Source organism: Triticum aestivum, chromosome 1D (assembly GCF_018294505.1).
Source record: "Triticum aestivum cultivar Chinese Spring chromosome 1D, IWGSC CS RefSeq v2.1, whole genome shotgun sequence".
Lineage (NCBI taxonomy): Eukaryota > Viridiplantae > Streptophyta > Magnoliopsida > Poales > Poaceae > Triticum > Triticum aestivum.
The window spans coordinates 489,603,305-489,747,483 of NC_057796.1; the positions used below are offsets into that span (position 1 = coordinate 489,603,305).

At 46.5% G+C, this 144,179-nt stretch overlaps 1 long non-coding RNA gene across 1 annotated transcript; it reads right to left on the reverse strand.

Annotated features, from left to right (window-relative positions):
- Positions 1–87,434: 87,434 nt before the first annotated feature.
- On the reverse strand, positions 87,435–88,631 carry LOC123178732 (uncharacterized). The gene is made up of 3 exons (XR_006489811.1): positions 88,483–88,631; positions 88,317–88,401; positions 87,435–87,589 (listed from the first exon to the last, which is right to left on the reverse strand). It is a non-coding gene; the product is annotated as an uncharacterized lncRNA (long non-coding RNA).
- Positions 88,632–144,179: the final 55,548 nt, after the last annotated feature.

Below are 144,179 nucleotides of genomic sequence, written 5' to 3' on the forward strand. Positions count from 1 at the left end.
CCACATTATGCCTACCGTAAGCTCAAGATGCCCGGTCCACGTGGCATCATCATGGTTAATGGCAAGGCCGAACTTTCCCTCGGTACCAAAGAGTATACCGCTGCTTTAACAGTAGAAGCAACGAGTGGCACCTTTCAATCGAACCTCGAGTCGACGGCCAGGCTCCCGGACACCGCCAAAGGACTCCGAACTACTTCACGGCAGGATAGCCCGGCTCGTCCAGAGCTCAATTAAACACTCCAGCGAAGGCCAGGACAGGCCACATACCGCGGCTCAACCGCTCTGCGGCACACAAGCATTTCTTACATTTTCTTTGCAGGTTCAACTTTGCACAAACTAGGACTGGCGATATGGAAGCAGCTCAAACGCGCAAGGGAATCCTTAGATATTCCCCGCAATGACCATCCGACTATACTCCGGATCCGCATACAGCTTCTTCCCCCTGGTCTCAGCAGGTTCCACAGTCATATTTCTTTTTTTATCACATTACCTGTACTTACACGCATCGACGTACTATTCAAATACAACATGTGGATTTATATGACGCTTACCTGCTGTTATTTCTTATTGAAATTCTTTTGTCAAGTGGAATCCGTACATCGCGATATGCCTTAAATATGCCAGGGGCTTCGTTTTACCCATAATACGGCAATAAAGTCCGAACACCTTCATGGAAGTTCGGCACCCCGAACTTATAGCATTATATGCATCAGCTCCGAATCATGTCTTGGGTCAAATGTTGGGTTTGCCCGGCTCCCATGTTTTGCTGCCTTACGTTCCGCTATATCGGCTAAGGCGGCACATGGAGAACTACTGCGATTGTGTCCCGGTTCTTCCGGACGAGTACTTCAGTAGAGAAAGCCGAAAACTGACTGTCATGATACGGCGAGAGCTGGTCAGCTGTTCGAGAGGTTGTAAAATCTTTAAGGATTCCTCCCGCATAATGCCATAACCAATGCAGCGTGCGATGGACCGGCTTTTCTTCCGATCAGGTGCTTATAGAGCCCCTCATGCGGTCTTTCGAACACCAGGGGCTGCGCCTACCTTCCTTTTCTAAAGCTCCTATGGCTAAGTGAGAGTGATAAAGCCCTATAGTCCGATTGCCTGGTTCGTTGTGTTGAACACCTCCTTCGAAGGACCCAAAACTGGGATAAAGAGTGATCAGGTTTATCCCGAACACCCCCGTACTTCCTACGTGGGGGCAGAAGCCGACGACTGGCCAACTCTCAGGATTAATACATAAAACGGCCGTGCAGGAGGATAAAGTTTTATATAACAGACAATAAATAATAGAAATGACCTTATTCAAACATTACAAAGGACAACATGATTGTATTCATGGAAATATAATGTCCTTGGTGCATTACTCCGCCACAAGGCAGGATCCTTTCAGGACACTTTCATAATATAATTCGGGCTTGCGGTGCTCCTTCCCCTCTGGCGGTCCCTCGGTCATCAGCTTTTCAGCATCCATCTTCCCCCAGTGCACCTTTGCGCGGGCGAAGGCCATTCGCGCACCCTCTATACAGACCGAACGCTTGATGACGTCAAGTCGAGGGCAGGCACTCACAAGCCACTTCACGAGCCCGAAGTAGCTGCTTGGAATCGGCTCGGCAGGCCATAGCCGGATAATCAAATCCTTCATGGCTAGTTCGGCCGCCCTATGCAGTTCGATCAGCTGTTTCAGTTGATCGGCAAAAGGCACCGGATAATTCGGTGCCAGATACTGCGACCAGAAGAGCTTATCCGCAGTATTCCTTTCTTCGGCTTGGTAGAATTGGGTGGCATCCGATATGCTGTGGGGCAGTTCCGCAAATACCCCTGGAGAAATCCGAACTCAAAATTAGAAACATGATTTTCTCCTCAAATACTTGCTTTACATGGAAAAAAGCCTCACCCGCCGCGATCTTCCTCGCCTCTTGGATCTCCTGCAGGGCGCCTTGGGTTCCCCCCAGGCATCGTGCGCGGCCTGATGAGCCCTGGTGAGTTCGGATTCTTTCTTCGTTAAACTCTGCTCCAAGGTCTCGCATTTCTTCACGGCCTGTTGAAGCTTTTGCTCAGCTTCAATAACCGTGGCCTCGTGCTTCTCACGAAGAGCTTGCTCTGCGGCTGCCTTTTTCTCGGCCTCGGCGACAACCTTCTTCAGAGCCTCGACCTCGGTCATCGCCCCTGGCGCAAATCATGAAACATATTTTATCATACTGGAAATTCGTTCGCACTGAACGCGAACAAGGCTTGCGCATACCTTGTTTATTTTCCAACTGCCTTTTCAACTGGCCAAGTTCTTCTTTGGCTCGCTCCAGACTTTGATTCAGTCCGGAGACCTCCGCGGTATGAGAGGCAGCAGTCGCTACAGACGCCTGCTCATAAAAGAAGAGAGATAGATGTCATCAAGTGAGTCTTCCTGCGAACATAAATTTGATCCTCTGTCCGGTTCTTTCTTTCACCGAACAGTGTATCAGGGGCTACTATCCATACTATGACACTCTTTGAAACCTCATAAAACATACCTCAAAGCCTCTTATAAGGCTGATACAGGCTTCATTCAGTCCACTCTCAGCAGATTGAATCTTCTCAATCACCGCACCCATAAGGGCACGGTGTTCATCGACGATGGAGGCGCTCTTCAGCGCCGCCAACAAAGCATCCGGCACCTCTGGTTGGACAGAGGTTGCCGGTGGAACAGGCACACCCCCTCCAGCCGAGGGAGGCCGTCTGCTTGATTCTGGAGCCGTATTGGTCTCCGGAATTGCATCCGACTGGGGACCGAATTCAAGATGGCTTCCACCGTCGACTCCCATGGGAGTCTTCTCCCCCATGTCTCTGGCCCCTGAAGTTTGATCTCCAGGCGCCGCCTTCACGATCTTTCCCCCCCTCCTTGGTCTGGGTCCTTCTGGGACGAAACCTCGGTGTTATTCACATATTCGGGGGGAGGGGCCTTCGGGGGCGTCCCGCTCTCCATAGGATCCGAGCTTAGCAAATCCTCTGACGAGGATTATTCGGTGCGGGACCTCGCCGTACTACAAAAAGTATGGCTCAGGCTAAAATATTATGCTATGATGAGTCTGGACGCATAAACGTGTTCGGATTTGATATACTCACGAGTTCACCAGGGGCTGGGCCCTGGGATCCCACTCCGGGCTGCTGCCGGCAGCGGCAGTAAACTCCTCCGGAAGAGGATTTTTTCCTCTTTTAGGCGACTCGGCCTCCAAGTATATGGAGGCCGTCCTCTTCTTTCTTCCCCCCGCTGGGGATTCGTCTTCCTCCTCCTCCTCGTCATCTTCGGAGGCAGAACGGGCATTGGAGCCTTCGGATATTGTGCCCGAACTGCCGCAGCGACGAAGGCCGCCCCGGGTCTTTATGGCCTCCTTCCCGGCCTTCTTCTTTGGCGCCTTGTAAGGCGCTGGGACCAGCATCTTCGTCAGAAGTGGGCCGGCCAGTTCTTCTGGCAGCGGGGCCGGACAGTGGATATGACCCGCCTTCTTCGTCCAGCCCTAGGAGAGTTGTGGAAAACACATTAAGCATTTCCCTTGGGTTATGCGGATAAAACGTATAATGACTTACCGAGCTTGCAGGGCGGGATAGTTGGTACCCGCGGTCCTCGGCTGAGTCCGGCCATGATTTGCCGGACTTGAAAAGCACCTTCCAGATGTCTTTGTGCGAGGAGCCAAAGAGCTCTCGCAGGGTCTGGTGCTTGGCCGGATCGAATTCCCATAAATTGCAAGTCCGGTGTTGACAAGGCAGGATCCGGCGAACTAACATCACCTGGACTACATTGACAAGTTCGATATTCTTGTCTTCCATATCCTTTAACGCGCGCCTGGAGCATCGACAATTCGTCGGACGAAGACCAGTCCAGGCCCTTCTTGGGCCAGGACGTAAGCCGCAGAGGGGCTCCAGATCGGAACTCGGGAGCTGCGGCCCATTCTGTGCCGCGTGGCTCAGTGATGTAAAACCACTGCTGTTGCCACTCTTTGACGGAATCATTAAAAGCACCTGTTGGCCATGTGACGTTGGGCATCTTGCTCACCATAGCGCCCCCGCACTCGACGTGCTCGCCGCTCACTACCTTGGGCTTCACATTAAAGATCTTTAGCCATAAGCCGAAGTGTGGCGAGATGCGGAGAAAGGCCTCGCACACGACGATGAATGTCGAGATGTTGAGGAAGGAATTGGGGGATAGATCATGAAAATCGATCCCGTAATAATACATGATGCCGCGAACGAACGGGTGGAGGGGAAACCCTAGCCCGCGGACAAAATGAGGGAGAAATACAACCCTCTCGTGGGGTTCCGGAGTAGGGACGATCTGTCCCGCCGTCGGGAGACGGTGGCTGATTTTCTTGGCCAGATACCCGGCCTCCCGAAGCTTTTTGATATCCTTCTCCCGGACGGTAGAGGCCATCCACTTGCCTCGTGCTTCGGATCCGGACATTTTTGGAAGACCTTTGTGGGTGGAGAAGACGAACGCTCGGGCGCTGGAGCTCGAGCGAAGGGGAATGGATGAGGAAGAAGAAAGCGTTGGTGCAAAAGGGAGTCCTTATCCCCTTATAAAGGCAGCAGGGATTCTGCGCCTCCCCACTTGCCGGGTAAACTCGCTTATTCCCCAAGCACCGTGATTGATGGTGCGGTTGTGTTACCCACACCCGTATTGATGAGAATCCCGTGATAAGGGGACACGATCTCTGCTTCGACAAGACATGCCAAGAAAACCGCCTCGCAATATGTGCAGTAGCTGGTTGAGGAAAACGGTTCGAATAATGATCGGGCCGCGGCATGATGTCACGCTATGAAATTTGTCAGCAGATTAGATTTGTGGGATATTGTACTCTCTACGGTGGTATGTGGAATTTGTTTTGCAGAGCCGGACACGATTGCTACCTCTTGAGCACTGCGTTGGTTTTCCCTTGAAGAGGAAAGGGTGATGCAACAAAGTAGCGTAAGTATTTCCCTCAGTTTTTGAGAACCAAGGTATCAATCCAGTAGGAGGCCACGCACGAGTCCCTCGCACCTACACAAACAAATAAATCCTCGCAACCAACGCGATAAGGGGTTGTCAATCCCTACACGGTCACTTACGAGAGTGAGATCTGATAGATATGATAAGATAATATTTTTGGTATTTTTTATGATAAAGATGCAAAGTAAAATAAAAGGCAATAAAAATAACTAAGTGTTGGAAGATTAATATGATGGAAAATAGACCCGGGGGCCATACGTTTCACTAGTAGCTTCTCTCAAGAGCATAAGTGTTTACGGTGGGTGAACAAATTACTGTTGAGCAATTGACAGAATTGAGCATAGTTATGAGAATATCTAGGTATGATCATGTATATAGGCATCACGTCCGAGGGTGGGACTCTCCTTTGCGTGGAAGGCAAGCTTGGCAATTCAGATATGTAGATTCTCCTCCTTTGTAACCGGACTCTGTGTAACCCTAGCCCCTCCTGGTGTCTATATAAACCGGAGGGTTTAGTCCGTAGGACAACAACAATCATAATCATAGGCTAGCTTCTAGGGTTTAGCCTCTACGATCTCGTGGTAGATCACACTACAAAAAAAGACACATCCGTGACATTTTGGGCCGAACGAATTTTTTTTCTGTCATACATATGACACTTCTATGACGATAATTGTGACCAAAACCCGTATCATCATAGATGTGGTGGGCTCCTACTTCTATGACAAAAAATCATGACAAAAAATGGGCTTTTCGTCCTGGGCGGGCCGGAGACGCAGCTGCATGACATTCTTTGGGCTGTCCATGACCGGAAAAACCGTGGTAGAAGCGAGGGGGAGGAAAATTTCGGGGAGTTCCCAGTTACGGTGGGAGGTCGGGGGCCGAGCGATGCACGTTTCTCTCGTACACGTATGCGCGTGTGTGCGAGGCGTTGGCTCTAACTGAACCCGAGCGATTTGGGCTCTAACTGAACCCGAGCGATTGCACTGCAGGCTACGCGTTACCCGAGCGATCAATCGATGGCTGTTAACTTAACCCGATCGAGCGATTCCTTCGCTACTGCTGCTAACTGAAGCCGATCGATTGGATGAACAGTGAGCGTTGCCGGGGGGGAGGGGTTGGATGAACAGTGAGCGGTGGCGTTGCCTCTGGATGAATAGGACCCCGTGGTGTGGAGGGCTAGATGAATAGTAGACGGTGGAGGGGTGCCCGTGGAGGGGTGGTTGAACAGGACCCCGTGGTGTGGAGGGCTGGATGAACAGTAGACGATGGAGGGGTGCCCGTGGAGGCGTGGTTGAACAGGACCCCGTGGTGTGGAGGGCTGGATGAACAGTAGACGGTGGAGGGGTGGTTGAACAGTAGCCGGTGGAGTAGCACGCAGTGGAGGCTGGATGAATAGGAGCCCGTGGAGGCTGGAGAAGGTCGACGGTAGCCTGTGGAGGCTGGAGGAGGTCGACGGTAGAGATGAACAGTATCCCGTGGAGTCCCGTTTTGTGGTACGCCACACCCCTCCCGATCAACAGGACCCCCGTTTCGACCGTAGCGCTCCAACACAAGTCCGTTTCCTCCTTTTTGCGGTACGCCACACCCCTCCCGATCAACAGGACCCCCGTTTCGACCGTAGGAGGTCCGTTTCCTCCGTTTTGTGGTACGCCAGACCCCTCCCGATGAACAGGATCCCGTTTCGAACGTGGCCGGTCGAACACAAGGCCGTTTCCTTCGTTTTGCGGTACGCCAGGCCTCGTTTCCATCGCCTGTTCCATTCAAGCCCTCCCGATGAACACGACCACGCATTCTGTTCCGACCCAGCCGGTTGCCTCCCACGTGTTCCGTTGCCTCCCGATGAACACGACGCATTCCGTTGCCTCCCCATGAACATGACGCATTCCGTTGCCTCCCCATGAACACAACGACGACGACGCTGTTTCTCCGTTCCGACCCAGCAATGTACACGAGCCCTGGCCGTACGTATGCGCGAGTAGGCATTCGAGACCCTGCCCGTATGTACGTACGTGGCCGTATTTTCTTTCTTGCACCCTGGCCGCTGTACGTATGTGTACATGCTACGTGCGCGCCTCTACTACGACACATACGCGCCTCTACTACGACACGTGCGCGCCTCTACATCGACCAGTATATATGTACGTACACGTTCGCGACCAGAATGACAACGCTACGTACGCTTCGACCAGGTGGGTCCCGACTATCAGGCACTTCCTTGCCTGCGAAGATGTAGCTGGTGGGTCCCAGCAGTCAGGGGGCGAATCGTTTTTTTGCCCGGACGCACTTCCTTGTGTGCGAAGGTGTAGCTGCTGGGTCCCAGCAGTCAGGGGGGGAATCATTTTGTTTTTTTGCCCGGACGCACTTCCTTGCGTGCGAAGATGTAGCTGGTGGGTCCCAGCAGTCAGGGGGGCGAATCGTTTTTTGGACGCACTTCCTTGCGTGCGAAGATGTAGCTGGTGGGTCCCAGCAGTCAGGGGGAAATGTTTTTTTCGCGAAATACGGTGGCCCGTCCGGTGGGTCCCCGCTGTCAGGTGGAGGAATAATTATTTTGCGCGTAATAAGGAGGCACTTCCTTGCTGCGGCCGTGGACCCAGCTGTCAGCTCTCCACGTACAGTCCACGTCCGATGGAAGCCATTCCTTGACCACGTTGACCACGCCGCGCCGAGAGCACCAGGGCGGTGGACGACGACGAGGCCTAGGAAGGGGATGACGTGGAGCCGGGGAAGACGCGGCAGTGGATGCGCACGCGTAGAGGAGTATGAGGGTTCACTCATTCGGCTGCGGTGTGAGGCTGCCGTCGCCGCAGAATAACAGGGGGTGTGGGTGCATAGAGGGATGGACTGGCCAGCGGTGGGAGTAGTAGGGCGATGAGGCCTCCGCGGCATCACAGCCGGCAGGAGCAGGCGGCACGACCGGCGCTGCTTTGGGCGGCTGGAGCAAGAAGACCAGAGGTTGAAGAAGCACTACGGCCGTTCGATGGACATCATACGGTCACCGGAGCTAGAATCGTTCATATATTGACTAAGTTGACAAAGCCCTCCATCCCCGTCAACTTAGTAGGTCCACAAGTCTGCCTCCCACCAAGGTGGGTCCCAGCTAGCAGGGGGAGTATTCATTTTTTTGTGCGTAATAAGGAGGCACTTCCGGTGGGTCTGAGCTGATAGCGGGGGGAACGTTTTTTTTGCGAAATACGGTGGCCCGTCCGGTGGGTCCCAGCAGTCAGGGGGAAATGTGTTTTTCACGAAATAAGGTGGCCCGTCCGGTGGGTCCCCGCTGTCAGGTGGAGGAATAATTATTTTGCGCGTAATAAGGAGGCACTTCCTTGCGGCCGCCGTGGACCCAGCTATCAGCCTCTCCACGTACAGTACTCTTCCGATGGAAGTCGGTCGTTGACCACGTTGACCACGCCGCGCCGAGAGCACCAGGGCGGTGGACGACGGCGAGGCCTAGGAAGGGGACGACGCGGAGCCGGGGAAGACGCAGCAGTGGAAGCCCGCGCGGAGAGGAGTACGAGGGTTCACTGGTTTGGCTGCGGTGTGAGGCTGCCGTCGCCGCAGAATAACAGGGGGTGTGGGTGAGTGGAGGGATGGCCTGGCCAGCGGTGGGATTAATATGGGGGCGGTGAGGCCTCCGCGGCAGCACAGCCGGCCACGAGAGGCAGGAGCAGGCGGCACGACCGGCGCTGCTTTGGGCGGCTGGACCAAGAAGACCAGAGGTTGAAGAAGCACTACGACCGTTGGATGAACATCGTACGGTCACTGAAGCTAGAATCGTTTATATTGACTAAGTTGACAAAGCCCTTGGTACGCTCCAACTTAGTAGGCCCACAGGTCAGCCTCCGAAACGGTGCGCCCCAGATGTCAGGGGGAGGAATCATTTTTTGGGCGGCCGAAGCTAAGAATATCCGAGATTGAAGAAGAAGCACGACATCCGTTGGATAGACATCCAACGGCCACTGCTGCTAGAACCATGTGTTGACTATAATAAGTTGACAAAGCCTTGCATACGCGTCAACTTATTTTTTTAGAGGACGCGTCACTTAGTAGGCCCACAAGTGTGTGGCAGAGAACTTATAGCCCATTTGCGTTTTGTAAGAATGTACAACCCATTTTTGAATTCTAATGGAATTTACAACAGCCCATTTATAGTTTGTTAAAAGTACAACCCATTTTCTAGCTAGGACAATGATTAATAATTTCAACCAACCGCTGAAGACAGAATTCAATAAAATTTCCCACATTTTGATGGGATCCGAAATATTTTTATCCCGAAATTTCTAGCCAGATTAAATATAAATTTGTATTACGTAAAAATCCAACGAAACATTGCGCGTGCAACAATGAAAATTTAAGATTTTCAAAATCCATAAATAATATTTTATAAACTAATTTCGTGTTTGGTGCATTTTTTATAGTTACTGCCTAGTTTTTATAATTACATCCCATTTATTATTTTTAAAGCCCATTTTCCTGTTAAGCCTAATGCATCCCTCCTAGAAAAGATTTGCAGCCTAGCCGGGCGGAGAATAACAAGTTGACCTTGCCTGGGTATTCCTCAAAAAGTCGTATAGCTGGGCTAGCCATTTTCATCTTGAAAAAATTAGTATCTGGGCTGGATATGTGGCCTGGGCTAGACGGGCCACAGCCAGCCCAGTTAATACCCTGCTCTCCTCTGAACAACAACGAAATCATCGCCAAGAAAAACTCTGCAGTGCTCACGCCTCAAAAACACAAATACTGCTCGAGCTGCTTGGTCCCAGCTGTCAGCCGCACCTTGTGCAATTCTCTCGTTTATATTGACTACATAGGTTGACAATGGTGTGGGACCGTGATGTCAGGAAACCAGGAGAAAGCAAAAAAATATAGTTGTACATAATAAGGAGGCACTTGCGTACGTACGGCTATGGCCCTAGTGGGTCCCTAGTGTCATCCAGTCAAAATAAAGTCATCTCATGAATCCTCATGTTCGTTAACGATGTTAACAATGCTCGGCGCCACGGCGAGCGCAACAACTCGAAGGACAACAGAGAGGGCCTCGCGGGCCCTACGGATGGTCTGAGACAGCGCCCGCTGCTCATTCAGGAAGCCAGGATCATCGGACACCTATGAGCACCTTCGAGAAACTGAGACGGCATGAAACGGTAAGGCCGCGCTTGGGAGCTCTGGTTTATTTCAAACCTGTATTAACATACAAGTGTAATTTACTCGTCATCGAAAACAACGCGTAAAATACAGGCGTAATGAAACCGAGGGCCCGAGGTCTGTAAGTAAAACCGGCGGGTTACACATGTAATTTGAGAGAGCAGTGTATATTTTACGAGCACTGCTATATGGACGACATTACCAGATGATACATGCACGACGTGCGTATCATGCCATCCATGGGCAAGGCTGAAACAGCAGCTAACGGCTGGATTAGCAATCGTCCGAGTATCGTTCAGCGTTTTTATCGTGTGTGAAGTACTTTCGATATTTTACTAGTCGAAATCGACCAACCAAGCGCCTTCGCCCGAGACCATCTGCTTTAATTTACAAACGTCAGTTTTACAAGCGGTTTTGGTTGGAAAACGATGATCCAATCATGGCCTAATATCATGAGTTGGTCGGAAGATCATATGGTTTCACGTCTAACCTACCGACTTGTCGTATAGGCTATGAATGAAACATCAGACGATGAACTTCTTAAGCACGGAAACAACAGAAGAGGATGATCTTCTTAACAAGCAAATCACTGGCATTAGATCGACATGCAAAACAATACGAAGCATTATTCTCAGGAGGCACGGTGAACAGCTCGTGATGCCGCATGCCACAACATTCCAAGCTCAACTTTGCAATCAAACACAAGGCCTGGCATTACATAGACAATATTCAGAACAAACTCTTAACACAGGAATATCTCAGCAGAGTAACTATTTACTTCTAAACTGAACACAGGAATAGGAAAAAACACTCGACGCTGCTCACAGCAAGGGCGTCCCACTCAAAAATATCAAATGCATGTCTTCTGGCTAACATCAATGAGCAAATTTTGACAAGGTTTTCCAATTCCAATATATTAAACTAACGTCTTCTTGCTAACATCAATGATTAAACTTTGACAAGCTTTTCCCATTCAAAATATGTAATGCCTATGATCGTGGAGTCCTGTCGTAGCTTCTTGTACTTGTTTGGGCACTTTTTGCCCAGGGCACTCCACGTGTTGTTAAATTGCCAATGGTCTCTGCAGACTAGTCATGTCACCGGTGTCTAATAATACTCTGTAAAGCTTCTCGGTCATTCCTTCTGTAATGTAGCGCAAACAGTGACTGCTTCTTTCTGCAAAGTGGAACGACCAACTGGACCCAGTAATGCAGCAGTTTGCCTTGGACACATTGGCTCCTTTTGTGCAGTTCAACTAAAATCGAAGTCGGAATAAAACCGAGCTTTAATTTTGATATCCCTGTAAGCAACAATAGGTATAAGGGAAACAATTACTGAGAAATAACGGTTGATGACTTGTACTCCCAGAAGAAAAGCATCTACTGATCTACTTTATCTTAATGGGAAACAAAGCAGGAGAGTAGCAATTCTCCATCAGTGTGATTCATTCATATTGACTGAGACATTATCTTAACAATGCCTTGTTTCAACATGTATAAAGAACGACAAAGCAGAAAAGTACCATTCCTAAAACAATGCAACTGATTCATTTTAACAGAGACATTATCTTAACAATACCTTGGTTAAACATGTAGAAAGAACTACAAAGCAGGATAGTACCATTCCTAACAAGTGTTGCAGTTTTGAACTAAGATTCAGTAGTTAATTAATTCTGAGAGTGGCATTGCTTAATTTTACCAGCGGCATTAGATTAACGAAAAGCATAAACAGTTCCAGGGGAGAGTGGGCGCAACAACAGTATGTGCTTCCATCTACTTATAAAGGGGGTGATGCAGAGTTTGTTGTAACAAAGCAACAAGCATCATGTCTGGGTTGGTCCCATTTTTGTTCACTACTTAATGGGAAAAGACAGCAATACAATAGCTTCAATTCAACATTTATTTAAAACAGTACCAATACAAGTAGCACAACATCTCAAAGCACACTGCACAATCATGTGGATGAAGGCCTGTACTGACCTTTCATGAGACGGACAAGATAAAATACGAATCTGCCAACACGAATAGGAAATCCAATCTCGTTTTGTGCAGTTGCACTGAAATCAAGCAAAGTGTTTCGCGTAGCGAAGCAAAATGTCGCAATAGCAACAAGTTGAATAGATATCCCTGTTTAAACAGAGGCAAAAAAGGAATCAATTACTGGCTAATAAAGGAGGATGAAACATGCGGCCACAAAAATGGTAATCCCGCCAATCCCTAACAAGTGTTGCAGTTTTGAAATAAGATTCAGTAGTTAATTCTGAGAGTGGCATCAATTACTGGCTTATAAAGGGGGTGATGCTGAATTTGTTGTAACAAAGCAACAAGCATCATGTCTGGGTTGGTCCCATTTTTGTTCACTACTTAATGGGAAAAGACAGCAATACAATAGCTTCAATTCAACATTTATTTAAAACAGTACCAAAACAAGTAGCACAACATCTCAAAGCACACTGCACATCATGTGGTTGAGACCAAGATTTGAAACAACTCGCCACGAAGACTGGAAACAAATCTCGATCTCCTTTTGTGCAGTTCCACCAAAATTAAGCAAAGTCACCGGTGTGACATTCAAGTTGAACTGCACAAAACACTCTTAAAACATAAGTGTTTCGAGCGAAGCAAAATGTTGCAATAGCAACAAGTTGAATCGATAGCCCTGTTTTAACAGAGGCAAAAAAGGAAACAATTACTTGCCGATAAAGGAGGATGAAACAAACGGTGACAGAAAGAAGCATCTAACTTATCTTGGATGGAAAACAAAGTAGGACAGTAGCATTTCTAAAACGGTTGCATTGATTCATATTAACAGAGACATTCTCTTGAAACAACATTCGTTAAAAAATGTAATTTACTTTTAACAGTGGCATTGCTTCAATTTTTCGGCGGCATTCTTAGATTAACAACAGCAAAATAGCTGTATGGGACATGCCAGCACCATGTGCGTCCACACGTATAAATGGGTGATGCAGAGTATGTAGCCAAGCAGCATATATGCGCTGGTCCCATATTTGTTCTCTTTGAACCTTCTTCCTATGTGAGGGCAGCAAATCTAGTCCTGCACAAACTACCCGACCCCCCAGTTTCTTTCCCTTTTCAACAAAGAGATCGGTTCCTTACAGATGTGTGTACTGGGTTACCCCCTTTTTCCCTTTTCGACCTACAAAGCGGCTGGATAGCCAGTCTATACTACTTTCCGCCCCTCCTTTCCTCATTGAACCACGTCCTAGATTCTTGCTCCAGCCCACCGCACCCTTCTTTCCTCTTTGAACCAAGACCTAGATTCGACTACAGATCGAAAAAGATCCACATGCAGCTAGAGCAACGACGGTTTCAAAGAAACTTATACCTTAGGGTCGTCGGGATGTGGCAAGGCGTGCGGCGGGAGGCCGGATCTGCCCACACTACGTACGACAGCGAGGAAGAAGGGGTCGGTGGCCCTCCCGCACAGGCGCTGGGTGAAAGAGAATAGCGCAGCCGGCAGTGGATTGCCTCCCTCGCCGAAGGCGATAGAGTGAACGCTGCACCTCCTCCCCTTGCCGGTGCGACGGGATATGGACGCCTCCTTCACCAGCTGTGAGGGGGGAGAGAGAGACAAGAGGCCAACGCAGTCTTGTTTAGATCTGGTGAAGAGAGGGTGAGAGACTGTGAATATAGCAAACCCTAGCAAATGAACGCTGAGCCTCCAGCGTGTAACATATATGTAGTGCGGTGAGCGTGTGGAGAGTGCAAACCCTAGCGAACAAGCGCTGAGGCTCCCGCTTATATATATATACTACTGTAGTACGGACTGAGCTCCGGTGCCTTCACTGCACCTACTTTTGGCTGTATGACAGGTGAGCCAGCCACATTTTGGGCCCACCTGTCATAAATCCAAAGGCAGGTGCACTAAGTCAATGAAGCTGCGTCCATATAGTACTCTCGTGTATACGACTAATATATAGTGGAGTGGTTTTCTTATTCTCTCCATAACAATCGTTTTAAATTGTGTAAGTACAAAACGAAACTCTTTATTTAATGTACAGTGAAGAAAACTAGTACTACTTCCGATGAACTAACGATCCACGCCCACGCGTCCTGGTCGCACTTCCTGTGCTTCACGTGTTGTACACTACCCTCCCTTAAGTGAACAACCACACATGCGCCAAATTATCGGAAACGTGTGAGAGTGTGTACAAATAAACAATTTTAATTTCAATTATCGGAAAGGTTTGAGAGTATTACAAAGTTTGACTTCAGTCAAATCTAATATGCAGAGTAAATAAAAATGGAGGGCTACTATGTCCATCCGGGTTTTTAGTCCACACCATTTTTTAAATCAAAGTTAATAGCTTGACAAATAAAATTATAGGGGAGCTGGACACAAAGTTGTGAGAAGGCTTAGAAATCAATACAAAACTTATGCTCTTAGTAGCAACGTCGATCCTTCTTCGAGGAAACATTTGGTTCATAGCCAATTGTGTGATAAAATTGCACCAACGTGAAAGACGACTGCGTCTCCAACGCAACCAAGGTGAACTGACGAAGGATATCATCTTTGTGCGTAACAAGCAAAGAGCACTGATGGAAGACATCTTGTTTTTCATTGAAAATCGATCAGCTTCACCAGCCGACGCAACCATGAGGCGCAACCATGAGCATCGATAGGTCATCGTGGTGATGCATCATCCATTTGGCATCAAGTTTGGGTGAGGCACCTATGAAGTTCGACAAATCCTCACTGTGGTCTGTTTCTTCTCAGTAAATAACATCTAGATGTGAATTAGACAAATTGATTTTCTAACGTACCAAGAAAGAAAACTCGATCAAAAACACGCCCCCGCTTCCAGGTCACGAGAGTCGTCGCGCACACACACATAGACATAGACATGCATATCCGTGTTTACGTAAAATTCCATTTCCATCTCCATCTCCAATCATATTTGTCCAACTGGCACATTATTTACGTTGTTAATTATATACGCAACAATATTAACGTTCAGTGCATGTAAAAAGTCAGTGCCGCATTCATGCCCGGCCAGAGCGGACGTGACCTCTCACTGGCGCCGAAATTGAAGCGGCGCGCCAGCCGAGAGAGCGTCGCCCGCGCCGCTTCCGGGTGCACGCGGCTGCTCCGCGTTCAAAGGTCGCAATAGTTGGCTACAACATGCATGTAAAAAGTTCTTCGGAGTCCGTGCTATAGCTAGCTGTCCTCCCCCAACTCGTCAATCTCTTCCAGTAGTGCTAGTAGTCCATGGCGCGATCCATCAACAAGCAGGCGGGAAAGTTATCGTATAGTCGGTTTGCGGTGAGTGGCATGCCGAGCGACCGTGTGGGGTCGAGCCGTGGAGGAGGGTGAGCCACGAACACGACAGCCGTGATTTAAATGTTGGTTTTGCTCGATGGCGCGATCCAACGAAACGAAATGTTGGTTTCTCTCCGTTTCCATTCTTTCTCCGGAAAAACGGAAACTTTCCACTCCATTTTCATTCCTATTCCAAGGTTGCCCCGTTACAAAATTCCATCAAATACAAAGGAAAACTAACACGCATGCTGATGCATCTCAATGATTCACAGATCATAGCCAATATTTACTTCACAACTAAAGAAAAAAGTTGTGAGAGCGTGTACGAAAGAAAAACTACTGATGGGGTCACTACGACTTAAACCCTAAACCCTAAACATGATTTAATTTCCTGGTCAGGTAGAACCTGTCGAAGGAAAGACGGCTGGCACCCTCGGATCATACGATGCTTTTGTGCAGTTCCACTAAAATCGACCTGAGCATCCCTGATGGCAAAGATATTGAAGAAGTGTGATTAGAATAATAGTACTGGCACTAGTTCATGAGACATAAACTCATCACAAGTAGAAGCCGGTAGAAGTAGAGAAAGATCGACATGGAGATGGAGCTACGGCAGTGGAGCAAGCCGGCTCCAAAAGGAAGATGGACTACCTGGGACGTCGGGCTGTAGCTAGAAGGGCGGTTGGGACGCGGCATCGGCCCATACCGCGGTGACCACCGATTGGGACGCACCGACTGTGGGTTTTCTCCCTCGCCGATGTCGACCGCGTCTACGCAGAACATTGTTCCCTTCCCCCAGCTGCGGGATCAGGCCCGTCGTTCTATGCTTGTGAAGAGAGCAACCTAAGCAAGCAGGCTTGTAGCTTAGGCTAGCTCCTGCTAGTGTATATATAGTGGTTTTCTTTTTCTCTCCATATCAACCATTTTATATTGCGTACGTTTCATTCAAGAGTGAAATGATGGTTTCTTCTTCCGACTAACTTACTGTGTGATTTGACTGCTCCTTAGTGGCCCCTACACGTACTCCCCCTACGTGTATGCAACAGTCACACGTACACATGGACGCAAAAACGCGCGCGACGCCCTAATGCATGCATGTCCGAGCACACGACGGAACACACACGGTCACGCTCAAGTGCTCAACCTACACATGCATGCACACACATACTCAGTCAGGGTGAGCTAGTGACCGTATAAACACCGGAAAATATATATATTGAGCGCAATGAGCGTATTATGAAGTCCACTGACCGTATTTTTACAAATATACAGTGACAGACAGTGTATTTATCTCGTTGAAATTAAGCCATATTAACCAGAGAGGAGGCAGTATGGACTAGCATTACTTTGCTGTGTCCCGTCAACTTGCCGAATGAGGAGAAGGTTGCAGGACGGGAGAAGCTTGCGCGCGGTGGCTCGCAGGACAAGGAGAAACTTTTGACTAATGCAAGCTCTCCCTCACTCAGGCAGTGGACGTGCAACAGTTAATTCGGTGTCAGATTGCCAGAAGCATACACTATACTACTAGTGCTATTATTGTTCAACTTCCCGAATAGGCGAACAACCAAGCGCAAAGTTTACTAGTACTACTACTATAGTCCATAAAGGTACGTACTATACTAGCACTAGGAACCGGATGGAGGAGCGTCTGCACTCTTATTATAATTTTAAAATATGATAAAGCAATCTTCAACACATTTGGTTCTCTTCGAGGGTTCTCGCATGTGATAATGGAAGTTGATTGCATGGAACACTCGCCACAATTCTCGCTTAATTCTGGCTCATATCCTGTTACAAATAGTAGCGCTCGGTAATATTTCCTCTTTTTTGTTATTCAGCATGTAAACAGGTCAGCAAACCTTGCGGCGCATCTTCGTGCGAACCGTGCTTGCTGCACTTTGAATGTGGCCGAGAGCTGGCTTGATGAAACACCTCGCTTCCTACTTCTTTTTTTGCGGGGTACCTCGCTTCCTAGTGACCAGTGTCTTGGTTGATCGTCATAAGAATGCTTATATATGAATAAAGCTCTCTCATTTACCCGCAAAAAAGATTAAGCCATATTAACCGGAAAGGAGGGAGTATGGACTAGCACTACTTTTGGTGTGTCCCGTCAACTCGCAGAACGAGGAGAAGCTTGCAGGACAAGGTGGAGCTCGCTTACGCCTTTTGACTAATGCAACCTACCCTCGGTGGACATGCATCAGTCCATTCGGTGTCAGATTGTCAGAGGCATACGCTGTAGTACACAACATGCGGAGTACCATCATTGTTCGACTTCACGAAGAGGCGAAGAGCCAAGCGCAGTAGTACGAGTAGTACTACTACTAGAACCGCATGGTGGAGCGTCTGTACTCTTATTTTTTTTATCTCTGATAAGTACACGTTTATTCCGGAGAAGGGTGGAAAACGGCAGCCCAACATGTAATGAATGATATCGATCAACCAACCATGCTCGAATATATCTTGGCGTCCGTGCGAGCCCGTCTGTGTGTTCTCGCTCCTCGTCTCTCTCAAGGAACGGCGGGTTGGCTCTTTGCCGTCAATTGAGATCGGTTTGCTCACACTCCTGTCCCACATGTCAGTGATATGCCAAGAGGAGGTGCGTTGACCGACTGGCCATACGCGTACTTGGTTTTGCACCTTCATACTACTCCTCCCTCCGTCACAGTTTACAGGGCACGCTTCATTTTGATGCATTTCTCTCAATGGATTTCCACCACCAGAGAGACTTTAGATGCGTTTGGTTTAATGCTCTAATTAGGGCGTGGTAACCGCAATCAAGTCCACAATTTTCTCTCCATGTACTGTACTACTACGGAGTGGAGTAAGTGCATGCATGTGTGTACCCGGGGTGGAAGCACTGCATGCATGTGTGTACGCATTATTCCCTCTAGTAATAGACACCGTTCTATAACTACCAATGCTATTTTTCAGGCCGATCGCTAGTCGCCTTGGTCCCACAGATTTGTTTTTCTTTTTTCTGAAGCGCGTTGTATAAACAGTGACGGATGGAGTAGTATGAGCGGATTCAAAGAAGAGCGTATTGATGGTTGCTTCTTCAGAGCAACTTACAGTGGGAAAGGTGGGGCTTATGATTTGACTGCTCATTACTCACTATTAATGAGGCGCAACGACCGGGCTGAGTCTCCCATGCGGTTGTGCACTACCCCCTCGGTTCTTAAATATACTCCGGAGTATTTGTCTTTCTAGATATTTCAACGAGTGACTACTCAAATATTTGTCTTTTTAGAGATTTCAAATGGACTGGCACATACGGATGTATATAGACATATTTTAGAGTGTAGATTCACTCATTTTGCTCCGTATGTAGCCACTTGTTGAAATCTCTAGAAAGACGAATAGAATATTTAGGAACGGAGGGAGTACACATACGAAGCAAAATGAGTGAATCTACACTCTAAAATATGCCCGTTTGAAATTTGTAAAAAGACAAATATTTAGAAACGAAGGAGTATAATTTTGTGCATGGCACATGGACCCGGATGATGAAGAGGCTTCTGGCAATGCTATCAAGCTTCCATCATTTGTTTACATAATTGACGTACTATACAAATAATTTTCCAGCGACATGAAATTGTACAATGGTGTGAGATTTCAGCTTTTGTTTCGCGTGTCTTGCCATCGATGCTCTTTCGGAAACAATAAAAAACTAACTTCCTTGCTAATGCATGTCAATTATTAGCAGATCAGAGCTAATAATTACATCACAACTGAAGACAGAGTTATGAGAAGGTGTTAAATTAAAATTGATCCATGCTTTCATTGGCAGCAACGCCCCCCCAGCTCTGTCTAAATCAACAAGGCATGTTGGGAAAAAAAGTAGCTGTCTGGAGCATGCAACATTCCAATAATTTTGTGCAGTTCCACTAAAATAGAGCTGAGCGCCCCTGTTCCAAAGATATTAAGTGTGATTACGATAATAGAGGACTGCTGATGAAACAATAAACACACTGACATACTTAGCATACTTAGGTCAAAAATGGCATGATAATCTTTGTTACCTCCAAACTGACGTAGACTTAGCTTATTTTCCTCGAAAATGACATAATAACCTTACTAAGCTCCAAAATGACCTATTTACCTAGCTTAACTCTAAAATGACCTACACTTAGCATTTTTACCTAGCTTAGCTAAAAAATGGAATTTTTACCTACCTTAGTTAGAAGAAGAAGAAGAAGATAAAGAAGAGGAGAGGAGAAAAAGAAAGAGAAGAAAAATTCTTCTTCTTCTTCTTCTTCTTCTTCTTCTTCTTTTTGTTCTTCTTCTTCTTCTTCTTCTTCTTCTTCTTCTTTTTCTAGCTAGTCTTCTTCTTCTAGTCTTCTTCTTCTTCTTCTTCTTCTTCTTCTTCTTCTTCTTCCTCTTCTAACTTTCTTCTTCCCAATTTGCAGATTTGCTTTAGATGAGGAAGCTTGCGTTGATGGAGTCTACTCTTCTCTTTGTGCTTCCTTTTTGTTTTGATTTTGTAGGATGAACAATGTGAAACTTTTGTCGCGACCGGATTTTCGGGATATTAATTTCCCAAAGAAACGGCCGTTGTGCTCACCAGCCCCAGGATTACTGTTAGCTGATGAGGCACCAACTTGATACAAGAATTCCAAGCAAGGTACAAAATATGTAGTACAAGACCATTGTGGCCTAGGAGTACAACACTTGGTTTCTAGTGGTTGATGGCGGAAGCGGTTTGTGGTACGTCTGCGTCTATGGGACTCCATTTCCCACAAGAACAGCTGACCAGGATAACTCCTATCTTCGCGAGGCTGCTATCACCTTTACATGGGTTCCGGGGCTGACGTCGCAGCGCTCTTCTCCACGCAAGAAATCTGGCCAAGACAATAGCCAGGGACAAGCCAGTGAGTACGTTTGAATGTACTCGCAAACATTAAGGACACGGGTATAATATAACAAGGGACAATCATGCTCCGAAATATTTTATGATGATGACGTCTATCACGAATTAAACGAAAATCTGTGATGCACGCATGCAGGAAAAATAGGGACATGCAATACGGAAGAAAAATAAAAGAATGCACGGATCGAGTGTCTGAAATGACTCCTCGTAAGGGTGCAAGTAAATTTAACAATGCCGCAGTCGGGCGTCTGAGCGACACCACCTAAAGGGCTTATAAAGAATAATTAAACGACAAGCATGTCGCAGTCGGGTGTCTGAGCGACACCACATAAAGGGCTTATAAAAAAATATAACAGGCATGCCGCAGTCGGGCGTCTGAGCGACACCACATAAAGGGCTTATAAAGAATAATTAAATAACAAGCATGCCGTAGTCGGGCGTCTGAGCGACACCACATAAAGGGCTTATAAAGAATAAATAACAAACATGCCGCAGTCGGGCGTCTGAGCGACACCAAATAAAGGGCTTATAAAGAAAATAAATAACAGGCATGCCGCAGTCGGGCGTCTGAGCGACGCCTCAAAAAGGGCTTATAAAGAATAATCACAGTGAATATCCAGGAGGTAGAACCGTCCCAGGGATACTCAATAATTCAAATAATGTAAAGGGTTAGTCCATAATAATAATATACATAATCCTCACATGTCATCGGTCATAAACAAAATCTAGTCTAGCCGTTTCTCCATCCGATGACCGTCACTAGATTCTAGTGTAGCCGTTTTCCATCCGAATACCGTTACTATGATCCAGTTTAACCGTGTCTCCATCCGAAAACCGTCACTAGACCCATCTCAGACTGTTGTCCTTACACAAGGACATGGCTATCCAAAAGATATGACCTCTGCAGAGGGTGTACTCTTTACCCACGAGTAACGGATTTATTTAGTCCATCGGGACTAATTCCGCCTAAGGCCTTTTAATTGAAAACACGCCTGACCTGCACACACCAGCTTAACTTACCGGTGTCTGGAATCACCCACGACACCTGCCAAGCAAAACTCTAAGTGGGGAGGCTACAACCTCGACGTAGCATGGGATCAAATTTATATACGCGCGCTCTAAGGGGTGCCCCCCTCTCGGTCCCAACCGGAAACACCCATGCCCCCGGACCAGGTGGCATGCCTACCGGATGCACCCGGTACCTTCCACCATGGCCTCTCTGTACGGTGTGTGCCTTGGTGAGGGGTTGACAACTTACTGAACCATACCCTGCCTGCGACAGGGACAAGTGGTGGTACAAAACAAGTAGGGGAAGTTACTGAACAAGACTCGACCTACGACCGACTCAGGTGGTCCAAGTATTCTCCGAATAATAGCATAACCAAAACATTACCAATGACCGACAGAATCACCGCTCATCAGACCTCCTCATGCCATACCGGACACACTCGTCTCGACGAGGAATTTGGGACAAGCTCGTGTCTACCCAAGACCACGACTTTCCCGGCTTCTTTCCGGTATGCATGAGAAGCTCACGAGGATGATTACTGACACCAGCATATCCATACCAACAGTAGAGCATCTCCAAAAATGCACTCAGGTGTGACTTTATCGTCACATAAAATAGCGTATGCTCCACGTCAAGGTGGTGATGAAACCGCATCAAAACACCACACAAAATATTATGCCAGATTCAGAAATGCTTGCCTTCAAGAGTATGCAAAGGGTGCACTTTTTGAAAGCTTTCTCTTCTCTCCATTTTCCTATTTTGAAAAATATGCAAATAACAAATATTTCGAACACAGTACAAAAAGTTGTCTCAAATATTTTTGGAATAAATCTTAAAATAAACTAGATGAAATTTGGGAGAGGTAGGAAAAAGAATCAACTCATTTGGAGTTTTATTTTAAAAGATATAGCCAGTCAAAGATCAGTCAAAGTTATGTTTTAATAAAAACAGAAAAAAGAAAACGCTTCGGGGAAAATACGCTTTCGAAGCAGAGGAGACGTACTCTGGACTTTCGCGCTTTCACTTAACCAGAGAGGACGGGCGCGCGGGTCGCTGACAGTGGGTCCAGGGGGCCCACTGGTCAGGTTTGAATGGTCTTCCCTCCCTCCTCTCTTTCTGCCCGAACGGTGGCGGGCCTCCGGCGATCGCCGTCGACGAACGGCGGCTCTTCGAGGGCACCTGAGGGCAGGGATGGACCCGCCAGACCGGGGCGGTCCTCCCGGTGGGCGCCAGGCCGGTGGGGACGGAGGAAGTCACCGGCGGCGAGCTCCGCGGCGGACGGTGGTTCGGGAGCAAAGTGGGTTTCGGGCTATGGTGGTCCTTGGTCGAGGCTGAGGTGCTGGGCAGCTCCGCAAGACTGTGAGGAGACGTTTGGTGGCGTTGGATAGGCGGGGGAGGGTCTGGTTGCGACGCACGGCACCGGAGCTCGGCGGCGGCCGAACTGGCCGGAGACGAGGAAGACGGCCCTTCCCCGTCGATTGCTGGCTAAGGGGAACCTATGGGGGTGGCCTAGGGTTGCCTGAGTGCTCGGGGGAGCTCGGGGCCTCCTTTTATAGCGCGACGGGGCTGGCTCCGCGGTGGTGGATAAGAACGACGACGAGTCGCCGTTCTGTAGCTGCAGGGCGTCGTGGCGGCGACGAGCGCGTGCCGACGAGCAAGTGGATGAGCTTGGGCTGTTCACAGGGGGCAGCTGGCGCGCGCGGGTGGCTTGGGCGGCGCCGACCATGGTAGGAGCTCGCTGCCGACGCCGGCGTGTCGCCAAGAGCTCTGCCAGCGGCGCTGTAGGGTGCCAGGGGTGGCGTGAAGAGTGGGCGAGCGTAGTGCGGTTCTGCAGGGGTCAGGGACGGGACGCGACGAGGGGGGTAGTGCGACGCGGCGGCTCAGTGCGCGCGCGTGCAAAACGTGCGCTCTGGGCGCGCCCAGAGCACGCACGGGACATGCTCGACGAAATGCCAGGGTAGCCTAGAGCACGAGGGGGAGGCTGGCAATTAACAGGACTAGGTTAGGGATGGCTAGGAGCTTAGTGGACAAGGTTGCTGGGTCAGTGGAGCAAGATCATAGTGCAAACTAGGAAACATGCCCAAAACTGACTGTGCGCACCAAGTGTTCGACAGAATGCCAAGTGCATTTAGGCAACTCTTGGAGTGGCCAAAATCTCCAGATCAGGGTCTCTCTAGTAGTAGGTGATGATGGTAAGATCATTTGGGTAAAACCAGAAACTTGTTAGTGCAAGCTTTGCAAAACTACAGTTTTGGACAGAAAGAAAGAGGTCTCATTGCACGCACTTAAAATCCTCCAATGGGTCCATCCTCTTGGACTTAAGGGTTTTGAAGGAAGGGCTACAAGCAGGAAAAAGCTCAAGGTCACTAGAGCAAAATAAAATAGGGTTGCAGTACAAATCACCAAACTGGACCAGAATGCAAAAGAGGTTGATTCACTCAAAAGTTTCAAAGATCACCACTGGGTTTTTGCATGAAGTTGAATTTTATGCCTCTACTGACATCTCCAAACACTTGGAAGAATTTTTAGCAAAATATTTAAATAGGTTGTAGTGCAAAAATGCCTACTGGACCAGATTTGAAAAGTTGATGCAGAGCTCAAAATCTCCAATAACCAAAAGATATTTCTGCATAAAAGTGGTGTGGAAACATCACATGACATCCCCGAATTTTGGTGGAAATTTTAAATGCACCTGTCAAATGGTTGCAGTGCAAAACAGGCTCCAAATTCATGAAAAATCTTTTTAAAAGAATAGAGCTCAGGGAAAAACAAATCTTGCAAATAAATCCACTAATAAAGAATTGTTTCATAGAGAGAGCATACAAAACCCAATAATACTTTTGGAGAGTACCACTTGAGGTAAAAACCCATATTGTCAAAAGATAAATCTAGACAAATGGAAAAGTTTTATTTCCTGGTAAAATTTTAATTTATAAAACAAGGTCAAAATTTTGGGGTGTCACAACACTACCCCCTTAAGAAAAATCTCGTCCTCGAGATTCTGCTTTGAACAAATATTGCTCTTACCAAAAGAAAACATTCAACTGTGCAATAAAAGAACGTGGCTATAGTGAGAAGGCAATTAGTGGTGTAAAACCACAGTGTGGTACACTGGCGTTGCGTGGAAAATCCAAGGTCAGGGAAAACGAGATATTTCTACGCGGATACAGTAATTCAGAATAAATTCTAAATTACTAAAATTACGCTGGCCATACCCGAGAGCACAGTGCTCTCTCTGGCTGACAGGTGGGCCCGGGGCCCACTGTCGGCCTCTTCTTCTTCCTCCGGCTCCATCTTCTCTCCCACGTGCTCTCTCGCGCCTCCTCCACCGGCGACGCCTAGCGCGTAGGGCATCTAGGCCGTACTGCGGTAGTGCGCGACGTGCTAGCTGCCGGTGCAGCGTGCACTCACCTCGCGGGCCAGTGCACTGTCGGCACTGCTCGCGGACTCACCTCCGAACACCGGCGATCGAGCGGCGAGTGGCGCTGGTGGACCTCGCCCACCGTACACCGATCTCGAGCTATAAAACGACCGCGGTGCTCCTCTCTTCTTCCTCACACCTGGCCTTGCTTCTACTTCTCCTTCCTTCTCCTCCATTGCTGTTGGCAGGAGCTCGAGGCGAGGCTCTAATGGCGGAGGCGATGCCGGACTGGTACGTGGTCCTGGTGTGTGGAGGTTTGGCGGTGCTGCTGGGGCTCTCCGTGCTCCTGTGCGCGATGATCCTTGACGATCGTCGTGATGCTGCCGCTCAAGTGTTAGCTCTTCGCGGTGGCGGCGATCATGAGGATTAGGTGCGGCTTCGAGTGCTAACTGTTGTGGGTGTGCTGGGGCAACTTGCGCCCGAAAGATTTCTCACAATACTCTCTTGCTGAGACTGGGGGTGTCCTCGGGTGTGGTCAGTAGGTGCAAAAATGAGTACGAGGATTTGTAAATTAGCGTACGAGGTCGAGTGGTCGCGGTTGTGAGCCTGCTGTTACGGTGCTGCGCGAATAAAAATCTATGTCGTGAAGATATATACGTTGCAGCAACTCGGGGAAAGAAAATCCCACTAAAAAAAAATTATCGCGAGCGAAAATAAAATTAGATAAAACAAAAATAACAGCAGTAAAACTGCTCACAAAATGAAACCAAAAATCGGATCCATCGCACAAATATCTTGGATACCACGCACAAGTCATAACACATAAATCAATACTGGGACAATAAATACAGCGGTGACGTTTACAAAGGAAACGGCAAAAGGACAGGGTCCTGAGAAAACGCCTCTGGCACTGGGGCACACTCTTCTTCTGTCGGGAGAAGCGGGTTGACCAGTCGATGGATGCGCCTCTCCTGGTCAGGCCTCAGTGGTCTGCCAATAGCGATCCGCGGATTTAAATCAGCGAGGCTCTGGAGATAACCCATCACCCGCTGAGTCAAACGCTCCTGAGCGATAACGTACTGGGCAAGGTTGCAGTACTGGATCTCTCTCAATTCGTCCACCGGGAAAAGATGCAACTTCTCCGGGTGCTGCACGACTCGGAAAATAATAATATCCTCGTTCGCTAGCATAGGGTACCGCGAATCGAAGACGAGCGAGCGCCTTGTACGCAGCACCTTCTATGGCCATATGCGGAGTCGGCATGGATTTTCCCACGAAGGAAACTTCCGTTGGGTCTTGGTTTGGATATGCGGGAGGGATGTGCACCACTGCCCAATATTTCGAGGTGGATGGGGTGATCCTCGATTTGAGCAACTCGTATTGGGGTGGATGGGTGGCACTCATGGTACTGCAGGTAAAGTCCCACAATAATTTAACAAAACTACCCGGGGTTGCGTCTGGGGTTCTCCGGTAAATACTGGGGGTTGGCATGGCAAAGAAATGGCTGTGAGTGTTGCGCACAAGGTGAGGGGTACTTGGCAAGGTCACGAGGTGGCCTTTATATAGCATTGGGGCTGGGTTGTCTACCGGGGTGAAGGGTAACCGGTTGTCGATCCTGTTCTTGGGTCAAAGCCACAGATATACATATCACATAAATGTGACGCATTAGTGTGGGTGCCGTCGGGGTTGGTCTTTGGTAGCTGCGCCCGATATTTAAAAAACGCAACTGTACGCCAACGTACATATGCATAGCTACTACTCCAAAATAGGGGCGCACAAGCAGACATCATATAATAAAAGCGATACAAGATCACACCGTTACAAAGCGTAGGAAAACTAAGGCTCGATACTACTCGAGCGACTTAGTCTACTTCGTTAATGTCTAAGTGGGCTGGCCTGGTGGACGCCGGGGTTTCTCCACGGTTTTCACCGTCGGGATTTGCTGGTTGAGGTTGAGGGGCTACAGGATCGGGGTAGTGGTGATGACCATCGCGGGGGTTGTTGGCCACAATCCCGTTGGAATGGGTTCCCAAAAGGCGTCGAAGCGCTTCTGGGGACACCAAAGCACTCTGGTTGATGGCTGGGGCAGACCTCAAGGGATCGATCGGGTGTCCGAACAGCACGACTGGGTTGTCGGCGTTGGGCTCCGTCTCTCCTCTCGCCGGGGCTCGGCGAACCAGCTCTCCTCGGGCTGCGATCAGATCAAGGGTGACTTGATCGAACAGTTGCTCTAGTGCACTCACATAGCGCACCAGATGCAACAGTGCAGGATCTGTCTCGTGATCTCCGTTGGCAACCTGAGGCGGCCTACCATACCCGTCACGACTGGGGTAGTAGTAGAACGAGCGACAATTCACTCTGGGCGACAAGTGCCGGAGTTGAATTATAGCTTCTCGGGCTGCTAGTTGGATGGCTTGTGGCTCAAAGGAAGTTGTCCTTCCAGTGAACCTGTAGGGGCATTCTAGCGACAGACCCCTACCATAGATGTGCACAGTGGCCCAGTACCGACGGCTCTCACCGTACATGGGTCCTTGGTACACAACATATTCAGGAGGTTCTTCTAATGCATAGGCACGACGGGTGAGGTTTGCGAGCACGGTCACAAAACCTCCCAGGTTGGTTGCTGTGGTCTCACCGTGAACAATGGGGCCAGGCATCGTGGCTTGGTTTGGAAAAGAGGCTGTGCTGTGTGGAGGCTAGCGCGCCCTTTTTATAGGAAAAGGGGACGGAGTCTTCCTTCGCACGCTTGTGAATGAGACGTGCTAGGTGCCGGTTACTGGCGCGTGATCGATGGGCTAGGCTGATAGGTTGGGCACCGCCCGCCGAAAGGCGTCGGGTCACTGTGGGGCTATCTTACGCGAGAAGCTTGGCCGGGATTAGGTTAAGGTCTGGTGGTTTGGTTAACCTAGGTTTATTGAACTGGCTAAGATAGGATTAGCCAATGGTCAGCCTGGCTCTGATACCAAGTCTGTCGCGACCGGATTTTCGGGATATTAATTTCCCAAAGAAACGGCCGTTGTGCTCACCAGCCCCAGGATTACTGTTAGCTGATGAGGTACCAACTTGATACAAGAATTCCAAGCAAGGTACAAAATATGTAGTACAAGACCATTGTGGTCTAGGAGTACAACACTTGGTTTCTAGTGGTTGATGGCGAAAGCGGTTTGTGGTACGTCTGCGTCTATGGGACTCCATTTCCCACAAGAACAGCTGACCAGGATAACTCCTATCTTCGCGAGGCTGCTATCACCTTTACATGGGTTCCGGGGCTGACGTCGCAGCGCTCTTCTCCTCGCAAGAAATCTGGCCAAGACAATAGCCAGGGACAAGCCAGTGAGTACGTTTTAATGTACTCGCAAACATTAAGGACACGGGTATAATATAACAAGGGATAATTATGCTCCGAAATATTTTATGATGATGACGTCTATCACGAATTAAACAAAAATCTGTGATGCACGCATGCAGGAAAAATAGGGACATGCAATACGGAAGAAAAATAAAAGAATGCACGGATCGAGTGTCTGAAATGACTCCTCGGAAGGGTGCAAGTAAATTTAACAATGCCGCAGTCGGGCGTCTGAGCGACACCACCTAAAGGGCTTACAAAGAATAATTAAACGACAAGCATGTCGCAGTCGGGTGTCTGAGCGACACCACATAAAGGGCTTATAAAAAAAATAACAGGCATGCCGCAGTCGGGCGTCTGAGTGACACCACATAAAGGGCTTATAAAGAATAATTAAATAACAAGCATGCCGCAGTCGGGCGTCTGAGCGACACCACATAAAGGGCTTATAAAGAATAATTAAATAACAAGCATGCCGCAGTCGGGCGTCTGAGCGACACCACATAAAGGGCTTATAAAGAATAAATAACAAACATGCCGCAGTCGGGCGTCTGAGCGACACCACATAAAGGGCTTATAAAGAAAATAAATAACAGGCATGCCGCAGTCGGGCGTCTGAGCGACGCCTCAAAAAGGGCTTATAAAGAATAATCACAGTGAATATCCAGGAGGTAGAACCGTCCCAGGGATACTCAATAATTCAAATAATGTAAAGGGTTAGTCCATAATAATAATATATATAATCCTCACATGTCACCGGTCATAAACAAAATCTAGTCTAGCCGTTTCTCCATTTTATGACCGTCACTAGATTCTAGTGTAGCCGTTTTCCATCCGAATACCGTTACTATGATCCAGTTTAACCGTGTCTCCATCCGAAAACCGTCACTAGACCCATCTCAGACTGTTGTCCTTACACAAGGACATGGCTATCCAAAAGATATGACCTCTGCAGAGGGTGTACTCTTTACCCACGAGTAACTGATTTATTTAGTCCATCGGGACTAATTCCGCCTACGGCCTTTTAATTGAAAACACGCCTGACCTGCACACACCAGCTTAACTTACCGGTGTCTGGAATCACCCACGACACCTGCCAAGCAAAACTCTAAGTGGGGAGGCTACAACCTCGACGTAGCATGGGATCAAATTTATATACGCGCGCTCTAAGGGGTGCCCCCCTCTCGGTCCCAACCGGAAACACCCATGCCCCCGGACCAGGTGGCATGCCTACCGGATGCACCCGGTACCTTCCACCATGGCCTCTCTGTACGGTGTGTGCCTTGGTGAGGGGTTGACAACTTACTGAACCATACCCTGCCTGCGACAGGGACAAGTGGTGGTACAAAACAAGTAGGGGAAGTTACTGAACAAGACTCGACCTACGACCGACTCAGGTGGTCCAAGTATTCTCCGAATAATAGCATAACCAAAACATTACCAATGACCGACAGAATCACCGCTCATCAGACCTCCTCATGCCATACCGGACACACTCGTCTCGACGAGGAATTTGGGACAAGCTCGTGTCTACCCAAGACCACGACTTTCCCGGCTTCTTTCCGGTATGCATGAGAAGCTCACGAGGATGATTACTGACACCAGCATATCCATACCAACAGTAGTGCATCTCCAAAAATGCACTCAGGTGTGTGACTTTATCGTCACATAAAATAGCGTATACTCCACGTCAAGGTGGTGATGAAACCGCATCAAAACACCACACAAAATATTATGCCAGAGTTCAGAAATGCTTGCCTTCAAGAGTATGCAAAGGGTGCACTTTTTGAAAGCTTTCTCTTCTCTCCATTTTCCTATTTTGAAAAATATGCAAATAACAAATATTTCAAACACAGTACAAAAAGTTGTCTCCAATATTTTTGAAATAAATCTTAAAATAAACTAGTTGAAATTTGGGAGAGGTAGGAAAAAGAATCAACTCATTTGGAGTTTTATTTTAAAAGATATAGCCAGTCAAAGTTCTGTTTTAATAAAAACAGAAAAAGGAAAACGCTTCGGGGAAAATACGCTTTCGAAGCAGAGGAGACGTACTCTGGACTTTCGCGCTTTCACTTAACCAGAGAGGACGGGCGCGCGGGTCGCTGACAGTGGGTCCAGGGGGCCCACTGGTCAGGTTTGACTGGTCTTCCCTCCCTCCTCTCTTTCTGCCCGAACGGTGGCGGGCCTCCGGCGATCGCCGTCGACGAACGGCGACTCTTCGAGGGCACCTGAGGGCAGGGATGGACCCGCCAGACCGGGCCGGTCCTCCCGGTGGGCGCCAGGCCGGTGGGGACGGAGGAAGTCACCGGCGGCGAGCTCCGCGGCGGACGGTGGTTCGGGAGCAAAGTGGGTTTCGGGCTATGGTGGTCCTTGGTCGAGGCTGAGGTGCTGGGCAGCTCCGCAAGACTGTGAGGAGACGTTTGGTGGCGTTGGATAGGCGGGGGAGGGTCCGGTCGCGACGCACGGCACCGGAGCTCGGCGGCGGCTGAACTGGCCGGAGACGAGGAAGACGGCCCTTCCCTCTCGATTGCTGGCTAAGGGGAAGCTATGGGGGTGGCCTGGGGTTGCCTGAGTGCTCGGGGGAGCTCGGGGCCTCCTTTTATAGCGCGACGGGGCTGGCTCCGCGGCGGTGGATAAGAACAACGACGAGTCGCCGTTCTGTAGCTGCAGGGCGTCGTGGCGGCGACGAGCGCGTGCCGACGAGCAAGTGGATGAGCTTGGGCTGTTCACAGGGGGCAGCTGGCGCGCGCGGGTGGCTTGGGCGGCGCCGACCATGGCAGGAGCTCGCTGCCGACGCCGGCGTGTCGCCAAGAGCTCTGGCAGCGGCGCTGTAGGGTGCCAGGGGTGGCGTGAAGAGTGGGCGAGCGTAGTGCGGTTCTGCAGGGGTCAGGGACGGGACGCGACGAGGGGGGTAGTGCGACGCGGTGGCTCAGTGCGCGCGCGTGCAAAACGTGCGCTCTGGGCGCGCCCAGTGCACGCACTGGACATGCTCGACGAAATGCCAGGGTAGCCTAGAGCGCGAGGGGGAGGCTGGCAATTAACAGGACTAGGTTAGGGATGGCTAGGAGCTTAGTGGACAAGGTTGCTGGGTCAGTGGAGCAAGATCATAGTGCAAACTAGGAAACATGCCCAAAACTGACTGTGCGCACCAAGTGTTCGACAGAATGCCAAGTGCATTTAGGCAACTCTTGGAGCGGCCAAAATCTCCAGATCAGGGTCTCTCTAGTAGTAGGTGATGATGGTAAGATCATTTGGGTAAAACCAGAAACTTGTTAGTGCAAGCTTTGCAAAACTACAGTTTTGGACAGAAAGAAAGAGGTCTCATTGCATGTAAAATCCTCCAATGGGTCCATCCTCTTGGACTTAAGGATTTTGCAGGGAGGGCTACAAGCAGGAAAAAGCTCAAGGTCACTAGAGCAAAATAAAATAGGGTTGCAGTACAAATCACCAAACTGGACCAGAATGCAAAAGAGGTTGATTCACTCACAAGTTTCAAAGATCACCACTGGGTTTTTGCATGAAGTTGAATTTTATGCCTCTACTGACATCTCCAAACACTTGGAAGAATTTTTAGCAAAATATTTAAATAGGTTGTAGTGCAAAAATGCCTACTGGACCAGATTTGAAAAGTTGATGCAGAGCTCAAAATCTCCAATAACCAAAAGATATTTCTGCATAAAAGTGGTGTGGAAACATCACATGACATCCCCGAATTTTGGTGGAAATTTTAAATGCACCTGTCAAATGGTTGCAGTGCAAAACAGGCTCCAAATTCATGAAAAATCTTTTTAAAAGAATAGAGCTCAGGGAAAAACAAATCTTGCAAATAAATCCACTAATAAAGAATTGTTTCATAGAGAGAGCATACAAAACCCAATAATACTTTTGGAGAGTACCACTTGAGGTAAAAACCCATAGTGTCAAAAGATAAATCTAGACAAATGGAAAAGTTTTATTTCCTGGTAAAATTTTAATTTATAAAACAAGGTCAAAATTTTGGGGTGTCACAACACTACCCCCCTTAAGAAAAATCTCGTCCTCGAGATTCTGCTTTGAACAAATATTGCTCTTACCAAAAGAAAACATTCAACTGTGCAATAAAAGAACGTGGCTATAGTGAGAAGGCAATTAGTGGTGTAAAACCACAGTGTGGCACACTGGCGTTGCGTGGAAAATCCAAGGTCAGGGAAAACGAGATATTTCTACGCGGATACAGTAATTCAGAATAAATTCTAAATTACTAAAATTACGCTGGCCATACCCGAGAGCACAGTGCTCTCTCTGGCTGACAGGTGGGCCCGGGGCCCACTGTCGGCCTCTTCTTCTTCCTCCGGCTCCCTCTTCTCTCCCACGTGCTCTCTCGCGCCTCCTCCACCGGCGACGCCTAGCGCGTAGGGCATCTAGGCCGTACTGCGGTAGTGCGCGACGTGCTAGCTGCCGGTGCAGCGTGCACTCACCTCGCGGGCCAGTGCACTGTCGGCACTGCTCGCGGACTCACCTCCGAACACCGGCGATCGAGCGGCGAGTGGCGCTGGTGGACCTCGCCCACCGTACACCGATCTCGAGCTATAAAACGACCGCGGTGCTCCTCTCTTCTTCCTCACACCTGGCCTTGCTTCTACTTCTCCTTCCTTCTCCTCCATTGCTGTTGGCAGGAGCTCGAGGCGAGGCTCTAATGGCGGAGGCGATGCCGGAATGGTACGTGGTCCTGGTGTGTGGAGGTTTGGCGGTGCTGCTGGGGCTCTCCGTGCTCCTGTGCGCGATGATCCTTGACGATCGTCGTGATGCTGCCGCTCGAGTGTTAGCTCTTCGCGGTGGCGGCGATCATGAGGATTAGGTGCGGCTTCGAGTGCTAACTGTTGTGGGTGTGCTGGGGCAACTTGCGCCCGAAAGATTTCTCACAATACTCTCTTGCTGAGACTGGGGGTGTCCTCGGGTGTGGTCAGTAGGTGCAAAAATGAGTACGAGGATTTGTAAATTAGCGTACGAGGTCGAGTGGTCGCGGTTGTGAGCCTGCTGTTACGGTGCTGCATGAATAAAAATCTATGTCGTGAAGATATATACGTTGCAGCAACTCGGGGAAAGAAAATCCCACTAAAAAAAAATTATCGCGAGCGAAAATAAAATTAGATAAAACAAAAATAACAGCAGTAAAACTGCTCACAAAATGAAACCAAAAATCGGATCCATCGCACAAATATCTTGGATACCACGCACAAGTCACAACACATAAATCAATACTGGGACAATAAATACAGCGGTGACGTTTACAAAGGAAACGGCAAAAGGACAGGGTCCTGAGAAAACGCCTCTGGCACTGGGGCACACTCTTCTTCTGTCGGGGGAAGCGGGTTGACCAGTCGATGGATGCGCCTCTCCTGGTCAGGCCTCAGTGGTCTGCCAATAGCGATCCGCGGATTTAAATCAGCGAGGCTCTGGAGATAACCCATCACCCGCTGAGTCAAACGCTCCTGAGCGATAACGTACTGGGCAAGGTTGAGTACTGGATCTCTCTCAATTCGTCCACCGGGAAAAGATGCAACTTCTCCGGGTGCTGCACGACTCGGAAAATAATAATATCCTCGTTCGCTAGCATAGGGTACCGCGAATCGAAGACGAGCGAGCGCCTTGTACGCAGCACCTTCTATGGCCATATGCGGAGTCGGCATGGATTTTCCCACGAAGGAAACTTCCGTTGGGTCTTGGTTTGGATATGCGGGAGGGATGTGCACCACTGCCCAATATTTCGAGGTGGATGGGGTGATCCTCGATTTGAGCAACTCATATTGGGGTGGATGGGTGGCACTCATGGTACTGCAGGTAAAGTCCCACAATAATTTAACAAAACTACCCGGGGTTGCGTCTGGGGTTCTCCGGTAAATACTGGGGGTCGGCATGGCAAAGAAATGGCTGTGAGTGTTGCGCACAAGGTGAGGGGTACTTGGCAAGGTCACGAGGTGGCCTTTATATAGCATTGGGGCTGGGTTGTCTACCGGGGTGAAGGGTAACCGGTTGTCGATCCTGTTCTTGGGTCAAAGCCACAGATATACATATCACATAAATGTGACGCATTACTGTGGGTGCCGTCGGGGTTGGTCTTTGGTAGCTGCGCCCGATATTTAAAAACGCAACTGTACGCCAACGTACATATGCATAGCTACTACTCCAAAATAGGGGCGCACAAGCAGACATCATATAATAAAAGCGATACAAGATCACACCGTTACAAAGCGTAGGAAAACTAAGGCTCGATACTACTCGAGCGACTTAGTCTACTTCGTTAATGTCTAAGTGGGCTGGCCTGGTGGACGCCGGGGTTTCTCCACGGTTTTCACCGTCGGGATTTGCTGGTTGAGGTTGAGGGGCTACAGGATCGGGGTAGTGGTGATGACCATCGCGGGGGTTGTTGGCCACAATCCCGTTGGAATGGGTTCCCAAAAGGCGTCGAAGCGCTTCTGGGGACACCAAAGCACTCTGGTTGATGGCTGGGGCAGACCTCAAGGGATCGACCGGGTGTCCGAACAGCACGACTGGGTTGTCGGCGTTGGGCTCCGTCTCTCCTCTCGCCGGGGCTCGGCGAACCAGCTCTCCTCGGGCTGCGATCAGATCAAGGGTGACTTGATCGAACAGTTGCTCTAGTGCACTTACATAGCGCACCAGATGCAACAGTGCAGGATCTGTCTCGTGATCTCCGTTGGCAACCTGAGGCGGCCTACCATACCCGTCACGACTGGGGTAGTAGTAGAACGAGCGACAATTCACTCTGGGCGACAAGTGCCGGAGTTGAATTATAGCTTCTCGGGCTGCTAGTTGGATGGCTTGTGGCTCAAAGGAAGTTGTCCTTCCAGTGAACCTGTAGGGGCATTCTGGCGACAAACCCCTACCATAGATGTGCACAGTGGCCCAGTACTGACGGCTCTCACCGTACATGGGTCCTTGGTACACAACATATTCAGGAGGTTCTTCTAATGCATAGGCACGACGGGTGAGGTTTGCGAGCACGGTCACAAAACCTCCCAGGTTGGTTGCTGTGGTCTCACCGTGAACAATGGGGCCAGGCATCGTGGCTTGGTTTGGAAAAGAGGCTGTGCTGTGTGGAGGCTAGCGCGCCCTTTTTATAGGAAAAGGGGACGGAGTCTTCCTTCGCACGCTTGTGAATGAGACGTGCTAGGTGCCGGTTACTGGCGCGTGATCGATGGGCTAGGCTGATAGGTTGGGCACCGCCCGCCGAAAGGCGTCGGGTCACTGTGGGGCTATCTTACGCGAGAAGCTTGGCCGGGATTAGGTTAAGGTCTGGTGGTTTGGTTAACCTAGGTTTATTGAACTGGCTAAGATAGGATTAGCCAATGGTCAGCCTGGCTCTGATACCAAGTCTGTCGCGACCGGATTTTCGGGATATTAATTTCCCAAAGAAACGGCCGTTGTGCTCACCAGCCCCAGGATTACTGTTAGCTGATGAGGTACCAACTTGATACAAGAATTCCAAGCAAGGTACAAAATATGTAGTACAAGACCATTGTGGTCTAGGAGTACAACACTTGGTTTCTAGTGGTTGATGGCGAAAGCGGTTTGTGGTACGTCTGCGTCTATGGGACTCCATTTCCCACAAGAACAGCTGACCAGGATAACTCCTATCTTCGCGAGGCTGCTATCACCTTTACATGGGTTCCGGGGCTGACGTCGCAGCGCTCTTCTCCTCGCAAGAAATCTGGCCAAGACAATAGCCAGGGACAAGCCAGTGAGTACGTTTTAATGTACTCGCAAACATTAAGGACACGGGTATAATATAACAAGGGATAATTATGCTCCGAAATATTTTATGATGATGACGTCTATCACGAATTAAACAAAAATCTGTGATGCACGCATGCAGGAAAAAAGGGACATGCAATACGGAAGAAAAATAAAAGAATGCACGGATCGAGTGTCTGAAATGACTCCTCGGAAGGGTGCAAGTAAATTTAACAATGCCGCAGTCGGGCGTCTGAGCAACACCACCTAAAGGGCTTACAAAGAATAATTAAACGACAAGCATGTCGCAGTCGGGTGTCTGAGCGACACCACATAAAGGGCTTATAAAAAAAATAACAGGCATGCCGCAGTCGGGCGTCTGAGTGACACCACATAAAGGGCTTATAAAGAATAATTAAATAACAAGCATGTCGCAGTCGGGCGTCTGAGCGACACCACATAAAGGGCTTATAAAGAATAATTAAATAACAAGCATGCCGCAGTCGGGCGTCTGAGCGACACCACATAAAGGGCTTATAAAGAATAAATAACAAACATGCCGCAGTCGGGCGTCTGAGCGACACCACATAAAGGGCTTATAAAGAAAATAAATAACAGGCATGCCGCAGTCGGGCGTCTGAGCGACGCCTCAAAAAGGGCTTATAAAGAATAATCACAGTGAATATCCAGGAGGTAGAACCGTCCGAGGGATACTCAATAATTCAAATAATGTAAAGGGTTAGTCCATAATAATAATATACATAATCCTCACGTGTCACCGGTCATAAACAAAATCTAGTCTAGCCGTTTCTCCATCCGATGACCGTCACTAGATTCTAGTGTAGCCGTTTTCCATCCGAATACCGTTACTATGATCCAGTTTAACCGTGTCTCCATCCGAAAACCGTCACTAGACCCATCTCAGACTGTTGTCCTTACACAAGGACATGGCTATCCAAAAGATATGACCTCTGCAGAGGGTGTACTCTTTACCCACGAGTAACTGATTTATTTAGTCCATCGGGACTAATTCCGCCTACGGCCTTTTAATTGAAAACACGCCTGACCTGCACACACCAGCTTAACTTACCGGTGTCTGGAATCACCCACGACACCTGCCAAGCAAAACTCTAAGTGGGGAGGCTACAACCTCGACGTAGCATGGGATCAAATTTATATACGCGCGCTCTAAGGGGTGCCCCCCTCTCGGTCCCAACCGGAAGCACCCATGCCCCCGGACCAGGTGGCATGCCTACCGGATGCACCCGGTACCTTCCACCATGGCCTCTCTGTACGGTGTGTGCCTTGGTGAGGGGTTGACAACTTACTGAACCATACCCTGCCTGCGACAGGGACAAGTGGTGGTACAAAACAAGTAGGGGAAGTTACTGAACAAGACTCGACCTACGACCGACTCAGGTGGTCCAAGTATTCTCCGAATAATAGCATAACCAAAACATTACCAATGACCGACAGAATCACCGCTCATCAGACCTCCTCATGCCATACCGGACACACTCGTCTCGACGAGGAATTTGGGACAAGCTCGTGTCTACCCAAGACCACGACTTTCCCGGCTTCTTTCCGGTATGCATGAGAAGCTCACGAGGATGATTACTGACACCATCATATCCATACCAACAGTAGAGCATCTCCAAAAATGCACTCAGGTGTGTGACTTTATCGTCACATAAAATAGCGTATGCTCCACGTCAAGGTGGTGATGAAACCGCATCAAAACACCACACAAAATATTATGCCAGAGTTCAGAAATGCTTGCCTTCAAGAGTATGCAAAGGGTACACTTTTTGAAAGCTTTCTCTTCTCTCCATTTTCCTATTCTGAAAAATATGCAAATAATAAATATTTCAAACACAGTATAAAAGTTGTCTCAAATATTTTTGGAATAAATCTTAAAATAAACTAGATGAAATTTGGGAGAGGTAGGAAAAAGAATCAACTCATTTGGAGTTTTATTTTAAAAGATATAGCCAGTCAAAGATCAGTCAAAGTTCTGTTTTAATAAAAACAGAAAAAGGAAAACGCTTCGGGGAAAATACGCTTTCGAAGCAGAGGAGATGTACTCTGGACTTTCGCGCTTTCACTTAACCAGAGAGGACGGGCGCGCGGGTCGCTGACAGTGGGTGCAGGGGGCCCACTGGTCAGGTTTGACTGGTCTTCCCTCCATCCTCTCTTTCTGCCCGAACTGTGGCGGGCCTCCGGCGATCGCCGTCGACGAGCGGTGGCTCTTCGAGGGCACCTGAGGGCAGGGATGGACCCGCCAGACCGGGGCGGTCCTCCAGGTGGGCGCTAGGCTGGTGGGGACGGACGAAGTCACCGGCGGCGAGCTCCGCGGCGGACGGTGGTTCGGGAGCAAAATGGGTTTCGGGCTATGGTGGTCCTTGGTCGAGGCTGAGGTGCTGGGCAGCTCCGCAAGACTGTGAGGAGACGTTTGGTGGCGTTGGATAGGCGGGGGAGGGTCCGGTTGCGACGCACGGCACCGGAGCTCGGCGGCGGCCGAACTGGCCGGAGACGAGGAAGACGGCCCTTCCCCGTCGATTGCTGGCTAAGGGGAAGCTATGGGGGTGGCCTGGGGTTGCCTGAGTGCTCGGGGGAGCTCGGGGCCTCCTTTTATAGCGCGACGGGGCTGGCTCCGCGGCGGTGGATAAGAACGACGACGAGTCGCCGTTCTGTAGCTGCAGGGCGTCGTGGCGGCGACGAGCGCGTGCCGACGAGCAAGTGGATGAGCTTGGGCTGTTCACAGGGGGCAGCTGGCGCGCGCGGGTGGCTTGGGCGGCGCCGACCATGGCAGGAGCTCGCTGCCGACGCCGGCGTGTCGCCAAGAGCTTTGCCAGCGGCGCTGTAGGGTGCCAGGGGTGGCGTGAAGAGTGGGCGAGCGTAGTGCGGTTCTGCAGGGGTCAGGGACGGGACGCGACGAGGGCGGCAGTGCGACGCGGCGGCTCAGTGCGCGCGCGTGCAAAACGTGCGCTCTGGGCGCGCCCAGAGCACGCACGGGACATGCTTGACGAAATGCCAGGGTAGCTTAGAGCGCGAGGGGGAGGCTGGCAATTAACAGGACTAGGTTAGGGATGGCTAGGAGCTTAGTGGACAAGGTTGCTGGGTCAGTGGAGCAAGATCATAGTGCAAACTAGGAAACATGCCCAAAACTGACTGTGCGCACCAAGTGTTCGACAGAATGCCAAGTGCATTTAGGCAACTCTTGGAGTGGCCAAAATCTCCAGATCAGGGTCTCTCTAGTAGTAGGTGATGATGGTAAGATCATTTGGGTGAAACCAGAAACTTGTTAGTGCAAGCTTTGCAAAACTACAGTTTTGGACAGAAAGAAAGAGGTCTCATTGCATGCACTTAAAATCCTCCAATGGGTCCATCCTCTTAGACTTAAGGGTTTTGCAGGGAGGGCTACAAGCAGGAAAAAGCTCAAGGTCACTAGAGCAAAATAAAATAGGGTTGCAGTACAAATCACCAAACTGGACCAGAATGCAAAAGAGGTTGATTCACTCAAAAGTTTCAAAGATCACCACTGGGTTTTTGCATGAAGTTTAATTTTATGCCTCTACTGACATCTCCAAACACTTGGAAGAATTTTTAGCAAAATATTTAAATAGGTTGTAGTGCAAAAATGCCTACTGGACCAGATTTGAAAAGTTGATGCAGAGCTCAAAATCTCCAATAACCAAAAGATATTTCTGCATAAAAGTGGTGTGGAAACATCACATGACATCCCCGAATTTTGGTGGAAATTTTAAATGCACCTGTCAAATGGTTGCAGTGCAAAACAGGCTCCAAATTCATAAAAAATCTTTTTAAAAGAATAGAGCTCAGGGAAAAACAAATCTTGCAAATAAATCCACTGATAAAGAATTGTTTCATAGAGAGAGCATACAAAACCCAATAATACTTTTGGAGAGTACCACTTGAGGTAAAAACCCATAGTGTCAAAAGATAAATCTAGACAAATGGAAAAGTTTTATTTCCTGGTAAAATTTTAATTTATAAAACAAGGTCAAAATTTTGGGGTGTCACAACTTTCTACCTATATATGTATGTATGGACGAAACCATTGTATGCTTGTTGTTGGATATGTTGGCTAGCTATATATGTTGCATATGGACTTTTGATTTGTTATGCATATGTGTTGGATGATCATATCCATATTGCAAGGATATGATTTGGTATGTATATGGGTTGGTATGCTGGTTGAAAGTATTTTCATATGTGTGTGTATATATCTGTGAAATTGATTGAATTTAAGAAAAAACAAAAAAATAGGGGCTATACAGGCACTTTGCCGTCTGCTGGCAAACGGCAAAGAGCATTGCCATCAGCCAGCGGACGGCAAAGCTGCCACGTGTCAGCTACCTGTGCAACCTGGGGTGCACTGGGCTTGCCTATATGGCATGCTTTGCCATCTACTCGCAGACGACAAAGACCTTTGCCTCTTTGCCGTCCACCAGCAGACGGCAAAGCATGCCACGTGTCAGCTACTTGGGGGCATCTGGGCTGGCCTCTTTGGGCGCTTTGCCGTCTGCTGGCAGACGGCAAAGCACACCGTTAACCTCTTAACGGACCTAAGCTGCCACGTGTGCCGTCTGCTGGCAGACGGCAAATATCTTTGCCATCCGCCAGCAGACGGCAAAGAGCCCTTTACCGTAGTTTGTTCAGCCGGATGTGTTGCCGTCCGCCAGGCATGCCTTTGCCGCCAGCCATGGCAGACGACAAAGTTCCTGATCCCTGTAGTGGTGGTGTGGCTGGTGTGGCCGATGTGGATCTGGGCGTAGCAGAGCAAGGTGGGCGTTCTGGCCCAGCTGCTACTCTAGCGTCCGGGCAGTCCGGAGGAGGTGGTTGGTGGTTGTTGCTCAGAGGGGCTGAGAGCACGCTGGTTTGGTCGCGGTGATGTTTAGCCAGGTGGGCTGGTCGGGTCCACGGGGTTGGAAGGCTGAGGCTGCTGGTGAAAGCCGTACTCTGGCAGTGACCGGAGTCATCGACGGCAGCGCCTACCGGCGTCGTTTCCTTGTTGAAGGTATCGGTGTCGCAGTTGTCGTTTCCTTGCTGAAGATATCGGTGTCACAGTTCTCACCTCTTTTCCCAAGTTTCTTTAGGGGAAACCCTAGTTCCAGTCTTCCGGATCAAATGATAGCGGCGCTAATAGCTGAGCTCGGCACTGTTTTCCTTTTAGGGGCATCGTCTTGGAGGTGGATCTGGTCAGAGGGACCCATGGCTAGTGACTGTGGTGGATGGCATATTATGAGGAGGTGTCCGTCGGGAGATGTGGGCTGTCAGGCTCATGTGGCAACGATGTCGGAGACGAGGCATTGGGCGGGGTAGTCGACTCTTCTTTGCCATGTCTGTGGTATTATCTCAATTGTTTATTGTCGTGAATTCGAAGATGCGGTTGCGTACGGTGACTAGCGATAGGTGGTCTATTCGTTGATCTTCCGCGACGCCAACTTGACTAGTTCTCTGTCATAGTTTATCCCTTGGAGTTAGAGTTGCGTTATCTTGTCGCATGGATGGCGATCCACCATGAAAGTGTAGTGCTGTTCTGCAGAAAATAGGGATGTTGTTTCCTTTTTATTTTTCTTTGATTCGGATTCATCCCAAATTATTTTTCCATTGCTTCCTGCTAAATCTGAATCAAGCCAACAATTTGCTGAATCTTTCAAAAAAAGGCTTGTTGCCAAAAAATCAATTTTTCGAAGTTGTTTTTTTACTGTTCACCCCGAGCTCACATGAGCTTGAGCTAGGAAGAGGATTGTCGGTGAAGTAGAGGTATTTCTCTTAGATAGGATACATCCTTTCAAATGTGTGGAACTTAAGGTTAAAAAATTGAATTAACTATTGTTTTTACTATCGCACCAAAACCAAAATGATGTAAATATAGAAGAGGTTAATAACCTCCCTTTGGATAAGAAAAAAAATATGTTTTTGGTCCCTCAAGCTTACCAAAAGTATACATCTGGTCCCTCAAGATATTTTTGGTGATATTTGGTCCCTCTAGTCCGAAAACCGGTTAAGTTTCATCCAAAATCAGATGAGAGAGGAAAACTAACCACGTGAAAGCGGTTTTCTCTCTTCACTTAGCACGTCTCAAAACAATTTAGTCAAACATTGACCCACCCCATCCCCAACAACCTTCTTCCTCTCTCGTGCCTCCGCCCCACGACCACACCACCATCTCGACAACCGCCGATTGCACAGTTCCTCTCCACTCGTTGCGTTGTGCCTCCTCCACCGTTCGTGCCTCATTATGACTCCACTCACACCGCCCCACCACTAGGGAGCTCCAACACTAGCAACCGAAGGTGGGGAGGCTACACTATCAGCTGCCGAAGCTAAATTTGGCCGATCTCGGGTACGGGTCCCGAACAGGTAGCATTGGCACGTGATAATAGGAGAAACTATGTTTACCCAGGTTTGGGCTCTTTGGAAGAGATAATACCCTAATCCTGCTTTGAGTCGATCGGGTACAAAGTACAGGTAATCTAACACGTTATCGTGTGTGTATGAGTTGAGTCGTCTACGACCTCACCCCTTGGTTTATACTAGTGGCTGGGGTGCGCCCACGGCACGCCGCCTGAGACGACAAGGTGCGGAGCCAAGCAGGTTGCGTCCATTGCAGTCTGGTTGTTGTGTTTTTTGTAGCACATGTATGAAGGCATTATGTTGCTTGTTCTTGTGAGAAAGGAAACATCTATTCTTGGAGTATTGTTACCTCAGATGGTCTGACACCAAACTTCATTAACATACGGGGAAGAATTTGCAGGATCAGTTTTAAGAAAATAAGAATTTTTATTGTCAACTATCAAGAAAACAGAGCTGGAACTCTATACATGGCCTCAGAGAGCATGATGATTACTACCACGTAACTAGTAGAATGCCTGTGCGTTGCTACGGGCCATAGATATATTTTTGCTGGTTGCATATATAAACATAATGCATGTTAAATTTTGCATACATAGAAATGATAGCTCATAACAGTTCAAAAGTAATTGAAATGCACTTCACTTGTGATGTAAGTTGATAAAAAAAATCTTAATAGAACTCTATATGTACATAGAGAGAAGTGATCCAACTAATTATCTTTCCAAACTAAGATCTACTTGATATGTTTAAGATATCTATGTAAAATGTGAGGAATGTTGTCTTAAGCTTCATTTGTACGGTGCAATGTGATTCATTCTGATTTTAGTGAGCTGTAAATTTTACGCTACCTATAGATACATTGGTTGGTAATTTTCCCAAAAATGACTTGTTAGGCTACGCGACATTGATGTCGATGCATGGAAGCTGCTCCATTCCCCTTTTCTTGACAGAAAAAAGCAGCCACTCCTCTCCTCACTCACTCACTCACTGCACAACCGCCTCCTACTCTCCCCGCACAGATAGCCAGCAACCAGTTATCAGGCATCTCATCTCATCGTCACGACATTGCCACCGCCATCTCTCCCAGGCACGTCCACTCCATGTCATGGTGAAGCCCAACCACTCCTCTCCCCATCGCCTCCCCTCTCATCCAGGGCGTTGCCAGCCCCGTCATCACCCTGCAACAAAATGGCCCGCCTCCTTCACCCCCTAACAACCTCTCGCACCGCCGCCTCGGCACCGAGCCAGTGCGCCCACTGTTCTGGCATCCTGGGCAGCTAAATCCGCTCAAGTGGTGCAGAAGGGACTGTAACTCTCTATTCATGTCAGCCACGTAGCTGACCAGTTCGTATGTGGGTTGGACAACCTTGGGCACAATGGTGTGGCGCTGCGAGTAGGAGGGATATCCCTTCTTCATCGAGGATGGTCACCCAGACTAATTCCTGGTGCCAGGGGGTGCACACTGCCATGCCAGGGTGACCGTCAAGGTGATGCGACTTGCTAGTGTGGCGACTACCATGGGATTGACTCTACTGACTCTCAGGTTCGCCCTGCCCATCCCACTGACCCTACTCGTCTGATGTTCCTTCTAGCACGCCCGCCTTCCTCTGGGTGACCATCCTCGATTTGCTAGTTCGACTTGCTACTTTTCTGGATTATATTTCAGTCCTAGTGACCATTGACTCGGAGCGACCAAGTGACACAAAGTCGCAAACTACGCCTTCATCATTTCTTTCTATTGTTGTAGGGTAAATGAGAGAATTTTGTTCCAAAGGTGCAGAATTACAATCATCATTTTGACCCCTTATTTCTTTTCTGTTCTTTGGTCATGAATCGGTGCTTGTATTAACTATCCACTTTGGATGAAAATGGCATCTTCCTATACATTTGCTAGAATAAATTACACCCAAGCGGGTGTATACTTTTTAATTATCGTTCCCAACATACCAAAGCATCACCCGCTTTGGTTGTAAACTTGTAATTTCAGACCATGTTCGAAGCAATTAGATACCATACTTAATTTAGTGTAACCATCAGCCTCACAAAATCAGGTTTTACAACCACTTGTCTATGTTCTGCATAGTGAATGCATTTTGTCAAAAGCATAGATTTCGTATGATCAGAAACACCTATCGCATTACATCGAATCGATGGAGGTCAGACTTGAAAAGGAAATCATTCTCATATATTACTACTCTTTAAACGTTGAACAGAAGGAGCAACACTGTAGAAGGCTTAAGCACCTTTGTTCAAAATTACAGTTATGTGTGACCTTTTACTACGAAGTGGTTTAAAACCTTTTCAAGATTTTAACGAATTGATGATGCTCAAGTCTGCGAACAACATCTGTTAACACCAACAACTCCTGGTGAACTAAGTTGCAGAATACTCTTTACGTCGTAATGTCCTTCCTGCAATAAGCCAGTAAACATAGCTCAGATAAGATATGCTTGAAGCATGAACTGGAAGGATGAAACACAGCTTGAAATTTTTATATGAAACATTCTTATAAATCTAATAATTTTAGTCTAAAACTACCTTCTGATAATTATACTCAGGAAACCAGCATAAGTTGTACAACAAATATATACATGCAAGAATGTGAGCTCTTGGAGCCTTGTGCTAGTCAAACAAAGGAAAGTGCTGATCTGAAAAAATGCCGAACACATATATACATGTGTTGCAATGGGTACAAAATATATAAATGTTTAGAAATCTAACAATTTAAGTCCAAAATAACTTTGCAAGAAGAAAAAATATATATACAAAAGTAAAGGGTGATTCTTGAAAAAATCCATTCTCCAATAGAAAATATTTTCTGTACTAAATATACAATTTAGCGCCGCATCTTCAACCTCTCTTCTCTTGGTTCTACAGTACGGCTAAGCTCCACCGCCCATGATGCATTGCTCCTAAGCTCATCGAGTTGGTTCCATTTTCTTGCGTTTATTAAGTCTCTTACTACCTCCTCCATGATAGTCTCAGATCTAGGGAGAGGAATGACCTGATGTTTGGTTTTTAAGACCACAGATCGTCATCAGCAACTGATGCATCAACATCCTGGTCGTTGCCACACCAGCACCTCACCGCCCTCCTCGAGGATGAAGTTGCAGGTCATAAGAACATGACAGGTGGAACACACTCATTAGCAGGTAGAGTTCAAATTGTTAAGAGCAAACAAACAATATTACAAACAAATTCACGGTTTGGTCAGAACTGGGTTTTGGTGAGACGGTTGCTAGTGTATGCATGTAAAATTAAAACAAAAAATGACAAACCAATCAAAACAAAGCAGAAAATTCTCAAATGGGGAGAATCCATAAATATGATAGGCATGCATCATGATGTCCCAAAATGAAGACAAGTTATTCTCTTTATTCTCGTATATCATTTTCAACCATTAATCTTTCTTTGTTGTGTAAATATTCCTTTAGAATGTTATCGTGTAGCCACGATGAACAAATATTATGCAAAAAGTAGCAATTAGTTGTTATTACTTCTCCACCTGATATTCTCTGAAGCAATTAGTTGTTATTGCCTCCCCTCGTCCCCCTCCTAATCCCCCCTACGGTCGCCGGCGGGCACCCCAGGATCTGGCTCGGGTGGTTTCTACGGCGGCGGGATCTTCTATACCCGTGCGTGTGGCTCTCCTTCTCGGGGCAGGGGGCGGCGGTGGTGGTGAGGCTCGGCTAGCGGCAACCCGGCTACCTGGAGGCAGTGCCCGACGACGAGCGAGGTGGTGGCGCTGCTCATTGGCAGCGGAGCGTCCTGGTAGCGTGGGGTGGCCGACGGCGGGCCCCCTGGGTCCTAGCGGGCCGGCTCTGGTGCGACCTTGATGCCTACTGCGCGGTGATGAGGAGCGGCACCAGGGTGGTCTTGGGATTGAGAATTTAGAGGTAAGAATAGATCTATGCTCAACAAATGGCTGTACAGACTTTTTATTGAGACTGAAGGCATGTGGGTACAAATTTTACGTAATAAGTACCGACAATCTAAGACCTTGGCCCAGGTGACCGGTGGACCCAATGATTCACCTTTTTGGAAGGGGTTCATGAGAACAAAAACAAGTTTCTTCCATATAACTAAATTCATCATTGGGAACGGTAAGTCGACGAGATTCTGGGAGGAAATGTGGTCAGAGGAGATGCCTTTAGCCACACAATATCCATCTTTCTATAACATTATACAACGTAAGGATGCTTACATTGCTACAGTATTATAGTCCAACCCTCTAAATATTCAGTTCTGAAGATCTTTGGTAGGAGACCGATGGGAAGCATGGCTACATCTGGTCAGAAGGTTGATGGATGCGAAACTCTCTGATGAGTCTGATGGTATTCACCAAAAATTAACTATGAATGACATCTTCTCAGTTAAATCTATGTATTTGGACCTAACTGATTCAGGTCTGGTTCTGAAATCTATACATATTTGGAAGATCAAAGTCTCGTTAAGAGTCAGAGTCTTCCTGTGGTTTGTTTACAAGGAGGTGATTCAGACTAAAGACAACTTGGCAAAACGTAATTGGGAGGATATTCAAAGATGTAGCTTTTGTGATCACGATGAAACCATCAAACACCTTTTTCTAGATTGTCCGCTGACCAAACTATTATGGCGTTCAGTTCATATAGCCTTTTTTTGTGGGAAAGTTCATATAGCCTTTAATATCACCCCTCCAAATAGTATTCACATGTTTGGGACGTGGCTAAATAGAATAGAGACAAATATTGTCATACATATTTGGATAGGAGTATGTTCATTACTTTGGGGAATATGGAACTGTAGAAATGACATGGTTTTTAACAGACAAACTCATATACTTTTTTTGCAGGTTATCTACTAGGACACTACTTGAATTCGTATATGGTTGTTACTTACTCCTGTGAAAGCGAGAGAGCCTTTGGTTACTAGGTCTTCCCGATGGGAGATGGTAGCTCGGGATATCTATAACCGATTTGGATGGCGGTCCAGTAATAGGATAGGTTTTTAGTCATCTCATCATATTTTCACCGGTTGTGGCAAATTTTACTTTTTTTATTTCAGCTCTGAGCGAGCTTGTGCTAGACTACAGACGTTTCAGATACTTTGCTTAATAAAATAGCTGCATGCATCATTCTGATGCATAGGCCGGGTAATCCTCCTTTTCTAAAAAATGAAAAACTGTACACCACACAGGACTACAAATGTAAACACTCATTTTGCCTGTGATGGATGTGTGCGCGTGCGAATACAAACTCGGCAGCTGCTTGGTAATGGTGAGCCCAGGTGGGATAGCACCGCCAACCTCCTATACACCCTCCCGGCCTCGGATCCGGCTTGCCTACTCCCTCCACATGCTCCCATCCGTGCTCCCACCTCATCCTACGGCTGTCTTTTTTCTTTTTTCCTTTCTAATCTAATCATCTTCCCCTGATTTTAAGGGGGTGGGGCCGGGCCTTACACTACTAGAGAAAAGCTTGCCAGTAGCGCTGGTTTTTGTGCTACCAGTAGCACGGGCACCAGCGCTACTGCTACGGCGCTACAGCTATTTTGTAGTAGTAGCGCGTTTTTAGGCCAGCGCTACTGGTAAGTTCAAGTACTAATAGCGCGTTTTTAGCCAGCGCTACTGCTAACATTTATGTTTTTTTAGCATTTTGGCGATGTACATGTTTAAACAGATATATCTTTTATACAATAACAACTCATCATGAACTAGTCTGTTTAAATAGCATATTCATTACCACTTGTCATCACCACCAAACAATGTTCGTCAATGAGACATCATATAACAAGTTGGTCACTAGTCATAATCATAACTCATCCTCATCATCATCAACTCTAACACATTGTAGCACATAAATACACATTCTACCTACGACCTACTCCTCTCATAGGACCTACTCTACCCTCTCTTAGGTAAAATATCATAAAACAAGATAGGCATTGACTCTCCATTAAGGAAAATTGACTCTCCATAATAAAGAACGGAGATCATCCTGTCTCCAAGTCTTGGCCTACGCACAATGTTGCTTCCAAGTAGCTCTCTACGATGGTTCAAACATTTTTTGAAATCATTTATTATCATGGCTTCCTCGCTTATAGAAATCCGGTATGGACAGGAGTGATGTGGATACTGCGGCTGACCTGGCCGTGGTGGCCGTAAGCTCATAACATTAACGCGACCTCTCGGCAACATCAGATGAGGCACACAATCCATCGGGATTTTCTGTTCAAAAACATAGTAATAACTTTGTAGTTAGCAATGTAGTTTAGTTTTAGAAGAATTTATGCAAAAGATGCACGGATGTCGTAATAGTAGAAAATCTTACCATGATATCTCCATTGATGTTACCGTAGTTCAACACGTGCACTAGTGGCACGTATTGACCATAATGTGGAGGAGTTTGATAATAGCTATTGTAATTCTCAAGATTAGTAAAAAATGCGATAAGACCATCTTGCTCCTTATAAGTTAATTGTGCTTCATCATTGTAGTAGTAGGTTCTGTCTACCATTTTCCGTACATTTTTTGAAGAATGAAAATAAGCTGTAAATGGAAATAAGCTGTCAAATATTTTGAAATAAACAATATAAATTACTTAGTAAATATGTTTAAGAAACTCACACAGCGGTAGAACTGGAAGCGTGTCAACAAGGACCCAAATGGTCATATCATTTTCGTCGATGTCATGATCACCAAGATCGAAGGTGAGAAGCATACCCTCATGAAAATCATACGCCTTGCAAAGGGCTTCCCAATTCAGGCAACCAAAATTGGATGAGTTCACAGAATTGTATAGATTTACAGCAAAATCATAACCATGATGGGTCCTTAGTTGAATTATCTTTGTCTCCATTCTTTCATGATCTTCAAAACCCATCTTCTCCAAGACATAGCGTCTTGCATGGCATGGGATAAGCTAGTCGAATTGTAAAAGACGGAAATTACACGTTGAAGAAGCAGAGAAGTCGTGCAAAAAATAACAAAAAACACTTGTCGTCGTTGCGTACCGTTTCAACATCGAAGGTCTCTTGGAGCTTGATGCTGAAGCGCCGACCTTCTACCAGGTGAGGCCTGTCGCACAGACCGCGCTCATCTTCGCAGTACTCGCACATAGCGAATTCCCTTTCATCGTCAGACATTTCCTAATAGGTAATTAATAATCCATCATCGAATACATATATAGTAGTTTGTAGCAAAGATCATCATATAACAACTAAAACACCTAAAATTTGTAGTTTGTAGTAGTTTGTAGCAAAGATCATCATATAATCCATCATGAATACATATATAGTAGTTTGTAGCACAAACCGCGCTCATCTTTTGCATTCAATAAGCAAATAACTAATAGGTAATTAATAATCCATCATCGAATACATATATAGTAGTTTGTAGCAAAGATCATCATATAATATCACTAATACATCTCGAATAATAGCTCCTCTAGGTTCAGTGGGCCGCGGTGGACACCCAAAGAGAAGGAACCATCACCGGATCATAGCTCCGGTGAGATCCCCAAAGAATCTGCCAGGTATTGGAGAACCGGCCGTTCGCCAACGCAACCAAGTAGCGCTGGACGTGCGCATTCTCCTCCGTGACACGGTGCTGTACCACCTGCGCGGGGGACTCAAGCCTTTTCACTAATGCAGGCCCACGTGACCGCCACCAAAGAAGCTCCGGGTCGACGACGGGCTGGCTCCTCACTAAGCTGCGCTCACCAGAAGGTAGCACAACCCAGTACCAGCCCGGCGGAGCCCAGTCCCGGACATGGCCCCTCGGCTCAACCAGGAGTCCTCCGCCGAGTCGATGACGAGGATGCGGGATAGGCATCGTCGACGTCCAGAACAAAATGCTTAATTATGAAAACAAAATTAATGAACACTTAGCAAAATTTGGCATGACCTTTGCTAAAAACAGGACATATCGAGCGCCTGAAATTTGCCAGAACGTAAACGAATCGACATTTCTGGCAAAACATAGGCCACTCGGAAAAATATGACATGTCCAAAATGTGACATGTTCAAAATATGACATGTCCACTGCAAATTTGCATATAACAGGAAAAATTGCTTTAACTAAATAAATAACAACAATTGCTTTAACTAAAAAAATACCTAGAATTCTGTTAACTACACCTAAAACAACTAAAACACCTAAAATTCTGTTAACTACACCTAAAACAACTAAAACACCTAAAACTCTTTTAAATACACTTAAAACACCTAAATTCTATTAACTATATCTAATTAAAAACCTAGCTAAATTTCTGTCCTAACTTTAAAACTAGCTAAATTTAAAAACCTAGGGTTCATACGAATTAACTAGGGTTCATACCTAATCTGTCCTAGCTAGGGTTCGATCATAAGCTACATTATTCTAATAACCTACTATTTTTCAACTACATAGGATTCAAAATAACTACTCTAATAACTATAACTAGGGAGGGAGGGAGGAGGATGAAGGAGGGAGGAGTACCTCTCGGTGGAGGAGGGCCGGCGCGGGAGGAGAGCCGGCGCGGGGCCTGGGCGGCGGGCGGAGGAGGAGGCCGACGTGGGGGAGCTGGGCGGCCGGCGGGGAGGAGGGCCGGCGTGCGCGAGGGCGGCCGACGCATGGAGGAGGGCCGGCGCGGGGGACGGTAGCGTGCGGGGGTCGATGGCGGCGCACGGGGGATCGAGGGAGGAGTGTGGAGTGTGAGTGAGAGTGATGAGGCCGGGCCGGGGGGCGCACGGGGGAGGTAGTGGGCTTAACAGCAGCGCGGGGAATGGGCCGGCGCTACTGCTAAGCCCACTAGCTGTAGCACTGGTCGGGCGACAAGCGCTGCTAATATTTATTGATCAGATATTGTGGTGTGTTACACTTAGCAGTAGCATTGGTTTAGATGACAAGCGCTGCTGCTAACTGATACCAATGGCTCTCTTTCTAGCCAGCGCTACTACTAACTACTAGTAGCGTGGGGTCATAAACAAACGCTACTGGTAAACTTCTATCTATAAGCGTTTTCCTAGTAGTGTTATTTTGTGCCAATCAAATCAAGCCACGTATGCAGGAGCACAGATGGGCGCACGCACGAGGAGCAGGCAAGTCTCGTCCCTGGCCTCCCCCTACCCCGTGTCTCCCAATCAGCACATCTCCCTCCTACCAGCGAGCTCGTCGCGGTCCATGTCCTCTATCGATCCACTGTCGCTGATTCAACGGCGAGATGCCCCTTTCTCCATCGTCTCCGTCCCGCCGCTTTGCGAAAAAGGGTTTCCCCCGCTTTATAAATAAAGGAATCATCACCGAGCAAGTCGATACAACACACACCCCACACCAATACAACACACACACCCAAGGCAGATACAAGGATGCTGAAAACAGCAACATCACCCCAAATTACTCCAAGCAAACATCGGATAAAACCCTAAGCACTACGATGAAGTCGTCGGGGCCCTCAACCGTGGAAGAATAACCGCGATGAGGAGAAGCCGTGCATGATGAACAATGGGCTCCAAGGCGGTGCCTTCAAGAAGGGAACGACGCCGGATCGCCGCCACCGCCCGATCCAAGGATTAGGGTTTCCCCCGGAGCACCATGGTTACAAGCAAGATACCGCGATGATGCCTTCAAGAAGGGAATGATGCTGGAACGCCGCCACCGCTGGCTTGACAAGACGGAGTGGGTTTTCACCCCGTCCAACACTCACCGTCATCAAATTGCGGTACGGACAACTGCGCCACCACCATTGAACAACACACCCCGACCACCATGCCGCCCACACGGCCATGGTGACCGGACAGCGCCCGAGCCGCGTGCTACACCCACAAGCACCCCGGCTCCCACCAGCAGAGCTACCGCCTAAGCATCCGAGCCCCATCCTCGTCCACAGACACACCATACCAACACGACCGACCGGAAAGGAGCAGAAGACCCTTCCACCCCAAAGTGGAATCCTTGGCAGGGTTGGTGGCCTCGGCGGCTAGATCTGGGCCAGAGGAACTCCGACGGCCACGGAGCAGCCGCCAGATGCAACGGAGGGGAACCCCTGCCCCCTACCCGAAGTCCACTGCCACCTCCGGCAAGCCCACCCGCACACCAACACCTCAGCATGGAACCACCCCTGCCTGTCGCGCCCATCCCTAAGTCCGTATAGGAGGAAGGTAGCTCACCCGAGTAAGCCGCAGACCACCACACGCCGGAGCAAGTCCCGCCATCGCCGTGAGCAGACCGACCGACCACGGGCTGTAGCCACGCCGCTGCAAGCCACCCGCACGCAGATCCGCGAGGATCTGGCCCGGAGCGCGCCGGCCCACCACCGCCCGAACTGGCCCTGCCGCAGCTGCCTGCTACCTCTTGAGCACTGCGTTGGTTTTTCCTTGAAGAGGAAAGGGTGATGCAGTAAAGTAGCGTAAGTATTTCCCTCAGTTTTTTAGAACCAAGGTATCAATCCAGTAGGAGGCTACACTCAATTCCCACGCACCTACACAAACAAATAAGAACCTCGCAACCAACACGATAAAGGGGTTGTCAATCCCTTCACGGTCACTTACGAGAGTGAGATCTGATAGAGATAATAGGATAATATTTTTGGTATTTTATGGTAAAGAGTAAAAGTAAAGAAAGCAAAATAAACGGTAATAGAAATAGCTTGTTGTCAGGAGATTAATATGATGGAAAATAGACCCGGGGGCCATACGTTTCACTAGTGGCTTCTCTCAAGATAGCATAAGTATTACGGTGGGTGAACGAATTACTGTCGAGCAATTGATAGAATTGAGCATAGTTATGAGAATATCTAGGTATGATCATGTATATAGGCATCACGTCCGTGACAAGTAGACCGACTCCTGCCTGCATCTACTACTATTACTCCACACATCGACCACTATCCAGCATGCATCTAGAGTATTAAGTTCATAAGAACGGAGTAACGCTTTAAGGAAGATGACATGATGTAGAGGGATAAACTCATGCAATATGATATAAACCCCATCTTTTTATCCTCGATGGCCACAATACAATACATGCCTTGTTGCCCCTGCTGTCACTCGGAAAGGACACACTACAAGAATCAGCTACTTTGCCGTCTGCCAAGGCAGACGGCAAAGGCATGGAAGGCGGACGGCAAAGGCCTTTGCCGTCTGCCGCGGACGGCAAAAGGCACCGGCAAAGAAAGGATCGGCAAAGACCTTCTTTGCCGTCTGCTTCCTGACGTGGACGGCAAAGGAGCCTTTGCCATCAGCGGCGGACGGCAAAGAAAGTCGACGACAATAAATTCGTTGTTAGTCCGTTAGGTGGCTAACGGCAGTCTTTGCCGTCCGTGGCTGACGGCAAAGAGCATCAAGCCTTTGCCGTCTGCCACTGTAGGCAAACTGACCAAATGGGTCAGCTGCCAGGAAGCACAGGTGGTTGCCATGTGGCTTCTTTGCCGTCCGCCGTGGACGGCAAAGAGCCCGTTGCCGTCGGTGGCAGACGGCAAAGAGCTTGCATTGCCTCTTTTTTTTCTGTTTTTTCTTATACCCAACCATTTTCACAGCAAATAGATGATACATATATATTTTTCACATGGCAAGTTCACAACAAACATATGAGATATCCAACACATATAATTTCATCATACATGCATAGTTCCATCAACCATACATAGCAAGTTCCACATACATGCATCCAACCATACATATTACAATAGTGTCATCCTACCATACATGAATAGTTCATCGATACAAAAGAAACATAGTTCATCCAAACAAGCACTCCATCTATGCAAGCTTCCATGAAGCGAATGAATTCTGCAAAATGGGAAATAAGAAAGTTAGAAGAAGAAGATTAGAAGAAGAAGAAGAATGTATGACATTTATGAGCTAATTTAGGTGAAATTGATCGTTTGTGAGCTAACTTAGGTGAAATGGATCGTTTATGAGCTAACCTAGGTGAAATGGATCGCTTATGAGCTAACTTAGGTAAAATGCATCATTTTAGAGCTAACCTAGGTAAGATGGATCATTTTGGAGCTAACCTAGATAAAATGGGTCATTTTAGAGCTAACTTGGGTAAAATGGATCATTTATGAGCTAAGTAAGGTAAAATGGATCATTTTAGAGCTAACTTAGGTAAAATGGATCGTTTATGAGCTAACTAAGGTAAAATGGATCATTTTAGAACTAACTTAGTAAAATGGATCGTTTGTGAGCTAACTAAGCTAATTATGCCATTTTTGACATAAGTAAGCTAAGTACATGTCATTATTGAGCAAACCTAGTTAACTAAGTATATTAGAGCTAACTTTGGTCATTTTGGAGAAAACGAAGCTTAGTATAGATCGTTTTAGAGCTAACTTAGGTAAAATGGATGGTTTTGGAGGTCAGTAAGCTTATTAAGTCATTTTGGAGGAAATAAACCTAAGTCTAGGTCTTTATGCAATTGGTAAGCAAAACACTAGAGAAACTTACCGTGATCATGGAGGTGTGGGAGCGGGCTGGCTCGTGCCGGTAGTTGGAGAAGGATCGTGCGATGCTTGTCTGGAGTTACGCTGCACCAAAGATCATTTCCAATGTCTCGTTAGCATGATGACACTCAAATGTTAAGACTAGCAAGTAGTGTCCATTCAAATTAAACTCACCGTCGTCCCAGGAGCAATCTCTGGCATCGGCGGAGCGGTCTGACCGGACTTCTCGCACACAGACTGCACATTTGGTTTTGACGACTCAGTCATACTAGTTAGTAATGAGAGAAACACTACATGAATGTTTTGGCTAATCAGCAGAAGAAACTTACCACAAGGAGCTCGTACATTGCCCTTGCCTGCATGTCATTCCGTGCCCTCTCCTCCTCCAACATCTTTGTCGTCCTCTCCTCCAACTCCCGCTGCCTCTCCGCCGCCTCCGACAGAAGTTTCTCCGTTCTATCTCTCTCACTCTGTATAGCAGCCTGCAACACCACTCCTCGTTAGCATTTGTAATCATTGATGGAAGCGCACACAATGTAATGGAGAAAGATAGCTGAGTGCGTATAACTAACCTTGAAGGCGAGTTGGACTGGCCGTTCACGAGGCCTTATCTCAGGAGCGGATCTCGACTGGCGCGCCTTGATCTCCGGGAGAGTGCTAGGAAAACGGTTAAGTCCATCTCCAATGGCTATCGAGCCATGGGACCTCCCGCCACCAGCTATCATCACCAGCTCTGGATCAATGGGACCCTGGCTCAGGTTAAAGTCCTCCCCTTTCCTCACCTTCCCTTGATCTCTATATTTCACGAGCTTGTCGTGGGAGGAGATGTTGGTGAAGTTGTTTGCATCATCGAGGTCAGACAGAGAGAATGCCTTGACTTTCTTGTAAGAGGCAGTATGGGCCATGGCATAGAGGTCGTACACCTCTGGCACCTTATCCGCCTTATTGTAGCGTGCCTGAAAGAGAGAAACAACGTAAATTAGTAATTAAAGGGCTCAAGCTAGCATGATGAATGAATTGCATGAATCATGAAGCAAACCACATACCCAGTTCCGCCCGAACTGATATAAGTTGGAGCTGCCTTGATGGTGTGGCACACCTTCCATTTGGGAACGTTTGTCCTTGGCCGCGTTGTGGACGGCTAGCCATTCTTTTGAGCACCACTCATTGACCAACACCTCCCAACAATCCATCCGATCCGCACACCATCTCGGAGGCGCCTAAGTTAGCAAATAGAAACTTGAGCGCTACGGCTATGAATTACTAAATGAAGGAAGTAAGTACAAGGCCTTAAGAATTACCTTCATGTACTGCTCCTTACTCAGGAACTTCTCGCGACACGCCGGCTTGGGCTTCTTGATACCACGCAAGGCGTAGTAGTCTCGAACAGCCTGCACCCGAGCCTCGTGCCGTAAGTTCTGTAGTAGGCGCTTGCAGACGTTCTCGATAACATTTGCCGCCTCCTCCTCGTATCCCTCCTCACACCTATAGAATGTCTGCAATCAAATGAGACAATATTGATTAGTACAATTAATAACTAGCTAGTTGAAGATTTTTAATTGTGTAAAGGAGAAATTACCCAGAACTTTCTGATCACCACATCTGCCCTCGTGTCGCACAAGACACCGTCGATAATCTCACCCGGCGGGGCCGGGGCAGCCAAGTAGTGCTCCCAGCTCAATCCAAGCTCTGGAAGCCGACCCTCACCAGGCAACATGACAAACCCCGGGAAGTTTTGCCGGCAAAGCACTCCAAGGACGGAGTTGGGCCGGCGGACCTTCTCATGGTGGTCCCAAATCCTGCAGCATGACAAGGCCAGCGCATTAGATATTTGAAGAAACGTGAATGTAGAAGGTACAAAAATATTAAATGCACTTACCTCTCCCCATCAGGGAAAATCAACCACCTCTGCTCGCGGGTCGCCGGCACGGACGGGAGCCATGTACAACCACGCTGGTAGACGTTGCCCCCCTCCTCCTCAATATCAGTCGGCTCCCCGCCATCATCAGCATGGCCACTCGGCCCCTCAGGCTGATCCGGCCAGGTACCCCATCCAGACGTGTGCTCGTCCGGGGTCTCGTGGGCCCAACTCTCATGGGCCGAAGGCCCGTGGACCCAAGGCTTGTGGACCGCAGTCCGTGTAGCCTCCTCCTCGGACGAGTCCACCCTAGCAGTCACGTGCTCGGGTGAAACAGCTGGGGGTGGCGGCGAGGAAGGCACCCTAGCAGTCACGTGCTCGGGTGAAACAGCTGGGGGTGGCAGCGAGGAAGGCACCATAGCAGTCACCCTACCTCCTCTCCCGCGACCACGTGCTCCAGCTCCTCTCTTCTTCCCTCCCTTTCCTCGTCCCTTGCTGGACACCGCGGTTGACGAAGAAGGGCCCGGCGGTGTCGCCATACTGTCCAGCAACGCTCGGCGGATTTGTGCGGGTGGAATGGAAGACCTCCCACCACGCGCCGACGAAGAAGGGGCCTCGGAGCGCTCCGGACCAGCGCCCTCCATCTTTCAACACCTGCCATGACAAAGAGTAAACGAAATTAATACAACATAAAAAATACTGACATGAATAATAATATATGATGTTTTTCATAACAAAATCAAAAAAATATATGATGTTTAAATCTACCCGATCAACACAAATTATATATGATGTTTCTCATAACAAAATCGAAAAATATATGACCTAACTCATAATTCAGAAATATATGACCCTGTCGGGGTGCTGTTTCGGGGTCGGGGTGTCGGGGTCGGGGTCGGGGTGTGGTGTCAGGGTGTCGGGGGTCGGGGTCGGGGTGTCGTGCCGGGGTGTCGGGGTGGCGTGTCGGGGTCGGGGTGCCGTGTCGGGGTCGGGGTGCTGTTTCGGGGTCGGGGTGTGGTGTCAGGGTGTCGGGGGTCTGGGGTCGGGGTCGGGGTGGCGTGTCGGGGTCGGGGCACGTGACAGCCTTTTCTTCTTCTCTTCTTCTCCTCCTCCTCTTCCTCCCTCCTCCTCCTCTTCTTCTTTCTTCTTCTTCTTCTTCTTCTTCTTCTTCTTCTTCTTTCTTCTTCTTCTTTTCTTTCTTCTTCTCCCTCCTCCTCTTCCTCCCTCCTCCTCCTCCTTCTACTCTTCTTCTTCTGAACTAAAACTACTCTAAAATAAACTAAACTAAAAATAAAACTAAAACTAAACTGAAACTAAAACTAAAGTAAAACTATAACTAAAACTAGGGTTTAGGGTTTCCTCTTCTTTTCTTTCTTCTTATCCCTCCTCCTCTTCCTCCCTTCTTCCCTCTTCTTCTTCTTCTTCTTCTTCTTCTTCTTCCCCTTCTTCATATTCTAGCACTAAAACTAAACTGAATCTAACACTAAATCTAATAGTAAGACATATCTAGCACTAAATCTAACACTAACAATTAAACAACAACAAAAGAAAAAACAGAAGAAAAAAATAACTCACCGGAGCGGCGGCGACGGGGGCGACGGTGGCGCCGGGGCGGTGAGCGGCAGCGCCGAGCCAGCAGGGAGGCGGGGGCACTGGGGCCGCGGTGGCGCCGGGGACGACGGTGGCGCCGGGTGGTGGGCAGGTGGTAGGGGCGGCGGAGCGCCGGGGCGGTGGGGCGGTCGGGCGGCGACGTGGTCGGGCGCCGGGGTGCCAGGGCGGCGGGGTGGGGGCGACGAGGCGTCGGCGCGTGGGGGGCGGCGGGGTGGTGGGTCGACGGGGCAAGCGGCGGCGGGTGGCGGGGGCGGCGGCGGGTGTGGGGGCGGCGGCGGGCGGCGGGGGCTGCTCTGGTCGTCGGGGAGGGGAGAGGGAGAGAAACAGAGAGAGGAAGGGGCGGGGTGGGGCTCGGCCGTTAGTTAGGTTACTTCTTTGCCGTCCGCCCACCCTTTGTCGTCCGCTTTGTTTTCTCTTTGCCGTCTGCTAGCAGATGGCAAAGAGGGGGCGTTAAGTTTTTTCCAATTAGCTCGTTAGTGGGGCCAGCTCACTCTTTGTCGTCAGCCAGCGGACGGCAAAGAACAGGCTGATGGCAAAGACATTCTTTGCCATCAGCCTATTCTTTGCCGTCTGTTTTATGTAAGCGGACGGCAAAGACCTTCTTTGCCGTCCGCCAGCGGACGGCAAATAAGCTAATTCAAGTAGTGACACCGCAAGATTGAACCCAAAGCTAAGCACTTCTCCCATTGCAAGAAAGATCAATCTAGTAGGCCAAACCAAACTGATAATTCAAAGAGACTTGCAAAGATAACCAATCATACATAAAAGAATTCAGAGGAAATTCAAATATTGTTCATAGATAATCTTGATCATAAACCCACAATTCATCGGATCTCGACAAACACACCGCAGAAAGAAGAGTTACATCAAATAGATCTCCAAGAGAATCGAGGAGAACTTTGTATTGAGATCCAAAGAGAGAGAAGAAGCCATCTAGCTAATAACTATGGACCCGAAGGTCTAAGGTAAACTACTCACACATCATCGGAGAGGCTATGGTGTTGATGTAGTGTTGGAAATATGCCCTAGACGCAATAATAAATGGTTATTATTATATTTCTTTGTTCATGATAATTGTCTATTGTTCATGCTATAATTGTGTTATCCGGAAATCATAATACATGTGTGAATACATAGACCACAACGTGTCCCTAGTAAGCCTCTAGTTGACTAGCTCGTTGATCAACGGATAGTCATGGTTTCCTGACTATGGACATTGGATGTCATTGATAACGGGATCACATCATTAGGAGAATGATGTGATGGACAAGACCCAATCCTAAGCATAGCGCAAAGATCGTGTAGTTCGTTTGCTAGAGCTTTTCCAATGTCAAGTATCATTTCCTTAGACCATGAGATCGTGCAACTCCCGGATACCGTAGGAGTGCTTTGGGTGTGCCAAACGTCACAACGTAACTGGGTGACTATAAAGGTGCACTACGGGTATCTCCGAAAGTATCTGTTGGGTTGGCATGGATCGAGACTGGGATTTGTCACTCCGTATGACGGAGAGGTATCTCTGGGCCCACTCGGTAGTGCATCATCATAATGAGCTCAATGTGACTAAGGAGTTAGCCACGGGATCATGCATTACGGTACGAGTAAAGAGACTTGCCGGTAACGAGATTGAACAAGGTATTGGGATACCGACGATCGAATCTCGGGCACGTAACATACCGATTGACAAAGGGAATTGTATACGGGATTGATTGAATCCTCGACATCATGGTTCATCCGATGAGATCATCGTGGAACATGTGGGAGCCAACATGGGTATCCAGATCCCGCTGTTGGTTATTGACCGGAGAGGCGTCTCGGTCATGTCTGCATGTCTCCCGAACCCGTAGGGTCTACACACTTAAGGTTCGGTGACGCTAGGGTTGTAGAGATATTAGTATGCGGAAACCCGAAAGTTGTTCGGAGTCCCAGATGATATCCCGGACATCACGAGGAGTTCCGGAATGGTCCGGAGGTGAAGAATTATATATAGGAAGTCCAGTTTCGGCCACCGGGAAAGTTTCGGGGGTTATCGGTATTGTACCGGGACCACCGGAAGGGTCCCGGGGGTCCACCGGGTGGGGCCACCTATCCCGGAGGGCCCCGTGGGCTGAAGTGGGAAGGGAACCAGCCCTTAGTGGGCTGGGGCGCCCCCCTTGGGCCTCCCCCTGCGCCTAGGGTTGGAAACCCTAGGGGTCACCTCCCCCTTCCCCCTTGGCCGCCGCCCCCCATGCAGATGGGATCCAGGGCCGGCGCCCCCCCTCCCAAGGGGCCTATATATAGTGGGGGGAGGGAGGGCAGCAGCACCACAGCCCCTGGCGCCTCCCTTCCCCCCTGCAACACCTCTCCCTCTCGCAGACGCTTGGCGAAGCCCTGCCGAGACCCCGCTACATCCACCACCACGCCGTCGTGCTGCTGGATCTCCATCAACCTCTCCTTCCCCCTTGCTGGATCAAGAAGGAGGAGACGTCGCTGCTCCGTACATGTGTTGAACGCGGAGGTGCCGTCCGTTCGGCACTCGGTCATCGGTGATTTGGATCACGGCGAGTACGACTCCATCAACCCCGTTCATTGGAACGCTTCCGCTCGCGATCTACAAGGGTATGTAGATGCACTCCTTTCCCCTCGTTGCTAGTATACTCCATAGATGGATCTTGGTGATGCGTAGGAAATTTTAAAATTCTTCTACGATCCCCAACAGTGGCATCATGAGCCAGGCCTATGCGTAGTTACTATGCACGAGTAGAACACAAAGCAGTTGTGGGCGTAGATGTTGCCAATTCTTCTTGCCGCTACTAGTCTTATCTTGTTTCGGCGGTATTGTGGGATGAAGCGGCCCGGACCGACCTTACACGTACGCTTACGTGAGATAGGTTCCACCGACTGACATGCACTAGTTGCATAAGGTGGCTAGCGGGTGTCTGTCTCTCCCACTTTAGTCGGAACGGATTCGATGAAAAGGGTCCTTATGAAGGGTAAATAGAAATTGGCATATCACGTTGTGGTTTTACGTAGGTAAGAAACGTTCTTGCTAGAAACCTATACAAGCCACGTAAAAACTTGCAACAACAATTAGAGGACGTCTAACTTGTTTTTGCAGCATGTGCCTTGTGATGTGATATGGCCAGAAGATGTGATGAATGATATATGTGATGTATGAGATTGATCATATTCTTGTAATAGGAATCACGACTTGCATGTCGATGAGTATGACAACCGGCAGGAGCCATACGAGTTGTCTTTATTTTTTTGTATGACCTGCGTGTCATTGAATAACGCCATGTAAATTACTTTACTTTATTGCTAAACGCGTTAGCCATAGAAGTAGAAGTAATCGTTGGCGTGACAACTTCATGGAGACACGATGATGGAGATCATGATGATGGAGATCATGGTGTCATGCCGGTGACGAAGATGATCATGGCGCCCCGAAGATGGAGATCAAAGGAGCAAAATGATATTGGCCATATCATGTCACTATTTGATTGCATGTGATGTTTATCATGTTTTTGCATCTTATTTGCTTAGAACGACGGTAGTAAGTAAGATGATCCCTTATAATAATTTCAAGAAAGTGTTCCCCCTAACTATGCACCGTTGCGAAGGTTCGTTTTTCGAAGCACCACGTGATGATCGGGTGTGATAGATTCTAACGTTCGCATACAACGGGTGTTGACGAGCCTAGCATGTACAGACATGGCCTAGGAACACACGCAATACACTTAGGTTGACTTGACGAGCCTAGCATGTACAGACATGGCCTCGGAACACGGAGGACCGAAAGGTCGAGCATGAGTCGTATAGAAGATACGATCAACATGGAGATGTTCACCGATCTTGACTAGTCCGTCTCACGTGATGATCGGACACGGCCTAGTTAACTCAGATCATGTTTCACTTAGATGACTAGAGGGATGTCTATCTGAGTGGGAGTTCATTGAGTAATTTGATTAGATGAACTTAATTATCATGAACTTAGTCTAAAATCTTTACAATATGTCTTGTAGATCAAATGGCCCACGTTGTCCTCAACTTCAATGTGTTCCTAGAGAAAACCAAGCTGAAAGATGATGGCAGCAACTATACGGACTGGGTCCGGAACCTGAGGATCATCCTCATAGCTGCCAAGAAAGATTATGTCCTAGAAGCACCGCTAGGCGAAGCACCCATCCCAGAGAACCAAGACGTTATGAACGCTTGGCAATCACGTGCTGATGATTACTCCCTCGTTCAGTGCGGCATGCTTTACAGCTTAGAACCGGGGCTCCAAAAGCGTTTTGAGAAGCATGGAGCATATGAGATGTTCGAAGAGCTGAAAATGGTTTTCCAGGCTCATGCCCGGGTCGAGAGATATGAAGTCTCCGACAAGTTCTTCAGCTGTAAAATGGAGGAAAATAGTTCTATTAGTGAGCACATACTCAGAATGTTTGGGTTACACAACCGCTTGTCTCAGCTGGGAGTTAATCTCCCGGATGACGCGGTCATTGACAGAATCCTTCAGTCGCTTCCACCGAGCTACAAGAGCTTTGTGATGAATTTCAATATGCAGGGGATGGAAAAGACCATTCCTGAGGTATATTCAATGCTGAAATCAGCGCAGGTGGAGATCAGAAAGGAACATCAAGTGTTGATGGTGAATAAAACCACTAAGTTCAAGAAGGGCAAGGGTAAGAAGAACTTCAAGAAGGACGGCAAGAGAGTTGCCGCGCCCGGTAAGCCAGTTGCCAGGAAGAAGTCGAAGAATGGACCCAAGCCTGAGACTGAGTGCTTTTATTGCAAGGGAAGTGGTCACTGGAAGCGGAACTGCCCCAAATACTTAGCGGACAAGAAGGCCGGCAACACCAAAGGTATATGTGATATACATGTAATTTATGTGTACCTTACCAGTACTCGTAGTAGCTCCTGGGTATTTGATACCGGTGCGGTTGCTCATATTTGTAACTCAAAACAGGAACTGCAGAATAAGCGGAGACTGGCAAAGGACGAGGTGACGATGCGCGTCGGGAATGGTTCCAAGGTCGATGTGATCGCCGTCGGCACGCTACCTCTACATTTACCTACGGGATTAGTTTTAAACCTCAATAATAGTTATTTAGTGCCAGCTTTGAGCATGAACATTGTATCTGGATCTCGTTTAATTCGAGATGGCTACTCATTTAAATCCGAGAATAATGGTTGTTCTATTTATATGAGAGATATGTTTTATGGTCATGCCCCGCTGGTCAATGGTTTATTCTTGATGAATCTCGAACGTGATGTTACACATATTCATAGTGTAAATACCAAAAGATGTAAAGTTGATAACGATAGTCCCACATACTTGTGGCACTGCCGCCTTGGTCACATTGGTGTCAAGCGCATGAAGAAGCTCCATGCAGATGGACTTTTGGAGTCCCTTGATTACGAATCATTTGACACGTGTGAACCATGCCTCATGGGTAAGATGACCAAGACTCCGTTCTCCGAAACAATGGAGCGAGCAACCAACTTATTGGAAATCATACATACCGATGTGTGCGGTCCAATGAGTGTTGAGGCTCGCGGAGGATATCGTTATGTTCTCACTCTCACTGATGACTTAAGTAGATATGGGTATGTCTACCTAATGAAACACAAGTCTGAAACCTTTGAAATGTTCAAGGAATTTCAGAATGAGGTTGAGAATCAACGTGACAGGAAAATAAAGTTCTTACGATCAGATCGTGGTGGAGAATATTTAAGTCACGAATTTGGTACGCACTTAAGGAAATGTGGAATCGTTTCACAACTCACGCCGCCTGGAACACCTCAGCGAAACGGTGTGTCCGAACGTCGTAATCGCACTCTATTGGATATGGTGCGATCTATGATGTCTCTTACCGATCTACCGCTCTCATTTTGGGGCTATGCTTTAGAGACTGCCGCATTCACTTTAAATAGGGCTCCGTCAAAATCCGTTGAGACGACACCGTGTGAATTATGGTTTGGGAAGAAACCTAAGCTGTCGTTTCTAAAAGTTTGGGGATGCGATGCTTATGTCAAGAAACTTCAACCTGAAAAGCTCGAACCCAAGTCGGAGAAATGCGTCTTCATAGGATACCCTAAGGAAACTATTGGGTATACCTTCTACCTCAGATCCGAAGGCAAGATCCTCGTTGCCAAGAACGGGTCCTTTCTGGAGAAAGAGTTTCTCTCAAAGGAAGTAAGTGGGAGGAAAGTGGAACTTGATGAGGTGATAGTCACCCCTTCCGAACCGGAAAGTAGCGCGGCGCGGGAAGATATTCTTGTGGTGCCTACACCGACTTGGGAGGAAGTTAGTGATGATGATCATGAAGCTTCGGATCAAGTTACTGCTGAACTTCGTAGGTCCACAAGGACACGTTCCGCACCAGAGTGGTACGGCAACCCTGTCCTGAAAATCATGTTGTTGGACAACGGTGAACCTTCGAACTATGAAGAAGCGATGGCGGGCCCGGATTCCAACAAATGGCTAGAAGCCATGAAATCCGAGATAGGATCCATGTATGAAAACGAAGTATGGACTTTGACTGACTTACCTGATGAACGGCGAGCCATAGAAAATAAATGGATCTTTAAGAAGAAGATAGACGCGGATGGTAATGTGACCATCTATAAGGCTCGACTTGTCGCTAAGGGTTATCGACAAGTTCAAGGGGTTGACTACGATGAGACTTTCTCACCCGTAGCGAAGCTGAAGTCCGTCCGAATCATGTTAGCAATTGCCGCATTCTATGATTATGAGATATGGCAAATGGGCGTCAAAACGGCATTCCTTAACGACTTTCTTAAGGAAGAATTGTATATGATGCAGCCGGAAGGTTTTGTCGATCCTAAGAATGCTAACAAGGTATTCAAGCTCCAGCGCTCCATCTATGGGCTGGTGCAAGCATCTCGGAGTTGGAACATTCGTTTTGATGAGATGATCAAAGCGTTTGGGTTTACACAGACTTATGGAGAAGCCTGTGTTTACAAGAAAGTGAGTGGGAGCTCTGTAGCATTTCTCTTATTATATGTGGATGACATACTATTGATGGGAAATGATATAGAATTCTTGGAAAGTATAAAGGCCTATTTGAATAAGTGTTTTTCAATGAAGGACCTTGGAGAAGCTGCTTATATATTAGGCATCAAGATCTATAGAGATAGATCAAGACGCCTCATTGGTCTTTCACAGAGTACGTACCTTGACAAGATATTGAAGAAGTTCAATATGGATCAGTCCAAGAAGGGGTTCTTGCCTGTATTGCAAGGTGTGCAATTGAGCACGGCTCAATGCCCGACCACGGCAGAAGATAGAGAAAAGATGAGTGTCATCCCCTATGCCTCGGCCATAGGGTCTATTATGTATGCCATGCTGTGTACCAGACCTGATGTAAACCTTGCCGTAAGTTTGATAGGAAGGTACCAAAGTAATCCCGGCATGGAACACTGGACAGCGGTCAAGAATATCCTGAAGTACCTGAAGAGGACTAAGGATATGTTTCTCGTTTATGGAGGTGACGAAGAGCTCGTCGAAAAGGGTTACATCGATGCTAGCTTCGACACAGATCTGGATGACTCGAAGTCACAAACCGGATACGTGTATATTTTGAATGGAGGGGCAGTAAGCTGGTGCAGTTGCAAGCAAAGCGTCGTGGCGGGATCTACATGTGAAGCGGAATACATGGCAGCCTCGGAGGCAGCACAGGAAGCAGTCTGGATGAAGGAGTTCATTTACGACCTAGGGGTGATTCCCAATGCGTCGGGCCCAATGACTCTCTTCTGTGACAACACTGGAGCTATTGCCCTTGCGAAGGAGCCCAGGTTTCACAGGAAGACCAGGCATATCAAGCGTCGCTTCAACTCCATTCGTGAAAGTGTTCAAAATGGAGACATAGATATTTGTAAAGTACATACGGACCTGAATGTAGCAGATCCGTTGACTAAACCTCTCCCTAGAGCAAAACATGATCAACACCAGGACGCAATGGGTGTTCGATTCATCACAATGTAACTAGATTATTGACTCTAGTGCAAGTGGGAGACTGTTGGAAATATGCCCTAGAGGCAATAATAAATGGTTATTATTATATTTCTTTGTTCATGTTAATAGTCTATTATTCATGCTATAATTGTGTTATCCGGAAATCGTAATACATGTGTGAATACATAGACCACAACGTGTCCCTAGTAAGCCTCTAGTTGACTAGCTCGTTGATCAACAGATAGTCATGGTTTCCTGACTATGGACATTGGATGTCATTGATAACGGGATCACATCATTAGGAGAATGATGTGATGGACAAGACCCAATCCTAAGCATAGCGCAAAGATCGTGTAGTTCGTTTGCTAGAGCTTTTCCAATGTCAAGTATCATTTCCTTAGACCATGAGATCGTGCAACTCCCGGATACCGTAGGAGTGCTTTGGGTGTGCCAAACGTCACAACGTAACTGGGTGACTATAAAGGTGCACTACGGGTATCTCCGAAAGTATCTGTTGGGTTGGCATGGATCGAGACTGGGATTTGTCACTCCGTATGACGGAGAGGTATCTCTGGGCCCACTCGGTAGTGCATCATCATAATGAGCTCAATGTGACTAAGGAGTTAGCCACGGGATCATGCATTACGGTACGAGTAAAGAGACTTGCCGGTAACGAGATTGAACAAGGTATTGGGATACCGATGATCGAATCTCGGGCACGTAACATACCGATTGACAAAGGGAATTGTATACGGGATTGATTGAATCCTCGACATCGTGGTTCATCCGATGAGATCATCGTGGAACATGTGGGAGCCAACATGGGTATCCAGATCCCGTTGTTGGTTATTGACCAGAGAGGCGTCTCGGTCATGTCTGCATGTCTCCCGAACCCGTAGGGTCTACACACTTAAGGTTCGGTGACGCTAGGGTTGTAGAGATATTAGTATGCGGAAACCCGAAAGTTGTTCGGAGTCCCGGATGAGATCCCGGACGTCACGAGGAGTTCCGGAATGGTCCGGAGGTGAAGAATTAGATATAGGAAGTCCAGTTTCGGCCACCGGGAAAGTTTCGGGGGTTATCGGTATTGTACCGGGACCATCGGAAGGGTCCCGGGGGTCCACCGGGTGGGCCACCTATCCCGGAGGGCCCCGTGGGCTGAAGTGGGAAGGGAACCAGCCCTTAGTGGGCTGGGGCGCCCCCCTTGGGCCTCCCCCTGCGCCTAGGGTTGGAAACCCTAGGGGTGGGGGGCGCCCCCCCTTGGCTTGTGGGGGAAGCCACCTCCCCCTTCCCCCTTGGCCGCCGCCCCCCCCCCTCCCATGCAGATGGGATCCAGGGCCGGCGCCCCCCCTCCCAGGGGGCCTATATATAGTGGGGGTAGGGAGGGCAGCAGCACCACAGCCCCTGGCGCCTCCCTTCCCCCCTGCAACACCTCTCCCTCTCGCAGTCGCTTGGCGAAGCCCTGCCGAGACCCCGCTACATCCACCACCACGCCGTCGTGCTGCTGGATCTCCATCAACCTCTCCTTCCCCCTTGCTGGATCAAGAAGGAGGAGACGTCGCTGCTCCGTACGTGTGTTGAACGCGGAGGTGCCGTCCGTTCGGCACTCGGTCATCGGTGATTTGGATCACGGCGAGTACGACTCCATCAACCCCGTTCATTGGAACGCTTCCGCTCGCGATCTACAAGGGTATGTAGATGCACTCCTTTCCCCTCGTTGCTAGTATACTCCATAGATGGATCTTGGTGATGCGTAGGAAATTTTAAAATTCTGCTACGATCCCCAACATGTAGAAGCCCTCCGTGATCAATGCCCCCTCCGGCGGAGCGCCGGAAAAGGCCCTAAGATGGGATCTCACGGGTACAGAAGGTTGCGGCGGTGGAATTAGGTTTTCGTGGTGCTCTTTGATGGTTTGGGGGTACATAGGTATTTATAGGAGGAAGAAGTAGGTCGGTGGAGCCACAAGGGACCCACGAGGATGGAAGGCGCGCCCAGGGGGTAGGCACGCCCCCCTGCCTCGTGGCCTCCTCGGTGATTTCTTGACGTCCACTCCAAGTCCTCTGGATCACATTTGTTCCAAAAATCACGTTCCCGAAGGTTTCATTCCGTTTGGACTCCGTTTGATATTCGTTTTCTGCGAAATACCGAAATAGGCAAAAAAACAGCAATTTGGGCTGGGCCTCCGGTTAATAGGTTAGTCCCAAAAATAATATAAAAGTGTATAAATAAGCCCATTAAACATCCAAAACAGAATATATAATAGCATGGAGCAATCAAAATTATAGATACGTTGAAGACATATCACCGCCACGCCGCAAACACCCACCAAGTCGCCGCCGAACCGCCACCAGGGACCTCCGACGCCATCCCGACAGAGCGCCGCCGCGCCGCTCGCCCCGGCCATAGGCCAGTGCCCCCGCACGTGAAGCCGTCCCGTGCCAGCCATGGACCATGGGCGGAGGGCCCCGCCGCCGCCCCAACCGGTCGGGCTTCACCCGGCGGCCCCGTTGGGCGGCGGCGAGGCAGGTGGGCAGAGGATGGGGAGGAGGGGGCAGCGATTTAGGGTTCCCCTCGGGGCGCTCACCGCAGCGCCGCTAGAGGGGAAAGTTTTATGTCCCCGTCCCGCCGCTTTCCAGTCCCCACTCAGATATGCAAGGACAAAAAAGTGAAACATAGGCTATCACTACTAGGGAAATGCTTATATACAGGAGCTTAGTAGTAGCGCTTTTTATAAGAAAGCGCTGCTGCTAAATAACAGTAGGGCTTGTCACCGAGGAGCGCTGCTACTATTCATGTAGCAATAGAGCTTGTGTTATAAAAGCGCTACTACTATAGTTGCCAACGGTTGCATGGCAGTGTAGGTATACTAGTAGCGCTCGGATCTAAAAAGCGCTACTGCTATTGTACATAGCAATAGCGCTGGATTCTGACGAGCGCTGCTGCTAAATAGCAGCAGCACTTATTCCTAAAAAGCACTACGACCCACCTTACCTTATCCACACCCGTCGCCCCGCGCGCGTCCCTTACTCTCCCTCACACACTCACTCGCCGCACGTCGTCGCCACCGTCGCCGCCGACTCCCCCAAGGTATCTCCCTCCTCCTCTCGCCGCCCTCCCCTTCCTCCCTCCCTCATCCTCCTCTCGCCGCCCTCCTCTCTCTCCCTCTTCCCATGGCCCTCCTCTCTCCTCCCTCTCCACCAGCGGCCCCCTCCGATCCTCCTCCTCCCTCTCCGGCGGCCCCCTCCTCCTCCTCCTCCTCCTCCCTCCTCCTCCCTCTCCTCCTTCCCCTCCTCCTCCTCCTTCCTCCTCCTCCTGGCCTCCTCCCACCTCCTCCTCCCCCTTTCTGTAAATAGGTTTTAGTTTTTGTTAGATGTAGGTTTTTGTTTTTAGTAAATGTAGGTTTTTAGTATATTTTGTTTTTAGAACATTTGAATAAGTAATTTGAAAAGAATAAGTAAATGTAGGTCTTTTGAATAGAATAGGAAATTTTTATAAAATTTGAATAATTAATTTGAATAGAATAAAATATATATGAAATTGAAAAAAAGTAAATGTAGGTCTTTTGAATAGAATAGGAAATTTTTAGAAAATTTGAATAAGTAACTTTAAAAAGAATAGGAAATTATAAGTAAATTTGAACAGAATAACTAAATGTAGCTTATGGAGTTTCACTAAGTCCTAAGATGACGATAATAATGTTTTTGTTTATATTTTGTTTTTTTGCAGAAATCAAGGAGCCCCTGCATCACCCCCCCCGTCGTCCCCGTCACCATCCCCCTCCGACCTCAATCGAGGTGAGACCAGCCACCCCATGTTGTTATTTTAATTTAGGTATTTTAGGTGTTTAATCTTAGAATAATGTAGTATGAACCCTAGTTATGATCGAATCATGTTCAAAATGTAGGTTTTTAATTAGGTGTAGTTAATAGAATTTAGGTGTTTTAGGTGTCACATTTGTTGTTATTATTTTAGTTAAAGCAATTATTCCCGCATCGACGTCGACGATGCCTATCCCGCATCCTCGTCGTCGACTCGGCGGAGGAGGCCTGGGCTTGGTGAGGAGCCATGTCCGGGACTGGGCTCCGCCGGGCTGGTACTAGGAGGTGCTATCTTCCGGGGGCGCAGCTTGGTGAGGAGCCAGCTCGTCGTTGACCCGAACCTTCTTTGGTGGCGGTCGCGTGGGCCAGTGACGGTGTGGAGGCTTGAGGACCCCGTGGAGGTGGTACGTCACCATGTCCGCGAGGAGGACGAGCACGTCCGTCGCTACATGGTTTAATTGGAGGGCAGGTTCTCCAATACCTGAGAGGTTCTTCAGGGATCTCACTGGAGCTATGATCCTGTGATGGTTCCTTCTCTTTGGGTGTCCACCGCCCGCGCCGATACCCATCGTTCGCTACGGTTTTACCTGTATTAGTGATGTTATATGTATGATACTATTCAAGATCTATTAGTGATAATATTCGACGATGTACAGACGAAAGAGATGATTTAGTTTTGCTTATTGAATGAATGCTAATTTGAATACTAATTTATTTTACGATTTAGATATGTGCTTTCCCATATGATGTAGATATAAACATGTATATGTTGTGTTGCTCAAATAGGATATGTGCTTGCCCAAGTGGCCGGCCATGTTTGCAGGTTACACCTCCTATAGTGGCCTATGTTTTGCCGGAGTGTTGATTAATTTCCGTTCCGGCAAATTTCAGGCGCTCGATATGTCCTTTTTTAGCAAAGGTCATGCCGGATTTTTTCGTGAATTCTGGCATGACTTGTGCTAGAATATGTAGGAAATATCGAGTGGCATGGATTTTCTAGAAAAATAATTAAACGACATTTCGGGTTGACTTTAAGTCTGTCGAGGCTCCATCACCGAAGGTAGAAAAATCAGTGAGGGAGTGTATCCACCATATATGTGAGAGGACGAGAAGCCCGACTGTTGTCGTGGGGGTCATTTCTCCTTCTTCTCCGGGTGCTAGACCTTTGTTATGCACTAGGGGAAGGAGGAGTAACGACCATCACCAACGGTCGCAAATGTCAGAGAGGAATCAGTGAATGAGAGTCTCCACCACATATGAGAGGACGAAAACTCCCGACTTTTGTCATGGGGGTCGCTTCTCCTTCGTTCCCGTGTGCTAGACATTTTGGTGTAATGCACTCGGGAACGAAAGGAGGAGCTACCATCACCAACGGTGAATGTATACACCACGCGAGCTGAGAGTTTTCAAGAAAAAGACTCGACAGACCGATAGTCAACCCGTGATGAATAATAATGATCAAATTTAATTTTTGTAGTACATATATTGAATTGTACAAATTTAATCTTTGAATTATGAACGTAGAAAATGTTGTCATCGGATAATGAAAGTCTCCCGGGGGAGTGGCTGGTGCAACGAAGACCGAGGTCTGTGCGACAGGCCTCACCTGGACGAAGATCGGCGCTTCAGCATTAAGCTCCAGGAGACCTTCAATATTGAAATGGTACACAATGACGACAAATGTTTTTTTCGTAATTAAGCATGACTTCAACTATTTAAACGTGTAATTTTCATCTTTTACAATTCGAGTAGCTTATCCCATGGCATGCAAGACGCTATGTCTTGGAGAGGATGGATTTTGAAGACCATGAAAATTTCGAAACAAAGAAAATTCACCTAAGGACTCATCATGGTATGGATTTTGAACTAAATCTGTATAATTCTAAGAGCGTAACCCATTTTGGTTGCAAAAATTGGGAAGCACTTTGCAAGATGTATGGTTTTTATGAGGGTATACTTGTCACCATGGATCTTGGTGATCCTGACATCGACCAAGACAATATGGACATTTGGGTCCTTGTTGATACACTTCCAATTCTACCGTTATGTGAGTTTCTCAAACATAGTTATTAACTAATTTATATTGTTCATTTCAAAATAGTTGCCAGCTTATTTCCATTGACAGCTTATTTTCATTGTTCAAACAATATGCAGAACATGGTAGACATAACCTACTACACCGATGGCTCTGAGTTAACTTATCAGGAGAAAAATCATCTGGTCGCATTTTGTACTAATCTTGAGAATTACAATATCTATTATAAAACTCCTCCACATTATGGTCAATACGTACCACTAGTGCACGTGTTGAACTATGGTAACATTCATGAAGATGCCATGTAAGATTTTTTTACTATTACGACATCCGTGCATCTTTTGCATAAATTCTTTTAAAACTTAACTACATTGCTAACTACAAAGTTATTACTATGTTTTTCAACAGAAAATCCCGAAGGATTGTGTGCCTCATCTGATGTATCAGAATGGTCGCCTTGATGTTTTGAACATACGGCCAGGTCATCCTACGAATCTCACCTGTCCATATCGGATTTCTAAAAGAAGTGGAGACATGAAAATCAAAGAATGAAAAAAATGTATGGACAGTCGTAAGGAGGTACTTGGAAGCAACATTGTACGAACGGCAAGAATTGGAGACAGGATAATCTCCATTCTCCATAATGGCAAGTGAGGGCCTATCTTGTTTTATGCTATTTTACCTAAGAGAAGGTAGTAGGTCCTAGTTAATAATACTCATGATCATGTGTTAAGAACAACTAAGTAGGATTGGTTAGATGACTATGATGATGATGTGGTATCGAGTAGAAGTTGTATGATCGATGATGATGAGCATGACTTGTTATTATGATACCAATGATGAGTTATTTATTATTATGATCGATGATGCATGATGCTAAGTTGTTATATGAGCATGATGAGTTATTATATATATCAGTCGATGAAATGGACCTGGATTAGATTCAAGTGGAGCCAACATGTGGTGCACATCGAAAGTACTACTAATCCAAACTAGATCAAGTTTGGATTAGAGTAGTACTTTCGACATGCACCACATGTTGCCTCCACTTGAATCTACTCCACATTCATTTCACCCACTGTTATATATAATAAGTAATCATGGTCATAAAATCATATGATGAAAGTACTGTATATCAAACCACACAACAGAAATAAGCTGTATTTTCAAAAATACAGGAAAAGTTAGCAGCAGCGCTTTTTAGAACAAGCTCTACTTCTACTTACAAGTAGCAGTAGCGTTGTCAAAAGGAAAGCGCTACTGCTAACTAGGTAGGTAGCGCTCCCTCTCCAGCGCTACTGCTACTAGTTAGCTGTAGCGCCTTAGTGGTAGCGCTGGTACCAGCGCTACTAATAACTATAAAAACAAGCATTACTACTAGGGTTTTCCCTGACTAGCTGAACAGAAAAAAAATAACTCAATTGTGCATGCGAGTCAGGGAGCAAAACCCAGATGGGTGACCTGCAAACATGAAAATGAAAGAAAAACCCGACTCAGACATGCCGGACACTCGAATGAGGCGACACCTCGAGCGCTGAGGTTCGTAAGGAACAGACAGCCAACATGTATCTAAATGAACACGACGTCTCCTCCCTTTGTCTCTCCTTGAAGAAAAAGCGGTTAGGGTTTCTGCCTCCGTCGGCGACGCCGCCGATCTCCCATGTCTCCTGTGGCCTTAGGTCATGGGTGCGCGGTGGATCCCGGCCCTTGCCGGCGGAAGGTGCTCCGTTTTCAGGTGCTTCATCAAGTTTTGTTAGGGTTCGTGTCCTGCTCAAGAAGACGAGACGACGGCGGCTTCTTGAAGATGGAATAAGGTTCTCCCCGCCTAGCCCCCGTCCCAATGGTGTGTCTAGCATCGTCGGAGGGCATGTGGAGGTGTGTCTCTGGCGGATCTCACAAGATTTGGTCGGTGGTTGTCTTTGGTGGATCCGCTCGGATCCAGTCTTGTTCATGTGTCTTCAGGTTGGATCCTTCCAATCTAAAATTCTTTTCATCGGCGGCAGTTGTTGTTCTGGGACGTTGGTCCTATGGGACCTTAGCACGACGACTTCCCGACTGTCCACTACAACAAGTTGTGCCCGGCTCCGGCGAGGGAGGGGCGATGATGGCGGCGCGCCTTCGGCTTGCTTCAGTGCTTGTAGTCGTCGCTAGGTGGTCTATGAATCTGCATGTAATTTTTATTATTTCCGATGTTCGTTGTACTACCATGATTGAAAATGAATACATCCACGGTTTCCGCAAAAAAAAGGAACAGAGGGCCGCAAAAACAACCTAAAGATAAATGGAAATTAGATGGCACAAATTTAGGAAAAATGTTACTTAAATCTTTCGTTCAAAATATAGAACTAATTAATGCTATTGGCAATGGTAATACACCAAACAAGGCAATCAATATTGGAGAATTACAATTCAGAAATATAAACATAGTACGAGATAATTTTGACAAACAATAACTTCCTAATCTTGTAACTTGTCTAAAAGAGGAGAAAATTAATTTTACTTGATTTATGTCTATAGAAAGAGGGTTCATACTATGGAAAGATAATAAATAATTCCAATTTTATTTCTCGAAGTTTACTGCACAGGATCGGGATGAGCTATAGCACCAGATCTCTCTTCTCTTAACCTCTCTCTCTCTATATATATACGGGTCATGTCATGTGTTGCTAGCAAATATTTTGCATCAGCAATCAAAGTGATCAACAACCTAGTGTTGTATCGGGTGGAGTATGGACAAGTACACAATTCGCATCCTTGCGCTAGCCCTACTGACTCTGCATCTCGTATGCTCTACCACTGTTGTTCAATGTAAGCACAGTAATTGAGTTTCATTTTTTCACTTCTCTTGGAAGAATATGTGTAGTATAGCTAGTGAAGGAGCGGAAATTCAATTTGGCTCCGGGGAGCACATGCTCCCGGCGGGGCCAATTTTTTTTTCAAATGTCAAAATAATTCAGACAATTTTTTTTGTGATCTTTGTCTCATATAAATGCTACCGCTAAATTTTGATGCAAAAAGGTTAAGCATATTGGCCTGCGCAAAGAAAAAAAACAAATCAAAGACCAAATTTCACCCACAATATTTTTTTCACAGACAGAGACCAAATTGTCAAGCATGCTTGCGACACCAACACCATCATCTATAAAAAAAATTCAGAATTTTTTGAAAATATTTACTCTTTTCTTCGGGATACTGTTCACCCGGGAGCCCAAGCGCCCCTCCCATAAAGGAGGCTTTTTGTTTTACTTTTTTTGTCTATCTCTTGTGCGTTTATTTATTCCACTCTAAAATATATAGTTGCGTAACAATTAACTGTTTGATTGTTATTTCATAGGCCGAATCATGTCTGACATGGATATCGAGAAGATTAGTTTACCACACGGCCTGCTCATGTGGCTCGGGTTTATTGTAGCGTTGAGGGATATTGCGACTGTTGTTTGGTAGATGATTTGTGCTATCCAACTATGGATGAGTGCGAGAGAAAGTGTAAAAAATCCTTGTCTTCAGAAGACATACTACGGGCGATGACATCCCCTCCTTATTTACCTGCTCCTTAATTTTCCAGCCTAGTCAAATTGGCTTTCTTGCATATTTACTTGTCCCGAGAAATAAATATAATGCCTAATATGTGTGTGGAAATAAATATAATGCCTGATATGTGTGTGGAAATACAGTTGTGCAATAAGATTGAGTAATACTCTAGCAATTGTTGTTGAGTATTTGGTTTGGCAAATTGCAATAAATATGAGGCATTCCCTTACCCGTTCTTCATGGAGCTTTCAGAAAAATGATCTTCGCCATTAATAGCGGCTTCCGAGATGTGGTAACAGAAATGGGGCTGCTAGGAGGCGATGAAGCTCCGGTAGTCGTGGAATGCACAATCTATGGTTTTCGCCAGGTACCGTCAGAGCAGTCAGCCTTTCAGATTTGCACCATCCCTCTTACACCTATGGCAGAAACATAATTGTTAGCATAAACCTGACTGAACAACTAAGAACAAACATTAATTATGACAAGTCCTTTTTTTAAAATGGCTCCTCTTTTCTCCTTCACAAGAAGGTCTTCTCCTCCCGTCAGTGCCGCCGCCGGTCCGCCCCATCTCCGATTGCCTCTAGGCCATGGAGGTGCGGAGGATCTCGGCCCCTTGCTGAAGGGAGGGACCCCATTCTTGTTCTTGTTAGATTCAGCGTCTTGGTTGGGGCTATGTGGCCGTGGCAATGTCCCTTGGTAGGAATAATGTCTCCCACGTTCTATCGCCGGCCAGATGGTGCGTCTAGCATCGTTGGAGGGCGTGTGGAGGTTTGTCTCTGTTTGATCTCGCGGGATTCGGTCGGTGCTGGTCTTCAGTGGATCTGTTTGGATCCGGTCTTCGTTCGTCTTCGTCCGTCTTCGTTTGGGTGTTTACAGGTTTGATACTTCTGATCTACGACTTCCTTCATCGGTGATGGTTGCTACTCTGGTGCGCTGGTCCTATGGGACCTTAGCACGACGACTTCCCAACTGATTACTACAACAAGGTTTGTTCGGTTCCGACGAGGGACGGGCTATGATGGCGGCGCGCCTTCGGCTCGCTCCAGTGCTTGTAGTCCTCGCTAGGTGGTCCACGGACATGGTTGTAATTTTTATTATCTCTATTGTTCTTTGCACTGCCATGATTGAAAATTAATAGATTGAAAGTTTCTCGCAAAAAAGTCCTTTTTAAATATTGTGTTAACTTAAAAAAAAGCACATTCACGGTTGAAAACTGAATGACTTAAGAAACTGAACTAATGCTGAGAAAATGATATAATAAAATAACTAAAATTGGATCTAATCTAAATATGACAACTTAAACTTAGTCTTGATGTGTTGAAGTAATGCTGAGATCAGGAACATCAAACACTTCCTCTATAAATACTGATGGCCACTTGTTTAGTTTGGAGATTGGATTGCACCAACTCTACCTAGTTTTACTACGAGTAGTTTGTTTGTCGAATCACAGATATCATCCACGGGCAAGGCAAGTCTAACAAAAGGCACCGTGGCAATACAATTAAAAAGCACATCACATTGCCATAATCTTCAAAAGTTCTAGGCAGTACAAGGACCTTTTCATTTCATCAAAATTGGAAAAGGAAGCATTTAAAGTTGCTACTTGCAACTAAGCAAGAACCAAACAAGCATATCAATCTAAGCCACATCACATCAGTAATTGCAGTTTAATTAGATGCTCTAAACGTATCATCATCCTTGACACTAACCCTCATTCTGATCAAGAGTGCATCATAATCACATCAGCAAGCATTGCCGTTTCAGATGCCTTAGCCTTACAATAACTAACAAACGGAGGCTCTACACAGTTCTGGTTAACCATACACCACATAGAATTACAAATGTAAACACTCAATTTGCCTGGGACACATGCGCTGTGCGTCCGACCCGGCGGCTGCTTGCTAATGGTGAGCCCGGGTGCGATAGCACCGCCAACCACCTCTATCCATCCATGTTGTTCATTCACAGTCGAGATGCCCCTTCCTCCATCGACTCTGTCCCCAACGCTTTACAGTCCCTACGTCATTTATGCAAGGACAAAAAGTGAAACATAGGCAGCCGATGAACTGAATCTATATCTATATCTACTAATAAAGCAAGGTGCGTTTCTTTGATTTTTTTCATCCGTTCACCATCGTTTTTTTTCTTCTATCCAAGGTGATACTAATTTTTTGTGTGTCCAACTGCTAGAAAAGAAACAGTTTTATCCAAAATTTCGTACGTGGCCGCCCGCAGCGAAGCCAGCCCATTTATTTCCTGCCCATGCAGCTGAGAACCCTTATTTATCACACAGGGCGGCAAATAGACGAAGTTTCACATATGGCACCCAGTATTGGGACGGCCCATTTTTATTTTTTCTCTGTTATGCTTCTTTTCCCTTTTTCTTTTCTCTTTTCTTTTCCTTTTTTCTCTTCCAAGTTTATTTCTATATTTTTCCTTTATTCATAACTTAAAATTTTCATTTTTTCAGAATTTTAGTTTTTGATTAAATTTCCGTAAAATCTCTACAATTTATTTTTTTGTTCCCATTTTGAATTTTTATCCAAACTTTAAATTTTTCTTCCCATTCCAAAATTTATTCAAAACTACAGAAAATATACGCATTTTAATTATTTTTTATGTTTTCCAAAACTGTTTGATATTTTAAAAATAAATTGCATTTTAAAATATGATACAAATTCGAAAAATATTCATTTTTATTGAAGTGTTCAAAAATTAAAAGTAATGCTTGTGTTAGAAAACATGTTTTTGAAAATTGTTTCAATGTTCAAAACATGTTTTCATTTTCAAAAATTGTTCACATCTTCAAGAAATGTTTGGTTTCTTATAAAAGGTTAATGTTATCTTTTTTTGTTAATTTCAAGAAATTGTTCACGTATTGAAGAATATTCGAAATATCATAATTATTAATTTATTTTTTGATAAATTCAAAAAAGATGAGAGAAATAAAAAATGTTTTGACTGGTACGCTACAGTATATTCTTAAACATTCGCGCAGGCCATTTGTTAACAGGAGCTATTTGTTCAAGTGGCTAGCAGCACGTGGTCGAGTTTTTTAGGTTGTGAGTTTGATCCTTCAACTTAGTGGTTGTTTTTGAAAAATAATTCGCGCCTTACAAACACATGCCGTTTTAGTGCCTGCCACTGCCCTGGCCAGACTCGAACTGTTGTGCATCCCACGTGCTATTTGACAATAAAAGAGAATATGTTGGTTGAATATAAGTAAAAGAAATTGTGGGCACATGTCAATAAAAGAGGATATGTTGGTTTGGCTGACTAAAAATATGTGGACAAGTGAGCGCTGAAATAATTACAAAGAATAAACCCTGGTAAAGTAGGGACTACCTGGTTATGTGTTGATTATACCAATTAAACGGGATTCGCTGCAATTCATACTTTGTCCGTTATGCCATCATAGGAGAGAGTGGTTGAAGCAACTATGCCTTGAAGGTCGCCGTGCTACCACAAAATGAGGAGGCAACCACAACCTAGACACGGTGACGGACCCGAACAAAAAAAAGGCACAAGTTGGGTGGTGGCCACCATTCCGACCAACCCCATCACTATTAAGATCTCGTGGGCCAAACATGACCCGTGAGAACATCGCAACTCCTCGCTCTGTAGCCCCACCACTGCGGAGACCGTTTTGATGAACACATCAATTATTTCTTCGATGCTTCTCGTAAAAAAATCTCTCTCGTTGCAATGCACGGGCATATGTGCTAGTAGAAAAAAAAAAAAATCAATTGTGCATGCGACTCGGGGAGCAAAATCCCGATGGGGACCCACAAACTCAAGAGCATCTTTAATTGATGATGCAGACACAAAAATAATTAACTTATACATCTTCAGGGTCCCAAAATGTTGCTCCAATAGATGATCTAGATGCAAAAAATTACATCACCTCCTTCAATGATGTAAAATTCAACACTAGGAGATGCAAATTTGCATCTTCATCTCCCAAGTGATGTAAAAGTCCAGTTACGCGCCAACCGCCCAACCTCGTTCATTTCATTTCCGCTCGACGCCCGCCAACCTCAGCCGTCGGTGATTTCTGTCGGGAAACGCTGCTGCCGCCCATCCGTCCATCCTCGACCCCGCCGCCAGCCGCGCCGCCCTAGCCACCGACGACCCTCCGATTTGGTTCCGCCCGCCGACGGCCGCCCACCTCCGTCACCGGCGATTTGCGCCTGGAAATGCCGCCGCCGCCCGTCCGTCCACCCCCCACCCTTCAACACTAGGAGATGCAAATTTGCATCTTCATCTCCCAAGTGATGTAAAAGTCCAGTCGCGCGCCAACCGCCCAACCTCGTTCATTTCATTTCCGCTCGACGCCCGCCAACCTCAGCCGTCGCCGATTTCTGCCGGGAAACGCCGCTGCCGCCCATCCGTCCATCCTCGACCCCACCGCCAGCCGCGCCGCCCTAGCCACCGACGACCCACCGATTTGGGTCCGCCCGCCGACGACCGCCCACCTCCGTCGCCGGCGATTTGTGCCTGGAAATGCCGCCGCCGCCCGTCCGTCCACCCCCCACCCAGCCGCGGCCAGGCGGGCTATCCCGCCGATGATGACCTTCCGATTTGTGTCCGCCAGGCCAATGACCGCACTGCCGATTCAGAGCTTCGTTGGAGCTCCGACGGCCGTAATGGTTGTACTAGCTCACGGCCGCTTTCCTTGGTATTGCTGCATACCGCCGAAGCTAGTAGGGCAGCCACGTGACCACCACAACCCGCCGAGCCAGGGGTCTCTCAGTCGTTGCCGCCACCACTATGTCGCCACGAGCGGAGTCCTCCGGTAGTCGCGCGGCCGTCCAGAGGTTGTTGAAGCAGCCGCCACCCACCCCAAACGGGCTTTGTGCTGCCCTGCAATGCTCCAACCGGCCGTCGGCCGGTTTCTTCCACCTCGCACGCAATGTGTTCGACCAAATTATTTGTTGGACTAGGAGGTTTACATCACCAAACATACATCATCTGTTGGAGTAGGAGGTTTACATCACAAAAATATACATTATTTGTGGGGGTTGGCTCTTTTTTGGTGATGTAAAAATCACTTTTTGGTGAAGTCTATTATACAACATCCATTTTTACATCTCCAAATTTACATATCTATTGGAGATGCTCTAAAATGAAAGAAAAACCCGACTCACACAGGATAAATGAAAAACAGATGGCCGAAAATTAGGAGAAGTGTTACTTAAATCTCTCCTTCCAACTATAGAACTAATTAATGCTATTGCCAAACAATAACTTCAAACGAGGCAATCAATATTGGAGAAGTACAGTTCAGAAATGTGTTGTCTAAAAGAGGCAATCAATAATGATATTACTTAAGTCAACATTGTACGAGATAACTTTGACAAATAATAACTTCCTAATTTTGGGAACGTGTCTAAAAGAGGAGAAACTTTAATTTTACTTCATTTATGTCTATATAATGAGGTTCATACTACGAAAAGACAATAAACAATTTCAATTTTATCGCTCGATGTCTACTGCATGGGATCGGGATGAGCTATAGCATCGGATCTCTCTTCTCTTAATCTCTCTCTCTATATATATACGGGTCAGTTGCTAGCAAATATTTCACATCAACAACCAAAGTGATTTTTTTTCGCGGGTATTTTTTTAACAACCTAAGTGATTGACAACCTAGTGTTTTATCAGGTGGGGTATGGACAAGTACACAATTCGCATCCTTGCACTGGCCCTCCTGCCTCTACAGCTCGTATGCTCTGCTACTGTTGTACAATGTAAGCACACCAATCAATTTTTATTTCTTCACTTCTCTTGGAAGTCTATATGTAGTACAGCTAGTAAGGAGGGTTTTTTATTGTTTAATCTTTTGTTTGTTTATTTATTCTACTCTAAAGTATACAATTGGATAACAATTGAATATTTGTTTGTTATTCCATAGGCTGAATCATGGTTGACATGGATATCGAGAAGATCAATTTACCAAACGGGCTATGCGCTCACGAGAGTTGGATTCATTGCGGCGCTCATGGACTATGCGACTGTTGTTTGGTAGATTCGATCTGCTACCCCACTATGGATGAGTGCACGAGGGAGTGTAAAAAATCCTCGTCTTCAAAAGACATACTACGGGCCAGGACATCCCCTCCTCCTTTACCTGGTCCTTAATTTTCCAGCCTAGTCAAATTGCTTACATGCATATTTACTTGTCCCGGGAAATGAAAATAATGCCTAGTATATGTGTGGAAATACAGTTGTGCAATAAGATCGAGTAATACTCTAGCAATTGTTGTTGAGTATTTGGTTTGGCAAATTGCATCTAAACTTTTGCCAATTATTGCGGGCTAAGTTCTAGTAATAATGCAACCTAGGTACAATGTGAGGCCTAAACCGGAGGTGCTTTTCCTCGATACACATGCACCGAGCTATTGCTGAGCGGCCATGAGTCTCATGGAAACAAGATCTTAATTGGTTCTGATCAGCACTAAAACACATCTCATGTTTTACGAAGATACCTAAGCAAAATTTACACATTGATTTAAGAAAGTTGATTAATATATGCATAATTTGTTAATACACTCCGGTAATTATAATAAAATGGCTGCATGCATCGCCCGGATGGAGAGGCCGGGGGTACATCCTTCTTTTCAAAAAAATAAAATAAATTATAATCGGAACTGGTGGTTTGTAAAAGATAAAGCAGTAATATGTAAGGACATCTTCAATGCTCGCCCGCAAATTATCTCCTGAATCTGTCCGCGCACTGCAAGGGTGGAGTGGGGGGGGGGGGGGGCAGTCCGCGGATACGAAATGCTCGAGCTGGCCATCCAACGCTGCCCGCATACAATGGAAAACACATTTCAACAAACCAGACGAAATTCATGCAAACCTGGAGAATTTTCATATAAACCGGAGCACACTCATTTTAATTCGGACATTTTTTATATAAACCGGACAAAATTCATTATATTTTGGACAAATTTTAACTAAACTCCACTCTCAACATAATCTAAATGATTGCCGGCGCCCGTTCCTCATGTCCGACTGTAAATCCTGAGAACTGAAGCTCTGGCTCCTGCTTTCATCTTTTCTAGTTCCGCATCGACGCTCTCCTGCTCTACCTCCGCCACGGCAACATGAGCGGCCAATCGACCGACGATGATTAATCCGCCAAGCTTAGCATCAGCGGGAGGGAAGGAGGGGTGGCCTTCTTCGGCCCCGAGCTGCGGAGACCTACCATGCACTACTCTTCCTAGTTGTCGGCGGCGCCCGCGGACGTGCCAACTTCGTGGTCGTGGCGACGGGGCGCGGCCGTGGCGGAGATGGCGGTGTGCTCCTCATCGTCGCTCTTGCCGAACACCTCGTCCTCCGCCTCATCAGTCTCCTTAAAGGCGACCTGTAATTCTGCCTGATGGTGGCGGTACAGCTAGCGGTCACTGTGGATGTCACGGGGAGCGGTAGGAGTAGAGCAGTGCCTCCTGCTCCACCACGTCCACGTCTGGTACGATGTCCATGCCTGCGGCGAGTTGCTCCCTTCGCAGACCAGTGCTAATCTAGGAGGCCAAGGCTGTAGTCCTCGTCGACCTACACCTGTCGGAACTTGGCCTCCTGCTCCTCCTGCAGCATGTCCATGTAGTGGGAACGGGCCTCGCCGATGGTGATGCCGGGATGCACCATCGAGGATGGTGGGGTCAGCTCGTCCTCGGACGTGTCCTCCATTGGGATGTCATCAGCCTCCGTCTGCCTACAAGCCTGCTAGCCGGCAGCAATGGCAGCCATCTCCTTCTTCTGCTCGGACGAGAGGTTGTCCTAGAGGGCTTTGGAGTGCCAGGAGGCCATGGAGGGCGTGGTGTGAAGAGGAGAAATGGACCAGAGGAGGATGACTGCTGCTGAATAAAAAGGTGAAACACTTTGTCGCATACTATTGGAAGTTCTTATGTGAGGTGTTTCAAGTTGATTAGCCGAACTCAACATGTTGTTGATCGGCATATGAATTTGTGGGGTTGCTGATGCATGAGAGTTGGAATACATATGGTGCATGTTACTAGTATCATAAGAAGTTGAAGCATGTAAGTTACTTTAAATCGGCCCTTGCACCTAATTAGATGCATGATTGATAAAACTAGGGCTAGCCGGTACATTATGCTCATTAAGTGATCTAATAACAACATATGAATTATTTGCGTCTACATAGGTGAGTCGGCTACTCATATTATCTTCGTAGATTGCAAACCCTAGATGACGATCTCTTCCTAGGAAGAACGAGCTGGAGACCGTTCAACGCTTCGTCTCCAGCGGAGTCGCCAAAAAGTGTGTTCGCACACGAACATATCACCATATACTCTCGACACCGGGGGTGATGCATCGCAGCTTATGCAGAAAGAGACCCGGCCGGAAGCGCGGTACACGAGAAATCCGGTGGACGCTTTTGTAGACCCGAAACCCCACGCCCGGGAGGGACCCCGTCAGGGCACGCGGCGGCTATGGGATGCCCTAGGTCGACTTGATCGCCCTTAGGGCCTTGTGGATTGCTGCCCTCCAAGACGAAGAATGAGAAAGAAGAAGAACAAGGGAGAAGGAAAAGATAAAGATAAAGATAAAAGGTGGTAGCTTGATTTGTTCGATTATGTGTTGTTTCAATCGGCCGTCACCCCTTACATATATATGAGACGGCTGGACTCCCCATACAAGAAAAGGACCCATATCCCGTCGAAAACATTGAAAGTTAACCTAACTCGGAATAAGAGGTCCGGAACTTCCGGTTCGACCCGGAACTTCCGGACTCAAACTATATCAAGTAGCCCTCTTACACTGAACCTGCAGGTCGCATATGGCTTCGGATCATGATGGTCCAAAAAGCAAAGTTGTTCATCTTGAAACGGAGAAAAATTAGTATGTAGAATTTTTGTTCATCCGAGGTCATCTTGATATTGGTTATGGGTCTGCAAATCTGCAAAAAATATTGAAACTGCAGTTTTCTCAGCGCACATTGACTGCAATGTTTCTGTAAATCCTGGAACTTATGGGATTCCCCTGGAACTTTTGTCCGGAACTTCCGGGGCAGATTTATATAGCACACTATTTTGGCTCTAACTTTTGTATAAGAATTCAGAATGAGACGATTTTTATATCAAAATCTACCGTTTCAACGAGGTGAAGACAGTCCGTGTAGAACATGTTCTCATATGAGGCCGTCTTGGAGGCGTAATTGGCCGAACAATACTCAGAATACAAAATCTTTGTATTGTGAGCATACTTTCAGCTCTTTAGATGAGATTAGATGGTGATGACCCAAACATCAAAGTTTCTCATTTCCACGATACATAACTTTCTCATGTTGTGCACTTTTCCATTTGAAGTCATCTTAATTAAGTTTTTGACCATGACAAAATCGGATGTCCACACCTACAACTACAACTATGTCTACGAGCAGAACCTAAACAACTATGTCACTACATTAGACGTCGCCGTCAAGCCCTTCATGGACGACCTTGCGTTTGAGAAGCTCCACAACCTATCCTACGACGACTTTAACGACTTCACCACTATGTCACTACATTAGACGTCGCCGTCAAGCCCTTCATGGACGACCTTGCGTTTGAGAAGCTCCACAACCTATCCTACGACGACTTTAACGACTTCACCACCATCGTCTTTGTCAATATCGCGTCTTACAACAAATGGTGCTACTCGAGCCCCTGCTATTATTGAGCTCCGTTATGAAAGCCTGGGTCTAACCCAAGTTGGTCACACCTAGCAATGTGGATGTTTGTATATCGTTACCTTGTTGAAGACATTGCTTGGATATGTTTGAAGTGGTTCTTCAGGGTATAAACCTAGATTCTGGCCTTGGGTGGTTGGATCCGGTGACGGCGAAGCTTAAATGTCACCCCCTTCCTGAAGGCGTTACTGTTGAAGAACATCATTGTCTGTGTGATGCTGTGAGATGATTGGTGCGAATATGTTCATCGTTATAGTTTTCCGATTGCGGATTTGATAGCTTTGGGCTTTTTTTCTCCTTGCCTACACATAGCCTTTTGTCTTATATATGCCTTTGTTGTTCGCTGGTGTGTCTCTGTGTGTGTGTTTGATGTTGGTTGTATGTATCCTACTTATGCAGAGATCAGATGTGTACTTATTATGTTTTGAATTTTCTTAATGCTTTATTTTAAGTTAATAAAATTCATTCTTTGTCGAAAAACCCCATGTTCTTTACTTCTCATTGTCGAAGGGAGATAGGCCAGCTGTCTGGCTTGAGAGGCGGGTGGATCAGTCGATACAGGAGGAAAGAAAACCTTTGAACGAGCCGGGAGAGGAGGTATACTAACCTCTGGTCACTCCACCACTTGGCATGAGTGGTAAGCTATATCAAAAACAATGAACAATAGATAGAAAAAACCTCTGGTCACTCCTTATATATACTAGTAGACCGCCCGTGCGTTGCCACGGGCTCTTGAAATAGTTTGCAAGAGTTACATGTTAACTTTCTAAGGTCTCGCCCCGCCGTAGATCCAGACCCCCGCCACTGATTCCACCCCGCCTAGGCCGCCGCCTGCCGCCGCGCTGCCCCATCGTGTTCGCCTCCGCTCCGGCCGCCCCGACCCCGCCCGCCTCCTCTCCGGCCGCCTCCGCCTCCAGTCCATCCTCCGCCCGGCCCCGCTCCGTGTGCCTCCTCTCCGGCCCTGCTCCGTCCGCCTCCTCTCCAGTCCGTCCGCCGCCCCGCTCCGTCCGCTTCCGCCCCGCGCCGCACGCCGCCGCCCCGCTCCGTCCGCCTCCGCCCCGCGCCGCACGCCGCCGCCCCGCTCCGTCCGCCTCCGCCCCGCACGTCGCCGCCCCGCTCCCCGCTCGGCCGCCGCCCGCTCCCCGATGGCGCCGAAGAAGACGCCGAAGGGAAAGTCCGGTTTCTTCGGCATGAGGGCGAAGCCCTCCGGGAACTTCGGACTGGAGTTCTCCGACGCTGGACGGCGTTGGTGGCTCGGCACGTATGCCACTGCCGATGAGGCCGCTCGTGCCTACGACGTGGCGGTGTGGCGTGCCAGATGGCCGAAGACGGACCTAAACTTCCCGGGGGTCGAGTCCCAGGCGGTGGCGGAGTGGCTCATGCCGCAGGGCATCCGGATGGAGGAGATGCCGGCTAAGAAGGCGAAGAAGAGACCGGCGGTTGTTGTCGCTCCCGGCGAGAGCGACGAGGCGGCGATGGCTTGGTTTGCGCGATTTGTAATTTGCTGCAAAGCCATCTCTAATGAAATGCTATTTGCTACATTTTTAAATAGGACAATTATTCCGATCAGGCAGCCATAACTCAACAGACCAATCTCTAATGAAATGCTATTTGCTACACTTTTTAAATAGAAAAATTATTCCGATCAGCCAGCCATAACTCAACAGACCAAACCGAACCCACATTTTCTAAAGTAAAGAAATTATTTCCCTTGATAGATCAAGATGCCAAAGTGTCGTTTGCCCGACTGCTATGTTCCTACACACGCAGAGCAAATTATTTTTCAAATCAAGGAATTAAGAAAAGGAAGAATATCATGATGTTCGTGGCACTTGCCAGGTCTGCCATGCTACCATGGCATCGTCTTTTTAGTCTCTACCCACATGCCGAGTTGAGAAATAATCTTCAGATATACCCACTGCTAACACACTCAGGTACATAATGGCCCTTGGCTGATTGATTTGGTTGGCTGTTAACACAAGCACACAACACACAAAATCAGTCAATGGCCACACGTATGCATTGTTTACTTTATCCCAATTGTGATGCAATCGTGACACCTACTCGCCCCGTCCGCTCGCCCGTCACGGTAATTGCCTACTCGCCGCTGGTGCCAGCCGCTCGGCCTCGCCACCGCCGCTCCCCACTCAGTCTCCACCGGCTGCCCATTGCCTCTTGCGCCACCCGTGCGCTCGCTCGGCCCAATGTTGTTGATTGGAATGCGGGACTGAAGGTAACCCATGGACAGGTTTTAGTTCTACTTGGCATCAATCTTTGGTACTTGTCAATCCATCTAACGCACAAAAAAATCGACTCTCAGACAGAAAAGTGATCTAACTCTATTGATGAGCACAACAGTACATACCATCCCATCATGATGTTGCCATCTCTCACACTTGATGATTACATCTTGTTATTTCTAACATGTACACCATCGGGCGATTTCTTTATTAGAAATATATTTACACAATATGGTCAGAGCAACATCAAGGAGTCGGATGCTGGTGCACAGATTCTCCTCAAATTCCACATGCAACCCTTGTAGAGAAGAACGACATATTTTTCTTAGGTGATTTTTGACCGAGCTCCTACAGAAAAATTCAAAGAAATCATGAGGAGCATGGAGCCAAGCAAACTAATCAGAGTAAATCATGAGAGGAGAAGCCTCTCAACCTACTACAGGGAATCGAGTCAACATTAATTCGTGTAAGAATTAAACCGATAAAATAACCCTGACACAACCCATTAATACAATATATGGTCACAGGAAGTAGATTTAGATTGTGCAGATATCATGATCTACGAACCGTATCTATGAATATTGATTGCAAAGTCACAAACAGAACCTCCTCACATCACAAAACAAATGTTTCATCAACAGAAACTCTAGCGAATGCCAATTGGATTATATAAGTAAGATAGAGACATCGAAAAAAAGAAAAGATAATTCAAAGAGTATATATATTCTATTTTCTTACTTGACATCACAGAGAATGCAAGTCAAAGATATTGCGATACATCTTACCCTTCTATAAATTGACTGCAAGGCACAATCCCCAGCAAAATATACAGAATGAATTGCTCCTATGGTTCAAGTATTGCATAAATAGTTATATACAGACTATTCAACAGTGAGCATAAACATGGCATGTACTACCAAAATCCCTTTGCTATGGAGCTTAGTCTGCATGTCTATTCGTCTTTCTGTAAATCAGTTGTGGCCAAGATGTGCTGACAGCTCACCAGCCTCTCCCCGTTTACCAATAAAATCAAAGAAGCTCAAAGCAAAAAAAAAAAGAACATAGATATATCTACCTGATGTAATTGCTTGTAACTCCAGAGTGTTGGTAGAGTCGAGAAGAGAACACCCAGCCAATGTTACAGCAGATCGATCTGCAGTCTTTGTTAGGGACGGCGCCATCATTAGAGGTCCCAATTGTAAATCAATCTGCAAGAGATGGAGATGCGACTGGAAGCTTACGGATTTGATGCATCAGAACAGCCATGGCCCATGGGCAGAGGAGAAGTGCCGGCAGCTGGGGATCTGACGTGTCACAGACAGCATGGGTAGAGGAGAGGCGGCGGCAGATCAAGCCTTGGGCATGGCAGGCGGAAGCACACTCACCCCTACTGCACCCTTCCTACTTGCCCGTCCTTCTCCTACCTCTCCTCCTCCCTGGATCCTCCTCTGTCTCTCTTTTCTACAAGAAAAATCGAAGCCCCGCCATGACCTTGAGCTCCCCCTGCCAACCATAGAAATTAGATATTTCCTAATTGTTTGCATAACAAAAAACATACTGGCTGCAAGAGAATGAAAGACTAACCTATTGATGAGCACAACAGTACATACCATCCCATCATGATGTTGCCATCTCTCACACTTGATGATTACATCTTGTTATTTCTAACATGTACACCATCGGGCGATTGCTTTATTAGAAATATATTTACACAATATGATCAGAGCAACATCAAGGAGTCGGATGCTGGTGCACAGATTCTCCTCAAATTCCACAAGCTGTAATTGAAGAGAAAACTGAAAGAAAGCTATTAGTAATACCAATTTAACCAGACACACCACACCACTAATGACAAAATAAAAATTTAGAAGTTCCTAAAGAGGCCTTATATATAAGAAGTGCAAGATACTGATGAAACTACCAAAGCCACCAGATCTTAGTACAGATTAGTTAAGTAGACACTACTATTTAGTAAGGATGAACTATATTATGGATTTGATTGGAACAAGAAAATATCCTATAATAGCATATTATACAAAGGCACATAAAACAATAAAGAGAAGTAAAAGTGGTAGCGATGAACTTATAATAATAATAATAATAAATGGATAGCACATGACTCTTTTTATACGACTCATCAGCAGAAGCAGTGAGCCACAATGGAGTTTTCTTGGGCTCAGGCTTTCTGCACACTGCCATATAGACCAAGTCAAACATGGTTGGGCGGCCAAGAATGTTGGGTTATAGTTTTACAGATAAAGAGAGGAGAAATCACTTTGGCCTATGAGCACATCATAAGAGAAGGCAACATCACACACACAGAAGTACTTGTAACTGAATTTAAGGAGGGCACAATATGTTGACATAGGTGTGCCTACCAAAAAGAAATGTCTAAATGAAAAAAAATCAAGTGTTTAGTAATATAATACTACAATGATGGTGCAAACTAAAGTCTAAATCATCAATGGCAAATCCACGGCACACAAAAATTCTTCTCCATAATCGATTTGCTCTCTTCGTCCAAATGCCCAAACTCATCACAACATAGCAGAATAGCCTGAATGGAATAAACCATATCTGAACCATCATATGCAATACACGAACCATGTACTGAACTTAATTGATGTATTACTACTGAACATAGCAGATTAGTCTCTATGTGCATGTATTACTAATTTACAGCTGAGCAGCCACTCTAATGTAATGAACTTAAGAACTGTTTGTTCCTCTTAAGCAACCCTGCAGTTTTCATGAAAACTTTGGCTGTAGTGGTCCTAAAATCCACTTGGAGATTCTTTGCAGCTTCCTCTCTATGTTGCCGGACCAATATGCAGATAAAAAAGGATAAGGTAAATAATTGTTGTTTTGTTTGCCAATAATCAAACAACTATGATATAGTAAGAAAAAAGTTAGTGGAGGTATAGGAAGGACAAGTAGTTCTACTACACACAGATGATTAGGGGTCAGAGGGAATTCAAGATAAACCAAGACAAACTTCAAAATTCAGTCCTACAGTTGAACATCAAATTCAAATCAAACGGGGAAGAATCAATGGGTAAGGATGCGTGTGTGTGTGGGGGGGGGGGGGGGGACAGCCCACTAAGCCGCTGCGCCGTCCCGTGAAGAAAACCCGCAAAACGGCGCCGGGCCAACCACATCATGTCAAGCGGTCTCAAATAGTCCGACCGCTTTGTCTAGCGGACGTCGCACAGTCTTGCGTATCCTACGAAAGGGAGAAAACTCTCCTGAGAATTCCTGTCCTTCTCGACACGATAGAGGTGCACGACTGTATTGTATAACAGGCTCATCCCACACAGCGTGCACTCCTCAATTTGTGCCCCAGCGACAACACCAGGCATGCCACGGAGCTCATGATGACCCAGTTGGTCCGGCTGTGTGCATCAGCTGAGGGCGGGTGGTTGTGGTGGCGCACCCGGTGGCAAAGAGTGTGATGCGGCAATGAGTGTGCGGCGTGTCCACGGCAGGCGGCGAGGCGGCGCTGCCGGAGTAGGTGCTGGAGATTGTTCATGTGCGTGCAATAGGGAACCTGATCGGGACCTGAATAATACGGCAAAGGATACACTCTCGCCGGTGTGTGTGGTGCAAGTCAGCTTGTACCAATGCCTACCTGCTCTATATTTAGCCATCCGTCACAGTTGCATGGCGCATCTTGTATAGGTTAGCTATAAGATGTACTCCGTAGGACGACGAACGCCCGTGTTAGCCAGTGCGGGCTGGTCGCTGCTCGCTCCGCTTGCATCCAGAGTCAGGGGTAGGGATTGAAGGGAGAAACAGTTGGGAGAAAGCCACCGCCGCTGGCAGAGCGCCACCATCAGGAGGACGCGCAATCGCCGGGTGCGCACCACCATCAGGAAAAACGAGCCTCTACTCAGACCGGCGAGGGCAGGGACCGCCACGTGCAACTACTGGGAGGATGAACGAATCAATGTGGCAGCCATCGGCGACCGGCTCGTGGGCGAACCAAGGACGGCAGATCTATGTTGTGTGGGCTGTTACCAGCCTACCACTCGTTGGCGGCGGAGAAGATCTACAGGGGCGAGGGGAGCGGGCCATCAAGTGGGGGCGAATCGAGATCTGAAGGGAGGGGTACTCACCGACATGGCCAGAGTCGCGAGATCGCCAAGACGGGGGCTGCCGAGTTCGATTGGCCGGAGTCTCGGGCTTGGGCTTTGGCGATGCCTTGGCGCGCCTCGGACGGACCCAGCTCATTCGCGACCGGTGCCCGGACCCGTCTGGTTGGTGCTTGCGCACGATGACCCTGACGGGATGATGACCAGAAGCCGCCGCCGCCACCACCATTCGTCGTGCGTATGACTGTCTGCAGCTGCCGCTGCCGCCGCCACCGCTCCGACCTTGCAGGGCATGGAAACCCTTACGGGCAGGTGCCTGGGCGGACGAAAATAAACCAACGAGAGGGACGATGGTGGGAGATGACGCGAAAAAAAAACGACGAAAATAAATCGGACGAAAATAAACCTGGAAGCAAGCGAGACTATTAACTGCTTCATTAGGAGTAGAGATAGTAGAAAAAAGGTGGATCGGGGCCCACCTTAATCCACAATATGAAGGTAATCGGCAGGCTAGCTAGCTCGTGCCGTGATCGGGAGGGACTAGTATTCGGACTCGTGTACAAACATCGCCAAACAATCAAGATTAAATATACTACTATATATACCCGGCTAATCGATTAGCTACTTATGTGGCTCCCTACAGCCGTGCATAGATTGATCGAAGAAAGATGGCATCGGCGTCGCTGCCGGACGACCTTGCCCTTGAAGTTCTCGAACGTGTCAAAGACGTAGCCACCCTCTTCCGCTGCGCAACGGCATGCAAGGGTTGGTGCCGCCTTGTCGTCGCCAACCCCACCTTCCTTCGCCGCTGCTTGCCGGAGGACGCATGTTATCCCTTTGTTGGCTTCTTTACGCAGCAACGGTGCCGCGACGGCGTCCCCTTCATTCCAGGGCCGCGCCCTGTTCTGGACCCGAGTCGCCGTTTCCTTGGCTCCCTCGTCCCTAACATCAACGACAAGTTTAACCAGCCGGTGCCGCTCACCTCACGCCAGGGCCTCCTCCTCGTGCGCCTCAACCGGTATCAGGGTTGCGGCCTCCTTGGCGTGTGCAACCTGATCACCGGCACATTCGACGTGCTCCCCCCTCTAGAGCATGCATGGAATTCCGACAACAACCACCTGGCTGGCTATGCTATACTGACGGCTAGAGACTGTTCGAGCTCGGGGGGCCACCCCGACGAGCAGCAGTTGCCCTTTTTCAAGGTGATGATCCTGACCATCGATGTGAACATGATGCAGTACAATCTCCAAACAATTTCATCGGCCAATGAGCCGGGATGGAAAATATCCTTCGGGAGTCTAAAGAACAAGAGCCCGAGCATCTACATGGTGCTTAGGCAGCACAACGCGGTGGTGTGCCGCGGAATGGCGCATTGGCTCTTTTGGAGCACATCGGGCTTGTATACGCTAGATGTAGACGCCCGGACTGATCACGTGTCCTTTACAAACTTGTTGGACATGGGACGGATCGATAACTACTTTGGCCCCCCTACTTACGATGCACCCTACCTCGCTGTCAACGGGAAGGGGAGGCTCATGTTGGTCTACTTGAACAAGGGAGGTTACCGGTTGGAGATATGCACATCTCACAACAACGGGAGGTGGCACCATGCCTTGGCGCGCAAGCTAAAACAACCGAACCAGAAGAAAAATGAGAAGAAGACTCAAGGAAAAGTTCTTTACACTTGCTTGGGAGAGAAGAACGGAACGTTGATCATCAAGGACAACCATCATGATGCCTACGTTATTCATATCAATACGGGGGTGGTGCAAGAGGTGATAGATTCACCACACACTCGCCGCCTCAACCGGGAAAAGACTGTGCCCTTTGAAATGGATTGGCCGGCCTTCTTTGTTTCTCAGCTTGCTGTGGTACCTACATGGTAGGATTCATCTATTTTTGTGTTTGAACCACTACACTTGCAGCTTGAAACATAAATGTTTGGTTGATTGTGATCACTAGGTGTACTCATGCATGTCAAGCGGGCCACATGGTTGCACAAGCTTTCTTATGTGGTAGTATCGGCTTCACTGACTTCTAGTTATATATTGGCACATTTTATAGTATGATCTATCAAACTTTTCTTTGGTACCCCCCCCCCCCCCCCCCCCCCATAGAAAAGTATAAGGATCCCGGCGTAGATTAAAGGTATAGATCAGAAGGTACCCTTCAATAAAGAATGATAATGTAATCTTTTGTAATCAAATTAGACTACTCAATATTTTTGATCTGCAGGCTAATATGATCATAGCTTTATTAAATAACTTTAAGATTCGTGCAAACTTTTAAGGGGAGGTGTACCGAAGCAAGACTCATTTCCTAGAACTTGGAAAGTAACTTGACTCACAACAAGACGGCTCCTGCTAATTAATCCTTACCGACACAAACTTGCATTTATGCCTACATGCATCTCCTCCAAGTTTATGCGGGGCTGGTTGGGCGGTTGCTGGGGCCATTTACCGTTCTCACGTCACTGGTGTTGCTTGCTCCATGGGAGGTTTCACTTGCGCTGTTGCGCATGGTCCACCGTTGAGCTATACATGTTCATACTCTATTTGCTATGGTTTCCTGTTGATTCAGTTGTATGTTTGTAAAATTATGATGTGCCTCACTGAATCGATTTGTTATTTGAGGAAGACGTTGGGTCTGTCGCTACCGATTGCACGAATGGGATCGTGGTGGTGTGTGATGTGGGCTTTGTCCTCCCGGAAGGTCAAAACACACTGTTGTGGCAACAAATTTGGTTTGCTTTTTTAGTTTGGACAGATCCTTTTATGTGTGTTAAAAAATAGGGGGAGGAGGATGTTGTAGAAGTACAGGAGCCGCAAGGGTGACAGTAAGGACCTGAAGGCTTCTTGCTCTTTCTCCACATTGACCTGAAGCATGTGTTGGGGCGCATCTGTGTATGCAGCTTGTGAGTCCTTTGTTTCAAGGAAGTATGGGAGTTGGTTGGAGATATTGTGGAAGTGTGGTCTGTTTAGTCAGTCTTAGTTTTTTTGAATGTTAATAGTATTTTTTTAACGTTAACAATATGGAAATGCCCTCTGGTAGTCACAAGATTATTTTTCAACACTGTTATCATGAGTCGACCGCGATGGCTCATGAGCTAGCTCATTTTTGAAGGGATAAGCCACCAGGAGTGCGGCTAGATGTCTTTTTATTTTTTTGCGAGTGAAAAATTTGTATTACTGAACCACCAACAGATTACAATCAGCAGAGGCTAGCTCAACTGCAATAGAGGGACCAGAGCCGATCCAAGTCATGGTTCTACCCTCAACACAAGCGAAATTTGCTAGACTATCGCTAACCTTATTTTGTGAGCGGCTAATATAAGTAATACAATTTTCTCAAAAAGACAAGAGATATCTAATCTCTTTAACTAAAGAAGCATAAATCGATCTATCGTGGTCTCGACCTTGGATCATCTTAACTGCAACTGATGAGTCCAGCTCAATAATAACCGGAAGAAGATCACTCCTCTGGATTGCCAATGATAATTGTTAGAATAAATCCGAGGCACTTCATCGATCTACCGAGGACCAAGCAATCATACGAGGCAGGACATCGAGATTTGTTAACGAGGTTTACCGATATGGCTACATCCCCGGGGCATGACTACGAGCGCTCCTCCCCATGACACCGTCACAATACCGCACCTTGGCCGCCCGGGCGCCGGCACACGCCGCCGGCTCCCCCCGCGTGCCCGTGCTATTATGTTGGCATAGGTTACATCGTGTGTCTAGCCCCGCTATATATGAGAGGCCTAGGATACAAGTGTCCTATTAGGACACAACTCCTACCCTGTCTACACACAATCCAAAACCAAGTCCAACTATAACCTACCTTGTACAATAATATTCGACACAATTCTAACAAACTCCACCTTGCCGAATATTCTTCACCACCTTGAATTCATCCATGCGTCGAATCTCCATGTACATTGGACTTGAGATACGCCGTGAGCACCGCTGCTACTCCCAGACTTCATGTGACTCCACCTGCAACTGTAGTCCCTTCTCGTCTTGTTCACAGTTAACACTCGAGCAAAATTAAATTCCTCAATACTCTACTTTGTGCTCCCAACTTTCAGAGAATCCGCTCAACGCCATCACACACCGACCACTGTCTGCATGAAAATGAACAACTCACATATTGGATGCCACATATAAGAGTTACCTGAACTCAACGTCACCGCTCTTTCTTGACTGCTTCTCTGAAACTTGAAGGAATTTCACCGTTGCCCTGTGTCGCCCTGAGACAAATTCGCAGCTGTTGCACCCTTCTTCCGGATAGTCTCTGGCATGTCCCACAGCTATAGCACTCCGCCTCCTTCTGTATTTATCATCCGCACTTTGCCATGTGCACTGAACACCACAGAATATACGGCCATGTACTCTCTCAGCCTTTGACAATTTCAGACTTTCCGCCACTTTCTCAGATTCTTTCATGGTCAACTCCTGTCCATCAACCGGCACCGATAGACCCAGTCACCAACTTGAATCTGGTACTCGCCAACACTGCTTCAGCACCCTCTCCACACTTTGTCTGACAACATGTCTGACCACCAGTGCCTTGGCCTGCCGCAGTGTCCCATGCTTACCGCACGCCTCGCCGCTATCACCGCGTCGAGCCTCTGCTGTCCTGGTCGCGTCTCCCGGGTCGCGAACCCACACCACTCAACCCCCACCGCAGAGAACTACCGATCATCACCGATCGATGCCAAGTATCATGTCTCCATCAGACCATTGGGCCCCAGTCCGACCCGCGTGTCTCTCGCTATCCCGCTGAAATAGGCTTCGACTCTCCATGCATTTATGCCGTAGCCCCTCCATCAGCACAGAGTGTAGTCATCCATCAGACTCCAGCTCCACCTTCAACATGACTCCATGTAGCTGGCCCGCGGCTCATCGACTTCAAGTTCTCATGTGCACCTTCTTGAATCAACCCCGCGCCATAGTCTGTCGAAGCCGCACAAGCCCTCAGACTTGCACCACGTGTTTCCACGCCACAGAAGTTGGCCACCATCAGCATCACGCTCCTATGTCGTCGTCGCTGAAATCACCGCCGTCTTCTGCTTTGACCGACATCCACGTTGATCCGTCAGACAGTCCAGTCCGACCCAGCCGAAACTATCCGACTGCAACCATGCTCCACCCTGTGTCCTGTCCGTCTGCACATCTCCGTGCATTGCTTTGACGCCCTGTGTATGCATGATCCTTTGTGACACACTTTAGGCTCCTCTGAACCTTATGTGTCCGTCCTTGCCACACACACTCCAAGCACTTCATGCAAACTTGACCCACCAGAAAAATCTCCAAGCAAACTTGATCCACGGATACTTTCTGCATAATTTTTCTTCTCGCCATTTGCTAGTAACTTATGTGTACGCGTAGACTTTTGTGCAGAACTTGTCCCCCTGATAGCCCTCCGTGTATCTTAGCATAACAAGACCAAACATGATCCACACCAATGCTCCTGTACACCATGCATGTATGTGGGACTTGCTCTTCCTTTTTTTTTCCTTAACAAATCCAACGTGCATGCACAGCACCGCACGGCTCCTTTGCCTCTGCGCAGAGCAACGCCCCGAGTCTGTGCCTCCTTGCTACGGCCTGCCTTGAGCCAGCCAGCCGCGTGCCCTGCGCCTAGCGGGCCTACCGCTTGGGCCGCCTTGCACGCCAGCACTCGTGCGAGGGCCTCCAGGTTCCACGCACGCTGATCAGCCAGCGTTCCCGTGCCGCTTTCGCCAAGGACTCCTGCTGCTACACGTTGCCATGTCGACTGTTTCCGTTTGCTTCAATTCCGTTAAAAAACCACCGCTCTCTTTGATTGCATCCGATTGATTTTGTTGACCACAACGCAGTCCTCCAATGAATCGGCAGCGACTTGTCTTGACTGTCCTGCTGTCTACTTGACCAATCTGCTATCAAACACCGAGCCGTCAATTCCGTTGCTTTCGCTGTTCACACAACTCGCAGCCGCAACCACCTTCGACCTTCCTCTAGATCAGACCCGTAACCTCCGAATAACCTAGCTCATGATACCACTTGTTAGAATAAATCCGAGGCACTTCGTCGATCTACCGAGGACCAAGCAATCACACAAGGCACGACACCGAGATTTGTTAATAAGGTTCACCGATATTGCTACATCTCCGGGGCATGACTACGGGCGCTCCTTCCCATAGCACCGTCACAATACTGCACCCTAGCCGCCCGGGCGCCGGCACACGCCACCGGCTCCCCCCGCGTGCCCGTGCTATTATGTTGGCGTAGGTTACATTGTGTGTCTAGCCCCGCTATATATGAGAGACCTAGGATACAAGTGTCCTAGGACACAACTCCTACCCTGTCTACACACAATCCAAAACCAAGTCCAACTATAACCTACCACAATAATATTCGACACAATTCTAACAATAATCCTTCCATGCAGGCACACAACTCTTCCTCTAGTGCTTCACGACACGAGAATAACTTCCTGCGAGCAGAAAAGATGATTCTACCTTCAGAGTCTCGCAGTACCATACCTGCTCCTGCACTATCCACAGCATATGATCCATCTGAATTTGGTTTGTGATCCAACCAGACAGTGGGGGAGCCCAAGGAGGCGAGGGTTCCACATTCTGATTCGGTCTTTTGTGTAGCAAATGATCATAAGAAATAACCGTTTTTCCTTTCAGTGGGTCACAATTTGAATTCACCTTAATAGCAACTAACGACTCAAGATAACTGACGAGGAATTTCTTGGAAACTTTAAGTGGGGGTGGCTTCTTTAGACGAACTATCTCATTCCGAATGAACCAACAACGCCATAGAGTCATGAGCAGCCTGCTTCTCTCAATCTCAGATAGGGGTTCCAATATATGAAATAGCCATTCCTTCCCAGTATGCTTGACCTGATCCACAGCCGGAAGGTGCCATACTTCCGACATGCACTTCCAGAGTTCACGGCCTCTTGGGCATCTGCAGAAGGGATGAAAGTTATCCTCGGGTTCTAGACCACATGCTGGACACATACTAGTAGTCTCGAGTGTTCGTTTGCGGCTAGATGTCTCTCTGACTTCAATTCATTTTTTATTGATTGATGCTGTAACTATTATGTAAATTAATAAATATAGTCATGATGGCTTTCCAACAGGTCTAGTGGAGGATGGGCTCCACGGTCGCCGGTATTCAACTATTGTATTTATGTTTCTAATAAATTCAAAAACAGATTGTGCATACGCATATATGTGCATACTGTATAAATATGAATTTTTATAATAATACACTTTCATATGTGGCATACAAAAAAGGCAAATGCCTATATCAAAATTGGAAGATTTTGTTGTTGTTCCAAGACCTTTTGTTAGCTTACCAATCACGATATTATTTGAAACACAATTTTACTGATCCCTAGTGAACACGTACATATTTTTTAACAAAACTTTGAAATATAATTACTTTGCACTGTGATGGCCTTTTTCCTATATAGAGTAGAAAAGAAATGTGAAAGCCCGTACCTGGCATGGTGGGCTCGGCCCATGTTAAATTTGCAGCGAAACCATTGCCCTTTCCCTGTGATACATTTGGCGGCGCCACCCTAAAATCCGAGCATTTTGATAAAATAGCACGTCTTTCCTCGTACCTTGATAAAATAGGACACTTTTCTTTTTGTTTGATTAAATGGCACACTTTTTCTCCATGGATAAAATGGCACAAACTGACTTCTTTTCCTCAGATTTCTGGTATGGACCTACGCTTCATAATATTTTGGACAAATTTTCCCTTTGGTCTTTTCTCCCCGATCAACAGGTTCGATCGAAAGTTCGAAACAGACAAAGGAATGCGACGCAAGCGCGGCAGAGAGGTAGACGGCCGCCGCCTCGCCGGCTTCCTCCCACACGCGCCGCGAATTCCATCGCCATTGCCTCGCCGTGCCTCTGCACCGACGTGCTGCCGTCATCACCCGTTGCTTCATCCCGCTTCTTCTCGTCTCCCGTCGCTCCACCGGTTCTGCCGCCGCCGCCTCATCTTGCCGTGAGTCTCCCATCTTCTCTCTTGATCTCTCTTTCTCTCCCTTATCTCTATATATCTCTCTTCCTCTAATCTGATCTCACATGTGGAATCAGGAAGCCGAGTCATCCAGGAACCTTGGATCATGGAAATTTTTGTGGAGGACAGCCAGTGTGTTGGCTTCACGACAGTAATTTTTTTAGCTCCCGTTCAGTTCCAGAAGGGTTAGCCATAAACTCTATGAATTGTTAACGTCACTTTTTTGATGAATAGTTAACCTAACCATTGTTTGTGTTTTAAAAATCTGTGTAATTTTGTAGGGAAGCAGGTGCAGAGTCGCGCATTGTCATTTATAAATTAACTGTTATAGTTCTCCAATTTCTCGCAAAGCTTGATGATGGCAGCGAGCGTCAAGTTGCCGAGCATGATATTGAGTTTGAGGTTAACATGAAACATTTTACGGTTGAAAAAATGGTAGAACTCATTCGGTCCAAAATTGTTTGGGGAAGTAGGCAAGAGGTCCATATTTTGTGCAAGACAATCACTTTGAATCGGTTGGGAGGATTGATAATTATTGGAAGCTGCTAACAGCTTTTCTTGAGAGATGGGAAGAAAAAGATTTGCTAGTGTAAGAAGTGTAAGCAATTGGGACATAGGCAAGCTGGTTGTCCGACTAATGGAGTGAAGAAAAGGCAATTTCTATTGATTCACATTTGCTCTACTGTTTGTTTGTAACATTGGTTGAATTTGTTGACAGGAACCCAAAATCTAGAAAGATGAAGCAAAACACCGAAATTGATGTTGAATGTACAATGCCAGGAGATGTCCTGCAAGCCAGCCCTCTGTCCTGTCACAAGGAGGTAAATATTAACGCTTTTCTTCAACTTCTCTAGTGGACATGAAATAATTTTTCTCAAACAATGCATATTGTGTGGTCAATCATTTCTTGGTAGCCCTCTTAAAGGTATGTCTTCATTGGCTGTCCCACAAGCCAGCCCTCGCCATTGAAAAGAAAAAAAAAATTACCTCCTAGTTCAAGGGCGAGGGCACGCACGCCCTCGATCTCGCTGCACACCGCCTCCCTTAACCAGAGTCCCACCAAAACCTAGCATCATCACACACGCCCTCGATCTCGCCGCACACCGCCCTCCCTAACCACCGACTCACACACCTCCCTCAACCTACCGACGCCATCCAATGCAGCCCGCTCCTCACGCGGGGCTGTGTCCGTCCGCTGAAAGGTCCAGACGCAGTTTCTTCCGCAAACCAGAGACAAACTAGGAGGCTTTGCTGGTGTCTCGACCGTCGCCACGCTCGCATCTGACCGCCCTGGCCCACCCAAACCCCCTCCCTTGCCTCCACGCCATTCCACCCGAAACGGTTCAGTGCCGCATTCATGCCCGGCCAGAGCGGACGTGACCTCTTACTGGCACTGGCATTGAAGCGACGCGCCGGCCGAGACAGCGCTGCCTGCGCTGCTTCCCGGTGCACGCGACTGCGACACCATGGCCATTCGTTCGACGCCCACATTAATGACACACAATTTTCGAGGTACATACTCCGGCACCACCTGTCTGTCCCTGTGCCGCCCACCATTGCCATTCACCCGCCATATAAATTGCAATCCCGGCCATAGCCGCATTCATTTTCCTTCGATCACTTTCTCCTCTTCCGCACCACTCCCACACCATGACCTCCTCGTGCTTCGCAAATTGGGTAAAAGTGCAATCCGATAGCCGCAGAAGTAGGAACAATAGCACTAGAGATAATATTTGTTTCCGTAAATGAAAGAACCAGAAACAGGCTCATGAATACCATCAATATCTACTGGAGGGGCAGCGATGAAGGCAATAATAAATACAGAAGTTGCGGTCAATAAGGTAGGGATCATGAAATCACCAAACCATTCGATGTCAAGACGATTTCCAATGCTAGTCATCCAGTTGCAGAAACGACCCCACGGGCTTGTACTTTCACGTCTCTCTAAAATTGCAGTCATGGTAAGATCTTGGTTTATTCAAAATGCAAAGACTCCCAAGCTTAGTCATGGTAAGATCTTGGTTTATTCAAAATGCAAAGACTCCCAAGCACACGTATTAACTAGAATATAGATAACAGAAGGCTTGTTATTTAACAGTATAACATAGAATATAGTCCCTTCGTTCCTAAATATAAGTCTTTTTAGAGATCTCAATGCGAACTACATACGGAGGAAAATGAGTGAATCTACACTCAAGATATGTCTATATAGTCTTTTTAGAGATTTCAATGCGGACTGCATACGGAGCAAAATGAGCGAATCGACACTCTAAAATATGTCTAAAAACACTTATATTTAGGAACAGAGGGAATATATACCAATGTCAACCAAGTCAGCCCAAAGATTGGCTATCCATATAACTAAATTAACCAAAGCTCTTTGGTATGAACTGTCGCCAGAGCAGAAGGAGATGGCTGAAATTGTTGCCGGCTGTCAGGGCGGCAGGCAGGCGGTGGTTGACGACGTCTCAATAGAGGACACGGTCGAGGACGAGCCGACGCCACCCTCGCCGGTGCATTGCGCCGTGACCAGCGGCAAGGTCCGTTCCCATTACATGGACATGGTGCGGGAGGAGTGACCTACAACCTCCAGCTACTCTAGGAGCACCAGTAGGTGGAGGAGCATGTCAACGCCGGCAGGGAGGTCGCGCCTGACGCAGATGTGGTGGAGCATTCGACACTGCTCGAGTCCTGCCACTTCACCCATTGGCGGTACCGCCAGCATCAGGCGGAACTAGAGGTCACCAACAATGAGTTCGACGAGGCGGGAGACGAGGTGTGGGGCAAGACCGACGACGAGGAGGACATCACCAGCTCCGGCGAGGCCGCGCCCCGCTGTCATGACCATGAAGTCGGCACGTCTGCGGGCGTCGCCGACAGTGAGGAAGAGTAGTTCATGGTAGGTCGTCTCCACTCGAGTGCCAAGAAGGCCATCGCTACTTCTGGTTTATAATAACTTGCGGTTTATATCAAAATCCATCCGGTTTACACGAATGTAAACTGGTTGGTACAAAATGTTGTTGAAATGTATGCAGGCAATGTTGGATGGTGGCCTCCGGCATTAGTGCCCCCCCCCCCCCTCCTGCGTCTGCGGATGGATGCAGGAGGAAATTTGCGGGTTGGTGGTGAAGATACCCTTAAGCTTGTGGATTATCAAGCTGTTACTTTCTCATAGTATTTTAGGTACAAACGTTGGTGTTGTTTTGCTTAGTTTGGAAGCATGAACATTATCATGTATGTATTACTCCAAAAGTGTCATTCTTTGCAGTAATATCTGCACTCGGCAACTTTTCTTTGCACGCTGTACATTTCAGCTTACTAGTTTTCATATGTCGAATGGTCTGTTAGGTTGCATTGTCACAAGAGTTGGCAAACATTTTTTTAGTAATCTGGTTTATGTTAATTTACCTTGACACACCAAGTTCTTGTTGAATAAAAATGCAATTGGTGGCCAATTTTTTTTTGCGTGAATAACTGAATAAATGGAAAGTCCCAGCAAAGTACATTACCCTCATTAAGGACATGTACAATAATGTTGTGACAAGTGTTCGAACAAGTGATGTCGACACTGATGACTTCCCGATTAAGATAGGACTGCATCAGGAGTTAGCTTTGAGCCCTTATCTTTTTGCATTGGTGATGGATGAGGTCACAATGGATATACATGGAGATATCCCATGGTGTATGCTCTTTGCGGATGATGTGGTGCTAGTTGACGACAGTCAGACGGGGGTAAATAGGAAGTTAGAGTTATGGAGACAAATCTTGGAATCGAAAGGGTTTAGGCTTAGTAGAACTAAAACCGAGTACATGATGTGCGGTTTCAGTACTACTAGGTGTGAGGAGGAGGAGGTTAGCCTTGATGGCCAGGTGGTACCTCAGAAGGACACCTTTCGGTATTTGGGGTCAATGCTGCAGGAGGATGGGGGTATTGATAAAGATGTGAACTATCGAATCAAGGCCGAATGGATGAAGTGGCGCCAAGCTTCTGTCATTCTCTGTGACAAGAGATTGCAACAAAAGCTAAAAGGCAAGTTCTACAGGACGGCGGTTCGACCCGCAATGTTGTATGGCGCTGAGTGTTGGCCGACTAAAAGGCGACATGTTCAATAGTTAGGTGTGGCGGAGATGCGTATGTTGAGATGGATGTGTGGCCACACGAGGAAGGATCGAGTCCAGAATGATGATATACGAGATAGAGTTGGGGTAGCACCAATTGAAGAGAAGCTTGTCCAACATCGTCTGAGATGGTTTGGGCATATTCAGCGCAGGCCTCCAGAATCTCCAGTGCATAGCGGACGACTAAAGCGTGCGGAGAATGTCAAGAGATTGCGGGGTAGACTGAATTTGACATGGGAGGAGTCCGTTAAGAAGACCTGAAGGATTGGAGTATCACCAAAGAGCTAGCTATGGACAGGGGTGCGTGGAAGCTTGCTATCCATGTGCAGAGCAATGAGTTGGTTGCGAGATCTTATGGGTTTCACCTCTAGCCTACCCCAACTTATTTGGTAATAAAGGCTTTGTTGTTGTTGTTGTTGTTGTTGTTGTTGTTGTTGTTGTTGTTGTTGTTGTTGTTGTTGTTGTTGAATAACTGAATAAATGCATCACGCCTCTTCGGTTTAAGTACTCCCTTCGTCACAGTTTACTCGGTGTGGTTTGATTCTCATGCATTTCCACCACCGGAGGGATTTTACTCGTGTTTGGTTAATAAATTAGGGCGTGGTAACGACAATCAAGCTCCCAATTTTCTGACATATATTTTCCTTCGTAGGTGTGTACGCGGGATGGAAAAGCTCCATGCATAGTGCGAACACATTTACTTTTGGTAGGTGTGAACACATTTGGCACTCTGCATGCTCCTCTCGTTCCTTTTGACTCCTCTTCTTGCCGGCTATTCTTCTTCTTATTCTTTCATCTAAGCAACGGATGAAGCACTCCATCCTGCTTAGAAGGAACATAAGCGATGGCTGAAGTTGAGGCGGGTGGAGAGGTTTTGGTGGTGGAGGACAAGATCATGGCGGATTCAGATGGAGAGGCCGTCGTGGTTGAGGTGGAGAGCAAAACCAAACACCCTTTGGATGTTGTGGAAGGTGATCAATCATGGTTGATGATGAGGAGTTCACTGAGAGTCGTCGCGCACGCCTCCAAGTGATGTCGGCGGATTACGATCATCGCAAAGCATGCGTCAACGAGTTGTTCGCCAAGCTTGAAGACATCTGCACCAAGCGATCCGAGGCCTTCGCACCGATCGACATTCAGCAACCGACGTGTGTGGCATGCATACATCAGTGGGTGTGCATCAAGTGCGGTGTCCATGGTGACCGTACAATTTTTCTTTGCATGAGATGCAGGCTGCCAGTGGCAAAAGAGTTGCATTCTTGTGACGTGTGAGGCAACCACATTCTTCCCTGCAATACTTGGTGCATAGATTGTCAACGGTTGCGGCGATGGACAAAACTGGGGTTTGTATTCTATGCGGTAGCAACCCCACCAAAATTTCAAAGGACGAATATAATGGCGTAGTCATGCCCGATAGTGAGGCAAATTAGTATGGAGGGTCAATGAACTTCTATCATCGAATTATGGGTCATCTATATTAGTTTGAGTTGAAATGAGCATCAATGAAAGTTTGAGTTGAATGCATTATCTATGTAAGTTTGAGTTGAATGCATTATCTATGTAAGTTTGAGTTTAACTGGATCATCTACTCTTATATAAGTTGGAGTTGAACTGAGCATCAATGTAAAGTTTATTTGTAGTGGAACTTAAGTTGAATTCAATTGTATCATCTATAAAAGTTTTCATGTTAAGTTGAATTCAATTGTATCATCTACATAGATTCTCAAAATATGAAAACTTTTATAAATTATCCAATTGAAACTTAAATTATCCACCACAAACAAATTTTACATTGCTGCTCACTTCGACTCGAACTTATATAAGAGTAAACGATCCACTTAAACTCAAACTTACATAGCTAATGCATTCAACTCAAACTTTTATCGATGCCCACTTCAACTCAAACTAACATAGATGATCCATAATTCGATAATATAAGTTCATCGACCCTGCATACTAATTCGCCTCGCTATTGGGCGCGACTACGCCGTTGTCACCGTTCTTTGAAAATCCGGTGCGGCTGCGAAAACATAGAATACAATACCCTACTTTATCCAACACCGCAACCGTTGCACAATCTTTGCACCAAGTATTGCAGGGATGAATATGGTTGCCTCACAAGCCGCAAGAACGCAAGAGAAAAATTGTACGATTGCCATGGAAACCACACTTGCTGCACACCCACGGATGTATGCATACCACACACATCAATTGCTGAACATCAATCAGTGCGGAGGGCTCAAATTTCTTGGTGCGGATGGCTTCAAGCTTGGTGAGCAACTTGTTGGCACGTGCCTTGCGATGATCGTAATCCGCCAACATCACTTGGACGCATGTGCGGTGACTCTTAGTGAACTCCTCATCATTAGTCATGACTTGATCACCTTCCACAACATCCAAGGGGTGTCTGGTTTGGCTTGACACCTCCACCACGGCGGCCTCTCCATCTGAATCCGCCATGATCTGTTCCTCCACCACCACAGTCTCCACCCTCCTCACCTCAGCCCTAGCTTCAGTTACTTCTGTGTATGATAGAGTGCTTCATTCGTTCCTTTATATAGAAGAAGAAGAATAGCCGGCAAGAAGAGGAGTCATACGGAACGAGTGGAGCATGTAGATTGCCAAACGTGTGTTGGGGAACAAATCATGAAAATAAAAAAAAACTATGAACTCCCAAGATCTATCTAGGAGAAGCATAGCAACAAGAGAGGAGAGTGTGTCTACGTACACTCATAGACCGAAAGCGGAATCATATATAACGCGGTTGATGTAGTCGTACTCTTCGCGATCCAATCACGATCCCGTCAATCTAGTGCCGAACGGGGACGGCGCCTCCATGTTTAGCACACGTGCGGCTCGATGACATCTCCTCCTCCTTTATCCAGCAAGAGAAGGAAGAGAAGTAGATGGGATCACTGTTGGAAATATGCCCTAGAGGCAATAATAAAATGGTTATTATTATATTTCCTTGTTCATGGTAATTGTCTATTGTTCATGCTATAATTGTGTTATCCGGAAATCGTAATACATGTGTGAATACATAGACCACAACATGTCCCTAGTGAGCCTCTAGTTGACTAGCTCGTTGATCAATAGATGGTTACAGTTTCCTGACCATGGACATTGGATGTCATTGATAACGGGATCACATCAATAGGAGAATGATGTGATGGACAAGACCCAATCCTAAGCATAGCACAAGATCGTGTAGTTCGTCTGCTAAAGCTTTTCTAATGTCAAGTATCATTTTCTTAGACCATGAGATTTTGCAACTCCCGGATACCGTAGGAATGCTTTGGGTGTGCCAAACGTCACAACATAACTGGGTGGCTATAAAGGCACACTACGGGTATCTCCGAAAGTGTCTGTTGAGTTGGCACGAATCAAGACTGGGATTTGTCACTCCATGTGACGGAGAGGTATCTCTAGGCCCACTCGGTAAGACATCATCATAAGGAGCTCAATGTGACCAAGGAGTTGATCACGGAATGATGTGTTACGGAACGAGTAAAGAGACTTGCCGGTAACGAGATTGAACAAGGTATAGGGATACCGACGATCGAATCTCGGGCAAGTATCATACCGGTAGACAAAGGGAATTGTGTACGGGATTGATTGAATCCCCGACATCGTGGTTCATCTGATGAGATCATCGTGGAACATGTGGGAGCCAACATGGGTATACAGATCCCGTTGTTGGTTATTGGCCGGAGAGATGTCTTGGTCATGTCTACATGGTTCCCGAACCCGTAGGGTCTACACACTTAAGGTTCGGTGACGTTAGAGTTGTTATGGGAAATAGTATGTGGTTACCGAATGTTGTTCGGAGTCCCGGATGAGATCCCGGACATCACGAGGAGTTCCGGAATGGTCCGAAGGTGAAGATTTATATATGGGAAGTCATCATACGGTCACCGGAAGTATTCGGGGGTTTGCTGGTATTGTACCGGGACCACCGATGGGTTTCCGGGGGTCCACCGGGAGGGTCCACCTGCCCCGAGGGACCCTATGGGCTGTATGTGGAAGGGAACCAGCCCCTAAGTGGGCTGGGCGCCATCCCCCCTAGGGCCCATGCGCCTAGGGTTGGGGGGACCCTAAAGGGGGCGCCCCCTTGGCTTGGGGGGCAAGCCCCCTCCCCTTGGCCGCCGCCACCCCTCTAGATCTCATCTAGAGGGGCCGGCCCCCTTACCCCTTTCCCGTAAAAATAGTGGGGGGTGGGAGGGCAGCCGCACCACAGCCCTGGCGCAGCCCTCCCCCTCTCCAACACCTCCTCCTCCTTCCGCGGTGCTTGGCGAAGCCCTGCTGGAGTACCACGCTGCTCCACCACCACCATGCCATCGTGCTGCTGCTGGAGTTGTCTTCCCCAACGTCTCCCTCCTCCTTTCTGGATCAAGGAGCGGGAGACGTCACCGGGCTGCACGTGTGTTGAACGCGGAGGCGCTGTTGTTCGGCGCTTAGATCGGAATCAACCGCGATCTGAATCGCTGCGAGTACGACTCCTTCATCCACGTTCTTGTAACGCTTCCGCATCGCGATCTTCAAGGGTATGAAGATGCACTCCCCTCTCTCTCGTTGCTAGTCTCCCCATAGATTGATCTTGGTGATGCGTAGAAATTTTTTAATTTCTGCTACGATCCCCAACAGTGGCATCATGAGCTAGGTCTATGCGTAGTTTCTATGCATGAGTAGAACACAAGTTGTTGTGGGCATCGATTTTGTCAATTTACTTGCCGTTACTAGTCCTATCTTGATTCGGCGGTATCGTGGGATGAAGCGGCCCGGACCGACCTTACACATACGCTTACGTGAGACAGGTTCCACCGACTGACATGCACTAGTTGCATAAGGTGGCTAGCGGGTGTCTGTCTCTCCCACTTTAGTCGGATCGGATTCGATGAAAAGGGTCCTTGTGAAGGGTAAATAGAAATTGGCATATCATGTTGTCGTTTTTGGCGTAGGTAAGAAACGTTCTTGCTAGAAACCTATAGCAGCCACGTAAAAACTTGCAACAACAATTAGAGGACGTCTAACTTGTTCTTGCAGCATATGCCGTATGATGTGATATGGACAAAAGGATGTGTTGAATGATATATGTGATGTATGAGATTGATCATGTTCTTGTAATGGGAATCACGACTTGCATGTCGATGAGTATGACAACCGGCAGGAGCCATAGGAGTTGTCTTAATTTATTGTATGACCTGCGTGTCACTGAAAACGCCATGTAATTACTTTGCTTTATTGCTAATCGTTAGCCATAGTAGTAGAAGTAACAGTTGGCGAGACAACTTCATGAAGACATGATGATGGAGATCATGATGATGGAGATCATGGTGTCATGCCGATGACGATGATGATCATGGCGCCCCGAAGATGGAGATCAAAAGGAGCAAAATGATATTGGCCATATCATGTCACTATTTGATTGCATGTGATGTTTATCATGTTTTTACATCTTATTTGCTTATAACGACGGTAGCTTAAATTAGATGATCCCTCGCAATAATTTCAAGAAAGTGTTCCCCCTAACTGTGCACCGTTGCGAAGGTTCGTTGTTTCGAAGCACCACGTGATGATCGGGTGTGATAGATTCTAACGTTCGAATACAACGGGTGTAAGCCAGATTTACACATGCAAAACACTTAGGTTGACTTGACGAGCCTAGCATGTACAGACATGGCCTCGGAACACGAGAGACCGAAAGGTCGAACATGAGTCGTATTGTAGAGACGATCAACATGAATATGTTCACCGATGATGACTAGTCCGTCTCACGTGATGATCGGACACGGCCTAGTTGACTCGGATCATGTATCACTTAGATGACTAGAGGGATGTCTATCTGAGTGGGAGTTCATTAAATAATTTGATTAGATGAACTTAATTATCATGAACATAGTCTAAAAATCTTTGCAATATGTCTTGTAGATCAAATGGCCCACGCTAATGTTGCCCTCAACTTCAACGCGTTCCTAGTGAAAACCAAGCTGAAAGACGATGGTAGCAACTATACGGACTGGGTCCGTAACTTCAGGATCATCCTCATAGCTGCCAAGAAAGTATGTCCTTGATGCACCGCTAGGTGAAGCACCTGTTTTCCCAGCAACTCAAGACGTTATGAACGCCTGGCAGTCGCGTAGTGATGATTACTCCCTGGTTTAGTGCGGCATGCTTTACAGCTTAGAATTGGGGCTCCAAAAGCGTTTTGAGTAGCACAGAGCATATGAGATGTTCCAAGAGCTGAAAATGGTTTTCCAAGCTCATGCCCGAGTCGAGAGATATGAAGTCTCCGACAAGTTCTACAGTTATAAGACGAAGGAGAATAGTTCTGTCAGCGAGCACATACTCAAAATGTCTGGGTTGCACAACCGCTTGTCTCAGCTGGGAGTTAATCTCCTGGATGACGCGGTCATTGTCAGAATCCTTCAGTCGCTTCCACCTAGCTACAAGACTTTGTGATGAAGTTCAATATGCAGGGGATGAAGAAAACCATTCCTGAGGTATATTCAATGCTGAAATCAGCAAAGGTGGAGATCAAAAAGGAACATGAAGTGTTGATGGTCAATAAAACCACTAGTTTCAAGAAAGGCAAGGGTAAGAAGAACTTCAAGAAGGACGGAAAGGGAGTTGCCGCGCCCGGTAAGCCAGTTGCCGGGAAGAAGCCAAAGCATGGACCCAAACCTGAGACTGAGTGCTTTTATTGCAAGGGAAACGGTCACTGGAAGCGGAACTGCCCCAAGTATTTAGCGGATAAGAAGGCCGGCAATACCAAAGGTATATATGATATACATGTTTGTTGGGGATCGTTGCAGAAATTAAAATTTTCTACGCATCACCAAGAACAATCTATGGAGTCTTCTAGCAACGAGAGGGAAAGGAGTGCATCTACATACCCTTGTAGATCGCGAGCGGAAGCGTTCAAGTGAACGGGGTTGATGGAGTCGTACTCGTCGTGATCCAAATCACCGATGACCGAGCGCCGAACGGACGGCACCTCCGCGTTCAACACACGTACGGTTGGGGAAGACGTCTCCTCCTTCTTGATCCAGCAAGGGGGAGGGAGAGGTTGATGGAGATCCAGCAGCACGGCGGCGTGGTGGTGGAAGCAGCGGGGATCTCGGCAGGGCTTCGCCAAGCTCAGCGAGAGGGAGAGGTGTCACGGGAGGGAGAGGGAGGCGCCAGGGGCTTGGGTGCGGCTGCCCTCCCTCCCCCCTCTTTATATAGGGGTCCAGGGGGGCGCCGGCCCCCAGAGATCCCATCTCAAGGGGGGGGCGGCGGCCAAGGGGGGGGGGACTTGCCCCCCAAGTCAAGTGGGGCGCCCCCACCCCTAGGGTTTCCAACCCTAGGCACAGGGGGAGGCCCAAGGGGGCCGCACCAGCCCACCAGGGGCTGGTTCCCCTCCCACTTCATCCCATGGGGCCCTCCGAGATAGGTGGCCCCACCCGGTGGACCCCCGGGACCCTTCCGGTGGTCCCAGTACAATACCGGTGACCCCCGAAACTTTCCCGGTGGCCGAAACTGGACTTCCTATATATAATTCTTCACCTCCAAACCATTCCGGAACTCCTCGTGACATCCAGGATCTCATCCAGGACTCCGAACAACTTTCGGGTTACCGCATACTAGTATCTCTACAACCCTAGCGTCACCGAACCTTAAGTGTGTAGACCCTACGGGTTCGGAAGACATGCAGACATGACCGAGACGACTCTCCGGTCAATAACCAACAGCGGGATCTGGATACCCATGTTGGCTCCCACATGTTCCACGATGATCTCATCGGATGAACCACGATGTCGAGGATTCAATCAATCCCGTATACAATTCCCTTTGTCAATCGGTACGTTACTTGCCCGAGATTCGATCGTCGGTATCCCAATACCTTGTTCAATCTCGTTACCGGCAAGTCACTTTACTCGTACCGTAATGCATGATCCCGTGACCAAACACTTGGTCACATTGAGCTCATTATGATGATGCATTACCGAGTGGGCCCTGAGATACCTCTCCGTCATACGGAGTGACAAATCCCAGTCTCGATTCGTGCCAACCCAACAGACACTTTCGGAGATACCTGTAGTGCACCTTTATAGCCACCCAGTTACGTTGTGACGTTTGGCACACCCAAAGAACTCCTATGGTATCCGGGAGTTGCACAATATCATGGTCTAAGGAAATGATACTTGACATTTGGAAAAGCTCTAGCAAACGAACTACACGATCTTGTGCTATGCTTAGGATTGGGTCTTGTCCATCACATCATTCTCCTAATGATGTGATCCCGTTATCAATGACATCCAATGTCCATAGTCAGGAAACCATGACTATCTGTTGATCAACGAGCTAGTCAACTAGAGGCTCACTAGGGACATGTTGTGGTCTATGTATTCACACATGTATTTCGATTTCCGGATAACACAATTATAGCATGAACAATAGACAATTATCATGAACAAGGAAATATAATAATAACTATTTTATTATTGCCTCTAGGGCATATTTCCAACAATGTTATTGATGTGTACCTTACCAGCACTCGTAGTAGCTCCTGGGTATTTGATACCGGTGCGCTTGCTCATATTTGTAACTCAAAACAGGAGCTGCGGAATAAGCGGAGACTGGCGAAGGATGAGGTGACGATGCACGTCGGGAATTGTTCCAAGGTCGAAGTGATCGCCGTCGGCACGCTACCTCTACATTTACCTACGGGATTAGTTTTAAACCTCAATAATAGTTATTTAGTGCCAGCTTTGAGCATGAACATTGTATCTGGATCTCGCTGAATGCGAGATGGATACTCATTTAAATCTGAGAATAATGGTTGTTCTATTTATATGAGAGATATGTTTTATGGTTATGCCCCGCTGGTCAGTGGTTTATTCTTATTGAATCTCGAACGTGATGTTACACATATTCATAGTATGAATGCCAAAAGATGTAAGGTCGATAATGATAGTCCCACATACTTGTGGCACTGCCGCCTTGGTCACATTGGTGTCAAACGCATGAAGAAACTCCATGCAGATGGACTTTTGGAGTCTCTTGATTATGAATCATTTGACTCGTGCGAACCATGCCTCATGGGCAAAATGACCAAGACTCCGTTCTCCGAAACAATGGAGCGAGCAACCAACTTATTGGAAATCGTACATACTGATGTGTGCGGTCCAAGGAGCGTTGAGGCTCGCGGTGGTTATCGTTATGTTCTCACCGTCAATGATGACTTAAGTAGATATGGGTATGTCTACTTAATGAAACACAAGTCTGAGACCTTTGAAAAGTTCAAGGAATTTCAGAATGAGGTTGAGAATCAACGTGATAGGAAAATAAAGTTCTTACGATCAGATCGTGGAGGGGAATATTTGAGTCACGAATTTGGCATGCACTTAAGGAAATGTGGAATTGTTTCACAACTCACGCCGCCGGGAACACCTCAGCGTAATGGTGTGTCTGAACGTCGTAATCGCACTCTATTAGATATGGTGCGATCTATGATTTCTCTTACGGATCTACCGCTATCATTTTGGGGTTATGCTTTAGAGACTGCCGCATTCACTTTAATTAGGGCTCCGTCGAAATCCGTTGAGACGACACCGTATGAATTATGGTTAGGGAAGAAATCTAAGCTGTCATTTCTGAAAGTTTGGGGATGCGATGCTTATGTCAAGAAACTTCAACCTGAAAATCTCGAACCCAAGTCGGAAAAATGCGTCTTCATAGGATACCCTAAGGAAACTATTGGGTATACCTTCTACCTCAGATTCGAAGGCAAGATCGTTGTTGCCAAGAATGGATCCTTTCTAGAGAAAGAGTTTCTCTCGAAAGAAGTAAGTGGGAGGAAAGTAGAACTTGATGAAGTACTGCATCTTGAACCGGAAAGTAGCACAGCTCAAGAAAATGTTTCTGTGGTGCCTGCACCGACTAGAGAGGAAGTTGATGATGATGATCAAGGAACGTTGGATCAAGTTACTACTGAACTTCGTAGGTCCACAAGGACACGTTCCACACCAGAATGGTATGGCAACCCTGTCCTAGAAATAATATTGTTAGACAACGGTGAACCTTCGAACTATGAAGAAGCGATGGCGGGCCCAGATTCAGACAAATGCCTTGAAGCCATGAAATCCGAGATAGGATCCATGTATGAAAACAAAGTATGGACTTTGACAGACTTGCCGGATGATCGGCGAGCCATAGAAAATAAATGGATCTTTAAGAAGAAGATGGACGGGGATGGCAATGTGACCATCTATAAAGCTCGGCTTGTCGCTAAGGGTTATCGACAAGTTCAAGGGGTTGACTACGATGAGAACTTCTCACCCGTAGCGAAGCTGAAGTCCGTCCGAATCATGTTAGCAATTGCCGCATTCTATGATTATGAGATATGGCAAATGGACGTCAAAACGGCATTCCTTAATGGTTTCCTTAAGGAAGAATTGTATATGATGCAGTCGGAAGGTTTTGTCGATCCTAAGAATGTTGACAAGGTATGCAAGCTCCAACGCTCAATCTATGGGCTGGAGCAAGCATCTCGGAGTTGGAACATTCGCTTTGATGAGATGATCAAAGCGTTTGGGTTTACGCAGATTTATGGAGAAGCTTGTTTTTTCAAGTGAGTGGGAGCTGTGTAGCATTTCTCATATTATATGTGGATGACATACTATTGATGGGAAATGATAAGAATTCTGGGAAAGCATAAAGGCCTACTTGAATAAGTGTTTTTCAATGAAGGACCTTGGAGAAGCTGCTTATATATTAGGCATCAAGATCTATAGAGATAGATTGAGATGCCTCATTGGTCTTTCACAAAGCACATACCTTGACAAGATATTGAAGAAGTTCAATATGGATCAGTCAAAGAAGGGGTTCTTGCCTGTATTGCAAGGTGTGAGATTGAGCACGGCTCAATGCCTGACCACGGCAGAAGATAGAGAAAAGATGAGTGTCATCCCCTATACGTCGGCCATAGGGTCTATTATGTATGCCATGCTGTGTACCAGACCTGATGTGAACCTTGCCATAAGTTTGGTAGGAAGGTACCAAAGTAATCCCGGCATGGAACAATGGACAGCGGTCAAGAATATCCTGAAGTACCTGAAAAGGACTAAGTATATGTTTCTCGTTTATGGAGGTGACGAAGAGCTCGTCGTAAAGGGTTACGTCGATGCTAGCTTCGACACAGATCTGGATGACTCCATGTCACAAACCGGATACGTGTATATTTTGAATGGTGGGGCAGTCAGCTGGTGTAGTTGCAAGCAAAGCGTCGTGGCGGGATCTACATGTGAAGCGGAGTACATGGCAGCCTCGGAGGCAACACATGAAGCAATCTGGATGAAGGAGTTCATTACCGACCTAGGAGTTGTTCCCAATGCGTCGGGCCCGATGACTCTCTTCTGTGACAACACTGGAGCTATTGCCCTTGCCCAGGAGCCCAGGTTTCACAAGAAGACCAGGCATATCAAGCGTCGCTTCAAATCCATTCGGAAAATGTTCAAGATGGAGACATAGAGATTTGTAAAGTGCATACAGACCTGAATTTGTTCCCAATTTGTAAAGTACAGGATCCGTTGACTAAACCTCTTCCGCGAGCAAAACATGATCAATGATACGTCCATTTTGCATCATGCTTTTATATCGATATTTATTGCATTATGGGTTGTTATTACACGTTATGTCACAATACTTATGCCTATTCTCTCTTATTTTACAACGTTTGCATAAGGAGGGAGAATGCCGGCAGCTGGAATTCTGGGCTGGAAAAGGAGCAAATATTAGAGACCTATTCTGCACAACTCCAAAAGTCCTGAAACTCCACGAAAGTCATTTTTGGAAATAATAAGAAATACTGAGCGGAAGAAATACGTCAGGGGGCCACTACCTGCCCACGAGGGTGGGGGCGCGCCCTACCCCCAGGGCGCGCCCCCCTGCCTCGTGGGCCCCCTGTTGGCTCTCCGGTGGCCATCTTCTGCTATATGAAGTCTTTCATCGAGGAAAAAATCATAAGCAACCTTTCGGGACGGGACTCCGCCGCCATGAGGCGGAACCAATCCAGGGCTCCGGCAGAGCTGTTTTGCCGGGGACACATCCCTCCTGGAGGGGGAAATCATCGCCATCGTCATCACCAACGCTCCTCTCATCGGGAGAGGGCAATCTCCATCAACATCTTCACCAGCACCATCTCCTCTCAAAACCCTAGTTCATCTCTTGTATCCAATTCTTGTCTCCAAGTCCGGGATTGGTACTAGTAGGTTGCTAGTAGTGTTGATTACTCCTTGTAGTTGATGCTAGTTGGTTTATTTGGTGGAAGATCATATGTTCAGATCCTATATGCATATTAATAGCCCTCTGATTATGAACATGAATATGCTTTGTGAGTAGTTACGTTTGTTCCTGAGGACATGGGAGAAGTCTTGCTATTAGTAGTCATGTGAATTTGGTATTCGTTCGATATTTTGATGAGATTTATGTTGTCTATCCTCTAGTGGTGTTATGTGAACGTCGACTACATAACACTTCACCATTATTTGGGCCTAGAGGAAGGCATTGGGAATTATAAGTAGATGATGGGTTGCTAGGGTGCCAGAAGCTTAAACCCTAGTTTATGCGTTGCTTCGTAAGGGGCTAATTTGGATCCATATGTTTCATGCTATGGTTAGGTTTACCTTAATACTTTTGTTGTAGTTGCAGATGCTTGCAATAGAGGTTAATCATAAGTGGGATGCTTGTTCAAGTAAGAACAGCACCCAAGCACCGGTCCACCCACATATCAAATTATCAAAGTACCGAACGCGAATCATATGAACGTGATGAAAACTAGCTTGACGATAATTCCCATGTGTCCTTGGGAGTGCTTTTCTCTATATAAGAGTTTGTCCAGGCTTGTCCTTTGCTACAAAAAGGATTTGGCCACCTTGCTGCACTTTATTCACTTTTGTTACTTGTTGCTCGTTACAAATTATCCTATCACAAAACTATCTGTTACCACTTATTTCAGTACTTGCAGAGAATACCTTGCTGAAACCCGCTTATCATTTCCTTCTGCTCCTCGTTGGGTTCGACACTCTTACTTATCGAAAGGACTACGATAGATCCCCTATACTTGTGGGTCATCAAGACTCTTTTCTGGCGCCGTTGCCAGGGAGTGAAGCGCCTTTGGTAGGTGGAATTTGGTAAGGAAAAATTTATATAGTGTGCTGAAATTTACTGTCACTTGTTACTATGGAAAGTAATCCTCTGAGGGGCTTGTTCGGGGTATCTTCACCCCGACCAGTAGAGCAAAGAGTCGCTCCTCAACCTACTGAACCTACTGAAAATGAAAATTTTCCCTTTGAATTTCCTTCGGGTATGTTAGAAAAACTGCTAGCTAATCCTTTTGCAGGAGATGGAACAAAGCATCCTGATGAGCACCTAATCTATGTGGATGAAGTTTGTGGATTATTTAAGCTTGCAGGTATACCCGGTGATGTTATTAAGAAGAAGGTCTTCCCTTTATCTTTGAAGGGAGAGGCATCGACATGGTATAGGCTATGTGATGATACGGGGTCATGGAACTACAAAAGATTGAAATTGAAATTTCATCAGAAGTTTTATCCTACGCATCTTGTTCATCGTGATCGCAATTATATATATATAATTTTTGGCCTCGCGAAGGATAAAGCATCGCTCAAGCTTGGGGGAGGCTTAAATCAATGTTATATTCATGCCCCAATCATGAGCTCTCAAGATAAATAATTCTTCAAAGTTTTTATGCTCGACTTTCTGATAACAATCGCACCATGCTCGATACTTCTTGTGTTGGCTCTTTTATGATGAAGACTATTGAATTCAAATGGAATTTATTGGATAGAATTAAATGCAACTCTAAAGATTGGGATCTCGACGAAGGTAAGGAGTCAGGTATGACACCTAAGTTTGATTGTGTTAAATCTTTTATGGATACCGATGTTTTCCGTAAATTTAGCACTAAATATGGACTTGATTCTGAGATAGTAGCTTCTTTATGTGAATCCTTTGCTACTTATGTTGATCTCCCCAAGGAGAAGTGGTTTAAATATCATCCTCCCATAGAAGTAAGAGTAGCTGCACCTACTAAAGTTGAAGAAAAGACTATCACTTATAATGATCCTGTTGTTCCTACTTCTTATGTTGAGAAACCACCTTTCCCTGTTAGGATAAAGGATCATGCTAAAGCTTCAACTGTGGTTCGTAAAAGCAATATTAGAACTTATACACCTCCTGAGCAAGTTAAAGTTCAACCTAATATTGCTATTGTTAAAGATCTCTTGGCTGATAATATCGATGGGCATGTTATTTATTTCTGCGGTGAAACTGCTAGAATTGCTAAACCCTGTGCTAAAGATAAACATAGACCTGTGGTAGGCACGCCTGTTATTTCTGTTAAAATAGGAGATCATTGTTATCATGGCTTATGTGATATGGGTGCTAGTGCTAGTGCTATACCTCATGACTTATACAAAGAAATTATGCATGAAATTGCACCTGCTGAGATAGAAGGTATTGATGTTACCATCAAACTTGCTAATAGAGATACAATATCACCCATTGGAATTGTTAGAGATGTTGAAGTCTTGTGTGGGAAAACTAAATATCCTGCTGATTTTCTTGTTCTTGGTTCCCCACAAGATAGCTTTTGTCCCATTATATTTGGTAGACCCTTCTTGAACACAGTTAATGCTAGGATAGACTGCAAAAAGGATGTTGTTACTATTGGTCTAGGTGATATGTCTCATGAGTTTAATTTCTCTAAATTTAGTAGATAACACCGTGAAGAAGAATTGCCTAGTAAGGATGAAATTATTGGTCTTGCTTCTATTGCCGTACCTCCTAGTGATCCTTTAGAACAATATTCGCTAGACCATGAAAATGATATGTTTATGAATGAAAGAAGGGAAATAGATGAAGTATTCTTTAAACAGGAACCTATCCTGAAACACAATTTGCATGTTGAAATCCTAGGGGATCCTCCTCCACCCAAGGGTGATCCCGTGTTTGAGCTTAAACCGTTGCCTGATACTCTTAAATATGCTTATCTTGATGAGAAAAAGATATATCCTGTTATTATTAGTGCTAACCTTTCAGAGCATGAAGAAGAGAGATTATTGAAAACTCTGAAGAAGCACCGTGCTGCTATTGGATATACTCTTGATGATCTTAAGGACATTAGTCCCACTCTATGTCATCATAAAATAAATTTGGAAGAAGATGCCAAACCAGTTCGTGATCATCAACGACGGCTGAATCCTAAGATGAAAGAAGTGGTAAGAAAGGAAATACTAAACTCCTGGAGGCAGGTATAATTTATCCCGTTGCTGATAGTCAGTGGGTAAGTCCTGTCCATTGCGTCCCTAAGAAGGGAGGTATTACCGTCGTCCCTAATGATAAAGATGAATTGATTCCGCAAAGAATTATTACAGGTTATAGGATGGTAATTGATTTCCGCAAATTAAATAAGGCTACTAAGAAAGATCATTACCCCTTACCTTTTATCGATCAAATGCTTGAAAGATTATCCAAACATACACATTTTTGCTTTCTAGATGGTTATTCTGGTTTCGCTCAAATACCTGTGTCAGCCAATGATCAATCAAAGACTACTTTTACTTGCCCTTTTGGTACTTTTGCTTACAGACGTATGCCTTTTGGTTTATGTAATGCACCCGCTACCTTTCAAAGATGCATGATGGCTATATTCTATGACTTTTGTGAAAAGATTTGTGAGGTTTTCATGGACGACTTTTCCGTCTATGGATCCTCTTTTGATGATTGCTTGAGCAACCTTGATCGAGTTTTGCAGAGATGTGAAGAAACTAACCTTGTCTTGAATTGGGAAAAGTGCCACTTTATGGTTAATGAAGGTATTGTCTTGGGTCATAAAGTTTCTGAAAGAGGTATTGAGGTTGACAAAGCCAAGGTTGATGCTATTGAAAAGATGACATGTCCCAAGGACATCAAAGGTATAAGAAGTTTCCTTGGTCACGCCGGCTTTTATAGGAGGTTCATTAAGGACTTCTCAAAAATTTCTCAGCCTCTGACTAATTTATTACAAAAAGATATACCATTTGTCTTTGATGATGATTGTGCAGAAGCATTTGAAGTACTTAAGAAAGCATTGATCTCTGCACCTATTGTTCAGCCACTTGATTGGAATTTACCCTTTGAAATTATGTGTGATGCTAGTGATTATGCTGTAGGTGTTGTTCTAGGGCAAAGAGTTGATAAGAAATTAAATGTTATTCAATATGCCAGTAAGACTCTAGATAATGCTCAGAGAAATTATGCTACAACTAAAAAAGAATTTTTAGTAGTCGTATTTGCTTGTGATAAGTTCAGACCTTATATTGTTGATTCTAAAGTAACTATTCACACGGATCATGCTGCTATTAAATATCTTATGGAAAAGAAAGATGCTAAACCTAGACTTATTAGATGGGTTCTCTTGCTACAAGAATTTGATTTGTATATTGTTGATAGAAAGGGAGCTGAGAACCCCGTTGCAGACAACTTGTCTAGGTTAGAAAATGTTCTTGATGACCCGCTACCTATTGATGATAGCTTTCCTGATGAGCAATTAAATGTCATAAATGCCTCTCGTAGTACTCCATGGTATGCTGATTATGCTAATTACATTGTTGCTAAATTTATACCACCTAGTTTCACATACCAGTAAAAGAAAAAGTTTTTCTATGATTTGAGATATTACTTTTGGGATGACCCACATCTTTATAAAGAAGGAGTAGATGGTGTTATTTGACGTTGTGTACCTGAGCATGAACAGGAACAGATCCTACGCAAGTGTCACTCCGAGGCATATGGAGGACACCACGCTGGAGACAGAACTGCACATAAGGTATTGCAATCTGGTTTTTATTGGCCTACTCTCTTCTAGGATGCCCGTAAGTTTGTTTTATCTTGTCATGAATGCCAAAGAATTGGTAATATTAGTAAACGTCAAGAAATGCCTATGAACTATTCACTCGTTATTGAACCATTTGATGTTTGGGGCTTTGATTATATGGGACCTTTTCCTGCCTCTAATGGTTATACACATATTTTAGTTGCTATTGATTACGTTACTAAGTGGGTAGAAGCTATTCCAACTAGTAGTGCTGATCATAACACTTCTATTAAGATGCTTAAGGAAGTTATTTTTCCGAGGTTTGGAGTCCCTAGATATTTAATGACTGATGGTGGTTCACATTTTATTTATGGTGCTTTCCTAAAAATGCTTGCTAAGTATGATGTTAATCATAGAATTGCATCTCCTTATCACCCGCAGTCTAGTGGTCGAGTAGAATTGAGTAATAGAGAGCTCAAATTAATTTTGCAAAAGACTGTTAATAGATCTAGAAAGAATTGGTCCAAGAAACTTGATGATGCATTATGGGCCTATAGAACTGCATATAAGAATCCTATGGGTATGTCTCCGTATAAAATGGTTTATGGCAAAGCAAGTCACTTACCTCTCGAACTAGAACATAAGGCCTATTGGGCTATTAAAGAGCTCAATTATGATTTCAAACTTGCCGGTGAGAAGAGGTTATTTGATATTAGCTCACTTGATGAATGGAGAACCCAAGCCTATGAAAATGCCAAGTTGTTTAAAGAAAAAGTTAAAAGATGGCATGACAAAAGGATACGAAAGCGTGAGTTTAATATAGGTGACTATGTATTGCTATACAACTCTCATTTAAGATTTTTTGCAGGAAAACTTCTCTCTAAATGGGAAGGCCCTTACGTTATCGAGGAGGTCTATCGTTCTGGTGCCATAAAAATCAACAACTTCGAAGGCACAAATTCGAAGGTGGTGAACGGTCAAAGAATCAAACATTATATCTCAGGTAATCCTATAAATGTTGAAATCAATGTTATTGAAACCGTAACCCCGGAGGAATACATAAGAGACACTTTCTGGAACGTTTCAGACTCCAAAAAGGAATAGGTATGTGGTACGGTAAGTAAACCGACTCCAAAACAGTTTTTATGGCAATATTTCTCCGTTTTGGAATATTTAGAAAAATAAAAAAATAAGAAGCAGTCCGGGAAGGACACGAGGGTGGAGGGCGCGCCCTACCCCCTGGGTGCGCCCCCTACCTCGTGGGCACCTCGTGTGCTCTCCGGACTCCGTTTTCTTGCACGTTACGTATTTTGGTCGGTAAAAATTCATTATATATTCTCCCGAAAGTTTTGACTCCTGTATCACGCAAATATCCTCTGCTCTTATTTCGAGCTGTTTTCTGTCAAGTTTGTCGAGGCCAGGCATCATGTCGTCCCCCTCCTCCAACAATGGTGACAACGATGCTTGGCTAATGAAGATATAGCTGAAGAGGGAAGAACCCATGGAGATCAACAAGGGTGAAGGGATCAAGAAGGCCACGGAGGACCAAGCTCCGGCAGCAGAAGACCTCCTTCAACTTGATCGCAATCTTCTTACCCCAACTGAGATCGAAGCTTTCAAGATGATTGAGTTAGCTCGTATACAGAACAAGTATCTCACACGTGAAAATATTTTGTTGAAGGAACATATTGTTGCACTCAAGGGCATTATCCGCAAGCTGGAGGACCTCTTACGCTCGATGTGCGATTATCCATCGTCACCTCCACCTTCTTCACCAAAGAAGGAGACATAATCACATGGGTATGGGCACTCCCCTTGGCAACTGCCAAGCTTGGGGGAGGTGCCCCGGTATCGTATCATCATCACACTCCTATCTTTACCGTTTTTCTTAGTGCGTTCCTTTTAGTAGTATCTTGATCTGGTAGAATAAAGTTTTGGTATGATCTAGTTTTGAGTTTTGCTTTATGATCTCTCTATGTAATCGAGTCCATGAGCTATATAATAAAGATTAGTTTTGAGTCAAGGGCTTGATTATTTTTCCATGATCTTGAGTAAAGAAAAGAGGAAAAGAATAAAAAGGGGAAACAAAGAGATCATATTGACCTTATTGAGAGTAATGACTTCACATATAAAGGGTATGATGATTAAAAGTTGTTGGGAGTTGGCAAACATAGCTTTGGTCATCGTTGCAATTAATAGGAAGTAATAAAGAACGAGAGGTTTCACATATAAATATACTATCTTGGACATCTTTTATGATTGGGAGCACTCATTAAAATATGACATGCTAAAGAGTTGATGTTGGACAAGGAAGACAACGTAATGGGTTATGTTTTCATATATCTGAGATAAAGTATATTGTCATGGATCATCCAACATGTTGAGCTTGCCTTTCCCCCTCATGCAAGCCAAATTCTTAGCACCAAGTAGAGATACTACTTGTGCTTTCAAAAACCCTTAAACCAGTTTTGCCATGAGAGTCCACCATATCTACCTATGGATTGAGTAAGATCCTTCAAGTAAGTTGTCATCGGTGCAAGCAATAAAAATTGCTCTCTAAATATGTATGATTGATTGGTGTGGAGGAAATAAGCTTTATACGATCTTGTGATGTGGAAGAAATAAAAGCAACGGACTGCATAATAAAGGTTCATATCACAAGTGGCAATATAAAGTGACGTTCTTTCGCATTAAGATTTTGTGCATCCAACCCTGAAAGCGCATGGCAACCTCTGCTTCCCTCTGCGAAGGGCCTATCTTTTATTATTATCTTCTACCTTATGCAAGAGTCATGGTGATCTTCACCTTTCCTTTTTACATTTTATCCTTTGGCAAGCACAGGGTGTTGGAAAGACCTGATAGATATATCTAATTGGATGTAAGTTAGCATGAATTATAATTGTTGACATTACCCTTGAGGTAAAAGGTTGGGAGGCGAAACTATAAGCCCCTATCTTTCTCTGTGTCCGATTAAAACTCCGTAACCACAAGTATTGCGTGAGTGTTAGCAATTATGAAAGACTAAATGATAGTTGAGTATGTGGACTTGCTAGAAAGCTCTAACATAGACTCTTTCTGATGTTATGATAAATTGCAATTGCTTCAATGACTGAGGTTATAGTTTGTTAGTTCTCAATAAAGTTTCTGATTCATACTTTTCATTGTGAATAGATTATTACTTGAGCATAAGAAATCATATGACAATATCCTTCTATGTTGCTGTTATGAGAATAATCATGATGCCCTCATGTCCGTATTTTATTTTATCGACACCTCTACCTCTAAACATGTGGACATATTTATCGTTATCGGCTTTCGCTTGAGGACAAGCGAGGTCTAAGCTTCGGGGAGTTGATACGTCCATTTTGCATCATGCTTTTATATCGATATTTATTGCATTATGGGCTGTTATTACACGTTATGTCACGATAGTTATGCCTATTCTATCTTATTTTACAAGGTTTACATAAGGAGGGAGAATGCCGGCAGCTGGAATTCTGGGCTGGAAAAGGAGCAAATATTAGAGACCTATTCTGCACAACTCCAAAAGTCCTGAAACTCTAGGAAAGTCATTTTTGGAAATAATAAAAATACTGAGCGGAAGAAATACGTCAGGGGGGCCACCACCTGCCCACGAGGGTGGGGGCGCGCCCTACCCCCCAGGGCACGCCCCCTGCCTCGTGGGCCCCCTGCTGGCTCTCCGGTGGCCATCTTCTGCTATATGAAGTCTTTCGTCGAGGAAAAAATCATAAGCAACCTTTCGGGACGAGACTCCGCCGCCACGAGGCGGAACCTTGGCGGAACCAATCTAGGGCTCCGGCAGAGATGTTCTACCGAGGACACTTCCCTCCGGGAGGGGGAAATCATCGCCATCGTCATCACCAACGCTCCTCTCATCGGGAGAGGGCAATCTCCATCAACATCTTCACCAGCACCATCTCCTCTCAAAACCCTAGTTCATCTCTTGTATCCAATTCTTGTCTCCAAGTCCGGGATTGGTACTAGTAGGTTGCTAGTAGTGTTGATTACTCATTGTAGTTGATGCTAGTTGGTTTATTTGGTGGAAGATCATATGTTCAGATCCTATATGCATATTAATACCCCTCTGATTATGAACATGAACATGCTTTGTGAGTAGTTATGTTTGTTCCTGAGGACATGGGAGAAGTCTTGCTATTAGTAGTCATGTGAATTTGGTATTCGTTCGATATTTTGATGAGATTTATGTTGTCTATCCTCTAGTGGTGTTATGTGAACGTCGACTACATAACAGTTCACCATTATTTGGGCCTAGAGGAAGGCATTGGGAAGTAATAAGTAGATGATGGGTTGCTAGAGTGACAGAAGCTTAAACCCTAGTTTATGCGTTGCTTCGTAAGGGGCTGATTTGGATCCATATGTTTCATGCTATGGTTAGGTTTACCTTAATACTTTTGTTGTAGTTGCGGATGCTTGCAATAGAGGTTAATCATAAGTGGGATGCTTGTTCAAGTAAGAACAGCACCCAAGCACCGGTCCACCCACATATCAAATTATCAAAGTACCGAACGCGAATCATATGAACGTGATGAAAACTAGCTTGACGATAATTCCCATGTGTCCTCGGGAGCGCTTTTCTCTATATAAGAGTTTGTCCAGGCTTGTCCTTTGCTACAAAAAGGATTGGGCCACCTTGCTGCACTTTATTTACTTTTTTGTTACTTGTTGCTCGTTACAAATTATCCTATCACAAAACTATCTGTTACCACTTATTTCAGTACTTGCAGAGAATACCGCTTATCATTTCCTTCTGCTCCTCATTGGGTTCGACACTCTTACTTATCGGAAGGACTACGATAGATCCCCTATACTTGTGGGTCATCAATACACACCAGAACTCTATGGGTGTTCGATTCATCACAATGTAACTAGATTATTGACTCTAGTGCAAGTGGGAGACTGTTGGAAATATGCCCTAAAGGCAATAATAAAATGGTTATTATTATATTTCCTTCTTCATGGTAATTGTCTATTGTTCATGCTGTAATTGTGTTATCCGGAAATCGTAATACATGTGTGAATACATAGACCACAACATGTCCCTAGTGAGCCTCTTGTTGACTAGCTCGTTGATCAATAGATGGTTACGGTTTCCTGACCATGGACATTGGATGTCGTTGATAACGGGATCACATCATTAGGAGAATGATGTGATGGACAAGACCCAATCCTAAGCATAGCACAAGATCGTGTAGTTCGTCTGCTAAAGCTTTTCAAATGTCAAGTATCATTTCCTTAGACCATGAGATTGTGCAACTCCCGGATACCGTAGGAATGCTTTGGGTGTGCCAAACATCACAATGTAACTGGGTGGCTATAAAGGCACACTACGGGTATCTCCGAAAGTGTCGGTTGAGTTGGCACGAATCGAGACTGGGATTTGTCACTCTGTGTGACGGAGAGGTATCTCTGGGCCCACTCGGTAAGACATCATCATAATGAGCTCAATGTGACCAAGGAGTTGATCACGGGATGATGTGTTACGGAACGAGTAAAGAGACTTGCCGGTAACGAGATTGAACAAGGTATAGGGATACCGACGATCGAATCTCGTGCAAGTATCATACCGGTAGACCAAGGGAATTGTGTACGGGATTGATTGAATCCCCGACATCGTGGTTCATCCGATGAGATCATCGTGGAACATGTGGGAGCCAACATGGGTATACAGATCCCGCTGTTGGTTACTGGCCGGAGATATGTCTCGGTCATGTCCACATGGTTCCCGAACCCGTAGGCTCTACACGCTTAAGGTTCGGTGACGCTAGAATTGTTATGGGAAATAGTATGTGGTTACCGAATGTTGTTCGGAGTCCCGGATGGGATCCCGGATGTCACAAGGAGTTCCGGAATGGTCCGGACGTGAAGATTTATATATGGGAAGTCATCATACGGTTACCGGAAGTATTCGGGGGTTTGCCGGTATTGTACCGGGACCACCGAAGGGGTTCCGGGAGTCCACCGGGAGGGTCCACCTGCCCCGGAGGGCCCTATGGGTTGTATGTGGAAGGTAACCAGGCCCTAAGTGGGCTGGGCGCCATCCCCCCCTAGGGCCCATGCGCCTAGGGTTGGGGGGACCCTAAAGGGGGCGCCCCCTTGGCTTGGGGGGCAAGCCCCCTCCCCTTGGCCGCCGCCCCCCCTCTAGATCTCATCTAGAGGCGTCGGCCCCCTTCCCCCTTCGCCGTATAAATAGTGGGGGGAGAGGGCAGCCGCACCACAGCCCTGGCGCAGCCCTCCCCCTCTCCAACACCTCCTCCTCCTTCCGCGGTGCTTGGCGAAGCCCTGCCGGAGTACCACGCTGGTCCCCCACCACCACGCCGTCGTGCTGCTGCTGGAGTTGTCTTCCCCAACCTCTCCCTCCTCCTTGCTGGATCGAGGCGCGGGAGACGTCACCGAGCTGCACGTGTGTTGAACGCGGAGGCGCCGTTGTTCGGCGCTTAGATCGGAATCAACCGTGATCTAAATCCCTGCGAGTACGACTCCTTCATCCGCGTTCTTGTAACGCTTCCGCACCGCGATCTTCAAGGGTATGAAGATGCACTCCCCTCTCTCTCGTTGCTAGTCTCTCCATAGATTGATCTTGGTGATGCGTAGAAAAGTTTTAATTTCTGCTACGATCCCCAACAGTGGCATCATGAGCTAGGTCTATGCGTAGTTTCTATGCACGAGTAGAACACAAGTTGTTGTGGGCGTCGATTTTGTCAATTTACTTGCCGTTACTAGTCCTATCTTGATTCGCCGGCATCGTGGGATGAAGCGACCCGGACCGACCTTACACGTACGCTTACGTGAGACAGGTTCCACCGACTGACATGCACTAGTTGCATAAGGTGGCTAGCGGGTGTCTGTCTCTCCCACTTTAGTCGGATCGGATTCGATGAAAATGGTCCTTATGAAGGGTAAATAGAAATTGGCATATCACGCTGTGGTTTTTGGCGTAGGTAAGAAACGTTCTTGCTAGAAACTGATACGCCTCCAACGTATCTATAATTTATGAAGTATTCATGCTATTATATTATCAATCGAGGATGTTTTATATGCATTTATATGCTATTTTATATGATTTTTGGGACTAACCTATTAACCTAGAGCCCAGTGCCAGTTTCTGTTTTCTCCTTGTTTTTTAGTTTTGCAGAAAAGGATTACCAAACGGAGTCCAATTGAAGTGCCAATTTTTTATGATTTTTTATAGACCAAAAGAAGACCACGGAGCATCGGAGTTGGGCCAGAAGAGTCCCGGGCTGCCCACGAGGGTGGGGGGCGCGCCCACCCCCTAGGCGCGTGGGCCTGCCTCGTGGACAGCTCGGGCATCTCCTTGACGTGAGACCAACACCAAAAATTCCTATAAATACAGAAACCTCGGAAAATTAGCCTAGATCGGGAGTTCCGCCGCCGCAAGCCTCTGTAGCCACGAGAAATCAATCTAGGCCCTCTCCGGCACCCTGCCGGAGGGGGCCATCATCACCAGTGGCCATGGAGGAGTATCCCGGAGATGCCATCATCGCCATGAAGGCCAAGGACCAGAGGGAGAACCTTTCCCCATCCAGGGGGGAGGCCATGGAGGAGGAAGCACAAGGGGGAGAACCTCTCCTCCTCTCTCTTGGTGGCGCCGGAGTTCCATCGGGAGGGGAATCATCGCCGCGGTGATCGTCTTCATCAACATCACCATCATCATCACCATCCTCATCTCTTTTACGCGGTCCACTCTCCCGCACCCCGCTGTAATCCCTACTTGAACATGGTGCTTTATGCCACATATTATGATCCAATGATGTGTTGCCATCCTATGATGTTTTGAGTAGATATCTTTTGTCTTTGGGTTGATTGATGATCTAGATTGGTACGAGTTGTATGTTTTATTTTGGTGCTGTCCTATTGTGCCCTCCGTGTCGGGCAAGCGTGAGGGATTCGCGCTGTAGGGTGTTGCAATACGTTCATGATTCGCTTATAGTTGGTTGCTTGAGTGACAGAAGCATAAACCCGAGTAAGGGGGTTGTTGCGTATGGGATAAAGGGGACTTGATATGTTAATGCTATGGTTGGGTTTTACCTTAATTATCTTTAGTAGTTGCGGATGCTTGCTAGAGTTCCAATCATAAGTGCGTATGATCCAAGTAGAGAAAGTATGTTAGCTTATGCATCTCCCTCATATGAAATTGCAATGACGACTATCAGTCTTGTTAACAATTGCCTAGGACAATTCCGCACACCGATCCATCATTATTCCACACTCGCTATTTATATTATTTAGTAATATATTCTAACTTTATGATAACAGCACCTACTTCTATATTTTAGCTCCCCGACACCATGCAAAGTTATCCTCTTCATACCCACAACGTAGTTTTATTTCTCGTTTCTAGTTGGAAGCAAACGTTCGGTGTACGTAGAGTCGTATCAGTGGCAGATAGGGCTTGCGAGAATATTGATCTTACCTTTAGCTCCTTGTGGGTTCGACACTCCATACTTATCACTTCCACCTTTGGAAATTGCTACGATGATTCCCTTCACTTGGGGATTATCAAGCTCTTTTCTGGCGCCGTTGCCGGGGAGCAATAGCGTGGGGTTGATATTCTCGTGTGTGCTTGTTTGCATTATTCACTAAGTAGATTTTGTTTTTCCTTTTTGTTTCTGTTTAGTTGTGGGTGAAACATACAAAAAAAATTTACTTGCCTCTCATGCCTAAAAAGTTTTTCAAAAAGAGAAGTGATTGGAAAGTGATGCATTGAAGAAGTGAGGGTCGACCTTGAGCACTTGTGCTCATGCTCACGGAAAAAATGTAGAATTTTTCATGGAAGTTTCTCTGTAAATAATTACCCCCTTGTATATATTCATTGTATTATAAAAATAATGTGCCAATCTTTGGTTTTAGGATGATTAGATTGCTTGTTTACTATGTGCAGAACAAAAACAGAAACTTTGGCTGTAGTGCATGAATTTACATTTTTTTACTGGAAGGTCAAATGGGTCTGAAACTTTTTGCAGATTACTTCTGTACAAATTGTTCAAATTGACAAATATATTTCATAATTTTAGGAGCTACAGAAGTTTACTAAACTTCCAGATTACTACAGACTGTCCTGTTTTTGACAGATTCTGTTTTTCGCGTGTTGTTTGCTTATTTTGATGAATCTATGGCTAGTATCGGGGGGTATGAACCATAGAGAAGTTGGAATACAGTAGGTTTAACACCAATATAAATAAAGAATGAGTTCATGACAGTACCTTAAAGTGGTAGTTTGCTTTATTACACTAACGGATCTCACAAAGTTTTTGTTAAAGTCTTGTGTGGATGAAGTGTTCAAAGAACGAGGAGTTACCAATGTGAGAAGAATAAAGAGAGGCAAGATTTCAAGCTTGGGGATGCCCAAGGCACCCCAAGTAAATATTCCAAGGATACTCAAGCATCTAAGCTTGGGGATGCCCCGGTTGGCATCCCATCTTTCTTCTTCAACAATTATCGGTATACCTCAGTTTTTGTTTTGTTCACATGATTTGTGTCCCTTGTGTTTTTGTTTTTCCTTTAAGAACGATGCTAGTATGAAATATCCCTTCATTGATTTATAGAATACTTCATGTGCTTCACTTATATCTTTTAAGTACGATTTTATAGAATTGCTCTTTGTGCTTCACTTAAATCTTTTGAGTATGGTTTTATAGAATGCTTCGTGTGCTTCACTTATACATTTTGAGCTTGGATATTGGTTAGCCTATATTAATTGTAGAATGCTCCATGAACTTCACTTATATCTTCTGGAGTATGAATAATACTATCATTTAAAGTGGGTTTGGAAGAGTGTCAACTTTAGGAATTAGTGATCCCACTATTTTGGAGGGTGTTGAATCTTAGTGTGATATTTATGAAAGTGGATTTGGAAGAGTGTCAACTTTAGCTAGTAATGATTCCACTATTTCGGAAGAGGTTACAATTGATTATGAGAACAAAGTTGCTATTCATGATGCTACTGAAAATTGTTATGCGGGAGGAATACATGCTTGTAGGAGTTGCAACAATATCAAGTTTCCTCCCTATGTGCTTAAAGTTTTGAAGTTATACTTGTTTTGCCTTCCTATGCTAGTTGATTCTTGTTCCCATAAGTTGTGTGCTCACAAAATCCCTAGGCATAGGAAGTGGGTTAGATTTAAATGTGCTAGTCATATTCTTCAAGATGCTCTCTTTGTGTTTCAATTCCTATCTTTTATGTGAGCATCATTGAAATCATCATGCCTAGCTAAAAGGCATTAAAGAAAAGCGCTTGTTGGGAGACAACCCAATATTTATCCTTACTGTTTTTGTGTGCTCACATGATTAAGCTACTGTAGTAATCATGTTTTATAGATTTTGTTTCAATAAAGTGCCAAGTAAGACCTTTGGGAAGACTTGGGTGAAAGTTAATGCGATCTTGCTGTAAAAAACAGAAACTTTGCGCTCACGAGATTAGCTTTCATGTTTTACAGAAGAGTGCTTTTGAGTTGATTCTTTTTGTATAAAATTAATAGACAAATTCCTCTCGTCCACCAATTTATTTCATAATTTGTGGAGTAGCAGAAGTATGGTTTTTGTTCAGATCATTACAGACTGTTCTGTTTCTGACAGATTCTGTTTTCATTGCATAGTTTGCTTGTTTTCTAGTTTCTATGACTTATATTTCTCAATATAAATCGTATAAATGATATGGTACAGTAGGCATTGTGTGAGAACAATTATGAACCTTTTCTTTGACAGTACCAAAGTGAATGGTTTACTCTTTATCATACTAACCTATCTCACGAAGTTTCGTTAAGTTTTGTGTGATTGAAGTTTTCAAGCTTTGGGTGAGATATCGATATGAGGAGAATAAGGAGTGGAAAGACCCTAAGCTTGGGGATGCCCAAGGCACCCCAAGGTAATATTCAAGGAAGACTCAAGTACCTAAGCTTGGGGATGCCCCGGAAGGCATCCCCTCTTTCGTCTTCAAAACTATCGGTATACCTTACTCGGAGCTATATTTTTATTCGTCACATGATATGTGTTTTGCTTGGAGCGTATTTTCAATTTTAATTTCTGTTTGAATAAAATCATTGGATCTGAAATATTTAATAAAAAAGAGAATCCTCCCATGGCTAGTTAATTAGTTGACTACTCAGTGTTCTTCACTCATATCTTTTGGAGTAGTTTGTCGTTTACTCATGTGCTTCACATTTATCCTATGAGTAAATGATTGAATAAATTGAATGTCATCAATCTGAATTTATATATGTTTCATGTGCTTATAACATGGGGAGTAATGACTTCACACATAATAAGTATAGGTAGTAAACTTATTGAAAGTTAGCAAACGTAGAATTGGTCACTTGAACAATTCATGAAAAAATATTGAAGGAAGAGGGATTTCACATATAAATATACTATCTTGGACATCTTTTGTAATTGTGAGCACTCATTAAAATATGACATGCTAAAAGGTTGATGTTGGACAAGGAAGACAACGTAATGGGTTATGTTTTCTTATATCTGAAATAAAGTATATTGTCATGGATCGCCCAACACGTTGAGCTTGCCTTTCCCCCTCATGCTAGCCAAATACTTTGCACTAAGTAGAGATACTACTTGTGCTTCCAAATACCCTTAAACCCGGTTTTTCCATGAGAGTCCACCATACCTACCTATGGATTGAGTAAGATCCTTCAAGTAAGTTGTCATCGGTGCAAGCAATAAAAATTGCTCTCTAAATATTTATGATTGATTAGTGTGGAGGAAATAAGCTTTATACGATCTTGTGATGTGGAAGAAATAAAAGCGACGGACTGCATAATAAAGGTCCATATCACAAGTGGCAATATAAAGTGATGCTCTTTCGCATTAAGATTTTGTGCATCCAACCATGAAAGCGCATGGCAACCTCTGCTTCCATCTGCGAAGGGCCTATCTTTTACTTTTATCTCTTACCCTTATGCAAGAGTCATGGTGATTTTTCACCTTTTCTTTTTACATTTTATCCTTTGGCAAGCACATTGTGTTGGAAAGATTCTGATATATATATCCAATTGGATGTAAGGCATCATGAACTATTATTGTTGACATTACCCTTGAGGTAAAAGGTTGGGAGGCGAATCTATAAGCCCCTATCTTTCTCTGTGTCTGATTAAAACTTTGAACCCATAAATATCGCGTGAGTGTTAGCAATTGTGAAAGACTAAATGATAGTTGAGTATGTGGAGTTTGCTAAATCAAAGCTCTAACATAGACTCTTCTTGAAAATAAGATGAATTGTAATTGTTTGATGACTGATAACACGGTTTGTTAGTTTTCAAGAAAGTTTATGATCTATACTTTAACATGTGTATAGCTTGTTACTTGATCATGAAAAGTTTTATGAGATGAGCTACTGTTATGACATATATTGATGCTAGAAAAAGTGAGTGAAATTATCATTGACCAAACTTGTGCACTTGCTAGCATTCACACTTCATAAATTATTTCTTTTATCATTTACCTACTCGAGGACGAGCAGGAATTAAGCTTGGGGATGCTGATACGTCTCCAATGTATCTGTAATTTATGAAGTATTCATGCAATTATATTATCAATCTAGGATGTTTTATATGCATTTATATGCTATTTTATATGAATTTTTGGACTAACCTATTAACCTAGAGCCCAGTGCCAGTTTCTGTTTTCTCCTTGTTTTTGAGTTTTGCAAAAAAGGATTACCAAACGGAGTCCAATTGACGTGCCAATTTTTGATGATTTTTTATGGACCAAAAGAAGACCACGGAGCATCGGAGTTGGGCCAGAAGAGTCCCAGGCTGCCCACGAGGGTGGGGGCGCGCCCACCCCCCTGGGCGCGTGGGCCTGGCTCGTGGACAGCTCGGGCACCTCCTTGACGTGAGACCGACGCCAAAAATTCCTATAAATACAGAAACCTCGGAAAATTAACCTAGATCGGGAGTTCCGCCGCCGCAAGCCTCTGTAGCCACGAGAAATCAATCTACGCCCTCTCCGGCACCCTACCGGAGGGGGCCATCATCACCGGTGGCCATGAAGGAGTATCCCGGAGAGGCCATCATCGCCATGAAGGCCAAGGACCAGAGGGAGAACCTTTCTCCATCCAGGGGGGAGGCCATGGAGGAGGAAGCACAAGGGGCAGAACCTCTCCTCCTCTCTCTTGGTGGCGCCGGAGTGCCATCGGGAAGGGAATCATCGCCGCGGTGATCGTCTTCATCAACATCACCATCATCATCACCATGCTCATCTATTTTACGCGGTCCACTCTCCCGCACCCCGCTGAATCCCTACTTGAACATGGTGCTTTATGCCACATATTATGATCCAATGATGTGTTGCCATCCTAATATGTTTTGAGTAGTTATCTTTTGTCTTTGGGTTGATTGATGATCTAGATTGGCACGAGTTGTATGTTTTATTTTGGTGCTGTCCTATTGTGCCCTCCATGTCGCGCAAGCGTGAGGGATTCCCGCTGTAGGGTGTTGCAATACGTTCATGATTCACTTATAGTTGGTTGCTTGAGTGACAGAAGCATAAACCCGAGTAAGGGGGTTGTTGCGTATGGGATAAAGGGGACTTGATATGTTAATGCTATGGTTGGGTTTTACCTTAATGATCTTTAGTAGTTGCGGATGCTTGCTAGAGTTCCAATCATAAGTTCGTATGATCCAAGTAGAGAAAGTATGTTAGCTTATGCATCTCCCTCATATGAAATTGCAATGACGACTATCAGTCTTGTTAACAATTGCCTAGGACAATTCCGCACACCGATCCATCATTATTCCACACTCGCTATTTATATTACTTAGTAATATATTCTAACTTTATGATAACAGCACCTACTTCTATATTTTAGCTCTCCGACACCATGCAAAGTTATCCTCTTCATACCCACAACTTAGTTTTATTTCTCGTTTCTAGTTGGAAGCAAACGTTCGGTATACGTAGAGTCGTATCAGTGGCAGATAGGGCTTGAGAGAATATTGATCTTACCTTTAGCTCCTTGTGGGTTCGACACTCCATACTTATCACTTCCACCTTTGGAAATTGCTACGATGATTCCCTTCACTTGGGGATTATCAGAAACCTATAGCAGCCACGTAAAAACTTGCAACAACAATTAGAGGACGTCTAACATGTTCTTGCAGCATATGCCGTGTGATGTGATATGGCCAAAAGGATGTGTTGAATGATATATGTGATGTATGAGATTGATCATGTTCTTGTAATAGGAATCACGACTTGCACGTCATTGAGTATGACAACCGGCAGGAGCCATAGGAGTTGTCTTAATTTATTGTATGACCTGCGTGTCACTGAAAACGCCATGTAATTACTTTGCTTTATTGCTAATCGTTAGCCATAGTAGTAGAAGTAACAGTTGGCGAGACAACTTCATGAAGACACGATGATGGAGATCGTGATGATGGAGATCATGGTGTCATGCCAGTGACGATGATGATCATGGCGCCCCGAAGATGGATATCAAACGGATCAAAATGATATTGGCCATATCATGTCACTATTTGATTGCATGTGATGTTTATCATGTTTTTACATCTTATTTGCTTAGAACGACGGTAGCTTTAATAAGATGATCCCTCGCAATAATTTCAAGAAAGTGTTCCCCCTAACTGTGCACCGTTGCGAAGGTTCGTTGTTTCGAAGCACCACGTGATGATCGGGTGTGATAGATTCTAACGTTCGAATACAACGGGTGTAAGCCAGATTTACACATTCAAAACACTTAGGTTGACTTGACAAGCCTAGCATGTACAGACATGGCCTCGGAACACGAGAGACCGAAAGGTCGAACATGAGTCGTATGGTAGATACGATCAACATGAAGATGTTCACCGATGATGACTAGTCCGTCTCACGTGATGATCGGACACGGCCTAGTTGACTCGGATCATGTACCACTTAGATGACTAGAGGGATGTCTATCTGAGTGGGAGTTCATTAAATAATTTGATTAGATGAACTTAACTATCATGAACATAGTCTAAAAATCTTTGCAATATGTCTTGTAGATCAAATGGCCACGCTAGTGTTGCCCTCAACTTCAACGCGTTCCTAGAGAAAACCAAGCTGAAAGACGATGGTAGCAACTATACGGACTGGGTCCATAACTTGAGGATCATCCTCATAGCTGCCAAGAGAGCATATGTCCTTGATGCACCGCTAGGTGAAGCACCTGTTTTCCCAGCAACTCAAGACGTTATGAACGCCTGGCAGTCGCGTAGTGATGATTACTCCCTGGTTTAGTGCGGCATGCTTTACAGCTTAGAATCGGGGCTCCAAAAGCGTCTTGAGCAGCGCGGAGCATATGAGATGTTCCAAGAGCTAAAAATGGTTTTCCAAGCTCATGCCCGAGTCGAGAGATATGAAGTCTCCGACAAGTTCTACAGTTGTAAGACGGAGGAGAATAGTTCTGTCAGCGAGCACATACTCAAAATGTCTGGGTTGCACAACCGCTTGTCTCAGCTGGGAGTTAATCTCCCGGATGACGCGATCATTGACAGAATCCTTCAGTCGCTTCCACCTAGCTACAAGAGCTTTGTGATGAATTTCAATATGCAGGGGATGGAGAAAACCATTCCTGAGGTATATTCAATGCTGAAATCAGCGGAGGTGGAGATCAAAAAGGAACATCAAGTGTTGATGGTCAATAAAACCACTAGTTTCAAGAAAGGCAACGGTAAGAAGAACTTCAAGAAGGACGGCAAGGGAGTTGCCGCGCCCGGTAAGCCAGTTGCCGGCAAGAAGCCAAAGCATGGACCCAAACCTGAGACTGAGTGCTTTTATTGCAAGGGAAACGGTAACTGGAAGCGGAACTGCCCCAAGTATTTAGTGGATAAGAAGGCCGGCAATACCAAAGGTATATATGATATACATGTTATTGATGTGTACCTTACCAGCACTCGTAGTAGCTCCTGGGTATTTGATACCGGTGCGGTTGCTCATATTTGTAACTCAAAACAGGAGCTGCGGAATAAGCGGAGACTGGCGAAGGACGAGGTGACGATGCGCGTCGGGAATGGTTCCAAGGTCGAAGTGATTGCCGACGGCACGCTACCTCTACATTTACCTACGGGACTAGTGTTAAACCTCAATAAATTGTTATTTAGTGCCAGCTTTGAGCATGAACATTGTATCTGGATCTCGCTTAATGCGAGATGGCTACTCATTTAAATCTGAGAATAATGGTTGTTCTATTTATATGAGAGATATGTTTTATGGTCATGCCCCGCTGGTCAATGGTTTATTCTTATTGAATCTCGAACGTGATGTTACACATATTCATAGTGTGAATGCCAAAAGATGTAAGGTTGATAATGATAGTCCCACATACTTGTGGCACTGCCGCCTTGGTCACATTGGTGTCAAACGCATGAAGAAACTCCATGCAGATGGACTTTTGGAGTCTCTTGATTATGAATCATTTGACACGTGCGAACCATGCCTCATGGGCAAAATGACCAAGACTCCGTTCTCTGGAACAATGGAGCGAGCAATCAACTTATTGGAAATCATACATACTGATGTGTGCGGTCCAATGAGCGTTGAGGCTCGCGGTGGTTATCGTTATGTTCTCACCCTCATTGATGACTTAAGTAGATATGGGTATGTCTACTTAATGAAACACAAGTCTGAGACCTTTGAAAAGTTCAAGGAATTTCAGAATGAGGTTGAGAATCGACGTGACAGGAAAATAAAGTTCTTACCATCAGATCGTGGAGGGGAATATTTGAGTCACGAATTTGGCACGCACTTAAGGAAATGTGGAATTGTTTCACAACTCACGCCGCCGGGAACACCTCAGCGTAATGGTGTGTCCGAACGTTGTAATCGCACTCTATTAGATATGGTGCGACCAATGATGTCTCTTACCGATCTACCGCTATCATTTTGGGGTTATGCTTTAGAGACTGCCACATTCACTTTAAATAGGGCTCCGTCGGAATCCATTGAGACGACACCGTATGAATTATGGTTTGGGAAGAAACCTAAGTTGTCGTTTCTGAAAGTTTGGGGATGCGATGCTTATGTCAAGAAACTTCAACCTGAAAAGCTCGAACCCAAGTCGGAAAAATACGTCTTCATGGGATACCCTAAGGAAACTATTGGGTATACCTTCTACCTCAGATCCGAAGGCAAGATATTTGTTGCCAAGAATGGATCCTTTCTAGAGAAAGAGTTTCTCTCAAAAGAAGTAAGTGGGAGGAAAGTAGAACTTGATGAAGTACTGAATCTTGAACCGGAAAGTAGCGCATCTCAAGAAAATGTTTATGTGGTGCCTGCACCGACTAGAGAGGAAGTTAATGATGATGATCAAGGAACTTCAGATCAAGTTACTACTGAACTTCGTAGGTCCACAAGGACACGTTCCACACCAGAATGGTATGGCAACCCTGTCCTAGAAATAATGTTGTTAGACAACGGTGAACCTTCGAACTATGAAGAAGCGATGACGGGCCCAGATTCCAATAAATGGCTTGAAGCCATGAAATCCGAGATAGGATCCATGTATGAAAACAAAGTATGGACTTTGACAGACTTGCCCGATGATCGGCGAACCATAGAAAATAAATGGATCTTTAAGAAGAAGATGGACGGGGATGGCAATGTGACCATCTATAAAGCTCGGCTTGTCGCTAAGGGTTATCGACAAGTTCAAGGGGTTGACTACGATGAGACCTTCTCACCCGTAGCGAAGCTGAAGTCCGTCCGAATCATGTTAGCAATTGCCGCGTTCTATGATTATGAGATATGGCACATGTACGTATAAAAGGCATTCCTTAATGGTTTCCTTAAGGAAGAATTGTATATGATGCAGTCGGAAGGTTTTGTCGATCCTAAGAATGTTGACAAGGTATGCAAGCTCCAATGCTCAATCTATGGGCTGGTGCGAGCATCTCGGAGTTGGAACATTCGCTTTGATGAGATGATCAAAGCGTTTGGGTTTACGCAGATTTATGGAGAAGCCTGTGTTTACAAGAAAGTGAGTGGGAGCTATGTAGCATTTCTCATATTATATGTGGATTACATACTATTGATGGGAAATGATATAGAGTTCTTGGAAAGCATAAAGGCCTACTTGCATAAGTGTTTTTCAATGCAGGACCTTGGAGAAGCTGCTTATATATTAGGCATCAAGATCTATAGAGATAGATCGAGACGCCTCATTGGTCTTTCACAAAGCACATACCTTGACAAGATATTGAAGAAGTTCAATATGGATCAGTCCAAGAAGGGGTTCTTGCCTGTATTGCAAGGTGTGAGATTGAGCACGGCTCAATGCCCGACCACGGCAAAAGATAGAGAAAAGATGAGTGTCATCCCCTATGCGTCGGCCATAGGGTCTATTATGTATGCAATGCTGTGTACCAGACCTGATGTGAACCTTGCCGTAAGTTTGGTAGGAAGGTACCAAAGTAATCCTGGCATGGAACACTGGACAGCGGTCAGGAATATCCTGAAGTACCTGAAAAGGACTAAGGATATGTTTCTCGTTTATGGAGGTGACGAAGAGCTCGTCATAAAGGGTTACGTCGATGCTAGCTTTGACACAGATCTGGATGACTCCAAGTCACAAACCGGATACGTGTATATTTTGAATGGTGGGGCAGTCAGCTGGTGTAGTTGCAAGCAAAGCGTCGTGGCGGGATCTACATGTGAAGCGGAGTACATGGCAGCCTCGGAGGCAACACATGAAGCAATCTGGATGAAGGAGTTCATTGCCAACCTAGGAGTTGTTCCCAATGCGTCGCGCCCGATGACTCTCTACTGTGACAACACTAGAGGTATTGCCCTTGCCAAGGAGCCCAGGTTTCACAAGAAGACCAGGCATATCAAGCGTCGCTTCAACTCGATTCGTGAAAATGTTCAAGATGGAGACATAGAGATTTGTAAAGTGCATACAGACCTGAATGTTGCAGATCCGTTGACTAAACATCTTCCACGAGCAAACTATGATCAACACCAGAACTCTATGGGTGTTCGATTCATCACAATGTAACTAGATTATTGACTCTAGTGGGAGACTGTTGGAAATATGCCCTAAAGGCAATTATAAAATGGTTATTATTATATTTCCTTGTTCATGGTAATTGTCTATTGTTCATGCTGTAATTGTGTTATCCGGAAATCGTAATACATGTGTGAATACATAGACCACAACATGTCCCTAGTGAGCCTCTAGTTGACTAGCTCGTTGATCAATAGATGGTTACGGTTTCCTGACCATGGACATTGGATGTCGTTGATAACGGGATCACATCATTAGGAGAATGATGTGATGGACAAGACCCAATCCTAAGCATAGCACAAGATCGTGTAGTTCGTCTGCTAAAGCTTTTCTCATGTCAAGTATCATTTCCTTATGTCGGTGTCAAAACCGGCGGATCTCTAGTAGGGGGTCCCGAACTGTGCGTCTAAGGCGGATGGTAACAGGAGGCGGGGGACACAATGTTTACCCAGGTTCGGGCCCTCTCGATGGAGGTAATACCCTACTTCCTGCTTGATTGATCTTGATGATATGAGTATTACAAGAGTTGATCTACCACGAGATCGTAGAGGCTAAACCCTAGAAGCTAGCCTATGATTATGATTGTTGTTGTCCTACGGACTAAACCCTCCGGTTTATATAGACACCGGAGGGGGCTAGGGTTACATAGAGTCGGTGACAAGGGAGGAGATCTACATATCCGAATTGCCAAGCTTACCTTCCAGCAAAGGAGAGTCCCACCCGGACACGGGACGAAGTCTTCAATCTTGTATAGTCCAATAGTCCGGCTGTCCGAGGACCCCCTAATCCAGGACTCCCTCAGTAGCCCCTGAACCAGGCTTCAATGACGATGAGTCTGACACGCAGGTTGTCTTCGGCATTGCAAGGCGGGTTCTTCCTCCGAATACTCCATAGAAGATTTTGAACACAAGGATCGTGTCCGGCTCTGCAAAAAAAATTCCACATGCCGCCATTGAGAGTATAATATATACACAAATCTAATCTGCTGACAACTTTTCATAGCGTGACGTCCTGCCGTGGTCCGGTCATTACGAACCATTTTTCCCAGCCTGCCACTGCACGTGTTGCGAGGCGGTTTTATTGGCACGTCTTGTCGAAGCAGAGATCGTGTTCCCCTTATCACAGGATTCTCATCAATACGGGTGTGGGTAACCCAATCGCGCCTGCTGATATGACTCCTCGGTTTTAGGCAAGTTCCAAACTGTCACGCGGAAGACACTTGATATTCACCCTCTTTATAAAGGGGCCAAGACCTGTCCTTTTCTTCTCGCGCTCGATCCTTCCCTTCCCCCACCTAGAATTCCAACAACCAAGGCTCCGGCTAAGCGCTTCGGACCTTCAATCATGTCCGGATCCAACCTTCAAGGCCGGTGGATAGCCTCCTCTATCACAGAGGAGGACATCAAGAAGCTAAGAGAAGCCAGGTATCTGACCGCCGAAATCTCGCACAGGCTGCCTGCTCAAGGACAGGTCATCCCCACTCCTGAACCCAACGAGAGTGTCGTATTTGTTTCCCACTTCCTCCGATGGCTAGGCTTTAGTCTTGATCCCTTTGTTAGAGGGCTTATGTTCTATTACGGGCTCGATTTCCATGATCTAGCTCCAGATTCCATCCTTCACATCTCGTCGTTTATCGTCGTGTGTGAGGCCTTCCTCCGCATCACCCCCACTTCGGCTTATGGCTCAAGACCTTCTATGTGAAGCCGAAGATAATCGATGGGCAACACGCAGAGTGCGGAGGTGTCGTAATAAGCAAAGGCGCCGATGCCCCATGGCCAAAGGGTTCCTTCCAGGAGATGTCCAACTTATGGCAGCGGGAGTGGTTTTACATCACAGCTCCCTGAAGTACTAATTGGGTAGCTCCCCCCGCCTTCCGTTCGGGCCCCCCGCCACAACTGGCGTCATGGGTCAACAAGGGGCTGGACTGGGGGCAAGTTAATGACGTGCCGACATTGCAGAGTCGCATCCGAGATCTCCTCGAGAGAGATGTCAGCCTTGTCAAGGTACGGCAAGTCATGTTAGTTCGTCGAGTCCTGCCATGCCAACGTCGACCTCTCCGCATGTGGGAGTTCAACCCGGAAGGACCGTGAACTATTCAGCAATTCTTTGGCGTGGCACTCGAAGGGATGTATGGATTGTTCTTCGGATCACGAATAAAGTGTCCGGACACCACCGAGGATGCGGGTCTGAACTGCAATCGTACAGATGCCCACGTAAGTAATTCTGTGGCCGAACATGCTGTCTTTTTATTTGTCACAACATCATTCTGAAAAAATTGCTCTTTGACCAGGACTGGATAAAAAAGGCGAAGATGATCAGGTGTTCGGCCCCCCTTCCCGAAGGCTCTCTGGATCCCGTACTAGCCAGGATGCTTGAGCACGCACCTTATCAAGTGCCATCATGGGAAGATAAAGGGAGGAATAAAGAAGCCGAGAGCGGGCCCCATGCATTACTCATCCAAACCGGGGGAATTAGTGTCTCCACAAAGGAGGATATTCGGGGAGAAGAATCTAGAATTCCCTCTCCCCAAGGAAGGAAAAGGACCGCCTCTGAAGACCTGGAAACGAGGGTTTCCAAACGAGGGACGAAACCTTCGCCAGGGGGCCCTGCCCCGGGGGGCATCCTTACCGCACAGTGCCCGCAAGGGGGCCAGCCCTCCACCGAGCTATAAGTGAACAAGAGTACTTTGGTAAATATATCATGCTTTATCTCTAAGGACAATAACCGAGACATATATCTTGCAGTCCGGCTCGTAGCCCTTCTTGACAGAGTTCGTCTTCGGGGGATCTTCTTCCGGAGATGATAGAGAGCGAAACGCCTTCCCTTGTTTCCCCGCCTCATGAGGTGGGCGACTGTGAGGTGTCGTCACGGAGGATTTCTCCTGATCCGCCAAGGCCAGAAGGTAACCCTTGGGCCACCCGAAGTCCGGAGTATTCGGCTCCTAAGGAGAGTGACAGAAAGAATACGGGACTGTCCAGTGTGCGACCGGACGCACTGATGGGTCTTCTGGAGCAAGCGACTATCTCAGAGGCGCATCATACTTTAATGGGTACAGTGGTTGAGAGGATTTCATTCACCAAAAGTGGGTTGCATGAAGCTTTTATGAGCCTGCTAAGAGGCTTTGAGGTACGCAAAGTATTATATATATTTTTTGATGGTACCGCACATGCTAGGTGTGCCCTATATAGATAGTAGCCCCTGAGACTCTGGTTGCTGTCCAAAGGCGGCAAACAGAGGATCATAGTCCCAGGTAATGATCATGCTGCTTTCATGTGCAGGCGGCTGAGGGTCCGGTGGCTGGCCGGACTGGTGAGTTTGCCGAACTGAGGCGGCAGCTTGACACGGCAGATGCCGACATCGTGCTTGTAAACAAGCGGCTTGACGAGGCACAGGGTATGTATTTTCCGGTGGTCAACAGATATTAATAGGAGCATGATGCTAGTATCTATAATATGCTGTGACTGCAGATGGAGATGCTGCCGTGTGTAAAACATAGGGTTTGGGAAACTGGCTCGACACCCTAAAACGGGGTATGGCTATCTCATTGTATAGACGTACCAAGAGGTACAATACAAGGCCTATACAAGACTATGTATATACAGTCTAACACCCTCCCTCAATCTTAACTATAGCCTGAAGTACAAAGTAAGTTAAGATTGCGCCTACAGCCTACAAACTGTGGTTGTGGAAGAGGCTTCGTGAAGATGTCAGCAAGTTGATCCTTTGAGGAGATGAACTTGATACAAAGTAGTCTCTGTGCAACACATTCCCGAACAAAGTGATAGTCAACCTCAATGTGTTTCGTCCTAGCATGAAACACCGGATTAGATGAAAGGTATGTAGCACCAATGTTGTCACACCACAGAACTGGAGGATGACCTGGAGAGATTCTCAACTCCCGCAATAAGGACTGTACCCATATGATCTCAGCGGTGGCATCAGCAACTGCTTTATACTCAGCTTCAGTACTGCTACGAGACACGGTGGCTTGCTTGCAAGCATTCCAGGCGATCAAGTTAGGACCAAAGAACACTGCATATCCCCCCGTGGATCGCCGATCATCAGGACTTCCAGCCCAATCCGCATCAGAGAAAGCCGAAAGTTCACAAGACGGTGCAGACTGAAGGAGCAGACCATACGAGGCAGTGGAAGAGACATACCGCAGAATGCGCTTAACTGCCGAGAAATGAGTGGTACGAGGTGCATGAAGGTACTGGCACACACGGTTGACTGCATAAGAGACATCAGGCCTGGTGATAGTGAGATATTGCAGACCGCCAACAAGACTGCGATACTCAGTGGCGTCATCAGTGGAAAGAAGATCTCCATCAAGAGCAGACAACCGATCAGTCGCAGACATCGGAGTGATAGCATGTTTGCATTTGAGCATCCCAGCACGACGCAACAAATCCAAAGAATACTTCTTCTGAGTCAGAGTCAACCCAGCAGAAGACCGGGATACCTCCAAACCAAGGAAGTAATGCAGGGCACCCAAATCCTTGACATCAAACTCCTCACTCAACGCAGACACAAGGCGATCAGCAGCAGCATCAGAGGAACTGACAAGGATGATATCATCAACATAAACCAATAGATACATCGTCACCTCAGGACGCTGAAGGAGGAACGGTTATGTGTCAGTAGTCGAGGGAATAAACCCAAGAGTCTGGAGAACAAAACCAAGGCGCGCATGCCACGCACGAGGCGCCTGTTTAAGTCCATACAATGCCTTGACCAGACGATAGAGATGATGCAGACGTGTAGGATCAACAAAACC